Source organism: Argopecten irradians, chromosome 3 (genome assembly GCF_041381155.1).
Source record: "Argopecten irradians isolate NY chromosome 3, Ai_NY, whole genome shotgun sequence".
Taxonomy (NCBI): Eukaryota; Metazoa; Mollusca; class Bivalvia; order Pectinida; family Pectinidae; genus Argopecten; species Argopecten irradians.
This window is the reverse complement of record NC_091136.1, coordinates 67,862,804-67,974,663: the sequence shown is the minus strand read 5'-3', so window position 1 is coordinate 67,974,663 and position 111,860 is coordinate 67,862,804. Positions and strand designations below refer to the sequence as shown.

The 111,860-nt window shown below is 36.5% G+C and overlaps 2 protein-coding genes across 3 annotated transcripts; one reads left to right on the top strand and one right to left on the bottom strand.

The window, feature by feature from the left end:
* Positions 1-9,496: 9,496 nt before the first annotated feature.
* Positions 9,497-89,776, top strand: LOC138319411 (centrosomal protein of 128 kDa-like). 2 transcript variants are annotated; one of them, XM_069262525.1, is made up of 27 exons: positions 9,497-10,122; positions 10,593-10,648; positions 15,008-15,094; positions 16,223-16,303; positions 20,493-20,677; positions 20,874-21,060; positions 22,730-22,831; positions 28,386-28,578; positions 28,922-29,085; positions 29,449-29,714; positions 30,363-30,537; positions 30,743-30,862; positions 34,051-34,182; positions 36,578-36,652; positions 36,784-36,870; positions 50,843-50,902; positions 51,066-51,152; positions 54,098-54,195; positions 54,425-54,491; positions 64,623-64,651; positions 64,839-64,908; positions 70,768-71,077; positions 71,383-71,424; positions 81,694-81,743; positions 86,044-86,160; positions 87,095-87,202; positions 87,354-89,776. In XM_069262525.1, exons 2-27 carry the CDS (start codon positions 10,610-10,612, stop codon positions 87,555-87,557), a joined length of 3,135 nt encoding a protein of 1,044 aa, XP_069118626.1. In that variant the 5' UTR covers positions 9,497-10,122; positions 10,593-10,609; the 3' UTR covers positions 87,558-89,776. The 2 variants fall into 2 exon arrangements, with proteins under 2 accessions (XP_069118626.1, XP_069118627.1); XM_069262526.1 differs by lacking the exon at positions 71,383-71,424 and having other exon boundaries at positions 9,499-10,122.
* A 417-nt stretch (positions 89,777-90,193) lies between these two features.
* LOC138319826 (iron-sulfur cluster assembly 2 homolog, mitochondrial-like) lies at positions 90,194-103,204 on the bottom strand. The gene is made up of 5 exons (XM_069262956.1): positions 103,191-103,204; positions 102,915-102,983; positions 97,790-97,901; positions 91,198-91,310; positions 90,194-90,872 (listed from the first exon to the last, which is right to left on the bottom strand). The coding sequence occupies exons 1-5, from the start codon at positions 103,202-103,204 to the stop codon at positions 90,698-90,700; spliced, it is 483 nt and encodes a 160-aa protein (XP_069119057.1). The 3' UTR covers positions 90,194-90,697.
* Between the last annotated feature and the right edge of the window lie 8,656 nt (positions 103,205-111,860).

Here is a 111,860-nt window from a genome sequence, read left to right as displayed (position 1 = left end):
AATATTTAGGCATAGCAGACACGTGCATTCCTTCCAAAATTGTAACCATTAGGCCAAATGATAAACCATGGTTTGACTCGGACATAAGACGAGAAATTAGGAAACGAGATAGACTACTTCATAAATATAAATCTAATCGCACTCCGTTAAATTTAAATAACTTTAGAAAACAGCGCAATAAAGTTAACAATCAAAAGAAAAGAAAAAAAGAATTGTTTTATGCGGACATTAATGGTCTCCTCGATAACTTTAGTAATTCAAATCCCAGAAATTTTTGGAAACTTGTCCGCAGACTTATTAAAAATTCTGATGTATCTAACTGTATACCTCCTTTGCGGAGTGCGACTGGAATTATTGAAATTGATGACTACACAAAGGCAAATATTTTAAACGACTACTTTATATCAATATCCAATATTGATGACAGGGGGGTGGAAGTTCCTATTGCTGAACCTAGAACTGACTATAATATCTGACGTACCAGTTACCGTAAATGCCATAATCGACATCCTCAAATCATTAAAAAGTGGGAAAGCAGTAGGACACGATTCAATTAGTCACATTATGCTAAAAAACACTGCAAGTGCAGTAGCCTACCCTCTTTCCATTATCTTTCGTACCTCATTAGAGACTGGATCCTTTCCTACACAATGGAAACGTGCATTAGTTATTCCTATATTTAAAAAAGGTGACAAACAAGATCCTTCAAACTATAGACCCATTTCATTATTATGTACAATTGGTAAAGTATTTGAGAGACTAATCGCAAAGTACTTACATAATTATTTGTTAGATAATTCGCTTATTTATAAATATCAGTCTGGTTTTCAACCTGGACATTCTACTACTCATCAACTCATAGAAATCTTTCAAAATATATGTGATAATTTGGAAAAAAGACAACCAACCTGTTTAGTGTTCTGTGATATCTCTAAGGCGTTCGACAGAGTGTGGCACAGGGGATTGGAAAAAAAATTAACTAGCTATGGTATATCGGGGAAATTATTGATATGGTTAACTGATTATGTTAAGAATAGGTCGCAACAAGTATGTTTGGGGAATGCTAAATCTAATGTTAAAATTACTAAGGCAGGGGTGCCTCAAGGGTCTGTCCTAGGTCCCCTTTTATTTATTCTTTATATTAATGATATTACTGATAATTTAGACAGCCTATCTAAGCTGTTCGCTGATGATACTTCTCTTCTATGCACTGACAAATCCCCACAAGTTATAGAACAAAAAATAAATAACGATCTTTCGAATATCCAATCTTGGGCCGATAAATGGTTAGTGAAATTTAATCCAGTAAAAACACAGGCTATCCTCATTTCGAATATTGACCTTAATTATGTAATTGATATTGTTTTTAATAATGTAAATATCGACTTTGTTGATAGCCACCGACATCTTGGAGTGTATATTGATTCTGAGTGTAAGTGGGGCAGACATATAGACCAAATCAGTAAAACTGTCACGAAACAATTAGGTGTTCTACGGAAATTAAAACTCATTCTCTCTAGACAAACGTTAAGCAAAATTTATAGAACTTTTATTCTTCCTATATTGGAATATTGTTGTGAGTTGTGGGACGGTTGTACGGTCGCTGAAGCTGAAATCTTAGAAAAATTACAATTAGAGGCAGGTCGCATTGTTACGGGATTACCATCGTTCTCAAGCAGAAACTCTATATACTGTGAAACTGGGTGGGAGCCCTTATCTAACAGACGGTCTCGCAGAAAACTCCAACTCTTTTATAAAATACATCATGGGCTAACCCCAACCTATCTACAAACACTCCTTCCTTCTATAGTTGCTGATAACACCCAACACCTTCTTCGTAATGCAGAAAATTACACACTTCCTAATAATAGACTTGAATCTTCAAATATATCTTTTTTCCCGTCTACCGTTCGTTTATGGAACCAGTTACCTATAAACACAAGACATAGCGAGTCATTCTCTAATTTTAAACATGCTATCCAGAACAAAGACGTACCTGTAATACCCAACTTTTTTTTATTTTGGAGACCGTAAATTAAACATTATACATACAAACTTAAGAAATCGTTCAAGTTCATTACGTAGCCATTTATTCAGAGCCAATATTGTAACAGATCAAAAATGTCATTGCGGTTTCCCAGTTGAAGATCCACAGCATTTCTTTTTTTAATTGTAATTCATATAGTGACCAAAGAATCATTCTATTTCGACAGCTAAACTCATTTATTCCACTCTCTGTCAATTTATTACTTTTTGGAAATATGAACTTAAGTACACAAGAAAATGAATTAATCTTCATGCACACTCAGCAATATATCAAAGATACTCATAGATTTTAACTTCGTCCTTCTATTAATATCAAATATTCCCATATCTGCCTTACTCCCAACATCTTACTGGTTTTGTATTTACACTTAAATTATATTTGTATAACCCTCCGATACTGACGACAAAAGAGAAACGAATATTCAAAGAAAGCCTAGAGAGAACCAGGAGAAAGACAAACCGAAGACAGGATGATATGAACATTGAGAAGTCGAAAGTTAAGAAAAGTGGTTTAGAACTTCTGTCGTCTTTATCGGAGGGGTAGATTTTAGATTTTAAAATAATAGTATATTACGTGTTGAAACTTGAGGAGCATACTGGTTATACAATAGCTCTCTCCCTCCCCCACCTCTCTCTTTCTCGTTCTTCCCTCACTCTCTCCCTCTCTCTCTATCTCAAATACAACTTTATATATTATGTATATATTCTCTTGTAAATGCCATCTTGTCTGTAATTTGAATGTTTTATTATTTTTGGGAACGGGCTTTATATAAGTTGTATAACTTGTGCCCAATCCCATTGCACATTTTGCAATAAAATATGTTTAAATCAAACTAGGGATATATATATATATATATATATAGAGGTATATTTATTACATAATTTGTTTACACCAATTCATATTCGAGGAAATATAATAGTTTTAATTATTATACCTTTGCTTCCTTTTCACTATAGAAAGAGTAGAGAATAGAAATGCTATTCAAATCCAATTGTAATCCAGTCGTTTAAAACCGCTATTTACCGGGTAAATAGTCATTCGAACTATTTAACTGAAAAATGAGCTATTTACCTGCATTCGCGGACTTTTGCTTAATCATGAATTTGATTGGATAACGCATTGGGAGTACTTCATTCGGAACCTCACTGACTGTATCTCACTTCCAACCAAAAAACACAAAGCGCTTAGGTGATCTAGATTTGACGCTGCAGACGACAACTTGTTTACAACATGGTCTCCAGATTCATCAACCTAGACGAGGAATCTCTCGAAAAATTGTTGACCGATAGGGACAGTGGAAATACACAGCAAGTTGTTAAAACAGCAGTTAATATTTTAAAGGACTTCGTACGAGAAAAATCACTGGGCACTATCGATGATATGGAATGTGGAACAAGTGAAAATATCAACGGGTTAAATGTTATAGCATTTTTTTCAACGGTATAATAAAACACTTATTGAATGGGTTTATTCGGGAAATAGCACTTTTATTGTCCCCCTTGACACAACTATTTCCCTCGGCTTCGCCTCGGGAAGTAGTTTATGTCTCGGGGGACAATAAAAGTGCTATTTCCCTCACACCCATTCAATAACTGTATACTGTTAATATAAACTTCCCTGGAAGCGCGCGTAACAGTGAGTTACGTTATTATGACGTCACAAAGGTTCACGCTCAATTTCGCACTTGCTTTATAGATCTCGAATCAAGCACGTCATGTAGACGTTTATCGAGTAAAGGACGGACACGGCGAATGTATTAGATTAAAAGGCTGCATGCAGGTCTAATAATGTTAAAAAAGACAATAAGACATTCAAATCGGAGTTACAACGTCAATCTTCAATAGGACTTGAGGCTGCTCCGTACGGTACGGTGCTGTTGATTTTGTTTTATTTTAAGTGATTGTCGTACAGTATTCGTTTTATAAAATATTCTACTAAAAAAATAACGATTATATTATAAAATAAATATTTCATGGGCTTCTGTGCTCTAGTTCATAATATTTACCCCTCGGTGGTGGTAATCAGCAAATATTATATTGCACGAGGCCGAACCTCGGGTTAATATTATGAACTAGAGCACAGTAACCCATGAAATATTTGTATAAAAGGGAATTTCCATTAGAAATTATTATAATTAGGGCTATAATAAGGAATGTCCATTAGACGGATAGAGACTATAACTAAAGATATATAGGGAATGGCCATTAGACGGATATATATTATAACTAGGGCTATATAAGGAATGTCCATTAGACGGATATGTATTATAACTAGGGCTACATGTATATAGGGAATGTCCATTAGACGGATAGACACTATAACTTGAGATACATAGGGAATGTCCATTAGACGGATAGACATTATAACTAAGGATATATATATAGGGAATGTTCAATATTGATATAATGATAAAAGAAAAATATGTACCTCATTAGTCCGCTTAACATGCCTATATTATTAGTTTTTCCTTATAATAAAGTTTGTATATTAGGCCATTTTTTTAAACCTAATAATATTGGCAGGTTTAGCGAACTAGTACCTAATATCATGACAAATGAAAATAAAATAATGGTAGAAGCAAGTATCATTGAAACCATATAATAGAATGAAAACTCATCTTTAAAGCTGCAAAAACCTGTACAAAATGTGAATATTTACACTTAGAAACTCTTCACAAAACTTCTGCATACGTTTCAACGTTTATTAGATTTAACACAGTAATCAGGTACTTGTAGTCGATAAATTGGTGTTTTGAGTCGATAGCAGATATGTCCATTAGACAGATGAGATTTCCTTCGGTAAATGTTCCCAGCTCGCGCATGCACACAGGTATTGTTTACCTCGCCGAAAGATAATAATATGAAATAGTGACTAGGTCGTTTCTATTCATTTTTAGTTTTTTCTTCATTTTTAACAAAATGGTTATACAAACTTTTAAATTTTGTTATTAACACAAAGTACAAAACTTTTACCATTATTTTCAGTTCTATAATTCGTTTTATCTTTTATTACATGTTTTTTTTAACGATTTAGTCCCTTTAAAGTAAAATTCATTTTTCTTCGTCAGAAGCTAGCAAGTCAACAGTATCAAACAGCTGAGCTGGTACTGCTACCAATCAGTGTCATGCCAATCAGTATTTTTTCTGACGTGAATATCAGGGTATCAGGGTGGTTGAAACTGTTGGGCAGACGATCAAGCAGCAACTTGTTCGTACCGACACTAAATTTGGTGATGAGTGTCAACGAGGAGAGTGTGTGCTGTGTCAGAGCAACCCTGGTTCTGGTGGTGGGTCATTACATTTCCGGTCCGGTGCGCTGTACAAAGCCACATGCAAAATCTGTGCCAAGCACAACACAGCATCCTCGATATTCCAGGGGTTCCGATCACTTACGATCTCTACACCCCTGGACTATCTCATAGTGAAACTGGAGGCAACAGAATAGAACAGGTAACTTAGTCATTTGATGTACATCAAAAGAGCCGTATAACGGTACCTTGTGGTTGACTCTGTGCCTTTGATGTTAGGCGTCGCTCTCTCTGTAGTCTTCAAATGAACTATTTGTTAGCCTGTGATTGGTCAAATGTTTTCCGCTGAGCTGCCTTCAATTTCACTATGAGATAGTCCAGGGGTGTAGAGATCGTAAGTGATCGGAAGCCCTGGAGTATCGATGATGACAACACAGTGGCTGAGTACATTGGTGAAACCGGCCGAAATGCCTATACCCGGTTCCAGGAACACAGGCGCCAAGTAGAGAGTGGTAATCTCTCTAATGCTCTGGCTAAGCACTTGCTCGAAGAACACCCAGGAGACGAAGGTGACATTAGAAACTTCAAGTGTGAAGTCATCAAGACCTTCTCCAAGCCACTCGAACGACAAGTTTCAGAGGCGGTCGCTATACACGGATCAGTTGCTGACAAGCTCCTCAATTCTAAGTCAGAATGGGAGCAACCTGCCGTAGAGAGATTGGTGGTCACTAGGGAACCACGACTGTGAACAGCAATATGTGATAGGAAATCTGATTAAAATACAGATCCTTATGACCACTCCGGTGATTAGAGGATCTGACAGCGTCCCATGGGGGTCATGTCATGTTCAGGTGACCTTTATACCACGTGTACTCACGACCACGTGTAGGTTCTGCACCTTGCTGCATCAAGTGTATACGACATTTCGTCCCAGTATACATATACGGTAAGCTATGTTGTGCTCTTGGGGCGAGATGACCTTAGGTGTGAAAGTTTTGGGGGCAGCAATTTGACTGGTCTTTATCAAGGATCACGTGGACGTGGCCCCTAGTGGGATTTTCTCTGATCCTTTTTATCAAACGTAATGATAATAGGAATCTGTGTTTTATTTTGTTAGATTTGATGTAATAGGCACTATGTCTACAGAATAGTGTGAGGTACGAGTTGTCTCAAAACAATAACATACCCTTAGTCGATTGTCAAACTTTTCTTTCGATTGCCACCTCGAACATCAAACGGGCCGAGACATTTCGTACCTGCACACAATAGATGTAAACAAACATGTAGACGAACACGTTGTGTTAGTGTTATTTCGGACTGAAGAAGGCCCTATAGTGGCTGAATATATATTCCATAGAAATGATTTTGATTTTACTTTGAATTTGTTTATTTTGGCCTTTTATTTCGGATTATTAATATACTAGCTTTATACCGTTTTTCCTCATTAGTATTTTTTCTGTTCCAATAATTAATTTTTCTTTTTTTACGTTCCTTTTATAAACGTTATATTTGTAATTATTATGTATGTTTCTGCTTCCTTAATATATAATTTGATGGTTAAAAATATTGAGGCTTTGAAAAGTGCTCCCCTTTGGAGCCTCTGTGTTTTCCGACGAGTTCCCTTCGTTCGCCGTTAGTGTTGGACTTTTTATCCAATGAAAATTCAGTACAATTATTGCTGCGGGACCGTTTTTATATGGTGGTGGCTAAATCTTGTATCCCGTGCCGCGCCCACGCCGGGGACCCGCGCCGGAGCTTTGGTTATTTTCGTTTTTCTCTTAAACGACATTCTACATTAAAACACTTTCTTGTACATATATTCTTTGAGTTATATTTTATCATTCCGTGTAATTTACGTTACATGAGATGACTCGAAACTTTGTAAAATCGACGATTTCAGTTTGTCAAGTGTCATTTGTTTACCCCGCGCTCAAGCGTTGAGTTTCAATGTTTTATGCAGATTATTTCAAAAGTAAGCTTTTATTGTAATAATTGTTTTCATTCCAACATCAAGTAAACCCAGCTGATTACAAATATGTATATTTCAACATAAAGTACAAATATTTTCATAACAAATTCTGCCTTTTTATTAACCATGTCTACTAGCGCGGGCCTCGCCGATCTCATTTGTTTACCCGAGCCCGCGCCCGCGCTAAGGGCAGACAACTCGTAGACGCAGTTCTACAAAGAGCCCATATATTTTATTATTATTATTTTAGATTATTTATACTTATGAACATATTCTTTAACTATAGTAACTTCTATAACGATATACTTACATGTATTTTACAAACCATTAACTTTATTCAATTTATTATATGCAGAAATGCCTTAAAAACCAAAAACAAAACAAAAAACTATTCAAATTTAATAATTATATATTTTTAATTTCCTATTTAACTGTTCTAAATATGTATTTATTATTTATTGAATAGCTAAGATTTAATTTGTAATTGCTAACATGTAGCTTCTTTTTGTGTTTTTTTTTAGCTGGACGTTCGTAAAACTCAGGAGCACTTATCACGATTCCAAATAAAACTATCCCTTGAAAAATTGAAACTTGACTTGTCACAAACACATCTTTTATGAAACCATCGGTTACAGCCAGCAACGCAGGTTACCATGTCATCAAAAACATTAGAAATGTGACACCCATCTGACTCACAATCGATAAAGATATCACATGTAAGGGCCTTAACAACTTTCTTTTTCCTATGCCTAGTCAACTTCTTCCTTGGAAATTTAGTAAAAACCCTATTCGAAATGCAAGAAACTAGATGCTGTCCCATACAATCTATATCGAATTCCAAATCATCATTACCTTTAAAGCCATTGAAACAAAACTTTACTAAATTAGCTATTGCAAAAACCTCACAGTCAATCCCGTTTGTCTGTTGTTGTACACTTGGTAAAATTGTCTGTAACATTTTCCTATTTTTCCCATAAGTAGATGAAAACTGTATTTCTAATGATGCTGACAAATGATCCTTCTGCCTAGTTGTACCTATCAAGCTATCAAGTATATATACCTCAACACAATCTTCCTCTTGAACTGACACTACCCAATGGTCCTCACCTGTATGATGGATCTGTGCTGCTGATGCTGAAGTCGGTTTCAATCTTAACGCATAGCCCGTATCTTGCATACCATTTATATTCGAAAATTGCCTCTTTAAAATGTCCTGAACGTAAAACATAGTATTTCCACAAATTTCCTATCCATTAAAATATCATTCTTTTCTTTAAAACTGAATGTACTCTTACCATTATCCATCCAAATCCGTTTTGTTTCTACTGGTTTAACGTTTGACGGCCTATCATGTGAGAGATCATCTAAAATACCACTTACCTTTAGTTTGTGTTTTTTGGGTAGCGATAGTCTCTTTCTATTTGGTTTTACCTTGGGACTACTGATTATATAACACACTCAATATTACTTACTTGGTTATCAGCACATGTGTTTTCTTCTGACTTTTCAATAATTACGTTTTCGAGGCCATCTGACTGTTTTCATGAAAATATTGACACATGAATAAAAGATATATATATACATAATTGGTAATAGTATTGATTTAATACATATGCATTTATATGTAATTCATATTTTAAAATGTGGTTATAAATTACAACAACTTCAAATAAGCAGTGAAACGGTTTAATATTGTTACTGTTTGGCAATACACGAATATGTACGCATATGTAGCTAGCTTTAATAGTGTATAAGGTCAATAGAGTTGTCTGCCCTTAGCGCGGGAGCGGGCTCGGTTAAACAAGTGAGATCGGCGAGGCACGCGCCAGTGGACACTGTCAATAAAAAGGCAGAATTTGTTATGAAAAGATTTGTACTTTATGTTTAAATATACATAATTGTAATCAGCTAGGTTTACTTGTTGTTGGGATAATAACAATTCATGCAATAAATGCTTAAATTTTAAATGATCTGCATAAAACCTTAAAACCCAACGCTTGAGCGCGGGGTAAACAAACTCGACTCGCCAACTGAAATCGTCGATTTTACAAAGTTTCGAATCATCTCAAATAACATAGCTTACACGGAAAGATAAAGATTAACACAAAGACTAATTGCGCAAAATATTATTTTAACGTATGCAGTCGTTAAAGAGAAAAGTGAAAATAACCACAGCTCCGGCGCGGGCGCGGCACGGGATACAAGATTTCGCCACCACCTTTTTATATGGCGGCTGATTTGAGAGTGGAACAAGTTTAGGCAGATCAATTTATTATAATATCCCTTATTTCATGTTACTCTTTATTCTGTAGATTCTTCGCTGAAAAAAATTAATGCATGCATAAAATTCAGCATTACCACGACCGGCATCACACCCCACATTCTACAAATTCGAAGCAAATCGTAATTCAATTATTCATCGCCTTTATCGTCGGTAATTTGTTATGAAAACAAAGGTGCTTGTCAACTTGACACCCTCACTTCAAACACTAAACACACTGCCGGCTTTTGTTTTCTTGACAATTCTTTATTGTTTTGTAATTGTGTGTCCTGTAATATTCCTTTAGTTCATTAATTATGCAAGCAATGAAACAAAGGCAGCGACGCCTTCTGAATGTGGCCGAATATTACCTCCAAACTTGAACGTGCTTGAACATGTTCGAGAGCCAGACACTGGTAGAGAATACATGTGAACGACGTGACCTAGAAACACCAGGTTAACGGATTTCTGTCGACTAACTTCATTGAAATATCCATGATATGTACACATAATTCCGAAAATGTGATGTTTTGTGACTGGAAATTACTCGATTTGTGAGGAATGTTAATTGTGGTGGCTTTTTAATTAGCCTGCATTAGGTAAGTGATTCTTCCAAAGTTTACACGTAAGAAACAGCCATAAATGACAGGATTATAAGGTATTAAAAGGATTAATATGAACTGTCAGATGGCATTTAATGTTGTTAAATTATCATTGGAAATGTTTCTACTGTATATATATCGTCTATTTGTTATCTACCTACTGACATATTTGTTTTTGGAGAATGTGGTTTGTAACATTTACGTTTGACTCATTTCAAGTTTTCAACATGTCTATTATGTGAATGGAATCAGTTGACATGATCAGTTAGCAGAAACAATCTTTATTATAGTACGTCTTCCATATAATATATAAGATGCTTTTACATTATGCACATGTACGTATAAGGATGAAACATTTTTGAGATTTTGTTGTAATTTTATCAGGTGTGTGTATGCATGGAGTGGTGGTGGGGGGGGGGGGGCTATTTTGTTTGTATGATCACACATTTATTTGATTATTTTTACAGGGTGTACAGCTTTAATAATGGATGACAGGATTCACCAACTAACAGATAACTTACAGGTATGTTTTGTCATATCTTTTATATCTATATACATTTTGGTAAAATGATAATCCGGACTATGATAATCCGAAAATTTTGCAATACGGATGTCGGGGGGAAATACTGGAATATTAATTAAGTAAAAGGTATCTGGAAGTCAGGAAACTTCACAATCCAGCTAGTTTTGGAATGGGACACAAATGTGTTGAGATTATTTGGGGTCCATCGCACATATATAGGGTACTGATGACTGACCAATATTGAGAGTGAATTTCATAGGAGTCATATAGATTGATGCTGAAATTATAACTTGATGGTTGGTAGCTAGCTAGCTATATTATACTGTAGGATTTTGACATACCATTATGCATGTTTGGAATATTTTTGTGTGTATGATTCAATATTTCCACAATTTTTGACAAACTACTGAGTAGACCCTCTTTCTTTAAGTATCCTCTTTCTCACCCTTGATCAATTTTCTTGAGTATAAAAGAATAATCTCAGAATAGCTATGAACAGTATGTACAAACTGTTTGTTGTAAACACTGTCATGCTCAGATTTCAGCCAGTCAGATTTATTACCTTTAAAACCATAGAAATAATTGAGTGGTCCACCACTGGTACTAACCTACCTGGGTACACTGTTTTTAATATTATGAAACGACAGAAAATTTCCTACAGGCAGATGAATGTTAAAGCTATGATTCTCTCCCATCGACTAATGTGAAAATGATCGATTCAATAAGCTTATGATTGTCACTATGATGTTAAAAGTGAAAAGTCAGGCAAAGAAAACCAGTCTACATCAAACATGTGTTCATGGGCCTTCTATCCATAAGTCCTTACATATCAAAAGCCAAGTTTTGTTTATATATTGTCTAATTTTGACCATTGAACTTATGGAAAAGCCCAGTGTAAATTTATCATAGTTCATAAAATAAATTCTCTTGGCTGTTTGAAAGCAAAGATGCATGGAAATGTCAACATGGACATATCTAGCCGGGAGGACGTATTAGGGTAAAAATAACTTGATTTATTGATATGCAGAGCGATTTTGATGGGAAATTTTATTTTTCTATTTCATAAGAAATTATACTGGATATATATGTTGACACCATTTTTACCAAGCTTTCCTAACTATTCACTTTAATTAACCTTTAGGTCAGTGGTCAAATAATTGGAAATTTTACAGTGTTAATTTGTCAATCTGAACCATTGAAGAAGTAACAACACTATTGGGATACTTCTATTGGTTTAAACAGATCATGTGATTATGTAATTATGTCACTGTGACCTTAACATAATTAAAATAAGGTAACATTTTTAGCCCACCATCATCAGATGGTGGGCTATTCAAATCACCTTTCGTCCATAGTCCTTGGTCCGTCCGTCTAGATCTGTCCTTCTGTCCGTCCGTTAACAATTCTTATTACCGCTATTTCTCAGAAAGTACTAAAGGGATCTTTTTCAAATTTGGTATTTATAGGTTCCCCTAGGGCCCTTGTTGTGCATATTGCATTTTGGGACTGATTGGTCAACAAGATGGCCTCCAGGTAGCCATCATGGATTTTGATAGTTAAAGTTTGTTAATGCTATTTCTCAGAAAGTACTTTTGAGCCCTTTTAGAAATTCCATATGTAGGTTCCCCTAGGGACTTATTTGTACATATTGCTTTTTGGGACAGATTGATCAACAAGGCCGCTATCTTGGATTTTGAAAATTGATATTTGCTACCACTATTTCTCAGAAAGCACTGAAGAGATCTGTCTCAAATTTATTGTGCAGGTTCCTCTAGGGTCCTATATAGTCGTGCATATCGTATTTTTGGACCGATCGGTGAAAAAGATGGCGGACAGAACGCTATCTTGAATTTTGATACTTGAAGTTTGCTACCGCATTATCTCAGAAAGTACTGAAGCGATCTGTCTCAACGTTGATATGTAATATGAAGTAAAAATTTGAAAAGCAGAGAAAAGATCCCTCTTTGCATTGTTAGACGTAGATCATTCTTTGGTGGGTGCCAAGATCCATCTGAGATCTTTTGTTACAGTCTGAATGTGTGCCAATGTACAATCACTACCAATGTACATGTTGTAATACATATATATGTGTACTATTAAGTTTTTCACTGTTTGGACCTTGACCTAAATGTCAAAATGTTGACAATGAGTACAAATCTTATAGTAATTGGATGATGCTGTTATTTAGGGCTCTCATTAGGCTGTTTTTAGGACCGAAATTGGGCCCCATTCCCAATGAAAAATAAGATTTTTTCACAATTGATAAGTTAATTTTCACAATTGTTTTTGTGAAAAATAAAAAAGAAAAAGAAAAAGCCAAATATGTCATAAAAGTAAGAAAACAAATGACTTTTTTCACACAAATGTTAACACATTAACAAAGCAAACAAGTTGACTGATGTTGTGTGCAGAGCTGAGAATGAGAAAAGAGTTTTAGCTGTTTTTGTGGTGTTTGACTATTTCATAAATTTCACAATTTTTGTCTTTACCACAGTAATTTTCACAATTCTTAAAGCCCCAGCCCCATTCACACACAAGTGAGAAAGAGCCCTGTTATTTATTAACTGTTAAATCCGTGGTGATGAAACTTATTAAGCATACCTGCTGACAAGGGGAGACATATTTATATTTGTTCATATATATACGGATTCTGGATCTGTAGTTGTAACTCAATGCATTAGATTTCAATTAAGCTTTGATAATCATATGCTTACACCTAATTGATTGACCTATCATTATTACAGTCATACTTTAGACTGGGAGGGAAGAGCATCAGACACTGCATCTAATTCAGAAAGTAGAGGACTCACTCAGGTTAAATTAATATATAGTGTTGTTTTACATCCAATTTACAATTGCAAAATCATGTGAAGACAAAATAAATAAACAGACATCTGACTCCTGCTTTATGTTGACACCTGATGATGTATGTAGCATTTATTGACGGGTATATATATATATGAAAACCAAGTACAGTGCAGACATCCAACAAAAATTCTTGATGAGATATTTGTTGTGACTCAGGTAGCCAGAGTCAGCTCTAGTATATATATGGTATAAATAGGCTATGTGAGGTGTTGTCAATAAAGTTTGTAGGATCACACTAATTTATAGATCTATAGCCACATATATATCTGTATAGAAGCATTCAGGGCCCAGCTCTGTCATAGGTCTTTTCATCCTAATGAATTTGTTGAAGTACACATGACCATTAAATTATAATTAAGGTGAGTGTATTTCTGTATAGGCTATGTTTTGTTAAACTCAGCAGGAAAGGGATCATTCTGATTTTATTCTAACCAGCAAATAAAAGAATTGTTAAACACATCATAATGAGAAAATGGTGGTGACATGTCATTTAAATGCTTTGTGCTTTTGAAGTAAATTAAATCTAATTCTAACCATGATTGCTATGATTATCAGGTAGTTTTAGCTTTATTGCTGAAGTGTATGTTCACATTAAACTGACTTTTAAGATCAATGTCTTTAGACATGGAAAGTAAACTACCGTAAACTTAAAAATTGAACATTGAAATTATTTTTTATATCATGATCTATAGTACAGCTTGTTGTCATGCAACACATGTCTTAATTCTTCATATAAAATTATTCTCCGTGAAATTAAGAGTCTGATGTGAATAACCAAAAATCATAAGATTAGATTGTAATAAGGTACTTTGTTGTGACGACACTCAAGTGTAAAGTCTCTATAAATGGCCCTACTCAGAGAAGATCTTTTTATCATGTGTACAAACTTCTATATCTGTGTAGCATGTATTGTTTACTGGGTATTTGATTTGAAATGTAAAAAAAAAAAAAATAACAAAACCAGTACTAGTGGGCATACAACTTCTATATGAGCCAACTTTAGAGAGGCAATGATGTTTTATAGTTTAAAAGCTTTTTTTCACATCCCAGTGTTCTTAAACAGTTGTAGGTTCATGGTATCATGACTTTTCACTATAATCTTTATAACCATAACCAGCCCTGGATGAGCCACTTCAAGTTGGTCACTTTATCTTGAAGTAAATGTAGTTGAACGAAGGTAGTACTGTACAATGTAGTGACACCATACACTGAGACCTGCGGTAGAGATTAAATATTTGTTTGGTGTAACAAATTCTGTTTATCCTTGTAGATGTTGTACTTTAAACTACTTTACCATTGATACATATTTTGAGGCACTTCCCTGAAATTTTACGCTTAAACAATTTACAATTTATAGATGCTTAACACATTTTCAAAACTGTTTGCATCGTTAAAAGTTATGGATTTAAAACTCTTCAGCCCAATATACCCCTATATATATTGCCACTGAGAGAGAATTTTCACCTCTTGAAATCTTTCTTTTCTTTTTAGGGTACAACCCGAAACCTGCGGTCATTGGATCGTATGCTGGGTACCTATAGAGATGTTGGTCGGGAACAGAGAGGCGCAGTAGATAGGGTAAGTTTGTCATGTATCGATTCAATTCATCACAATGGATTTATTTCTATAATTTTTTGCTTTCTAGCTCTGGTCTGTATTTGAATTATGAGGTGTTTCTACCAGGTAACAATTAAGCAGAAGAAAACCATTGTTTTTCATTTGATTTTGTAAGAAAAACCTGTCATATACATATAAATACATTGCTAAAGTTTATCCAAAACATGTCTGTATGTTTAAAGTAAGATTTTTTTGTTGGTGTTAAGATAATTTTTCAGTGATTAGATATTCACAGTACACTAAAGAATTATGTGCTGCCATTCGGGAAATTTATGCATAATTAATGAGATCATTACAACATTACTCTGTCACCTGGTTTCTAGCAGGTGTTGGGACCGGTAACACAAACTTGATAAGTTAGTCATTGTACACAGCTTTTATTTCATGTGTCCATTAAAGTACACTTTCCTTGTTCAACAAGTAAAATAGGGTACTTTATATATAATATACAATGTATTCTTTGTTAATGGCAGAATTACATAGAATAGTAAAATTACAGGCCAAAAAATACCATAGATAAAAAACTACACTCATATGTATAAGTAATACATTGTAGTTGGTCATTTTCACAGGGATATTTTGTGAATTCACAGGACAAATAGTCACAAACATTTCAATCATAAAATAATTGGTAATACATGTAATTACTTAAAATTGAACTTTCTCGATTTAAGTTGAAAATGTGAAAATTTGACCCTATGCCCTAAAAAATAACTGGCTATATCTATATATACAGTGTCAAAAGATCTGTCACAAGAGCTGACCAATGCAATAAAATTAACACCGATCAGCATAGATATGAAAACAACAATGATGCAGACACACCAATAACTACAGTATTTTAAGCAGCATTTTGACCTTATACAGACATATACACTGCCCTCCAAAAATTCTGTTACTTGTGTTAAAATTTGCTGACAATTTATCTCTAAGAGAAAATTCTAGAAAACAAGGTTAACATATGATATTTCCTACATTTTAGATATATTTGTAATATGTATGTGTAATACAACAGGGCAGTGTATAGACGATGATAGAACAATGAATGTTAATTATAATTAGTAATTATATCATAATGTTTGTACCCAGTTACGAGAGGACTTAAGGGTGACACAGGATGAACTCCAGCAGGAAAGAGTGCGGAGTCCTCTACATCGACGAGACTATGGGGTAAGTCTGTCACAAGTCTTCATAGGTTAACACTCGATTAGCACATTGCCAACAAATTTGATAGAGTGTAAACTTATTGGTGATCATCAGGTGTTGAGAAATTAATCTAATTATCAGACAATAACGGCACACCATAGTTGTACTGCTAGTTTGACCTTTGACCATCACACCTGTAAACTATATCGATCATTAACCATACAAATAGATCTGATGATTATCAGTCACTTGTATAATGTTTAAATATGAATAAATAGCTCTGTGGTAATAAGCAGGAAGTTTTTTCTAAATCAAGAAAAATAAATCAAAAGATGTTAACAATATAATAGAAAACTATTCAGGAAGATAAAGATATTATAGTTATCATTTTATATAGAATCAAATAGATGTGAAGTGTTAGGTGGGGATTAGAGAGTTAGGATGATTAGAGTGAATGAACTAGTTGTCACCACTTCTATCCCAGCTATTGTCAGGTATATAATAGTACAATATAAATAAGTCAGGTATGCTCGACTTGCGGTATAAATATTTAAATCGGCAGTAATTAGCGTCTGTGATTAGGTAAGATGGACAAGTTCAGGCCTGACCTATGACTACCTTCCAATGTCATTACTGACCAGTGTAGTGGTCATACAAACATGGCCACCTTTCCATGTCATTACTGACCAGTGGTCATACAAACATGGCTATCTCTACTATATTGGTCAGCCTTATAGAACTCCGGGGTCTATAGAGTGGTATCAATGGAAAGTTCTGATCAGGTAAATACACCTTTCTCTTCAACACTATTGTTTATTTGATTACTTCCATTATTTATTTACAATATGTAGCTGGGTTTTAATATGTAACTGCTGATCAAATACATAAAATGTGCTGTACACCTGTACAGGTAAAATGTTTATAGTCAGTTTACACCTGTACAGGTATTCCATATAATATAATTAATACCCTATTTACACCTGTTCCTGAATGATTTTATTTTGCATGTTTAGCTAATCTAACAGCATTCCATGTTTAAAACATATTTATATCTACAACTCTGTCAATTTATGTTAGCCTGTATACATTGTAAAACTATAGGACAGAATTACTCATATAAGCTGTTAAATACACAAACATTTATTTATTTTTACATCCTATTAACAGCCAGGGTCACAAACAACAAAACATGTCTGCTAATGATGCGATATGAGGTACATTTTAATCATCATTTCCACATTTCCAACAGATACATGGTTTATCTGTTAACGACTTTGATAGATATCTCTTATATCTGCTCATTTTCATTGCTAAAAATATCTTTAAAACTTGCATGATCTTTTTTTGGGGGGCGGGGGGTTGGGGAGAAGGGCAAAAAAAAAGTCTGCAGACATACTATCACTTTCTGTGTTATAACTTAAAATAAAAACAAGTTTTTCATAAAAGGTAAATTAATATTTGGCCATTCCAATTTGATTCATCGTTCGTCGGATTTCCCGCTCCTCTTTTCCGAAAATGAAATAAAAATAAAATAATTTTTTTACCGTTCCTCATTTTTTACGAACCCGGGAAAATTTTTATAAGGTTCATTTTTACTTGTCACCATTTCCTGGTCACTCAGATGTTTGAATTATTCGTACATTGTCTCTTTAAACCCGCAAGCGTCTTACTAGCTGCAATATTGTAGCTCAAAAGACTTTTTTAGACAGAAAATGATGTCGTCTTTAGAGCTACAATTGGTGCCTATTACTGCTAATGGAGCAAAGTAATGATTATGCAAACCATTATAAAGTGTTTATTTGCATTTCATCTTACTTGTTCGATATCGCTTACTTACTAGGCAATAAAACTGAACCACATAGATTATCAAATTCCCACCCAGGCATTATTTTTTTTACGTAATACATATGAAGATCTTTCTGAAGGGGATTTTTACGGCAAGTCCAGAAATTGTGAATATGACGTCGTGTGAGCGGTACGGTAGATATTAAGAATGGTAGTTATGTTTGTTTTGGACAAAAATAATATGTTAATGCATGTATACGCATAAAATACTTGGAAACCTACAAAAAAGTATAGAAAACTGTGCCCGAGTGATTTATCGAGGCAGCGCTCCACTACGACACATAGGGACCAATTCGTACCCGGCCAAAAGGTATAGTAGGCCGGGTACATATATTCGTTCTAGTGTCTTACAAACCTTTACAACAACAGAAATGTCAAGTTTTTTCCGCTACCACGTGCAGACAGAGTGGTACTTGGCGATAGAGACTGAGGGACGCATACTTTTTAATAGGACGTGTCTCGATTTCAGTCTGGTTTTGCCAATGTCTGCAACTCTTTAAAAGACTTTGCGTTTGATCTCACTTTTAAAATGGCGACCATGACAGGTGATTTGACGGGTCGACTTACGAAAGAATAACGGTAATCAAGCATGCCCATAGGCATTATTTGAAGGCAATCGCTAATTAGTTAACACCTCAGTTGCCTTATATCTTAAGACCTTAATTAGGTCAGTGTATATTTTGACACGTGGCCCACGTAGCTTGCATTTGCAAACATGTTTTGACTTCCTGATTTAGTAACACCTAGCTAGGTGACGATTCGTCTGCTATTCGGTCAAATTAACATCAGTAGTAAATTACACATTTTACTGGGATCCAAACTTAGTGTTACTTATGTTTCATTTTGACTTCTACAACAATGTAACATACATTTGCCTTCATTTTTGTGTTGATAGGTAATATGTATGTTTGGATTTGATCTACTCAAAGCGTTTCATGAGAAAATCATTAATAATAAATTTAGAATATTTCTTTTATGATATGAATGCTGATATACATGTCATGAAACTTTTGAGCCATACTGTCCATATATTTTTTTATACAAATATACTTTTTAGAGACAATGAATTAATGTTATTAAAATGAATTATTGTTTATAGTTTTGTAGTTATACATGTACAAACATTATCTCATTTAAAGTATGAGCAGCTAAGTAAGAAACTTGCTAAACAAAAATAGTCAGTTCCATACAAAATTATGTGACAACTAAGAAAGAATGTACATGTCGGATGAGGTTATATTGGTTTAAAATATTTTCCATTAATGCTAATCCCTGATTGTTTCTATTAGTTTGTTGGTTTTTGCTAATAGCTCTGTCAACAGCAAATTAATTATTGAAATTGTTGACAAGAAGTTAAACTTTTTAACTATTTCCTTTTAAGGATTAAACATCGCTATTCAATGTTAAAATTGTCAACATTTGTCTTAAAATTGAAATATATCATGCGTTGAAAGCATTTTGTGTAATAGCATATGTTTGATAGCTGCACAAATACCTTAACATTAGACTTCCTTTTTTTGAAAACACTGAAGAAAACAGCAAAACTCATATTTTAACATAAAAACCCTGTTTTCACTAGTAATTGTTATTTCAAGAAATAAACATAAAAATCTAATACAAAAATACTGTGAAAATATTCGCTCGCTCCAATTTTTCCGCTTTAAAATTATTTTTAGAATTAAAAAAATTTTGCTCGCTAAAATTCTAAGATTCTAAAATCCCAAAATCAGAAGAACAAGAAATCAAATTGGAATGGCCTTAGTATAATTATGCAGTATATATCTTATTACTAAATATCAGATGTCTTCTTGTACATCTAAACATTCAACAGATATCGACTATATTTCTAGATGTATACTCTATCCATTACAACTTTTAGCCCATTTATGACTAAAGTTCTCTAACTCCTTTCAAACAGTTCAAAAGTAAGTTATTTTTTTCTTCAGGCCAAACCAAACTGTATGAAAATCAATATACGTTTATTGTACAAATGATTTTACCATGCTATTGATATAAAACAAGATAAAAGCTAATCTTACCATGGTGTGGCTTGACTGGACAATTACACACATTACTGAACAATTTTATAACAGAAAAAAGCTATATGGACATGAACTGTGAATGTTAGATATCAGTCATGCTTGAACAGCATTGGTATCATCTAGGTCATGGTTCCCTGTACTTGTATATCAGGTTCCCTAGCCTTGCAGTAATATTGGTAACAGTTTGGTATTCAGCAGCTTTAAACAGTTACACATGTAGACACTTCATGTGGAAATCTCTCCAATACAGACAGTGTTAAACATGAATGAAACACATTGACAAGTTTTCTTCACACTGACTACTTTCAATGTATTTTATTTCTCAGAGTGACAGTGAGTATGAAATATCACCATTGGCGAATAGACGACGGAAAAAGCGTCGATCCACTGTGAGATTCGCTGATGATATGAACAGAGAGTTACACGGATTACACAGATCGTTTCGAGATTTATCCAACGACCATTTTGATCTTGAGACCAGTTTTAATCTAGAATCTGAGAGACGTGACAGGTCAGTTTATAAAGGGGTAGATTCATCCTTATTTCCATCAAGCTTCTACTCATCGACTGATATAAGCACTTTTTAGCAATTTTTACCATTCAATTCTCTGTGCTGAGACCCTGATTATGAATCGAGATTGTAACATCAGTCTAAATATAACCTTAATCAACTATGAATCTTATCAGCCATACTGATTTTTTTCCAGAAATGACTTAGAGTCAAGACGGACTATGAGGGAGATATCAGAAAACCTGAAGCACCTACCTCGCACAGACCCTGTAGCCATGCGTGTTGAGGAGAGACTCGCCGCCATACAAAATGAGCTTCGATCAGAGAGACAGTCACTCAACAGATACGATGAGTTGGTCAACCTCTCTACAGACCTTCGACAGGTACGTTCCTGAGGAGTTTCCAATGTAACCCTATTAAAATTCTGAATTCTTCCAAAGTTAATTTCTAGATACTGATTCATAACCAACAAAATTCTAGTCAAACTAAGGAAGAAAAGTGGCGATGATATAACATGGTTTGGACATGTTTTTAGTCTGATTATAGTTTGTGTTCTGTTTTTGGTAATTCAGCACATTGATGATACACGCCCTGTAAGTAAAACCTCTATTAGAGTTAGTGTTCTATGTAGTATTTAAAAGTTGGCTGCATGCTTTACTGGGTTTAGTGAGGTGAACAATGATATATCAAGGCCCTTGTTTATACCCACACAGGGAGATCAACAAGTTTAGGTATTCCACAAAGTTCTTTTACATGTCACAAGTTATTTTAGTTCAAATTCTGCTTTTGTTTTGAAAATTGTCTATTGAAAATTAGGGTAGGGGAAATTCAATAATGAGGCTTACAAAATAAACAATACGCCATAAATACTGTTTACACAATAAGAATTATCATAAACAATACCATTAGTAAACAAGAGGCCCAGAGGGCCTGTATCGCTCACCTGGTTTGTAATGCCAAGTAATGTTCTGAATATAAGTTTATTGTTTCTTTTCTGAAGGAATTTTGGATATTTACCTCTAATTCCCCTATTGGGCCCCACTCTTTCTGCTCCAGGGGGTCAAAGCCAAAAATTTTACAAATTCTGTTAACCCCAAGGATGTTTCTGGCCAAATTTGGTTACAATCCATGCAGAACTCTCGGACAAGTAGCGATTTTTAGGATTTACCTCTATTTCCCTTATTTGGCCCCGCCCTTCCTGCCCCCGGGGGGTCAGAGCCAAAATTTATACAAGTTCTGTTCCCCTTTCCCCAAGGATGTTTCTGGCTAAATTTGGTGACAATCCATGCAGAACTCTAGGACAAGTAGCAATTTATAGGATTTACCTCTATTTCCCCTATTTGGCCCCACCCCTCCTGCCCCTGCCCTTAGGACCAGGTGAGCTAAAAATGAAAACGTGAAATATATATGTAATAGGATGGATAATTAACATTAACTTTGTATGACGAAATATCCCCAGCATATTTGTTCTATATTTGTAGTTTCTTAGGTTAGTAATCTAACATGGAGAATATTTAGATATGGGTTATATACGTATTTGGTATAGATTTGTCTAGTGGTTTGTTTGATTGACTGCTATTAACAGTGTTGTGTTATCCCAAATCCCATAAAAATCTTATGATAATAATTTTATAAATCCCATAAAATCATATAATAATAATCATATGAATACCATAAAAATCATGTAATAATAATTACTTGGTGTATAAAATATAAACAAATAATAGATGTATTGATTTAAAGGGACATTCATTCATACCATAAAATCATATAATGATAATAATATAAATCCCATAAAATTATGCTTTACAAAGTAAACTGTAGAGCATGTTTCCTCAGAAATAAATCATTTGTTTAGAGTTAGATTTTTAGGTGCATGTACACTAGATTTTTTCTAAAAATATTTCTATGTACTGTTTTAAGTGAACTTTCTGCTTCGCTGTTTGCAGAATGACAAAATTATTTAGCTTAGTATTGAATTTATTTCAACATATCAATGTGCTTATTGTTTATTGTTGAATAAATAAAACTGACTGAATTCCATGGTTACAGGCACTGAATTCACATCAGCATCTACTAACACAACCGTCACGGTCTGCCATGGATGAGCGACTTCAAGCCCAGTACATACAGGCAGAGTCGCAGAAAAATAGGGTAAGTATGATGGAAATAATCATTCTATATCAATAATTGGTTATGAAAATATTTATATTGTAAGATAATACAGCTATAAGTTTCTATACTTTGGGTAGATACTTACTGCAGGACATTTAATTTCGTGTCAGCTGCTTCAGTGTATATCTAGTATTCGCCTTGAAAATTTGACAATTTTGTTTTGTCCACATGGTTGGAATTACTTCTGGGGTCCATTTGAAGTAATTTGTATCCAACAGACTTATGTTTGATTGGATCCCGTGTCACCTGAAAAATCCTGTTGATATTACTTCTTTGACCCTTAGTATTTACCAAGATATATTATGTGATGGTCAGCTCACTTGTAATGAACTATAAGACAGTATTACCCGGGTATATGAGAATTAAGGCCTATCGTTCCTCTGTGCAGATTGAGGCTGAGTTAGATGCTATGAAGGTTAAGTTATATCACTCTCTACCAGTATTATCTGAGGAGTAAGGTCTATGTTTCCTCTGTCCAGATTGAGTCTGAGTTAGATGCTGTGAAGGTTTAGTTATATCACTCTCTACCAGTATTATATGAGGAGTTAGGTCTATGTTTCCTCTGTCCAGATTGAGTCTGAGTTAGATGCTGTGAAGGTTTAGTTATATCACTCTCTACCAGTATTATATGAGGAGTAAGGTCTATGTTCCCTCTGTGTGCAGATTGAGTAGTCTGAGTTAGATGCTGTGAAGGTTTAGTTATATCACTCTCTACCAGTATTATATGAGGAGTAAGGTCTATGTTTCCTCTGTGCATATTGAGTCTGAGTTAGATGCTGTGAAGGTTTAGTTATATCACTCTCTACCAGTATTATATGAGGAGTAAGGTCTATATTTCCTCTGTCCAGATTGAGTCTGAGTTAGATGCTGTGAAGGTTTAGTTATATCACTCTCTACCAGTATTATATGAGGAGTAAGGTCTATGTTCCCTCTGTGCAGATTGAGTCTGAGTTAGATGCTGTGAAGGTTTAGTTATATCACTCTCTACCAGTATTATATGAGGAGTCTATATTTCCTCTGTCCAGATTGAGTCTGAGTTAGATGCTGTGAAGGTTTAGTTATACCACTCTCTACCAGTATTATATGAGGAGTAAGGTCTATGTTTCCTCTGTGCAGATTGAGTCTGAGTTAGATGCTATGAAGGTTTAGTTATATCACTCTCTACCAGTATTATATGAGGAGTAAGGTCTATGTTTCCTCTGTGCAGATTGAGTCTGAGTTAGATGCTGTGAAGGTTTAGTTATATCACTCTCTACCAGTATTATATATGGAGTAAGGTCTATGTTCCCTCTGTGCAGATTGAGTCTGAGTTAGATGCTGTGAAGGTTTAGTTATATCACTCTCTACCAGTATTATATGAGGAGTCTATGTTTCCTCTGTCCAGATTGAGTCTGAGTTAGATGCTGTGAAGGTTTAGTTATATCACTCTCTACCAGTATTATATGAGGAGTCTATATTTCCTCTGTCCAGATTGAGTCTGAGTTAGATGCTGTGAAGGTTTAGTTATATCACTCTCTACCAGTATTATATGAGGAGTAAGGTCTATGTTTCCTCTGTGCAGATTGAGGCTGAGTTAGATGCTATGAAGGTTTAGTTATATCACTCTCTACCAGTATTATATGAGGAGTAAGGTCTATGTTTCCTCTGTCCAGATTGAGTCTGAGTTAGATGCTGTGAAGGTTTAGTTATATCACTCTCTACCAGTATTATATGAGGAGTAAGGTCTATGTTTCCTCTGTGCAGATTGAGTCTGAGTTAGATGCTGTGAAGGTTTAGTTATATCACTCTCTACCAGTATTATATGAGGAGTAAGGTCTATGTTTCCTCTGTGCAGATTGAGTTTGAGTTAGATGCTGTGAAGGTTTAGTTATATCACTCTCTACCAGTATTATATGAGGAGTAAGGTCTATGTTTCCTCTGTCCAGATTGAGTCTGAGTTAGATGCTGTGAAGGTTTAGTTATATCACTCTCTACCAGTATTATATGAGGAGTAAGGTCTATGTTTCCTCTGTGCAGATTGAGTTTGAGTTAGATGCTGTGAAGGTTTAGTTATATCACTCTCTACCAGTATTATATGAGGAGTAAGGTCTATGTTTCCTCTGTCCAGATTGAGTCTGAGTTAGATGCTGTGAAGGTTTAGTTATATCACTCTCTACCAGTATTATATGAGGAGTAAGGTCTATGTTTCCTCTGTTCAGATTGAGTCTGAGTTAGATGCTGTGAAGGTTTAGTTATATCACTCTCTACCAGTATTATATGAGGAGTAAGGTCTATGTTTCCTCTGTGCAGATTGAGGCTGAGTTAGATGCTGTGAAGGTTTAGTTATATCACTCTCTACCAGTATTATATGAGGAGTAAGGTCTATGTTCCCTCTGTGCAGATTGAGTCTGAGTTAGATGCTGTGAAGGTTTAGTTATATCACTCTCTACCAGTATTATATGAGGAGTCTATGTTTCCTCTGTCCAGATTGAGTCTGAGTTAGATGCTGTGAAGGTTTAGTTATATCACTCTCTACCAGTATTATATGAGGAGTAAGGTCTATGTTTCCTCTGTCCAGATTGAGTCTGAGTTAGATGCTGTGAAGGTTTAGTTATATCACTCTCTACCAGTATTATATGAGGAGTAAGGTCTATGTTTCCTCTGTCCAGATTGAGTCCGAGTTAGATGCTGTGAAGGTTTAGTTATATCACTCTCTACCAGTATTATATGAGGAGTAAGGTCTATGTTCCCTCTGTGCAGATTGAGTCTGAGTTAGATGCTGTGAAGGTTTAGTTATATCACTCTCTACCAGTATTATATGAGGAGTCTATGTTTCCTCTGTGCAGATTGAGGCTGAGTTAGATGCTGTGAAGGTTTAGTTATATCACTCTCTACCAGTATTATATGAGGAGTAAGGTCTATGTTTCCTCTGTCCAGATTGAGTTTGAGTTAGATGCTGTGAAGGTTTAGTTATATCACTCTCTCTACCAGTATTATATATGAGGAGTCTATGTTTCCTCTGTGCAGATTGAGTCTGAGTTAGATGCTGTGAAGGTTTAGTTATATCACTCTCTACCAGTATTATATGAGGAGTAAGGTCTATGTTTCCTCTGTCCAGATTGAGTCTGAGTTAGATGCTGTGAAGGTTTAGTTATATCACTCTCTACCAGTATTATATGAGGAGTAAGGTCTATGTTTCCTCTGTCCAGATTGAGTCTGAGTTAGATGCTGTGAAGGTTTAGTTATATCACTTTCTACCAGTATTATATGAGGAGTAAGGTCTATGTTTCCTCTGTCCAGATTGAGTTTGAGTTAGATGCTGTGAAGGTTTAGTTATATCACTCTCTACCAGTATTATATGAGGAGTAAGGTCTATGTTTCCTCTGTCCAGATTGAGTCTGAGTTAGATGCTGTGAAGGTTTAGTTATATCACTCTCTACCAGTATTATATGAGGAGTAAGGTCTATGTTTCCTCTGTTCAGATTGAGTCTGAGTTAGATGCTGTGAAGGTTTAGTTATATCACTCTCTACCAGTATTATATGAGGAGTAAGGTCTATGTTCCCTCTGTGCAGATTGAGTCTGAGTTAGATGCTGTGAAGGTTTAGTTATATCACTCTCTACCAGTATTATATGAGGAGTAAGGTCTATGTTTCCTCTGTCCAGATTGAGTTTGAGTTAGATGCTGTGAAGGTTTAGTTATATCACTCTCTACCAGTATTATATGAGGAGTAGTCTATGTTTCCTCTGTCCAGATTGAGTCTGAGTTAGATGCTGTGAAGGTTTAGTTATATCACTCTCTACCAGTATTATATGAGGAGTCTATGTTTCCTCTGTCCAGATTGAGTCTGAGTTAGATGCTGTGAAGGTTTAGTTATATCACTCTCTACCAGTATTATATGAGGGGTAAGGTCTATGTTTCCTCTGTCCAGATTAAGTCTGAGTTAGATGCTGTGAAGGTTTAGTTATATCACTCTCTACCAGTATTATATGAGGAGTAAGGTCTATGTTTCCTCTGTCCAGATTGAGTCTGAGTTAGATGCTGTGAAGGTTTAGTTATATCACTCTCTACCAGTATTATATGAGGAGTAAGGTCTATGTTTCCTCTGTCCAGATTGAGTCTGAGTTAGATGCTGTGAAGGTTTAGTTATATCACTCTCTACCAGTATTATATGAGGAGTAAGGTCTATGTTTCCTCTGTCCAGATTGAGTCTGAGTTAGATGCTGTGAAGGTTTAGTTATATCACTCTCTACCAGTATTATATGAGGAGTCTATGTTTCCTCTGTCCAGATTGAGTCTGAGTTAGATGCTGTGAAGGTTTAGTTATATCACTCTCTACCAGTATTATATGAGGAGTAAGGTCTATGTTTCCTCTGTCCAGATTGAGTCTGAGTTAGATGCTGTGAAGGTTTAGTTATATCACTCTCTACCAGTATTATATGAGGAGTAAGGTCTATGTTTCCTCTGTCCAGATTGAGTTTGAGTTAGATGCTGTGAAGGTTTAGTTATATCACTCTCTACCAGTATTATATGAGGAGTCTATGTTTCCTCTGTCCAGATTGAGTCTGAGTTAGATGCTGTGAAGGTTTAGTTATATCACTCTCTACCAGTATTATATGAGGAGTAAGGTCTATGTTTCCTCTGTCCAGATCCAGATTGAGTCTGAGTTAGATGCTGTGAAGGTTTAGTTATATCACTCTCTACCAGTATTATATGAGGAGTAAGGTCTATGTTTCCTCTGTCCAGATTAAGTCTGAGTTAGATGCTGTGAAGGTTTAGTTATATCACTCTCTACCAGTATTATATGAGGAGTAAGGTCTATGTTTCCTCTGTCCAGATTGAGTCTGAGTTAGATGCTGTGAAGGTTTAGTTATATCACTTTCTACCAGTATTATATGAGGAGTAAGGTCTATGTTTCCTCTGTCCAGATTGAGTTTGAGTTAGATGCTGTGAAGGTTTAGTTATATCACTCTCTACCAGTATTATATGAGGAGTAAGGTCTATGTTTCCTCTGTCCAGATTAAGTCTGAGTTAGATGCTGTGAAGGTTTAGTTATATCACTCTCTACCAGTATTATATGAGGAGTAAGGTCTATGTTTCCTCTGTCCAGATTAAGTTTGAGTTAGATGCTGTGTAGGTTTAGTTATATCACTCTCTACCAGTATTATATGAGGAGTTAGGTCTATGTTTCCTCTGTCCAGATTGAGTCTGAGTTAGATGCTGTGAAGGTTTAGTTATATCACTCTCTACCAGTATTATATGAGGAGTTAGGTCTATGTTTCCTCTGTCCAGATTGAGTCTGAGTTAGATGCTGTGAAGGTTTAGTTATATCACTCTCTACCAGTATTATATGAGGAGTCTATGTTTCCTCTGTCCAGATTGAGTCTGAGTTAGATGCTGTGAAGGTTTAGTTATATCACTCTCTACCAGTATTATATGAGGAGTTAGGTCTATGTTTCCTCTGTCCAGATTGAGTCTGAGTTAGATGCTGTGAAGGTTTAGTTATATCACTCTCTACCAGTATTATATGAGGAGTCTATGTTTCCTCTGTCCAGATTGAGTCTGAGTTAGATGCGGTGAAGAGAAAGCTGGACCAGACGGCTGGAGGTAAAGCTGCACTAGAACAACAGGTAGGAGACCTTCGGGCTCAGCTCAACCGCATGGAGCAGGAACGAACACGAATGAAGAACCACCTGGAGGAGAGTCGGTATGAGGAAGAAGTCCGGGAACGGCGTAAAAAAGAATCCTGTAAGTAAATTAACCACAAGATTTTCATATTGTCAATCTTTGTGTTTAACATTTTAATAAACTGTTAAATTGATTAAATTGTTTTATTACCAGTTCCACAACATGCTGACAATCACACACCACAACGCATTGCATACTTGGGAGTCCATCCTAAAGGATTCTGGCTTTTAATATAGGATGTTAAACCTGATAAATCAGCCAAGCCACACACTATACAACAACTCATTCAACATTATCCAGGAAAACTTGTGTTATATAGGCAAACTTGTTGGAATATGTAGAGCTAATATTTAAAGCATGTGATGTTAAAACTAACAAATGTTTGTATTATTTACTACTACAGTGGAGGAGGAGAGAGATCGCGTGCGGAAATCCTTGGAGAAGGAAGTAGTAGATCTAAGAGGTCAGCTAGCCAGAGCTATGGGTAATCATGGTGAGATGGATGAATTACGCAGAGGGATAGACCGGAGTGAACGACAACGGGCCCAGCTGTCCGACCATATAGAGGTAGGAAGTCTTACCTTATGAAGTATAGGTTTTTTGGTCGTACTATTACATGAGAGGAGGGGGTATGCAGTGTTACCCATGTCAATAACTTCCAAACATGTCCTGACCTCATATGGAGGCAAGATATTATGACATGTCAAGCTAGGATGATTCAGTAAGGTGCAGAGTTGTTGCCCTTTGTACTTTTAGGATCATTGGATAATTCTGAACAAAGTCGAGTAAAAATTACATATACAATCATATATGGATTTTGTTGAAACATCACATGAAGCTACATGTCAATAGATAAATCAACGCCTTCTGCACTTGGTCACAAATTATTTATGCAGTATAACGTAACATTACATTTTGACCCTATTGCAGACTTTAACAAGAGACCTAGAGAACAGAGAGAAGCAAACAGCCAAACTTATCACTCAACTGAAGGAGACATCCGATAAGTTTGAGGAGGCTGACCGCCATAAAGGCCAGCTGATGGCACAGTACGAGGATACGATGGGTCGGCTAAAGGAATGTAGCAAGGAGCTAGAGAAAACCTCAGCAGAGCTGCGTGGTACACAAGGTTCTCTGTCTGAGGCAGAGAGGAAGAGAGACGAGTTCAAGGGCAGGGCACAGGAAACGGTCAGACAGTAGGTTTCCACTTATAGCCATGATTTTAAGTTGTGACATTATGTGCTGGAACCATTTTCAACTCTTACAATTTGTCCTATGTTTTGTTTGTAACAATGATCATTTCAATCAAAGACTTATATCAGCCTCAGACTTTATAGTAATTATATCATATACGAGACACCTTCAAATATTTATATTTTCACTGCAATCCCACTATGTAACCTTACCAAGTGCAGTTGGCAGTCATATAGACTGACTTTCAATCGCTTATTATTACATCATTATCATTGTGAGGTCACAATTGTTGTGCCAGCAATCATGGAAATAGGCTGTTCAAATGGCTGTTCCATCCTGGACAATAATGATTAATTCATTATAGATGCAAAATCCCTTGGTATGTCAACATAAAATTGAAACTAAATGTAGATATAAGCATTGAACGTCTTTTTGTTGGCATTCATAACCAATATGAATGCCAACTGGATAGAGGCAAATTCCATGAAGCACTATGAATGGCAACTGAAAGACGTTCAATGCTTAAATAAACTCCAGTACACTAACAACTCGACAACAATATCATTGGGTGAATAGGAAAATCAGGTACATTACAGTAATATGTCTTAGCATCAGTTACAGAGAAACTTAACCAGAAGGTTTTATTTTAGATGGAAACTAAAGACGAAACAGCTGGAGCGTGAGGTAGACCGACACAAACACGGGGCCAACACACTGATGCAGAGGAATGAACAACTAGTGAAGGAGCTTGAGGGCATGAGACATCAGTTACATCACCAGGGAGCTCAGATGGACAACCTCAAACGGGAGCTAGGCGACGCACTGGTCAGTACAAAACATCTGTAGCTAGTCACCATTTTTGCCAGTATCAAATATTCTGATGTTACCCTGATCAGTACAAAGTATTCTTTGCTGAAAAAAACATCCTGATCAGTTAAGTTACATCTTGGTGATGCCTTGGTTTGTGATTATCAAAATGTAAATGGAAAATGTTAGTGTTGCTTGAATTGTTTTCTTTATGTTTTTTCAGGCAGTGAGAGCAGCCCAAGATGAGCAGATACGTCTGAAAGATGTGGAAATCAATGAGCTAAAATCTGTGCGTATGGACCTGGACCGGGAACTCCGCGACTCAAGAACTGTCTGTGATAGGGTAAGTCTGGCCACATTTCTTTTAGCCCACCATCATCAGATGGTAGGCTATTCAAATTGCTTTTTGTCCGTGGTTTGTTCTTCCGTCTGTCCGTTCGTTAACAATTCTTGTTATCGCTATTTCTCAGAAAGTATTGAAGGGATCTATCTCAAATTTCATATGTTGGTTCCCCTAGGGCCCTAGTTGTGCATATTGCCTTTTGGGACCAATCAGTTCTCAAGATGGCCACCAGGCAGCCATCTTGGATTTTGATAGTCAAAGTTTGTTATCGCTATTTCTCACAAAGTAAAGAAGGGATCTATCTCAAATTTCATATGTTGGTTCCCCTAGGGACCTAGTTATGCATATTGTGTTTTGGGACCAATTGGTCAACAAAATGGCCGCCAGGTAGCCATCTTGGATTTTGATAGATAAGTTTGTTATCACTATTTCTCAGAAAGTACAGAAAGGATCTTTCTCAAATTTCACATGTAGGTTCCCCTAGGGCCCCAGTTTTGCATATTGTGTTTTGGGACCGATTGGTCAACAAGATGGTCGCCAGGCAGCCATCTTGGATTTTGATAGTTAAAGTTTGTTATTGCTATTTTTAGGTCATCTGACCCGAAGGGTCAGGATGACCTATAGTCATCATGTTTCGTCCGTCGTCGTCCGCCGTGCGCCGTCCGCCGTCCACCGTGCGTTAACTTTTCACATTTTGAACTTCTTCTCAAGTTCTACCGGTGCAATTTGGCTGAAACTTGCATGAAATGATCCTGACATGGTCCTGACAACGTGTTGTTATTTTTCGGGTCGATCCGAAATCCAAGATGGCCGCCACAGCCGCCATCTTGAAAACACATTTTGAACTTCTTCTCAAGTTCTACCGGTGTGATTTGGCTGAAACTTGCATGAAATGATCCTGACATGGTCCTGACAAAGTGTTGTTATTTTTAGGTCACCTGAGACGTAGTGAATTATATGATCCCCACCCCACAGGGGGCTGTAGTAGGGGCCAAAAGGGGTAAAATTGAGTAAAATTTCAAAAATCTTCTTCTCTACTCACAGATGTGGTAGAATCAAATACTCTTCATAGATAGAAAGGTCTTAAGGTCCTTTACAAAAATTGTGAATTATATGACCCTGGGGTCTCTAGTTTCCCCCTGGGGAGGGGGTTAAGTTTACTATACTTTATATTGAGAAAACACATTTTTGCGCATTATTTGGTCATTTGTAATAGGAAATGAGTCAAATGTTGTCAGAATTATCAGTATGAGATGGCCATTTAATCCTGTTAACAAATTTTCTATGATTGACCCCCAGGGGCCCTAGGGGTGAGGTCAAAAGGGGTCACCTAGGCTAAAACTTCAAAAGTCTTCTTCTGAAATTCTGGAAATGGTAGAATCAAATACTTTTCATAAATAGAAAGGTCTTAAGGTCCTTTACAAAAATTGTGAATTAAATGACCCTGGGGTCTCACGTTTCCCCCTGGGGAGGGGGTCAAGTTTTCTATAGTTTATATAGGAAAAACACATTAATGAACATTTTTTGCTCAATTTTCATAGGAAATGAGACAAACTTGGTTAGAATTATTAGCCTGAGATAGCATTTTAATATCATATCCACATCAGTCCTGGCCAACCCCCAGAGGGGCGGGGCTAAAAAAGGGTCAAATAGGCTAAAACTTCCAAAATCTTCTAAAATTCTGGATAAAGTAGAATCAAATAATTATAGATGGAAAGGTCTTCAGGTGTTTTATAGAAACTGTGAATTATATGACCTTGGGGTCTCACGTTACCCCCAGGGGAGGGGTCAAGTTTACTTTAGTTTATAGTTTTAGTGAACATTATTTGCCCAATTTTCATAGGATATTAGTCAAACTTGATTAGAATTATTAGCCTAAGATATAGCATTTTAACATCCATATCCGTCCTCGATGACCCCCTGGGGGACCAGAGGGGCAGGACCAAACAAGGTCAAATTGATTAAAATTTCAAAAAATACCTCTGAATTCACAGGTTTGATGGAAGCAAATACTTTTCATAGTCTAAAGAGGTCAAATTTATAAATCACTGACCAACTTCAAGGCCCAGCATATAGTGTTTATATGTCTTTAATTTGTTTCATTGTTTGTTTCATTATATATTCTAACTCAGGTGACCGTTAAGGCCCATGGGCCTCTTGTTTAGGTTGATCCGAAACCCAAGATGGCCGCCACAGCCGCCATCTTGAAAACACATTTTGAACTTCTTCTCAAGTTCTACCGGTGCGGTTTGGCTGAAGCTTGCATGAAATGATCCTGACATGGTCCTAACAAAGTGTTGTTATTTTTCGGGTCGATCCGAAATCCAATATGGCCGCCACAGCCGCCATCTTGAAAACATATTTCGAACTTCTTATCAAGTTTTACCGGTGCGATTTGGTTGAAACTTGCATGAAATGATCATCACTTGGTCCTGATGAAATGTTGTTATTTTTCGGGTCGATCTGAAATCCAAGATGGCTGCCACAGCTGCCATCTTGAAAACACATTTTGAACTTCTTATCAAGTTCTACTGGTGCGATTTGGCTGAAACTTGCATTAAATGATCCTGACATGGTCCCGACAAAATATTGTTACATATCTGGTTGATCACAAATCGAAGATGGCTACCATGACACTATATCTAATTAATTTCCTATATGTTTAGTCCCTTGGGCCTCTTGTTTGAAACAAAATTTGTTGAAAGAAATTGAAAATGATCCTGACATGGTCCTGAAAAGTGACACCATATATAATTAATTTTACTATTGCCAAGGTAGTCAGATGACCGTTAAGGCCCTTTGGGCCTCTTGTTCAGAAAGTACTGAAGGGATCTATCCCAAATTTCATATGTAGGTTACCCTAGGGCCCTAGTTGTGCATATTGCGTTTTAAGATTGATCAGTCAACAAGATGGCCACCATTTGAAGTTTGTTACTGCTATTTCTTTTTGAAGTTTGTTACTGCTATTTCTCAGAAAGTAATGAAGCGATCTGTCAAATTTCATATGTAGTATGTTTGAAAAAGTTTGAAAAGCAGAGAAAAGATTATCTTTCCATTGTCAGGCATAGATCATTCTTTAGTGGGCGCTAAGATCCCTCTGGGATCTCTTGTTTTAATAGTACATGTATCGTGATCATTTCCAGTATTATGTATGACTGTCTAGTAAAATGCTTATCTGTGTGTTACAGATGGAGAACGAACTTAATTCTGCACAAACACGCTCATCAACTCTGTCAGAAGAGAAAAACAAACTGGAGGATAAATTATCATCTGTAGAGGCAGCACATCTTCTGGCTCAGGACCAAGCCAATCAACTACAGGTAGGTAGGCAATCAACCACAGGTAGGTAGTCAATCAACTACAGGTAGGTAGGCAATCAACCACAGGTAGGTAGGCAATCAACTACATGTAGGTAGTCAATTAACTACAGGTAGGTAGGCAATCAACTACAGGTAGGTAGTCAATCAACTACAGGTAGGTAGTCAATCAACTACAGGTAGGTAGGCAATCAACTTCAGGTAGGTAGGCAATCAACTACAGGTAGGTAGGCAATCAACTACAGGTAGGTAGGCAATCAACTACAGGTAGGTAGGCAATCAACTACAGGTAGGTAGGCAATCAACTACAGGTAGGTAGTCGATCAACTACAGGTAGGTAGGCAATCAACTACAGGTAGGTAGGCAATCAACTACAGGTAGGTAGGCAATCAACTACAGGTAGGTAGGCAATCAACTACAGGTAGGTAGTCAATCAACTACAGGTAGGTAGGCAATCAACTACAGGTAGGTAGTCAATCAACTACAGGTAGGTAGTTATGTTCATAGAAAGGCTTAAGGATGGAGACAACTGTGTTCAAATATTTATTATTTTGGGAAAAATATTTGAAATAGCAAAGAAACTAAATATAGGTTTAACACTTGCAATATTTTTTAGTGTGAGCATACTCTTGCACTATTGTTTTCCTTGTCGGGTATGGAGTCTGTGTACATTTGCTATGGGCAGAGTCCAACTGTGCAAGCAATACCGAAAGTTACTATCTTATACCGTCTCATATATGTTTCTGGTTTGATAGATTTCACCGTGATTTAGTGATACAGTGGAACCTCCCGAAACTGATCATGGTCGGTGCACATAATTTCGGCCGGTTTAGAGAGGGTTCGGTTTGGAGAAGTGAACCGAATACCGATCATTACGATCCGGATTAAATCGATCGGAAGTCGTTTTTTACACTAGTGTACCGCATGTATGCCTAGTGTTCGTTAAAACCGACCGATATTGATTGTTAATGTGAATGTTATCACAAAAGAGAGAATCATACGTTTAAAAGGAATGGATTACAACAATCTTGATTTTGTTACCGCTTATAAACGTAGTTTAGTTAGTTAGTTGCGTGAATGTTCTTGGGGATGTTCTCATCTGCACTAACCTACATGCGGCCGATCACTTCCGGTTACGTCAAATATCAAATTATATGGTCTAATTACACGATGATCAGTCGATGCCGGTCATTATATGACATACTCATTTTCTAAAACAACACATGGCTTCGGCTTCTTTATACAGATAATTTACGACATATGTAAATATAAAAAAACCCGTGTGATTTGAATACGAAACTATCTCTTTATTACTAGCTCTGCTTGTTTTCATACAGCAAACAAACTGCGTGCACATGGTAGAACTTCGTTAAATATCTAAACAATAGACATGATTAAATAATTTCACCACTATCTCGGGTATAATTACCGTGTACCTATAGCCTTCATATCTGTATACATGCCCCAGGACATGGCATGCGACAACTATGGTACAGGTACGTGTGTATTTCACGGTCGGTTGATCAGACCTCAATGCAATCTATCGGTGTCGCTCAGGTAAGGCCGGTTTTCAGAAGTGTATTTTAGTTACATTTGACTATTCCGATCTCAAAATCGGTCTGGTATTCGGAATTGGGAGGGATCGGTTTTGGGAAGTTTTATATACCATTAATAAAGAGGAATTCATTTCGTACATGACATCCATGTTCAGTTTCTAGAGGTGATCGGTTTTGAGAAGGTTCGGTTTTGGGAAGTTACACTGTACCAAACTTTAAAAAAACAGATACCTGTCATAGATGTTCTAATATAAATTAACAACAGTGATATTAGACAGTGTTAAACATATTTGTTTTGTGTAAACTTTAAGCAGTGTATGATACAAACTTTTGCATCGGTTACGATATTCTAAGCATCTGATCGACTTTGGAAATTTCCTGAATAATACAATGCAAATCAGGTACATATAGTCAATAAAAACAGTGACGAAATGGATAACTTTTAGAACCGACCAAAGATATTTACAGTGTAATTTAGCAGATTATATTTGATTTATTTCACATCATTCTAGCTCCTAGGTGTACGTTGAACTATTGCTTACTAACCCGTGACCATAGACCAAAATTTGCTGTGGTTATAATAGATAGTTATAAAATTACCCAGCCTTACATAAGAGAAACAGAAAATACAATCAATTATTTGTTACATTTTTGTACATGCAAAATATCTCCGAGCAGGGGCCTTATAGATGCATATTGTACTGGAAATTAAGGTTTTAGAAAGTTGTTAGTGAGAACTTAATTTCTAATAGACATATTTCTAGTTTTCCAATGTCTTTACAATTTTGATGTCTTAAATTTTCTTGATTGGTATTTCAAACAGCAGCATTTCTGTTTTTCAGCAAGAGCTTAAGGAATTAAGTTCCGTCAAGGCCGAGTTTGCCTCCCAGTTGTCCCTAGCCAATGGTAAAATCCATGTAAGTATAGTAAATAAGAGTTCAAATAAATCATTTGAGTTCATATTATCATAAAATTTGTCAACAGTACGACCTTGTTCATGCTAAGGGTGTGTTTCTCTTTAGGAAAAATCATTTTTGTGTATTAACAGGACTTGCGACACAACTTTGTTGAACTACAACATCGAGAGAAGGCAGCTAGAGAGGAGGTGAAAATCTATCAAAGACAACTAGCTGAGGTAAGAAACGTTCAGTATAACTGTTATTTATTATTAGATATGTGATACAAAGGAAATGTTGTTCAGTATAACTATTGGTTATGTGATACAAAGGAAATGTTGTTCAGTATAACTTGTTTATGTGATACAAAGGAAATGTTGTTCAGTATAACTTGTTTATGTGATACAAAGGAAATGTTGTTCAGTATAACTGTTGGTTATGTGATACAAAGGAAATGTTGTTCAGTATAACTGTTGGTTATGTGATACAAAGGAAATGTTGTTCAGTATAACTGTTGGTTATGTGATACAAAGGAAATGTTGTTCAGTATAACTTGTTTATGTGATACAAAGGAAATGTTGTTCAGTATAACTTGTTTATGTGATACAAAGGAAATGTTGTTCAGTATAACTTGTTTATGTGATACAAAGGAAATGTTGTTCAGTATAACTTGTTTATGTGATACAAAGGAAATGTTGTTCAGCATAACTGTTGGTTATGTGAAACAAAGGAAATGTTGTTCAGTATAGCTGTTGGTTATGTGATACAAAGGAAATGTTGTTCAGTATAACTTGTTTATGTGATACAAAGGAAATGTTGTTCAGTATAACTGTTGGTTATGTGATACAAAGGAAATGTTGTTCAGTATTACTGTTGATTATGTGATACAAAGGAAATGTTGTTCAGTATAGCTGTTGGTTATGTGAAACAAAGGAAATGTTGTTCAGTATAACTATTGGTTATGTGATACAAAGGAAATGTTGTTCAGTATAACTTGTTTATGTGATACAAAGGAAATGTTGTTCAGTATAACTATTGGTTATGTGATACAAAGGAAATGTTGTTCAGTATAACTGTTGGTTATGTGATACAAAGGAAATGTTGTTCAGTGTAACTGTTGGTTATGTGATACAAAGGAAATGTTGTTCAGTATAACTTGTTTATGTGATACAAAGGAAATGTTGTTCAGCATAACTGTTGGTTATGTGATACAAAGGAAATGTTGTTCAGTATAACTGTTGGTTATGTGATACAAAGGAAATGTTGTTCAGTATAACTGTTGGTTATGTGATACAAAGGAAATGTTGTTCAGTATAACTGTTGGTTATGTGATACAAAGGAAATGTTGTTCAGCATAACTGTTGGTTATGTGATACAAAGGAAATGTTGTTCAGTATAACTGTTGGTTATGTGATACAAAGGAAATGTTGTTCAGTATAACTGTTGGTTATGTGATACAAAGGAAATGTTTTTCAGTATAACTGTTGCTTATGTGATACAAAGGAAATGTTGTTCAGTATAACTGTTGCTTATGTGATACAAAGGAAATGTTGTTCAGTATAACTGTTGGTTATGTGATACAAAGGAAATGTTGTTCAGTATAACTTGTTTATGTGATACAAAGGAAATGTTGTTCAGTATAACTTGTTTATGTGATACAAAGGAAATGTTGTTCAGTATAACTGTTGGTTATGTGATACAAAGGAAATGTTGTTCAGTATAACTGATGGTTATGTGATACAAAGGAAATGTTGTTCAGTATAACTGTTGGTTATGTGATACAAAGGAAATGTTGTTCAGTATAACTTGGTTATGTGAAACAAAGGAAATGTTGTTCAGTATTACTGTTGATTATGTGATACAAAGGAAATGTTGTTCAGTATAACTGTTGGTTATGTGAAACAAAGGAAATGTTGTTCAGTATAACTTGTTTATGTGATACAAAGGAAATGTTGTTCAGTATAACTTGGTTATGTGAAACAAAGGAAATGTTGTTCAGTATTACTGTTGATTATGTGATACAAAGGAAATGTTGTTCAGTATAGCTGTTGGTTATGTGAAACAAAGGAAATGTTGTTCAGTATAACTTGTTGTTTATGTGATACAAAGGAAATGTTGTTCAGTATAACTGTTGGTTATGTGATACAAAGGAAATGTTGTTCAGTATAACTTGTTTATGTGAAACAAAGGAAATGTTGTTCAGTATAACTGTTGGTTATGTGAAACAAAGGAAATGTTGTTCAGTATTACTGTTGATTATGTGATACAAAGGAAATGTTGTTCAGTATAACTGTTGGTTATATGATACAAAGGAAATCTTGTTCAGTATAACTATTCGTTATGTGATACAAAGGAAATGTTGTTCAGTATAACTGTTGGTTATGTGATACAAAGGAAATGTTGTTCAGTATAACTGTTGGTTATGTGATACAAAGGAAATGTTGTTCAGCATAACTGTTGGTTATGTGATACAAAGGAAATGTTGTTCAGTATAACTGTTGGTTATGTGATACAAAGGAAATGTTGTTCAGTATTACTGTTGATTATGTGATACAAAGGAAATGTTGTTCAGTATAACTGTTGGTTATGTGATACAAAGGAAATGTTGTTCAGTATTACTGTTGATTATGTGATACAAAGGAAATGTTGTTCAGTATAACTGTTGGTTATGTGATACAAAGGAAATGTTGTTCAGTATAACTGTTGGTTATGTGATACAAAGGAAATGTTGTTCAGTATAACTTGTTTATGTGATACAAAGGAAATGTTGTTCAGCATAACTGTTGGTTATGTGATACAAAGGAAATGTTGTTCAGTATAACTGTTGATTATGTGATACAAAGGAAATGTTGTTCAGTATAACTGTTGATTATGTGATACAAAGGAAATGTTGTTCAGTATAACTGTTGGTTATGTGATACAAAGGAAATGTTGTTCAGTATAACTGTTGGTTATGTGATACAAAGGAAATGTTGTTCAGTATAACTGTTGGTTATGTGATACAAAGGAAATGTTGTTCAGTATTACTGTTGATTATGTGATACAAAGGAAATGTTGTTCAGTATAACTGTTGGTTATGTGATACAAAGGAAATGTTGTTCAGCATAACTGTTGGTTATGTGATACAAAGGAAATGTTGTTCAGCATAACTGTTGGTTATGTGATACAAAGGAAATGTTGTTCAGTATAGCTGTTGGTTATGTGATACAAAGGAAATGTTGTTCAGTATAACTTGTTTATGTGATACAAAGGAAATGTTGTTCAGTATAGCTGTTGGTTATGTGATACAAAGGAAATGTTGTTCAGTATAACTGTTGGTTATGTGAAACAAAGGAAATGTTGTTCAGTATTACTGTTGATTATGTGATACAAAGGAAATGTTGTTCAGTATAGCTGTTGGTTATGTGAAACAAAGGAAATGTTGTTCAGTATAGCTGTTGGTTATGTGATACAAAGGAAATGTTGTTCAGTATTACTGTTGATTATGTGATACAAAGGAAATGTTGTTCAGTATAACTGTTGGTTATGTGATACAAAGGAAATGTTGTTCAGTATTACTGTTGATTATGTGATACAAAGGAAATGTTGTTCAGTATAACTGTTGGTTATGTGATACAAAGGAAATGTTGTTCAGTATAACTGTTGGTTATGTGATACAAAGGAAATGTTGTTCAGTATAACTGTTGGTTATGTGATACAAAGGAAATGTTGTTCAGTATAACTGTTGGTTATGTGATACAAAGGAAATGTTGTTCAGTATAACTGTTGGTTATGTGATACAAAGGAAATGTTGTTCAGTATAACTTGTTTATGTGATACAAAGGAAATGTTGTTCAGTATAACTTGTTTATGTGATACAAAGGAAATGTTGTTCAGCATAACTGTTGGTTATGTGAAACAAAGGAAATGTTGTTCAGTATAGCTGTTGGTTATGTGATACAAAGGAAATGTTGTTCAGTATAACTTGTTTATGTGATACAAAGGAAATGTTGTTCAGTATAACTGTTGGTTATGTGATACAAAGGAAATGTTGTTCAGTATTACTGTTGATTATGTGATACAAAGGAAATGTTGTTCAGTATAGCTGTTGGTTATGTGAAACAAAGGAAATGTTGTTCAGTATAACTATTGGTTATGTGATACAAAGGAAATGTTGTTCAGTATAACTTGTTTATGTGATACAAAGGAAATGTTGTTCAGTATAACTATTGGTTATGTGATACAAAGGAAATGTTGTTCAGTATAACTGTTGGTTATGTGATACAAAGGAAATGTTGTTCAGTATAACTGTTGGTTATGTGATACAAAGGAAATGTTGTTCAGTATAACTTGTTTATGTGATACAAAGGAAATGTTGTTCAGTATAACTGTTGGTTATGTGATACAAAGGAAATGTTGTTCAGTATAACTGTTGGTTATGTGATACAAAGGAAATGTTGTTCAGTATAACTGTTGGTTATGTGATACAAAGGAAATGTTGTTCAGTATAACTGTTGGTTATGTGATACAAAGGAAATGTTGTTCAGCATAACTGTTGGTTATGTGATACAAAGGAAATGTTGTTCAGTATAACTGTTGGTTATGTGATACAAAGGAAATGTTGTTCAGTATAACTGTTGGTTATGTGATACAAAGGAAATGTTGTTCAGTATAACTGTTGCTTATGTGATACAAAGGAAATGTTGTTCAGTATAACTGTTGCTTATGTGATACAAAGGAAATGTTGTTCAGTATAACTGTTGGTTATGTGATACAAAGGAAATGTTGTTCAGTATAACTTGTTTATGTGATACAAAGGAAATGTTGTTCAGTATAACTGTTGGTTATGTGATACAAAGGAAATGTTGTTCAGTATAACTGATGGTTATGTGATACAAAGGAAATGTTGTTCAGTATAACTGATGGTTATGTGATACAAAGGAAATGTTGTTCAGTATAACTGTTGGTTATGTGATACAAAGGAAATGTTGTTCAGTATAACTTGTTTATGTGATACAAAGGAAATGTTGTTCAGTATAACTTGTTTATGTGATACAAAGGAAATGTTGTTCAGTATAACTTGTTTATGTGATACAAAGGAAATGTTGTTCAGTATAACTTGTTTATGTGATACAAAGGAAATGTTGTTCAGTATAACTTGTTTATGTGATACAAAGGAAATGTTGTTCAGCATAACTGTTGGTTATCTGATACAAAGGAAATGTTGTTCAGCATAACTGTTGGTTATCTGATACAAAGGAAATGTTGTTCAGCATAACTGTTGGTTATGTGATACAAAGGAAATGTTGTTCAGTATAACTGTTGGTTATGTGATACAAAGGAAATGTTGTTCAGTATAACTGTTGGTTATGTGATACAAAGGAAATGTTGTTCAGTATAACTGTTGGTTATGTGATACAAAGGAAATGTTGTTCAGTATAACTGTTGATTATGTGATACAAAGGAAATGTTGTTCAGTATAACTGTTGTTTATGTGATACAAAGGAAATGTTGTTCAGTATAACTGTTGGTTATGTGATACAAAGGAAATGTTGTTCAGTATAACTGTTGGTTATGTGATACAAAGGAAATGTTGTTCAGTATAACTGTTGGTTATGTGATACAAAGGAAATGTTGTTCAGTATAGCTGTTGGTTATGTGATACAAAGGAAATGTTGTTCAGTATAACTGTTGGTTATGTGATACAAAGGAAATGTTGTTCAGTATAACTGTTGGTTATGTGATACAAAGGAAATGTTGTTCAGTATAGCTGTTGGTTATGTGATACAAAGGAAATGTTGTTCAGTATAACTTTGTTTATGTGATACAAAGGAAATGTTGTTCAGTATAGCTGTTGGTTATGTGATACAAAGGAAATGTTGTTCAGTATAACTGTTGGTTATGTGATACAAAGGAAATGTTGTTCAGTATTACTGTTGATTATGTGATACAAAGGAAATGTTGTTCAGTATAACTGTTGGTTATGTGATACAAAGGAAATGTTGTTCAGTATAACTGTTGGTTATGTGATACAAAGGAAATGTTGTTCAGTATAACTGTTGGTTATGTGATACAAAGGAAATGTTGTTCAGTATAACTGTTGTTTATGTGATACAAAGGAAATGTTGTTCAGTATAACTGTTGGTTATGTGATACAAAGGAAATGTTGTTCAGTATAACTTGTTTATGTGATACAAAGGAAATGTTGTTCAGTATAACTTGTTTATGTGATACAAAGGAAATGTTGTTCAGTATAACTGTTGTTTATGTGATACAAAGGAAATGTTGTTCAGTATAACTGTTGGTTATGTGATACAAAGGAAATGTTGTTCAGTATAACTGTTTGGTTATGTGAAACAAAGGAAATGTTGTTCAGTATAACTGTTGGTTATGTGATACAAAGGAAATGTTGTTCAGTATAACTTTGTTTATGTGATACAAAGGAAATGTTGTTCAGTATAACTGTTGGTTATGTGATACAAAGGAAATGTTGTTCAGTATAACTGTTGATTATGTGATACAAAGGAAATGTTGTTCAGTATAACTGTTGGTTATGTGATACAAAGGAAATGTTGTTCAGTATAACTATTGGTTATGTGATACAAAGGAAATGTTGTTCAGTATAACTTGTGTTATGTGATACAAAGGAAATGTTGTTCAGTATAACTGTTGGTTATGTGATACAAAGGAAATGTTGTTCAGTATAACTGTTGGTTATGTGATACAAAGGAAATGTTGTTCAGTATAACTGTTGGTTATGTGATACAAAGGAAATGTTGTTCAGTATAACTGTTGTTTATGTGATACAAAGGAAATGTTGTTCAGCATATAACTGTTGGTTATGTGATACAAAGGAAATGTTGTTCAGTATAACTGTTGGTTATGTGATACAAAGGAAATGTTGTTCAGTATAACTGTTGGTTATGTGATACAAAGGAAATGTTGTTCAGTATAACTGTTGGTTATGTGATACAAAGGAAATGTTGTTCAGTATAACTGTTGGTTATGTGATACAAAGGAAATGTTGTTCAGTATAACTGTTGGTTATGTGATACAAAGGAAATGTTGTTCAGTATAACTGTTGGTTATGTGATACAAAGGAAATGTTGTTCAGTATAACTGTTGTTATGTGATACAAAGGAAATGTTGTTCAGTATAAACTGTTGGTTATGTGATACAAAGGAAATGTTGTTCAGTATAACTGTTGGTTATGTGATACAAAGGAAATGTTGTTCAGTATAACTTGTTGTTTATGTGATACAAAGGAAATGTTGTTCAGTATAACTGTTGGTTATGTGATACAAAGGAAATGTTGTTCAGTATAACTGTTGGTTATGTGATACAAAGGAAATGTTGTTCAGTATAACTGTTGGTTATGTGATACAAAGGAAATGTTGTTCAGTATAACTGTTGGTTATGTGATACAAAGGAAATGTTGTTCAGTATAACTTGTTTATGTGATACAAAGGAAATGTTGTTCAGTATAACTTGTTTTATGTGATACAAAGGAAATGTTGTTCAGTATAACTGTTGGTTATGTGATACAAAGGAAATGTTGTTCAGTATAACTGTTGGTTATGTGATACAAAGGAAATGTTGTTCAGTATAACTGTTGGTTATGTGATACAAAGGAAATGTTGTTCAGTATAACTTTTGGTTATGTGATACAAAGGAAATGTTGTTCAGTATAACTGTTGGTTATGTGATACAAAGGAAATGTTGTTCAGTATAACTGTTGGTTATGTGATACAAAGGAAATGTTGTTCAGTATAACTGTTGGTTATGTGATACAAAGGAAATGTTGTTCAGTATAACTTGGTTATGTGATACAAAGGAAATGTTGTTCAGTATAACTGTTGGTTATGTGATACAAAGGAAATGTTGTTCAGTATAACTGTTGGTTATGTGATACAAAGGAAATGTTGTTCAGTATAACTGTTGGTTATGTGATACAAAGGAAATGTTGTTCAGTATAACTGTGGTTATGTGATACAAAGGAAATGTTGTTCAGTATAACTGTTGGTTATGTGATACAAAGGAAATGTTGTTCAGTATAACTGTTGGTTATGTGATACAAAGGAAATGTTGTTCAGTATACTGTTGTTATGTGATACAAAGGAAATGTTGTTCAGTATAACTGTTGGTTATGTGATACAAAGGAAATGTTGTTCAGTATAACTGTTGGTTATGTGATACAAAGGAAATGTTGTTCAGTATAACTGTTGGTTATGTGATACAAAGGAAATGTTGTTCAGTATAACTGTTGGTTATGTGATACAAAGGAAATGTTGTTCAGTATAACTGTTGGTTATGTGATACAAAGGAAATGTTGTTCAGTATAACTGTTGGTTATGTGATACAAAGGAAATGTTGTTCAGTATAACTGTTGGTTATGTGATACAAAGGAAATGTTGTTCAGTATAACTGTTGGTTATGTGATACAAAGGAAATGTTGTTCAGTATAACTGTTGGTTATGTGATACAAAGGAAATGTTGTTCAGTATAACTGTTGGTTATGTGATACAAAGGAAATGTTGTTCAGTATAACTGTTGGTTATGTGATACAAAGGAAATGTTGTTCAGTATAACTGTTGGTTATGTGATACAAAGGAAATGTTGTTCAGTATAACTGTTGGTTATGTGATACAAAGGAAATGTTGTTCAGTATAACTGTTGGTTATGTGATACAAAGGAAATGTTGTTCAGTATAACTGTTGGTTATGTGATACAAAGGAAATGTTGTTCAGTATAACTGTTGGTTATGTGATACAAAGGAAATGTTGTTCAGTATAACTGTTGGTTATGTGATACAAAGGAAATGTTGTTCAGTATAACTGTTGGTTATGTGATACAAAGGAAATGTTGTTCAGTATAACTGTTGGTTATGTGATACAAAGGAAATGTTGTTCAGTATAACTGTTGGTTATGTGATACAAAGGAAATGTTGTTCAGTATAACTGTTGGTTATGTGATACAAAGGAAATGTTGTTCAGTATAACTGTTGGTTATGTGATACAAAGGAAATGTTGTTCAGTATAACTGTTGGTTATGTGATACAAAGGAAATGTTGTTCAGTATAACTGTTGGTTTATGTGATACAAAGGAAATGTTGTTCAGTATAACTGTTGGTTATGTGATACAAAGGAAATGTTGTTCAGTATAACTGTTGGTTATGTGATACAAAGGAAATGTTGTTCAGTATAACTGTTGTTATGTGATACAAAGGAAATGTTGTTCAGTATAACTGTTGGTTATGTGATACAAAGGAAATGTTGTTCAGTATAACTGTTGGTTATGTGATACAAAGGAAATGTTGTTCAGTATAACTGTTGGTTATGTGATACAAAGGAAATGTTGTTCAGTATAACTGTTGGTTATGTGATACAAAGGAAATGTTGTTCAGTATAACTGTTGGTTATGTGATACAAAGGAAATGTTGTTCAGTATAACTGTTGGTTATGTGATACAAAGGAAATGTTGTTCAGTATAACTGTTGGTTATGTGATACAAAGGAAATGTTGTTCAGTATAACTGTTGGTTATGTGATACAAAGGAAATGTTGTTCAGTATAACTGTTGGTTATGTGATACAAAGGAAATGTTGTTCAGTATAACTGTTGGTTATGTGATACAAAGGAAATGTTGTTCAGTATAACTGTTGGTTATGTGATACAAAGGAAATGTTGTTCAGTATAACTTGTTTATGTGATACAAAGGAAATGTTGTTCAGTATAACTGTTGGTTATGTGATACAAAGGAAATGTTGTTCAGTATAACTGTTGGTTATGTGATACAAAGGAAATGTTGTTCAGTATAACTGTTGGTTATGTGATACAAAGGAAATGTTGTTCAGTATAAACTTGTTGTTTATGTGATACAAAGGAAATGTTGTTCAGTATAACTATTGGTTATGTGATACAAAGGAAATATTGTTCAGTATAACTGTTGGTTATGTGATACAAAGGAAATGTTGTTCAGTATAACTGTTGGTTATGTGATACAAAGGAAATGTTGTTCAGTATAACTGTTGATTATGTGATACAAAGGAAATGTTGTTCAGTATAACTGTTGGTTATGTGATACAAAGGAAATGTTGTTCAGTATAACTGTTGTTTATGTGATACAAAGGAAATGTTGTTCAGTATAACTGTTGGTTATGTGATACAAAGGAAATGTTGTTCAGTATAACTGTTGGTTATGTGATACAAAGGAAATGTTGTTCAGTATAACTGTTGGTTATGTGATACAAAGGAAATGTTGTTCAGTATAACTGTTGGTTATGTGATACAAAGGAAATGTTGTTCAGTATAACTGTTGGTTATGTGATACAAAGGAAATGTTGTTCAGTATAACTGTTGGTTATGTGATACAAAGGAAATGTTGTTCAGTATAACTGTTGGTTATGTGATACAAAGGAAATGTTGTTCAGTATAACTGTTGGTTATGTGATACAAAGGAAATGTTGTTCAGTATAACTGTTGGTTATGTGATACAAAGGAAATGTTGTTCAGTATAACTGTTGGTTATGTGATACAAAGGAAATGTTGTTCAGTATAACTGTTGGTTATGTGATACAAAGGAAATGTTGTTCAGTATAACTGTTGGTTATGTGATACAAAGGAAATGTTGTTCAGTATAACTGTTGGTTATGTGATACAAAGGAAATGTTGTTCAGTATAACTGTTGGTTATGTGATACAAAGGAAATGTTGTTCAGTATAACTGTTGGTTATGTGATACAAAGGAAATGTTGTTCAGTATAACTGTTGGTTATGTGATACAAAGGAAATGTTGTTCAGTATAACTGTTGTTATGTGATACAAAGGAAATGTTGTTCAGTATAACTGTTGGTTATGTGATACAAAGGAAATGTTGTTCAGTATATAACTGTTGGTTATGTGATACAAAGGAAATGTTGTTCAGTATAACTGTTGTTATGTGATACAAAGGAAATGTTGTTCAGTATAACTGTTGGTTATGTGATACAAAGGAAATGTTGTTCAGTATAACTGTTGGTTATGTGATACAAAGGAAATGTTGTTCAGTATAACTGTTGGTTATGTGATACAAAGGAAATGTTGTTCAGTATAACTGTTGGTTATGTGATACAAAGGAAATGTTGTTCAGTATAACTGTTGGTTATGTGATACAAAGGAAATGTTGTTCAGTATAACTGTTGGTTATGTGATACAAAGGAAATGTTGTTCAGTATAACTGTTGGTTATGTGATACAAAGGAAATGTTGTTCAGTATAACTGTTGGTTATGTGATACAAAGGAAATGTTGTTCAGTATAACTGTTGGTTATGTGATACAAAGGAAATGTTGTTCAGTATAACTGTTGGTTATGTGATACAAAGGAAATGTTGTTCAGTATAACTGTTGGTTATGTGATACAAAGGAAATGTTGTTCAGTATAACTGTTGGTTATGTGATACAAAGGAAATGTTGTTCAGTATAACTGTTGGTTATGTGATACAAAGGAAATGTTGTTCAGTATAACTGTTGGTTATGTGATACAAAGGAAATGTTGTTCAGTATAACTGTTGGTTATGTGATACAAAGGAAATGTTGTTCAGTATAACTGTTGGTTATGTGATACAAAGGAAATGTTGTTCAGTATAACTGTTGGTTATGTGATACAAAGGAAATGTTGTTCAGTATAACTGTTGATTATGTGATACAAAGGAAATGTTGTTCAGTATAACTGTTGGTTATGTGATACAAAGGAAATGTTGTTCAGTATAACTGTTGGTTATGTGATACAAAGGAAATGTTGTTCAGTATAACTGTTGTTATGTGATACAAAGGAAATGTTGTTCAGTATAACTGTTGGTTATGTGATACAAAGGAAATGTTGTTCAGTATAACTGTTGGTTATGTGATACAAAGGAAATGTTGTTCAGTATAACTGTTGGTTATGTGATACAAAGGAAATGTTGTTCAGTATAACTGTTGGTTATGTGATACAAAGGAAATGTTGTTCAGTATAACTGTTGGTTATGTGATACAAAGGAAATGTTGTTCAGTATAACTGTTGGTTATGTGATACAAAGGAAATGTTGTTCAGTATAACTGTTGGTTATGTGATACAAAGGAAATGTTGTTCAGTATAACTGTTGGTTATGTGATACAAAGGAAATGTTGTTCAGTATAACTGTTGGTTATGTGATACAAAGGAAATGTTGTTCAGTATAACTGTTGGTTATGTGATACAAAGGAAATGTTGTTCAGTATAACTGTTGGTTATGTGATACAAAGGAAATGTTGTTCAGTATAACTGTTGGTTTATGTGATACAAAGGAAATGTTGTTCAGTATAACTGTTGGTTATGTGATACAAAGGAAATGTTGTTCAGTATAACTGTTGGTTATGTGATACAAAGGAAATGTTGTTCAGTATAACTGTTGGTTATGTGATACAAAGGAAATGTTGTTCAGTATAACTGTTGGTTATGTGATACAAAGGAAATGTTGTTCAGTATAACTGTTGGTTATGTGATACAAAGGAAATGTTGTTCAGTATAACTGTTGGTTATGTGATACAAAGGAAATGTTGTTCAGTATAACTGTTGGTTATGTGATACAAAGGAAATGATACAAATGTGAAAAGGAAATGTTGTTCAGTATAACTGTTGGTTATGTGATACAAAGGAAATGTTGTTCAGTATAACTGTTGGTTATGTGATACAAAGGAAATGTTGTTCAGTATAACTGTTGGTTATGTGATACAAAGGAAATGTTGTTCAGTATAACTGTTGGTTATGTGATACAAAGGAAATGTTGTTCAGTATAACTGTTGGTTATGTGATACAAAGGAAAATGTTGTTCAGTATAATAACTGTTGGTTATGTGATACAAAGGAAATGTTGTTCAGTATAACTGTTGGTTATGTGATACAAAGGAAATGTTGTTCAGTATAACTGTTGGTTATGTGATACAAAGGAAATGTTGTTCAGTATAACTGTTGTTATGTGTACAAAGGAAATGTTTTCGTATAACTGTTGTTATGTGATACAAAGGAAATGTTGTTCAGTATAACTGTTGGTTATGTGATACAAAGGAAATGTTGTTCAGTATAACTGTTGGTTATGTGATACAAAGGAAATGTTGTTCAGTATAACTGTTGGTTATGTGATACAAAGGAAATGTTGTTCAGTATAACTGTTGGTTATGTGATACAAAGGAAATGTTGTTCAGTATAACTGTTGGTTATGTGATACAAAGGAAATGTTGTTCAGTATAACTGTTGGTTATGTGATACAAAGGAAATGTTGTTCAGTATAACTGTTGGTTATGTGATACAAAGGAAATGTTGTTCAGTATAACTGTTGGTTATGTGATACAAAGGAAATGTTGTTCAGTATAACTGTTGGTTATGTGATACAAAGGAAATACAAAGGAAATGTTGTGTTAACTGTGATGTGATACAAAGGAAATGTTGTTCAGCATAACTGTTGGTTATGTGATACAAAGGAAATGTTGTTCAGTATAACTGTTGGTTATGTGATACAAAGGAAATGTTGTTCAGTATAACTGTTGGTTATGTGATACAAAGGAAATGTTGTTCAGTATAACTGTTGGTTATGTGATACAAAGGAAATGTTGTTCAGTATAACTGTTGGTTATGTGATACAAAGGAAATGTTGTTCAGTATAAACTGTTGGTTATGTGATACAAAGGAAATGTTGTTCAGTATAACTGTTGGTTATGTGATACAAAGGAAATGTTGTTCAGTATAACTTGTTTATGTGATACAAAGGAAATGTTGTTCAGTATAACTTGTTTATGTGATACAAAGGAAATGTTGTTCAGTATAACTGTTGGTTATGTGATACAAAGGAAATGTTGTTCAGTATAACTGTTGGTTATGTGATACAAAGGAAATGTTGTTCAGTATAACTGTTGGTTATGTGATACAAAGGAAATGTTGTTCAGTATAACTTGTTTATGTGATACAAAGGAAATGTTGTTCAGTATAACTTGTTTATGTGATACAAAGGAAATGTTGTTCAGTATAACTTGTTTATGTGATACAAAGGAAATGTTGTTCAGTATAACTGTTGGTTATGTGATACAAAGGAAATGTTGTTCAGTATAACTGTTGGTTATGTGTGTACTGTTTGTTAAATCATGATTGTTGGTACTGTTTGTTAAATCGTGATTGTTGGTACTGTTTGTTAAATCGTGATTGTTGGTACTGTTTGTTAAATCGTGATTGTTGGTACTGTTTCAGGAGAGAGAATCGCACCACAATGCTGTCGAAAATATTAAACAAGAACTTAATGAGGTCAAGGTTAGTATATTGTGCTATAAATAGTAACACATTACATGTTACATTACTTTGTTGTATGACCTTGATGACCATGTATGTGAACTTCATTGTTTGACCTTGACGAATGTATGCAAACTTTGTTGTTTGACTTTTATGACCTTGTATTTGAACTTTGTTTGACTAGGTACGAGAAGCTCATGTAATGCAAGATATACAGAGGAAGATGAAGAGAGGGCATGCTGAGTACGAGGCCACCATACAGGCTCTTAAGGTAGGATACACAGTATTTATATACACAGTGTACAATATATACACAGTGTACAGTATATATATACACAGTGTACAGTATATATATACACAGTGTACAGTATATATATACACAGTGTACAGTATATATATACACAGTGTACAGTATATATATACACAGTGTACAGTATATATATACACAGTGTACAGTATATATATACACAGTGTACAGTATATATATACACAGTGTACAGTATATATATACACAGTGTACAGTATATATATACAGTACACAGTGTACAGTATATATATATACACAGTGTACAGTATATATATACACAGTGTACAGTATATATATACACAGTGTACAGTATATATATTACACAGTGTACAGTATATATATATACACAGTGTACAGTATATATATACACAGTGTACAGTATATATATACACAGTGTACAGTATATATATATATACACAGTGTACAGTATATATATACACAGTGTACAGTATATATATATACACAGTGTACAGTATATATATACACAGTGTACAGTATATATATACACAGTGTACAGTATATATATACACAGTGTACAGTATATATATACACAGTGTACAGTATATATATACACAGTGTACAGTATATATATACACAGTGTACAGTATATATATACACAGTGTACAGTATTTATATACACAGTGTACAGTATATATATATACACAGTGTACAGTATATATATATATATACACAGTTATATATTACACAGTGTACAGTATATATATACACAGTGTACAGTATATATATATACACAGTGTACAGTATATATATACACAGTGTACAGTATATATATACACAGTGTGTTATATATTACACAGTGTACAGTATTTATATACACAGTGTACAGTATATATATACACAGTGTACAGTATATATATACACGTGTACAGTGTACAGTATATATATACACAGTGTACAGTACAGTATATATAATACACAGTGTACAGTATATATATACACATGTGTACAGTACATATATATATACACAGTGTACAGTATATATATACACAGTGTACATATATAACATATATACACAGTGTACAGTATATATATACACAGTGTACAGTATATATATACAGAGGAAGATGAAGAGAGGGCATGCTGAGTACGAGGCCACCATACAGGCTCTTAAGGTAGGATACACAGTATTTATATACACAGTGTACAGTATATATATACACAGTGTACAGTATATATATACACAGTGTACAGTATATATATATACAGTGTACAGTATTATATATACACAGTGTACAGTATATATATATACACAGTGTACAGTATTTATATACACAGTGTACAGTATATATATACACAGTGTACAGTATATATATACACAGTGTACAGTATTTATATACACAGTGTACAGTATATATACACAGTGTACAGTATATATATATATATACAGTGTACAGTATATATATACACAGTGTACAGTATATATATACACAGTGTACAGTATATATATACACAGTGTACAGTATATATATATACACAGTGTACAGTATATTATATACACAGTGTACAGTATTTATATACACAGTGTACAGTATATATATATACACAGTGTACAATATATATATACACTGTACAGTATATATATACACAGTGTACAGTATATATATACACAGTGTACAGTATATATATACACAGTGTACAGTATATATATACACAGTGTACAGTATATATATACACAGTGTACAGTATATATATACACAAGTGTACAGTATTTATATACACAGTGTACAGTATATACAAGATATACAGAGGAAGATGAAGAGAGGGCATGCTGAGTACGAGGCCACTATACAGGCTCTTAAGGTAGGATACACAGTATTTATATACACAGTGTACAGTATATACAAGATATACAGAGGAAGATGAAGAGAGGGCATGCTGAGTACGAGGCCACAATACAGGCTCTTAAGGTAGGATACACAGTATATATATACACAGTGTACAGTATATATACACAGTGTACAGTATATATATACACAGTGTACAGTATATATATACACAGTGTACAGTATATATATACAGTGTACAGTATATATATACACAGTGTACAGTATATATATACACAGTGTACAGTATATATATACACAGTGTACAGTATATATATACACAGTGTACAGTATATATATACACAGTGTACAGTATATATATACACAGTGTACAGTATATATATACACAGTGTACAGTATATATATACACAGTGTACAGTATATATATACACAGTGTACAGTATATATATACACAGTGTACAGTATATATATACACAGTGTACAGTATATATATACACAGTGTACAGTATATATATACACACAGTGTACAGTATATATATACACAGTGTACAGTATATATATACAGTGTACAGTATATATATACACAGTGTACAGTATATATATACACAGTGTACAGTATATATATACACAGTGTACAGTATATATATACACAGTGTACAGTATATATATACACAGTGTACAGTATATATATACACGTGTACAGTATATATATACACAGTGTACAGTATATATATACACAGTGTACAGTATATATATACACAGTGTACAGTATATATATACACAGTGTACAGTATATATATACACAGTGTACAGTATATATATACACAGTGTACAGTATATATATACACTGTACAGTATATATATACACAGTGTACAGTATATATATACACAGTGTACAGTATATATATACACAGTGTACAGTATATATATACACAGTGTACAGTATATATATACACAGTGTACAGTATATATATACACAGTGTACAGTATATATATACACAGTGTACAGTATATATATACACAGTGTAACTTGTCTCTCCAAGTGATTAAGTCTGTCACTTTCTAGAGAAAAGAAATTAACTCTTTATTTTGTACTATATCTAGATGGAGTTAGGAGAGGAGAAGTCCTCGTCTAAAATCTACAAACGTAACGAGGAGAAGCTTCGTCAGGAGGCAGAACGGCTCACACATGAAGTAGAGAGGTAATGTCCATCATATCGCCTCAGAGTGATCTCCCTTTGATAGACACATGTTGTTAAAACATGATTTAGCTATTTCTAAATATTTATATCCTTCACGTTCAATCCTTATATCATGTGGAATATGGAGACATTTTTGTCATAGAGGAATGACAGTATTTAAAGTTTTATTTTTATGAAACCAATACTTACTGTTCATGTATGATCTGAGTGGATCATTTTCTGTTTCCAGGTTAGAAGAGGAGAATACCAACATCCTAAGGAGACTGGAGCATGCTCATCAGGAGTTTCAGACCCAGGTGGGCAAGTTAACTGATTGGTCCTGATAATTGATAACCAGAAATATCCTCACTCCTAAATCTTATTTCCTGTGTGTTTTCCATCCTTTTTTCCCATACATTCCATACATGGGTGTGACTACCCCCTTACCTCTCTATCATTATTTTGTCTGGTTTATTTAGGGGCGGCCAACATGTTGTGTCAAACGTGTTCTTATCTCTGACTATCACACCATGGAACCTGATCTTACCATTGTTGAGTGTTTGATTGGAGTCAGTACTTACTACAGATGATTAATGTTCATACCTTAGGCACTGTATGCATGTGATACATTGGAGTGGCTGGGATATAAGTACTTTAACATGATACATTAAAGTATGGATAATTCATTTTCACAGAAAATCATTTTGATACACATTGACTTCAAATTCTTCTAAGAGTGGACAACAAAAGATAAAGAGGTTTCTATTTAAAAAAACACAAACAAGACATAATTTCAACCCTCATTTCAAAGTTACTTTACAGAAGACAATATGAAGATGTTCCCTTTGGCCTCCTTAGATTCCCCGATTCTAACCATGCTTACCTGGGGAGCGTAGTCACACACAAGAACGGCCAATCAGGTGTGATATCGGTCTTCACCAGTTGAGCATGGTTGGAAGATTGTGAACCAAACTAACTCTTGTCTAATGTTTTACCTGTAACTTGTAGCTTGCTGCCAAGGTCAGCGGGAAACGTTCACGTTTGATGAAACAGCTGAGTTTAAAACACTTGGGCCCTGTTGTATGTTTGTTAGACAGCTATTTTTTGTGCCGTGGCTTGTTAGTGTGAATCTCTACATAACATCACATTATCTTTACTTGGTTGTACCACAGGCGTTTGGCTTTATAGACATTTTTCTCTCTATATGTATGTAATACTGTGTCAAGGTCTATAACTCAGTCAGCCATGTAACACTACCCAATTTCAGAAAAAGTATGATTATAAACAAACTGTATAAGATGTGACAATGGGAATACTTTCAACCGACAGCCAGATAACTTATCTTTAATTTGGTATATGATACAATATATATCATGCCGTATAAATGTCACTAGGTATCCAGAAACATCAGAAAACAGACAGATTTCAACTGGTCTGACATTGTGGTGTCCTCTGATAAACACGCCAGGACTCAAATGAGTAGCTCAAAAACCACCACATGTCAACACTTCAGCGTCATAAGAATGAAAGTTGGGTAGAAAACAAACTTACCGGTTAGTTAGTTCATGTCTAGATACCATCCATTTGCCCAACGTAGCCCTTTTGAATTTCAGATTACAAAAATTGTGGCTCTAGCTGCCATGTTAGTATGTTTGTAGTACGTTTGTTTTCTCGGTGTTGCTTGGCTCTTGAAAATTAATTGACCATTCAACGCCAAGAAAACAAATAAACTACACACATACTAACATGGCAGCTAGAGCCACAAGTTTTTCAATCAGAAATTTCAAAGGGCTGTATTGAGCAAATGGATGGTATATAGATATACACTAACATACCGGTAAGTTTGTTTTATATCTAACTTTCATTCTTATGAAGCTGAAATGTTGACATGCAGTGGTTTTTGAGCTACCCATTAGAGCCCTGGCATGTTTATCGGAGGACACCACAGTGTCCAACAAGTTGATATCTGTCTGTTTTATGATGTTTCTTGATACCTAGTGACATTTATACGGCATGATATATATTGTATCATATACCAAATTAAAGATAAGTTATCTGGCTGTCGGTTGAAAGTATTCCCATTACCACATCTTATACATACAGTTTGTTAATAATCATACTTTATCTGAAATTGGGTAGTGTTATATGGCTGACTGAGTTATAGACCTTGACACAGTATTACATATATAAAGAGAGAAAAATGTTTGTAGAGCCAAACGCCTGTGGTTAGGTACTTAGGTACGTTTGTCAGAGTGACATTCACATGGACATAATTTGCATATTTTCTCCTGGAAATTATTTTTTCACTTTAGCTACATCTTTGGTCAGAAATCATGATGTTCTTAAAAATAGAATTTAGTTAATATGTGTACAAGATCATACCGTATAAGTAGATATAATACTAATGTCATTAATGTAATGTACATAATTGTAGAGATAAGACAAATTCAAACAAAATTTCATTCTGCTTGTGACTCAACAAAAGAAAAAGATTTTATTGCATAGATTTTGTTTTCAACTTCTGAAAGATTTGTATTGAGTACTCACAGATACACAGATGTTTTAGGTAGTTTTGTCACTGTTACTCACAGAGACACTGTAATCTCTGAGATGTTTGAGGTAGTTTTGTCACTGTTTTAGATGTTAAGCAATTATAGCTTCTACATTGATATTCTAGTGTATATCACTTTGCACTTAAAACAACCCCACTTAAAATGCCGTTAATGTTTCTGCTGTATAACTTGATATTTGTTTTTTGATCACTGCTATAAATCATATGTATGGAGTTACCGACAAAAGGGCAGTTTTCAATACATGTAATTAGATGTGGTTGAATATGCAGTACACACATATCAGTAGTCAGTCGGGTGTGGTTTTGGCGGACCTAAGGTTACTATATACAGTACATATAGTGTGTTGATAAAACTTTTGGAGGCCCTAAGGTTACTATATACACTACATATAGTGTGTTGATAAAACTTTTGGAGGCCCTAAGGTTACTATATACAGTACATATAGTGTGTTGATAAAACTTTTGGAGGCCCTAAGGTTACTATATACAGTACATATAGTGTGTTGATAAAACTTTTGGAGGCCCTAAGGTTACTATATACAGTACATATAGTGTGTTGATAAAACTTTTGGAGGCCCTAAGGTTACTATATACAGTACATATAGTGTGTTGATAAAACTTTTGGAGGCCCTAAGGTTACTATATACAGTACATATAGTGTGTTGATAAAACTTTTGGAGGCCCTAAGGTTACTATATACAGTACATATAGTGTGTTGATAAAACTTTTGGAGGCCCTAAGGTTACTATATACAGTACATATAGTGTGTTGATCAAAACTTTTGGAGGCCCTAAGGTTACTATATACAGTACATATAGTGTGTTGATCAAACTTTTGGAGGCCCTAAGGTTACTATATACAGTACATATAGTGTGTTGATCAAACTTTTGGAGGCCCTAAGGTTACTATATACAGTACATATAGTGTGTTGATAAAACTTTTGGAGGCCCTAAGGTTACTATATACAGTACATATAGTGTATTGATCAAACTTTTGGAGGTGCTAAGGTTACTATATACAGTACATATAGTGTGTTGATAAAACTTTTTGGAGGCCCTAAGGTTACTATATACAGTACATATAGTGTGTTGATCAAACTTTTGGAGGCCCTAAGGTTACTATATACAGTACATATAGTGTATTGATCAAACTTTTGGAGGCCCTAAGGTTACTATATACAGTACATATAGTGTATTGATCAAACTTTTGGAGGCCCTAAGGTTACTATATACAGTACATATAGTGTGTTGATCAAACTTTTGGAGGCCCTAAGGTTACTATATACAGTACATATAGTGTGTTGATAAAACTTTTGGAGGCCCTAAGGTTACTATATACAGTACATATAGTGTGTTTGATAAAACTTTTGGAGGCCCTAAGGTTACTATATACAGTACATATAGTGTGTTGATCAAACTTTTGGAGGCCCTAAGGTTACTATATACAGTACATATAGTGTGTTGATAAAACTTTTGGAGGCCCTAAGGTTACTATATACAGTACATATAGTGTGTTGATAAAACTTTTGGAGGCCCTAAGGTTACTATATACAGTACATATAGTGTGTTGATAAAACTTTTGGAGGCCCTAAGGTTACTATATACAGTACATATAGTGTGTTGATAAAACTTTTGGAGGCCCTAAGGTTACTATATATACAGTACATATAGTGTGTTGATAAAACTTTTGGAGGCCCTAAGGTTACTATATACAGTACATATAGTGTGTTGATAAAACTTTTGGAGGCCCTAAGGTTACTATATACAGTACATATAGTGTGTGTTGATAAAACTTTTGGAGGCCCTAAGGTTACTAATATACAGTACATATAGTGTGTTGATAAAACTTTTGGAGGCCCTAAGGTTACTATATACAGTACATATAGTGTGTTGATAAAACTTTTGGAGGCCCTAAGGTTACTATATACAGTACATATAGTGTGTTGATAAAACTTTTGGAGGCCCTAAGGTTACTATATACAGTACATATAGTGTGTTGATAAAACTTTTGGAGGCCCTAAGGTTACTATATACAGTACATATAGTGTGTTGATAAAACTTTTGGAGGCCCTAAGGTTACTATATACAGTACATATAGTGTGTTGATAAAACTTTTGGAGGCCCAAAGGTTACTATATACAGTACATATAGTAGTGTGTTGATAAAACTTTTGGAGGCCCTAAGGTTACTATATATACAGTGCATATAGTGTGTTGATAAAACTTTTGGAGGCCCTAAGGTTACTATATACAGTGCATATAGTGTGTTGATAAACTTTTGCGAGGCCCTAACTATAAGGTTACTATATACAGTACATATTGTGTTATTGATAAAATTTGGAGTTGCTAAGGTTACTATATACAGTAGGATAAGGTTACTGTATACAGTGCATATAGTGTGGTTTGACAAAAATTTTTGGAGGTGCTAGGTTACATATTGTTAACAGTACATTTAGTGTATATTGATAAAACTTTTGAGAGTTGCTAAGGTTACTTAGATTACAGTAAGTTATTGGGATTGGATTACGTTTAATATATGTTAATCCATGATTGTATGGAGCAATTCCACATATGAACTATAATTCTATGGGGCTCGAATTGCGCACCCATATAGAAATTATTTTTAGGGAATATGCTCACATACAAGCATGTGTTAACCTAAAAACGAATTTACAATCCCTTTATTTTACACTCACACGAGAGGGAAAGTTCGCCCCGACATTTTATTTATATTAAATATGCAAAAAAATAGTCATTTGAAAGTGACGTCGTTATTTTTTTCAATATAAAATCGTGATCCAAATGTGGGAAGGAGCTTACTCAACTGACAGCGTAATGGTGTGCACGCTTTCACGTAAGGTCACTAAATTACATACTCAAAAATATTTGTAGTTGTAAAATAAACTTTTGGAGGCCCTAGAGGTTAACTATTTATATTCATTACAGTACATTCAATAGACAATGTTGTTGATAAAACTATTTGAATAGGCCCTAAATTTACCAGTTACTATATACAGTAAATATAGTGTGTTGATAAAACTTTTGGAGGCACCTAAGGGATACTATATACAGTACATATAGTGTGTTGATAAAACTTTATGGAGGCCCCTAAGGTTACTATATACAGTACATATAGTGTGTTGATAAAACTTTTGGAGGTCCTAAGGTTACTATATACAGTACATATGTGTGTTGATAAAACTTTTGGAGGCCCTAAGGTTACTATATACAGTACATATAGTGTGTTGATAAAACTTTTGGAGGCCCTAAGGTTACTATATACAGTACATATATGTGTTGAAAAAAACTTTTTGAGGCCTAAGTTACTATATACAGTACATATATGTGTGTTGATAAAACTTTTGGAGGCCCTAAGGTTACTATATACAGTACATATAGTGTGTTGATAAAACTTTTGGAGGCCCTAAGGTTACTATATAACAGTACATATAGTGTGTTGATAAAACTTTTGGAGGCCCTAAGGTTACTATATACAGTACATATAGTGTGTTGATAAAACTTTTGGAGGCCCTAAGGGTTTGACTAGATATACATACTATATACATAAATAGTGTGTTGATAAAACTTTTGGAGGCCCTAAGGTTACTATATACATGTACATATAGTGGTGTGTTGATAAGGTTACTATATACAGTACATATAGTGTGTTGATAAAACTTTTGGAGGCCCTAAGGTTACTATATACAGTACATATAGGTGTGTTGATAAAACTTTTGGAGGCCCTAAGGTTACTATATCACTAGTACATATTGTGTGTTGATAAAACTTTTGGAGGCCCTATAAAACTTTTGGAGGCCCTAAGTTACTGTTGATAAAACTTTTGGAGGTGCCCTAAGGTTACTATATACAGTACATATAGTGTGTTGATAAAACTTTTGGAGGCCCTAAGGTTACTATATACAGTACATATAGTGTGTTGATAAAACTTTTGGAGGCCCTAAGGTTACTATATACAGTACATATAGTGTGTTGATAAAACTTTTGGAGGCCCTAAGGTTACTATATACAGTACATATAGGTGTTGATAAAACTTTTGGAGGCCCTAAGGTTACTATATACAGTACATATAGTGTGTTGATAAAACTTTTGGAGGCCCTAAGGTTACTATATACAGTACATATAGTGTGTTGATAAAACTTTTTGGAGGCCCTAAGGTTACTATATACAGTACATATAGTGTGTTGATAAAACTTTTGGAGGCCCTAAGGTTACTATATACAGTACATATAGTGTGTTGATAAAACTTTTGGAGGCCCTAAGGTTACTATATACAGTACATATAGTGTGTTGAATAAAACTTTTGGAGGCCCTAAGGTTACTATATACAGTACATATAGTGTGTTGATAAAACTTTTGGAGGCCCTAAGGTTACTATATACAGTACATATAGTGTGTTGATAAAACTTTTGGAGGCCCTAAGGTTACTATATACAGTACATATAGTGTGTTGATAAAACTTTTGGAGGCCCTAAGGTTACTATATACAGTACATATAGTGTGTTGATAAAACTTTTGGAGGCCCTAAGGTTACTATATACAGTACATATAGTGTGTTGATAAAACTTTTGGAGGCCCTAAGGTTACTATATACAGTACATATAGTGTGTTGATAAAACTTTTGGAGGCCCTAAGGTTACTATATACAGTACATATAGTGTGTTGATAAAACTTTTGGAGGCCCTAAGGTTACTATATACAGTACATATAGTGTGTTGATAAAACTTTTGGAGGCCCTAAGGTTACTATATACAGTACATATAGTGTGTTGATAAAACTTTTGGAGGCCCTAAGGTTACTATATACAGTACATATAGTGTGTTGATAAAACTTTTGGAGGCCCTAAGGTTACTATATACAGTACATATAGTGTGTTGATAAAACTTTTGGAGGCCCTAAGGTTACTATATACAGTACATATAGTGTGTTGATAAAACTTTTGGAGGCCCTAAGGTTACTATATATAGTGTGTTGATAAAACTTTTGGACATACTATATACAGTACATATAGTGTGTTGATAAAACTTTTGGAGGCCCTAAGGTTACTATATACAGTACATATAGTGTGTTGATAAAACTTTTGGAGGCCCTAAGGTTACTATATACAGTACATATAGTGTGTTGATAAAACTTTTGGAGGCCCTAAGGTTACTATATACAGTACATATAGTGTGTTGATAAAACTTTTGGAGGCCCTAAGGTTTAACTTTGGATATACAGTACTATAGTGTTTGATAAAACTTTTGGAGGCCCTAAGGTTACTATATACAGTACATATAGTGTGTTGATAAAACTTTTGGAGGCCCTAAGGTTACTATATACAGTACATATAGTGTGTTGATAAAACTTTTGGAGGCCCTAAGGTTACTATATACAGTACATATAGTGTGTTGATAAAACTTTTGGAGGCCCTAAGGTTACTATATACAGTACATATAGTGTGTTGATAAAACTTTTGGAGGCCCTAAGGTTACTATATACAGTACATATAGTGTGTTGATAAAACTTTTGGAGGCCCTAAGGTTACTATATACAGTACATATAGTGTGTTGATAAAACTTTTGGAGGCCCTAAGGTTACTATATACAGTACATATAGTGTGTTGATAAAACTTTTGGAGGCCCTAAGGTTACTATATACAGTACATATAGTGTGTTGATAAAACTTTTGGAGGCCCTAAGGTTACTATATACAGTACATATAGTGTGTTGATAAAACTTTTGGAGGTGCTAAGGTTACTATATACAGTACATATAGTGTGTTGATAAAACTTTTGGAGGCCCTAAGGTTACTATATACAGTACATATAGTGTGTTGATAAAACTTTTGGAGGCCCTAAGGTTACTATATACAGTACATATAGTGTGTTGATAAAACTTTTGGAGGCCCTAAGGTTACTATATACAGTACATATAGGTTGTGTTGATAAAACTTTTGGAGGCCCTAAGGTTACTATATACAGTACATATAGTGTGTTGATAAAACTTTTGGAGGCCCTAAGGTTACTATATACAGTACATATAGTGTGTTGATAAAACTTTTGGAGGCCCTAAGGTTACTATATACAGTACATATAGTGTGTTGATAAAACTTTTGGAGGCCCTAAGGTTACTATATACAGTACATATAGTGTGTGTTGATAAAACTTTTGGAGGCCCTAAGGTTACTATATACAGTACATATAGTGTGTTTGATAAAACTTTTGGAGGCCCTAAGGTTACTATATACAGTACATATAGTGTGTTGATAAAACTTTTGGAGGCCCTAAGGTTACTATATACAGTACATATAGTGTGTTGATAAAACTTTTGGAGGCCCTAAGGTTACTATATACAGTACATATAGTGTGTTGATAAAACTTTTGGAGGCCCTAAGGTTACTATATACAGTACATATAGTGTGTTGATAAAACTTTTGGAGGCCCTAAGGTTACTATATACAGTACATATAGGTGTGTTGATAAAACTTTTGGAGGCCCTAAGGTTACTATATACAGTACATATAGTGTGTTGATAAAACTTTTGGAGGCCCTAAGGTTACTATATACAGTACATATAGTGTGTTGATAAAACTTTTGGAGGCCCTAAGGTTACTATATACAGTACATATAGTGTGTTGATAAAAACTTTTGGAGGCCCTAAGGTTACTATATACAGTACATATAGTGTGTTGATAAAACTTTTGGAGGCCCTAAGGTTACTATATACAGTACATATAGTGTGTTGATAAAACTTTTGGAGGCCCTAAGGTTACTATATACAGTACATATAGTGTGTTGATAAAACTTTTGGAGGCCCTAAGGTTACTATATACAGTACATATAGTGTGTTGATAAAACTTTTGGAGGCCCTAGGTTACTATATACAGTACATATAGTGTGTTGATAAAACTTTTGGAGGCCCTAAGGTTACTATATACAGTACATATAGTGTGTTGATAAAACTTTTGGAGGCCCTAAGGTTACTATATACAGTACATATAGTGTGTGTTGATAAAACTTTTGGAGGCCCTAAGGTTACTATATACAGTACATATAGTGTGTTGATAAAACTTTTGGAGGCCCTAAGGTTACTATATACAGTACATATAGTGTGTTGATAAAACTTTTGGAGGCCCTAAGGTTACTATATACAGTACATATAGTGTGTTGATAAAACTTTTGGAGGCCCTAAGGTTACTATATACAGTACATATAGTGTGTTGATAAAACTTTTGGAGGCCCTAAGGTTACTATATACAGTACATATAGTGTGTTGATAAAACTTTTGGAGGCCCTAAGGTTACTATATACAGTACATATAGTGTGTTGATAAAACTTTTGGAGGCCCTAAGGTTACTATATACAGTACATATAGTGTGTTGATAAAACTTTTGGAGGCCCTAAGGTTACTATATACAGTACATATGGTGTGTTGATAAAACTTGTTTTGCTAGTTGTATTTTAATTAGATTGGTTGGAGGAGTTCCACACCATTGATAATGTTTATTGTGATCAGTTTTAATTGCACCATCTTGCTTCTATGAAAAGCATATTTAAAGTAGTCAACCATTTCACTTGTATTAAAGACGTGCATATACTACAACTGTTACACATTTAGTTCTTTTCTATTTTGATAATACTACCGAGATCAACATTCTGTAATGTTAAAAGTAAATGATAAAATCTATAAACTGTGAGGACTGTAATGTGATATCTCTGTTGTTCATCTAGATTTCCTTGTTATCTAGCTCCTCTTGTTAAACTTACCTTTTTGATCGATTTCACTTCATTATGATTGCTGTTTCTAGATTTTCCTTATATATGCCACACATTTTAGTGTAATTACATGTTTTAAGACAGACAGTTCTTGTCTATTACAGACCCAGATGGCTGAGAGTGATATGTCGAGGTAAGCTTCATTAAAACAAATTTGAAGAGATGCACAAATCCACAGATTTTTTTATTGAATGCCTTTTGAACCTTTAACTTATCTTTTTCCTCAAATCGGTTCATTTTCATGAATTTTTAATTCGTTCCAGAATGTGTGCTCCTTGAAATCCAAATTCAGAAAATTCCTTCAACTTTTGTTATTGTAGGGTAAAGAAATATGAAGATGAGCTGTTTATGCTGAAGAATGAACTGAAGAAGTCTAAAATAGACCATGATGTAAGTAAAGACCTACTGATGGATTCAGAGGGGTGTGGTATTTTATGGAGATAAGCCAAAAACTGTACGATATGTGGGAGAGAGAACTGCATCGAGGTCCGTCAGGGCCAAGATCTGTTTTCTCTTCCATAAATTGCACACTTTGAGGCTTATCTCTAACTTAAAACTTAGGAAGTCTTTGTGATAATAAAGTATATTTTATTTCTAATATAAGCCATTTTTTTGCCTTTGTCTATGAGCTCAGGTAACTCTACAAATGTGCATTCAACCATGACACTTCCAATATAGAAATTGACAGCATAGAATTACCTGTGCCTGTGTTATATGTGACGGATAGCATTCATGAACAGAATGCATGAATCATGCTTTTGGGTTGGACAACTATCTGTAAAACAATTGAATTGAATTGAATTGAATTGATTGTAAATTCAATTTCCATCATGTCCACAGACAGTGATGGAGGGATATTACTTTCTCAATCTAAGCGATATCATAAGATGGCTTTAGTAACTTTTATTATTAAAAGGACATTTCTTTCCAATGTCTGATGTGGTAAAGAAATAACATATGAAACTAGACTTGCAATTTATGCGTTTGTTTGCAAGTGTCTTGCTAAAATGATCGCATACAGTGATTTCCAGGCCAGTTCAAAACAGTTGGTGCCCCCAGAATTTTCATTGAATTCAGAGGATTTAAAATTTCGACTTCTCTAGGGACAATATTGGAAATTAAAAGTCAAAAGTGGTGTTCAAAAACAACAAGGTTTCAGAAAGTGGAAATTGGAGTTAATGCTGTAGATAAGTGTTAAACGGTCAATTCATAATAAGAAGGAAAACCCAATCTTGGATATATACAGAAATTCTATGGATGTGTTTAATTCCGCATCAATAGAGGATTAAATTCTCTTCATATTCATTGTGTGGGATTTTTCGTAATTTGGATTTAAAATAACAGAATATTCAGGCAGGTTGTGTGTTGTGTGTTAACATAATTTTGAGATTATGTCTGGAGACATATACACTCGTATTGTGTAACTCTCCCATATGTTACCTTTTACTGTCTTATAAGTGCCTGTCTTATATTTAAGTCACATATAAGACAGTAAAAGGTAATATATAGGACAGCTACAGGTAATGGTACGATAATCCGGGAGTTAAAGTACAGAAACAACAATAGATGACATCACAACTATGTTTTAATTCTGTGATATATACTGTTGTGGGGCCTAGTGTATGATATTTCTGTAGTATATGCTAGTCTAGGGCCTCATGTATCATGCATAACACCCATTGATATAATGTATGGTGATCATTAGTGTAAGATATACTGTTGTTAGGTCCATGGTGTCATAAATGTTGTAAATGGGTGATGTTATAAATGTTGTTTATGCTGTTGCAGGACCTAGTATATGATGGATGATGTTATAAATTTTGCATATACCGGTGTAGTATGGTAATTTGACCCCCATGGTAGAATGACCCCGGGGTCAAAATACCATTATGGTGAAATGACCTCCCCCCCCATGGTAAAATGACCCCCCTTCTAAAAGTTACTATAACACTTGAAAACATGATATTTTCTCCTCATTTATGATGAACTTCAAATTGGGATTAAGTTAGACCTATGGCTAACATGTGGAAGGCCTTTTTTTTTTTTTTTTTTTTTTTTTTTTTTTGGGGGGGGGGGGGGGGGGGTCAAAATACCATGGCCATGGTGAAATGACCCCCCATCGCCGCCACGCCAATTATGTCTTTTTAATTCACATTTAACTGCCTTAAGATACAATAAAATCATATATGAATATTTATATATAAAATATATATTTTAATATGAATGAATATCACATGTTATTTGCAAAAAAACTATCACTATGAGATCTTCAACTTCGATGGGGAAGGTGGAGGGGGGGGGGGTTCAAAATAATATTGCCATTGTGAAATGAACCTCCCTATCCCCGCATCAATTATATCTTTAGCTCACCTGGCCCGAAGGGCCGGTGAGCTTATGTCATGGCGCGGCGTCCATCGTCCGTCAACATTTCCTTTAAATCGCTACTAGTCATAGAGTTCTGCATGGATTGTAACCAAATTTGGCCACAAACATCCTTGGGGGAGGGGGAACAGAACTTGTATAAATTTTGGCTCTGGTCCCCTGGGGGCAGGAGGGGCGGGGCCCAATAGGGGTAATAGAGGTAAATCTTTTAAATCGCTACTAGTCATAGAGTTTTGAATGGAATGTAGCCAAATTTGGCCACAAACATCCTTGGGGAAGGGGAACAGAACTTGTATAAATTTTGGCTCTGACCCCCTGGGGCAGGAGGGGCGGGGCCCAATAGGGGAAATAGAGGTAAATCCTTTAAATCGCTACTTGTCCTAGAGTTCTACATGAATTGTAACCAAATTTGGCCACAAACATCCTTTGGGGAAGGGGAACAGAACTTGTATAAATTTTGGCTCTGGTCCCCCGGGGGCAGGAGGGGCGGGGCCCAATAGGGGAAATAGAGGTAAATCCTTTAAATCGCTACTAGTCATAGAGTTCTGAATTGAATGTAACCAAATTTGGCCACAAACATCCTTGGGGGAAGGGGAACAGAACTTGTATAAATTTTGGCTCTGGTCCCCCGGGGGCAGGAGGGGCGGGGGGAAATAGAGGTAAATCCTTTACATCGCTACTAGTCATAGAGTTCTGCATGGATTGTAACCAAATTTGGCCACAAACATCCTTGGGGGAAGGGGAACAGAACTTGTATAAATTTTGGCTCTGGCCCCCTGAGAGCAGGACGGGTAGGGGCCCAATAGGGGAAATAGAGGTAAATCCTATAAATCACTACTTGTCCTAGAGTTTTGCTTGGATTGTGACCAAATTTGGCCATAAACATCCTTGGGGGAAGGGGAACAGAACTTGTATAAATTTTGGCTCTGACCCGATGGGGGCAGGAGGGGCGGGGCCCAATAGGGGATTTAGAGGTTAATATTAAAATTCCTTCAGAAAAGAAACAATGAACCTGTATTCAGAACATTACTTGGCATTACAAACCAGGTGAGCGATACAGGCCCTCTGGGCCTCTTGTTTTAATTTACATTTAATTGCCTTAAGATTCAATAAAATCATATATATCATGGCCATGGTAAAATGAATCCCCCATCCTCACATCAATTATATCTTTAGCCCACCATCATAAGATGGTGGGCTATTCAAATCGCCCTGCGTCCGTGGTCCGTGGTCCGCCATCCGCCGTCCGTCGTCCGTCCATAAACAATGCTTGTTATCACTATTTCTTAAAAACTGCTGCAGGGATTTTGTTCAAACTTCACATGGAGGTTACCCTTGGTCCCTATTTGTGCCATACAGATTTTTAGGCTGATCGGAAAAACAAGATGGCCGCCAGGCGGCCATCTTGGATTTTGATAGTTAAGGTTTGATATCCCTATTTCTCAAAAAGTGCTGAAGGGATCTTTCTCAAATTTAATATGTAGGTTCCCCTAGGGCCCTTGTTGTGCATATTGCATTTTTGGACCAATCAGTGAACAAGATGGCCGCCAGGCCGCCATCTTGGATTTTGATAGTTAAAGTTTGTTATGGCTATTTCTCAGATAGTACTGAAGGGATCTGTCTCAAATTTCATATGTAGGTTCCCCTAGTGACCTAGTTGTGCATATTGCATTTTGGGACCGATCGGTCAACAAGATGGCCGCCAGGCAGCCATCTTGGATTTTGTTATTTAAAGTTTGTTATCGCTATTTCTCAGGAAGTACTGAAGGGATCTGTCTCAAAATACACATGTAAGTTCCCCTAGGGCGCTAGTTGTGCATATTGTGATTTGGGACCGATCGGTAAACAAGATTGCTGCCAGGCAGCCATCTTGGATTTTTATATTCAAAGTTTGTTATCGCTATTTCTCAGAAAGTATTGAATGGATCTTTCTCAAATTTCACATGTAGGTTCCCCTTCGGCCGAGTACAATATAATATTTGAAGATTACCACCACCTTGGGTTAAATATTATGAACTAGAGCACAGTAACCCATGAAATATTTGTATAATATATCATGATTTTAATGAATATTAAATGTTACTTGTAAAAACTATGACTATGAGAACTTCACCTTAGAAGAGGAAGGGGGAGGGGAGGGGGTCAAAATACCATGGCCATGGTGAAATGAATCCCCCATCCCCACGTCAATTATATCTTTTTAATTTACATTTAATTGCCTAAAGATTTAATAAATTATATATATCATGATTTTAATGAATATCAAATGTCATTTGCAAAAAAACTGTCATTATGAGAACTTCAACTTAGAAGGGGAAGGTGGAGGGGGGGTCAAAATACCATGGCCATGGTGAAATGAATCCCCCATCCCCACGTCAATTATATCTTTTTAATTTACATTTCATTGCCTAAAGATTCAATAAAATTATATATATCATGATTTTAATGAATATCAAATGTCATTTGCAAAAAAACTATCATTATGAGAACTTCAACTTAGAAGGGGAAGGTGGAGGGGTGGGGGGTCAAAATACCATGGCCATGGTGAAATGAATCCCCCATCCCCACGTCAATTATATCTTTTTAATTTACATTTCATTGCCTAAAGATTCAATAAAATCATATATAGTATGATTTTAATGAATATTAAATGTTATTTGCAAAAAGTATGACTACGAGAACTGAAAATATCATCTTAATCTATATGGTTTATGCTTAAAATTTTCATCCAAATTAATTCACCAACAATATACATGTACAGGGCAAATGACCATGCATCTATATTTGTCTGGAGGGGCTTTTGTCCATACCCCCGATATGATATGGCCTTAAATTTTTCAACTGAAAATATATATTATGATATCATGTTTTGAGTTAATTTGGTGTATGGTTGCATGCGGTCATAATTTTAATGTGACATTTAAATATCAACATTTACAGTACCTTAAATAATAAGGTAGTATGTATCATGGTCATATTTCCTGAACAAAATGCAAATTTAATGCAAACATGTATTTCAATCTTTAAATATGAAAATCATGTGTAAATATTTTAGATTTGAAATGAGGTTTTTTGTTTTAATTGGTTTCCATCGTTTCCAACAAACTTCAAAACTATTGATATCAAATAATCACAAAATTTCTATAGCACATTATTGAAATCAGTTGTATGAATAGGCCAAATCAATTTGAAAATCATAGCCATGGTGATTTGAACACCCCTCCCCCCAAACATTCTTAAAAACAAAATGGTTTTCAGTTTTGTTAAGTACATTATATAAAAAGCCAAACTATGATTACAAAATTTCAAATAGCCCTAAAAAAAGGAATTGCAAAGAGGGATCATTTCACAATGGCCATGGTCTTTTGCCCCCCCCCCCCCCCCCCCTTTTGCCCCCCCCCCCATAATATGATGTCCTCATATTCAGTTTCTGTAAATAACACTAAATATTAATAAAATTCATGATATTTATGATTTTATTGTATCTTAAGACAGTTAAATGTCAGTTGAAAAAAATTAATTGGACTGGGAAGAGTGGGAGTCATTTCAACATGCCTGCCATGGTACTTTGAAACAACCCCCCCCCCCCCCCCCCCCCCCCCTCAAAAAAAAACAAAAAACCTTCTACTGCTAGCCATAGGTCTAACTTAATCCCAATTTAGAGTTTATCATAAATGAGAAGAAAATATTATGTCTTCAAGTGTTATAGTATCTTTTAGAAGGGGGGGGGGGGGGTTCATTTCACCATAAAGGTATTTTGACCCCGGGGTCAATATACCATGATTCAAAATACCATGCTACACCGGTACTGTTGCAGGACCTAGTATATGATTAATGATGTTATAAGTGTTGTATATACTGTTGCAGGGCCTAGTATATGATATGGTATCTGAGGTGGACTCGCTGATGGAGTTAGTAGCGACAGGTTCTATGGAGAAGCGTCAGACAGTCATAGCTGTGAAGGGTGCCCCCAATGGTCCATGTGCAACCACTGCAGACATCAAAAGTAAGATGAAGTGGCTGAGGCAAGAACTCAGGGACCGCATCAAGTATGAACAGAAGCTACGGAAAGACTTACGAGAGGCTCTCACTTGTAACGACAATGACCGTCAGTTCCTGCTCACAGAACTTGCCAAAAGGGAAGATGTCCTTGATGAATTGTCCACTGCTAAGCAAGGTATGATATGGGACAATAGATGTTTCTCAGTCAAAGTCTGAAAGCCTTGTAGTCTGTGCTTCTCAGTGGTGTAACTCACCTATTCATACCTGTAATAATCATCCACTGATAACTTCTCATCAGACAACAACTCTATATGTCAGGAACCTTGTAGATTGAAGGTGACTATCACATATATAAACATTCACTTCTGGTGAATGTCTTTTCAATAAGTTAATGTTCCATTCAGAGGTTCATACTAACACAGATCATCCTGATACTAAGTCATTAATTGTATGATTAATGTGTTACCGCCCACTTTACAGGAAGGATCCTACAAATGCCATACCTTGGCAAGCTGCTACCTGGTACTGATCTGTGTGCAGTTTCACTTCTTTTGTCTTTCCATCTTCCTTATAAAACTTGTGTTCAACAAATACAGGAAACTAATTGTTTGTTTTGTGAGAGGTGACACAGCGGTACATCAGATGTCTGTTATGTAATACATATCCAGAATTGTGACATACACTATAAATACAATAGCATTCTATTTTGTAAAAAAATCATTTGATGACAGAATTTTCTAAAAATATTTCTTCAGATACATAATGTAATGGGTTTGGATGTTGGTACTGAATACTAACAGATTACCAGTAATGATTTATCTATTGTAAATTATAGATAAAGTAAAGATTTGTGTTTATTGATATGCCAATACCAAAGTCACAATCTAGGTATAGATAACAACAAGCTTTGTATTTAGGTAGACATTAACCTGTACTAAGTACTGCTGGGCTGTCTGTTGTGTAATGTACAGAAAATGTCTGTTGTGTAATGTACAGAAAATGTCTGTTGTGTAATGTACAGAGTTGTGTAATGTACAGAAAATGTCTGTTGTGTAATGTACAGAAAACTTATTGGACATGATCTACTCCAAAGTCACAAGACTTCTGTGTCACACATCTAAGACCTATCAATAAATGGTCACCAGTTCATACATGTTTTGGAGTCCTCTACACATCACTTGAGAGTGTGTTTCTCCTTGAGAGTGTGTTTCTCCTTCATCAGTGCTGCATGTAAAGCCATTCAGACCGTACACTTCCCATTGTTATTGCATGTGTCACTAGTCATCCTTGCACACAGATTTACTGAAACAAGTATCATACAGAGGTTCCTAGATCCCAAAACAATGTGAGTACAATACAATTTACCGTCGATTAGTCCCACCTTCCAGTGATTGTGATATCATATTTTGATGTGGTTTTTATGACGTCATACTCACCAGAAGATGGGACTAATCAACAGTAAATCATACTTTACCCACGTTGTTTTGGGATCTTAAAACCTCTGTATTAATATGAAGTTCTGGTACAGGTATAATTATATGAACTGCTGTCATGTAACCATGAGGAAATCTGTTTAATAGGATCACTGGCCATCATTGTAAGGGTGACTCGCTTTATAACTGTTACTGGATCACTGGCCATCATTGTAAGGGTGACTCGCTTTATAACTGTTACTGGATCACTGACCATCATTGTAGGGGAGGCTTTATAACTGTTACTGGATCACTGGCCATCATTGTAGGGGAGACTTTATAACTGTTACTGGATCACTGGCCATCATTGTAGGGGAGACTTTATAACTGTTAACTGTTACTGGATCACTGGCCATCATTGTAGGGCAGACTTTTATAACTGTTACTGGATCACTGGCCATCATTGTAGGGGAGACTTTATAACTGTTACTGGATCACTGGCCATCATTGTAGGGGAGACTTTATAACTGTTACTGGATCACTGGCCATCATTGTAGGGCAGACTTTTATAACTGTTACTGGATCACTGGCCATCATTGTAGGGCAGACTTTATAACTGTTACTGGATCACTGGCCATCATTGTAGGGAGACTTTATAACTGTTACTGGATCACTGGCCATCATTGTAGGCAGACTTTATAAATGTTACTGGATCACTGGCCATCATTGTAGGGGAGACTTTATAACTGTTACTGATCACTGGCCATCATTGTAGGGAGACTTTATAACTGTTACTGGATCACTGGCCATCATTGTAGGGGAGACTTTATAACTGTTACTTGATCACTGGCCATCATTGTAGGACAGACTTTTATAACTGTTACTGGATCACTGGCCATCATTGTAGGGGAGACTTTATAACTGTTACTGGATCACTGGCCATCATTGTAGGGGAGACTTTATAACTGTTACTGGATCACTGGCCATCATTGTAGGACAGACTTTATAACTGTTACTGGATCACTGGCCATCATTGTAGGGGAGACTTTATAACTGTTACTGGATCACTGGCCATCATTGTAGGGGAGACTTTATAACTGTTACTGGATCACTGGCCATCATTGTAGGGGAGACTTTATAACTGTTACTGGATCACTGGCCATCATTGTAGGGACAGACTTTATAACTGTTACTGGATCACTGGCCATCATTGTAGGACAGACTTTATAACTGTTACTGGATCACTGGCCATCATTGTAGGGAGACTTTATAACTGTTACTGGATCACTGGCCATCATTGTAGGACAGACTTTATAACTGTTACTGGATCACTGGCCATCATTGTAGGGAGACTTTATAACTGTTACTGGATCACTGGCCATCATTGTAGGGAGACTTTATAACTGTTACTGGATCACTGGCCATCATTGTAGGGAGACTTTATAACTGTTACTGGATCACTGGCCATCATTGTAGGGACAGACTTTATAACTGTTACTGGATCACTGGCCATCATTGTAGGACAGACTTTATAACTGTTACTGGATCACTGGCCATCATTGTAGGGGAGACTTTATAACTGTTACTGGATCACTGGCCATCATTGTAGGGAGACTTTATAACTGTTACTGGATCACTGGCCATCATTGTAGGGAGACTGTTAGGATCAGACTTTATATAACTGTTACTGGATCACTGGCCATCATTGTAGGGAGACTTTATAACTGTTACTGGATCACTGGCCATCATTGTAGGACAGACTTTATAACTGTTACTGGATCACTGGCCATCATTGTAGGGGAGACTTTATAACTGTTACTGGATCACTGACCATCATTGTAGGGGAGACTTTATAACTGTTACTGGATCACTGGCCATCATTGTAGGGAGACTTTATAAACTGTTACTGGATCACTGGCCATCATTGTAGGGGAGACTTTATAACTGTTACTGGATCACTGGCCATCATTGTAGGGGAGACTTTATAACTGTTACTGGATCACTGGCCATCATTGTAGGAGACTTTATAACTGTTACTGGGGGCCATCATTGTAGGGAGACTTTATAACTGTTACTGGATCACTGGCCATCATTGTAGGGGAGACTTTATAACTGTTACTGGATCACTGGCCATCATTGTAGGGGAGACTTTATAACTGTTACTGGATCACTGGCCATCATTGTAGGGCAGACTTTATAACTGTACTGATACTGTACTTATGTTGGATCACTGGCCATCATTGTAGGGAGACTTTATAACTGTTACTGGATCACTGGCCATCATTGTAGGGGAGACTTTATAACTGTTACTGGATCACTGGCCATCATTGTAGGGGAGACTTTTATAACTGTTACTGGATCACTGGCCATCATTGTAGGGCAGACTTTATAACTGTTACTGGATCACTGGCCATCATTGTAGGGCAGACTTTATAACTGTTACTGGATCACTGGCCATCATTGTAGGGCAGACTTTATAAACTGTTACTGGATCACTGGCCATCATTGTAGGGAGACTTTATAACTGTTACTGGATCACTGGCCATCATTGTAGGGCAGACTTTATAACTGTTACTGGATCACTGGCCATCATTGTAGGGGAGACTTTATAACTGTTACTGGATCACTGGCCATCATTGTAGGGGAGACTTTATAACTGTTACTGGATCACTGGCCATCATTGTAGGGGAGACTTTATAACTGTTACTGGATCACTGGCCATCATTGTAGGGGAGACTTTATAACTGTTACTGGATCACTGGCCATCATTGTAGGGGAGACTTTATAACTGTTACTGGATCACTGGCCATCATTGTAGGGCAGACTTTATAACTGTTACTGGATCACTGGCCATCATTGTAGGGCAGACTTTATAACTGTTACTGGATCACTGGCCATCATTGTAGGGCAGACTTTATAACTGTTACTGGATCACTGGCCATCATTGTAGGGCAGACTTTATAACTGTTACTGGATCACTGGCCATCATTGTAGGGCAGACTTTATAACTGTTACTGGATCACTGGCCATCATTGTAGGGAGACTTTATAACTGTTACTGGATCACTGGCCATCATTGTAGGAGCTTTATAACTGTTACTGGAGGCCATCATTGTAGGGCAGACTTTATAACTGTTACTGGATCACTGGCCATCATTGTAGGGCAGACTTTATAACTGTTACTGGATCACTGGCCATCATTGTAGGGCAGACTTTATAACTGTTACTGGATCACTGGCCATCATTGTAGGGGAGACTTTATAACTGTTACTGGATCACTGGCCATCATTGTAGGGGAGACTTTATAACTGTTACTGGATCACTGGCCATCATTGTAGGGCAGACTTTATAACTGTTACTGGATCACTGGCCATCATTGTAGGGCAGACTTTTATAACTGTTACTGGATCACTGGCCATCATTGTAGGGAGACTTTATAACTGTTACTGGATCACTGGCCATCATTGTAGGGGAGACTTTATAACTGTTACTGGATCACTGGCCATCATTGTAGGACAGACTTTTATAACTGTTACTGGATCACTGGCCATCATTGTAGGGGAGACTTTATAACTGTTACTGGATCACTGGCCATCATTGTAGGGCAGACTTTATAACTGTTACTGGATCACTGGCCATCATTGTAGGGGAGACTTTATAACTGTTACTGGATCACTGGCCATCATTGTAGGGGAGACTTTATAACTGTTACTGGATCACTGGCCATCATTGTAGGACAGACTTTATAACTGTTACTGGATCACTGGCCATCATTGTAGGGGAGACTTTATAACTGTTACTGGATCACTGGCCATCATTGTAGGGAGACTTTATAACTGTTACTGGATCACTGGCCATCATTGTAGGGGACAGACTTTATAACTGTTACTGGATCACTGGCCATCATTGTAGGGGAGACTTTATAACTGTTACTGGATCACTGGCCATCATTGTAGGGCAGACTTTATAACTGTTACTGGATCACTGGCCATCATTGTAGGACAGACTTTATAACTGTTACAGGATCACTGGCCATCATTGTAGGACAGACTTTATAACTGTTACTGGATCACTGGCCATCATTGTAGGGGAGACTTTATAACTGTTACTGGATCACTGGCCATCATTGTAGGCAGACTTTATAACTGTTACTGGATCACTGGCCATCATTGTAGGGACAGACTTTATAACTGTTACTGGATCACTGGCCATCATTGTAGGGGAGACTTTATAACTGTTACTGGATCACTGGCCATCATTGTAGGGGAGACTTTATAACTGTTACTGGATCACTGGCCATCATTGTAGGGGAGACTTTATAACTGTTACTGGATCACTGGCCATCATTGTAGGGGAGACTTTATAACTGTTACTGGATCACTGGCCATCATTGTAGGGGAGACTTTATAACTGTTACTGGATCACTGGCCATCATTGTAGGGCAGACTTTTATAACTGTTACTGGATCACTGGCCATCATTGTAGGACAGACTTTATAACTGTTACTGGATCACTGGCCATCATTGTAGGGCAGACTTTATAACTGTTACTGGATCACTGGCCATCATTGTAGGGGAGACTTTATAACTGTTACTGGATCACTGGCCATCATTGTAGGGCAGACTTTATAACTGTTACTGGATCACTGGCCATCATTGTAGGGGAGACTTTATAACTGTTACTGGATCACTGGCCATCATTGTAGGGAGACTTTATAACTGTTACTGGATCACTGGCCATCATTGTAGGGGAGACTTTATAACTGTTACTGGATCACTGACCATCATTGTAGGACAGACTTTATAACTGTTACTGGATCACTGGCCATCATTGTAGGGGAGACTTTATAACTGTTACTGGATCACTGGCCATCATTGTAGGGGAGACTTTATAACTGTTACTGGATCACTGGCCATCATTGTAGGGGAGACTTTATAACTGTTACTGGATCACTGGCCATCATTGTAGGACAGACTTTATAACTGTTACTGGATCACTGGCCATCATTGTAGGGGAGACTTTATAACTGTTACTGGATCACTGGCCATCATTGTAGGGAGACTTTATAACTGTTACTGGATCACTGGCCATCATTGTAGGGGAGACTTTATAACTGTTACTGGATCACTGGCCATCATTGTAGAGGGAGACTTTATAACTGTTACTGGATCACTGGCCATCATTGTAGGACAGACTTTATAACTGTTACTGGATCACTGGCCATCATTGTAGGGAGACTTTATAACTGTTACTGGATCACTGGCCATCATTGTAGGGAGACTTTATAACTGTTACTGGATCACTGGCCATCATTGTAGGGGAGACTTTATAACTGTTACTGGATCACTGGCCATCATTGTAGGACAGACTTTATAACTGTTACTGGATCACTGGCCATCATTGTAGGGGAGACTTTATAACTGTTACTGGATCACTGGCCATCATTGTAGGGGAGACTTTATAACTGTTACTGGATCACTGGCCATCATTGTAGGGGAGACTTTATAACTGTTACTGGATCACTGGCCATCATTGTAGGGGAGACTTTATAACTGTTACTGGATCACTGGCCATCATTGTAGGGGAGACTTTATAACTGTTACTGGATCACTGGCCATCATTGTAGGGCAGACTTTATAACTGTTACTGGATCACTGGCCATCATTGTAGGACAGACTTTATAACTGTTACTGGATCACTGGCCATCATTGTAGGACAGACTTTTTAACTGTTACAGGATCACTGGCCATCATTGTAGGACAGACTTTATAACTGTTACTGGATCACTGGCCATCATTGTAGGGCAGACTTTATAACTGTTACTGGATCACTGGCCATCATTGTAGGGCAGACTTTATAACTGTTACTGGATCACTGGCCATCATTGTAGGGAGACTTTAGACTTTATAACTGTTACTGGATCACTGGCCATCATTGTAGGGCAGACTTTATAACTGTTACTGGATCACTGGCCATCATTGTAGGGGAGACTTTATAACTGTTACTGGATCACTGGCCATCATTGTAGGGCAGACTTTATAACTGTTACTGGATCACTGGCCATCATTGTAGGGCAGACTTTATAACTGTTACTGGATCACTGGCCATCATTGTAGGGGAGACTTTATAACTGTTACTGGATCACTGGCCATCATTGTAGGGGAGACTTTATAACTGTTACTGGATCACTGGCCATCATTGTAGGACAGACTTTATAACTGTTACTGGATCACTGGCCATCATTGTAGGGGAGACTTTATAACTGTTACTGGATCACTGGCCATCATTGTAGGACAGACTTTATAACTGTTACTGGATCACTGGCCATCATTGTAGGGGAGACTTTATAACTGTTACTGGATCACTGGCCATCATTGTAGGGGAGACTTTATAACTGTTACTGGATCACTGGCCATCATTGTAGGGGAGACTTTATAACTGTTACTGGATCACTGGCCATCATTGTAGGGGAGACTTTATAACTGTTACTGGATCACTGGCCATCATTGTAGGGGAGACTTTATAACTGTTACTGGATCACTGGCCATCATTGTAGGACAGACTTTATAACTGTTACTGGATCACTGGCCATCATTGTAGGGGAGACTTTATAACTGTTACTGGATCACTGGCCATCATTGTAGGGAGACTTTATAACTGTTACTGGATCACTGGCCATCATTGTAGGGGAGACTTTATAACTGTTACTGGATCACTGGCCATCATTGTAGGGCAGACTTTATAACTGTTACTGGATCACTGGCCATCATTGTAGGGCAGACTTTATAACTGTTACTGGATCACTGGCCATCATTGTAGGACAGACTTTATAACTGTTACTGGATCACTGGCCATCATTGTAGGGGAGACTTTATAACTGTTACTGGATCACTGGCCATCATTGTAGGACAGACTTTATAACTGTTACTGGATCACTGGCCATCATTGTAGGGCAGACTTTATAACTGTTACTGGATCACTGGCCATCATTGTAGGGGAGACTTTATAACTGTTACTGGATCACTGGCCATCATTGTAGGGAGACTTTATAACTGTTACTGGATCACTGGCCATCATTGTAGGGCAGACTTTATAACTGTTACTGGATCACTGGCCATCATTGTAGGGGAGACTTTATAACTGTTACTGGATCACTGGCCATCATTGTAGGGAGACTTTATAACTGTTACTGGATCACTGGCCATCATTGTATGGAGGCAGACTTTATAACTGTTACTGGATCACTGGCCATCATTGTAGGGACGACTTTATAACTGTTACTGGATCACTGGCCATCATTGTAGGGCAGACTTTATAACTGTTACTGGATCACTGGCCATCATTGTAGGGAGACTTTATAACTGTTACTGGATCACTGGCCATCATTGTAGGGGAGACTTTATAACTGTTACTGGATCTGGCCATCATGGCCTGGATCATCATTGTAGGGGAGACTTTATAACTGTTACTGGATCACTGGCCATCATTGTAGGGGAGACTTTATAACTGTTACTGGATCACTGGCCATCATTGTAGGGAGACTTTATAACTGTTACTGGATCACTGGCCATCATTGTAGGGCAGACTTTATAACTGTTACTGGATCACTGGCCATCATTGTAGGGAGACTTTATAACTGTTACTGGATCACTGGCCATCATTGTAGGGGAGACTTTATAACTGTTACTGGATCACTGGCCATCATTGTAGGGCAGACTTTATAACTGTTACTGGATCACTGGCCATCATTGTAGGACAGACTTTATAACTGTTACTGGATCACTGGCCATCATTGTAGGACAGACTTTATAACTGTTACTGGATCACTGGCCATCATTGTAGGACAGACTTTATAACTGTTACTGGATCACTGGCCATCATTGTAGGGGAGACTTTATAACTGTTACTGGATCACTGGCCATCATTGTAGGACAGACTTTTATAACTGTTACTGGATCACTGGCCATCATTGTAGGGGAGACTTTATAACTGTTACTGGATCACTGACCATCATTGTAGGGGAGACTTTATAACTGTTACTGGATCACTGGCCATCATTGTAGGGGAGACTTTATAACTGTTACTGGATCACTGGCCATCATTGTAGGGGAGACTTTATAACTGTTACTGGATCACTGGCCATCATTGTAGGGGAGACTTTATAACTGTTACTGGATCACTGGCCATCATTGTAGGGAGACTTTATAACTGTTACTGGATCACTGGCCATCATTGTAGGGGAGACTTTATAACTGTTACTGGATCACTGGCCATCATTGTAGGGGAGACTTTATAACTTTTAACTGTACTGGATCACTGGCCATCATTGTAGGGGACACTTTATAACTGTTACTGGATCACTGGCCATCATTGTAGGGGAGACTTTATAACTGTTACTGGATCACTGGCCATCATTGTAGGGGAGACTTTATAACTGTTACTGGATCACTGGCCATCATTGTAGGGCAGACTTTATAACTGTTACTGGATCACTGGCCATCATTGTAGGGCAGACTTTATAACTGTTACTGGATCACTGGCCATCATTGTAGGGAGACTTTATAACTGTTACTGGATCACTGGCCATCATTGTAGGGGAGACTTTATAACTGTTACTGGATCACTGGCCATCATTGTAGGGGAGACTTTATAACTGTTACTGGATCACTGGCCATCATTGTAGGACAGACTTTATAACTGTTACTGGATCACTGGCCATCATTGTAGGGCAGACTTTATAACTGTTACTGGATCACTGGCCATCATTGTAGGACAGACTTTATAACTGTTACTGGATCACTGGCCATCATTGTAGGGCAGACTTTATAACTGTTACTGGATGTGCTTTTGTGAATTTACTCTTAACAGCTGGTATATGTAGATGAGTATAGGTTTATAAAATGAGCGGTGTGTGTTGTCTTGCTTTCTGTTTGACGGGTGTGTTATCTAATGGTGTCACACAAGGAGCTTCAATGCATGATTCAGCATATCGCTTTCTCAAAAGACCTTTCCCAATACAAATTCTTATTTTAAGATTATAAATACATGTATTACACTTTCATAGATGAAGTTTGAACATTCTTAAAATTCAGTTTAATATTTATTTGGGAAATTTTTCCTGATTGTGTTTATTTCAGTAAATGTGTACATATAATGGATTTTATAAACAATATATATTTTAGTAAATGTTTACATAGTATAAATTTTATAAATAATGTCATGGATAGAAGATTAGATAACTTTACAAGCGTTTTAAGTTTTCAATGTCAAACAGAGAAATAAGAAAGCATATCAAAATAAGTTGTTCATTGAGGACATGAACTGTTTGTGAAGATTTATGTAAAGGTTTTGTCTGACCGTTCACTCATTGTTTGTTACAGAACTTGCCTACAGAGAATTGGATAATGTACAAGCCGTGGAAAAATTACAGGTAAGAATTGGCTTCTGTTTAAAGGAGTAGGGTTAAAATAAAGCTATTTACTGTTTGACATTTTTAGCTCACCTGGCCCAAATGGCCAGTGAGCTTATGTCATTGCGCGGCGTCCGTCGTCCGTCCATCAACATTTCCTTTAAAACGCTACTAGTCATAGAGTTTCTCATGGATTGTAACCAAATTTTGCCAGAAACATCCTTGGGGGAAAGGGAACAGAACTTGTATAAATTTTGGCTCTGACCCCCTGGGGGCAGGAGGGGCGGGGCTCAATAGGGGAAATAGAGGTAAATCCTATAAATCGCTGCTTGTCCTAGAGTTCTGCATGGATTGTAACCATATTTAACCATAAACATCCTTGAGGGAAGAGGAACACAAGAACAGAACTTGTATAAATTTTGGCTAAGACCCCCCGGGGGCAAGAGGGGCGGGGCCCAATAGGGAAATAGAGGTAAATCCTATTGCTAATTGTCCTAGAGTTCTGCATGGATTGTGACCAAATTTCGCCACAAAAAACTTGGGGAAAGGGAACAGAACTTGTAGAAATTTTGGCTCTGACCCCCTGGGGACAGGAGGGGCGGGGCCCAATAGGGGAAATAGAGGTAAATCCTATAAATCACTACTAGTCATAGAGTTCTGCATGGATTGTAACCAAATTTGGCCACAAACATCCTCGGGGGAAGGAGAACAGAACTTGTATAAATTTTGGCTCTGACCCCCTGGGGGCAGGAGGGGCTGGGCCCAATAGGGGAAATAGAGGTAAATCCTATGAATCACAACTAGTAATAGAGTTCTGCATGGATTGTAACCAAATTTGGCCACAAACATCCTTTGGGGAAGGGGAACAGAACTTGTATAAATTTTGGCTCTGACCCCCCGGGGGCAGGACGGGTGGGGCCCAATAGGGGAAATAGAGGTAAATCCTATAAATCGCTACTTGTCCTAGAGTTCTGCATGGAATGTAACCAAATTTGGCCACAAATATCCTTGGGGGAAGGGGAACAGAACTTGTATAAATTTTGGCTCTGACCCCCTTGGGGTAGGAGGGGCAGGGCCCAATAGAGGAAATAGAGTTAAATCCTATAACTCGCTATTTGTCCTAGAGTTCTCCATGGATTGTAACCAAATTTGGCCACAAACATCCTTGGAGGAAGGGGAACAGAACTTGTATAAATTTTGGCTCTGACCCCCTGGGGGCAGGAGGGGCGGGGCCCAATAGGGGAAATAGAGGTAAATCCTATAAATCGCTACTTGTCCTAGAGTTCTGCATGGAATGTAACCAAATTTGGCAACAAACATCCTTGGGGGAAGGGGAACAGAACTTGTATAAATTTTGGCTCTGACCCCCTTGGGGCAGGAGGGGTGGGGCCCAATAGGGGAAATAGAGGTAAATCCTATAAATCGCTACTTGTCCTAGAGTTCTGCATGGATTGTAACCAAATTTGGCCACAAACATCCTTGGGGGAAAGGGAACAGAACTTGTATAAATTTTGGCTCTGACCCCCTTGGGGCAGGAGGGGTGGGGCCCAATAGGGGAAATAGAGGTAAATCCTATAAATCGCTTCTTGTCCTAGAGTTCTCCATGGATTGTAACCAAATTTAGTCACAAACATCCTTTGGGGAAAGGGAACAGAACTTGTATAAATTTTGGCTCTGACCCCTGGATGCAGGAGGGGCGGGGTCCAATAGGGGAATTAGAGGTTAATATTCAAATTCCTTCAGAAAAGAAATAATGAACCTGTATTCAGAAAATTTCTTGGCATTACAAACCAGGTGAGCGATACAGGCCCTCTGGGCCTCTTGTTTAATGAAAAGTCATTAAATGGAGGGTGAGAAATCTATATTCAGAATTACCTCGTTACTTGTCCACATGGAAATGTATCACTGTTTTCTGTCCTCATTTTTGTAGCAAAATTAGTCACTTATAGTTATACCAAATGTAACGAAGTTAATTAAGCGAGTGAGTAGGGTTGGGCTCCTGCACTAGTTCTGGTAAATGTTTGACAAGAAGATTTTAGTACTTGTATCAGTAACAGCTCAGTGGACTTTCTCTGAAGCTCTAGCCTTCTTTATAGCCCATTATATGTCAAACTGTTCCCTGATATAGGGTACTCTCTGTTAGATTTAGAGTAATTAACTTTAAAAAAGGTGCTCCACAGGTAATAGCCTTTGCCCTGCTCCCGTATTAGGGTATTTACTGTACTGCCCTACATAAGTTTGCCTGAAAAGAAGTGTTGTGTTGATATACCAGTAACACTTGTGTTGATATACCAGTTACACTTGTGTTGATATACCAGTAACACTTGTGTAGATATACCAGTAACACTTGTGTTGATATACCAGTAACACTTGTGTAGATATACCAGTAACACTTGTGTTGATATACCAGTAACACTTGTGTTGATATACCAGTAACACTTGTGTAGATATACCAGTAACACTTGTGTTGATATACCAGTAACACTTGTGTTGATATACCAGTAACACTTGTGTTGATATACCAGTAACACTTGTGTTGATATACCAGTAACATTTGTGTTGATATACCAGTAACACTTGTGTTGATATACCAGTAACACTTGTGTTGATATACCAGTAACACTTGTGTTGATATACCAGTAACACTTGTGTAGATATACCAGTAACACTTGTGTTGATATACCAGTAACACTTGTGTTGATATACCAGTAACACTTGTGTTGATAGACCAGTAACACTTGTGTAGATATACCAGTAACACTTGTGTTGATATACCAGTAACACTTGTGTAGATATACCAGTAACACTTGTGTAGATATACCAGTAACACTTGTGTTGATGTACCAGTAACACTTGTGTTGATGTACCAGTAACACTTGTGTTGATAGACCAGTAACACTTGTGTAGATATACCAGTAACACTTGTGTTGATATACCAGTAACACTTGTGTTGATATACCAGTAACACTTGTGTAGATATACCAGTTACACTTGTGTAGATATACCAGTAACACTTGTGTTGATATACCAGTAACACTTGTGTTGATATACCGGTAACACTTGTGTAGATATACCAGTAACACTTGTGTTGATATACCAGTAACACTTGTGTAGATATACCAGTAACACTTGTGTTGATATACCAGTAACACTTGTGTTGATATACCGGTAACACTTGTGTAGATATACCAGTTACACTTGTGTTGATATACCAGTAACACTTGTGTAGATATACCAGTAACACTTGTGTTGATATACCAGTAACACTTGTGTAGATATACCAGTTACACTTGTGTTGATATACCAGTAACACTTGTGTTGATATACCAGTAACACTTGTGTTGATATACCAGTAACACTTGTGTAGATATACCAGTAACACTTGTGTAGATATACCAGTAACACTTGTGTTGATATACCAGTAACACTTGTGTTGATATACCAGTAACACTTGTGTTGATATACCAGTAACACTTGTGTAGATATACCAGTAACACTTGTGTAGATATACCAGTAACACTTGTGTAGATATACCAGTAACACTTGTGTAGATATACCAGTAACACTTGTGTAGATATACCAGTAACACTTGTGTAGATATACCAGTAACACTTGTGTTGATATACCAGTAACACTTGTGTAGATATACCAGTAACACTTGTGTAGATATACCAGTAACACTTGTGTAGATATACCAGTAACACTTGTGTTGATATACCAGTAACACTTGTGTAGATGTACCAGTAACACTTGTGTAGATGTACCAGTAACACTTGTGTTGATATACCAGTAACACTTGTGTAGATATACCAGTAACACTTGTGTAGATATACCAGTAACACTTGTGTAGATATACCAGTAACACTTGTGTTGATATACCAGTAACACTTGTGTAGATATACCAGTAACACTTGTGTTGATATACCAGTAACACTTGTGTTGATATACCAGTAACACTTGTGTAGATATACCAGTAACACTTGTGTAGATATACCAGTAACACTTGTGTTGATAGACCAGTAACACTTGTGTTGATAGACCAGTAACACTTGTGTTGATATACCAGTAACACTTGTGTAGATATACCAATTACACTTGTGTTGATATACCGGTAACACTTGTGTAGATATACCAGTTACACTTGTGTTGATATACCAGTAACATTTGTGTAGATATACCAGTTACACTTGTGTTGATATACCAGTAACATTTGTGTAGATAAATCAGTTACACTTGTGTTGATATACCGGTAACACTTGTGTAGATACACCAGTAACACTTGAGTTGATCTACCAGTAACACTTGTTTTGTTTAATTTCAGGAGCACATCCTTGATCTAACAGATGAACTTGAACTAAGAAAGATACGAGAAGAGGAAATTATACGAGCGCAGGAGTCTGATAAACAACATATTATCGAGGATCTACATGAACTTCGAGTAAGGCATTATGATAATTATAGCTTTTTAGCTCACCTGGCCCGAAGGGTTGGTGAGCTTATGTCATGGCGCGGCATCCTTCGTCCGGCGTCCGGCCGTGTGTCCGTCAACATTTCCTTTAAATCGCTACTAGTCATAGAGTTCTGCATGGATTGTAACCAAATTTGGCCACAAACATCCTTAGGGGAAGAGGAACAGAACTTGTATAAATTTTGGCTCTGACCCCCCGGGGGCAGAGGGGCGGGGCCCAATAGGGGAAATAGAGGTAAATCCTATAAATCACTACTAGTCATAGAGTTCTGCATGGATTGTAACCAAATTTGGCCACAAACATCCTCGGGGGAAGGAAAACAGAACTTGTATAAATTTTGGCTCTGACCCCCTGGGGGCAGGAGGGGCGGGGCCCAATAGGGGAAATAGAGGTAAATCTTATGAATCGCTACTAGTCATAGAGTTCTGCATGGATTGTAACCAAATTTGGCCACAAACATCCTTGGAGAAAGGGGAACAGAACTTGTATAAATTTTGGCTCTGACCCCCTGGGGGCAGGACGGGTGGGGCCCAATAGGGGATTTAGAGGTAAATATTCAAATTCCTTCAGAAAAGAAACAATGAACCTGTATTCAGAACATTACTTGGCATTACAAACCAGGTGAGCGATACAGGCCCTCTGGGCCTCTTGTTTAAATTCTGTTGACATGTCTGTTTATTTGCCTCCTGGTTACAGTATTCACAACTCAGTGTTGTGCGTGAGTAGTGTATTTTATAAAAGTGGTGGAGAAACTTGTATTCTGGTCAGTATGTCACGGTTTTGTTTATTGTAATATGACATTTGTCAGAGTCATTTGAGTCCAAGTCAAGAATCTTTCACGGAAGAAATGGACATTATCTTTTGTGTAATATTCTAATTCTAATTTTGAATTTTTTTCTGCAGACTGTACAAGAGGAGAAGGCTAGAATAGAGGACCGATATCTCCGTTTGTCCGAGACAATGAGAGCTCTACAGGAAGAAATCAAGTCTGCAAATATTGGTGGAAATAAAGTAAGGAAAAAAGTTTAGGGGGAAAAGTTATATAATTGGGATCAACATTCTACTGTTATGAAATGCAATAATTTTGAATACAAGATATATTTTCTATATTCGAAAAACATTATCGCTAAATATTAATGCTCAAAATCTTTGATATATATAGGTGTCAGAGTTTGAGCGTGAAAGGAATGCTGGAAATCTAAGAAAATCAACAACTCCAAGAAAGAAAAATCAGAGAGTTCGGATACACGAGAGTCCAAAGCGTCCGATCACCCCTCCATCCAAACTTAAGAAGGGCCAAACTCCGCCTATGGCTTTGTCTGAGGAGGAGTTCCAGAGACGTTACATGTCACAGAAGGACTGCTAGCAGGAAACAATTTGGATGAGAGCTTTTGTTTAGTACATTTCCTGTAAAAGAACTTACCAGGGTTTTATAAGGATTTTATTTATATTGCTTACTGACCAATGTCAACCATGTAAATTTTATAGTTGAGGATCTGAATTCCGGCGTTACACACACAAAAAACATTACTGTGGTTTATATCACATATTCTTCAAACAAAATTATTTGGTGCTGCATTTTCACTAAAATCTGAAAAGAAAGATAAAGAAAAACGTCCATGTGTTATAATTAGATATGTTGTAGATAGCAATGTACTGTAGTCTATGAAAGGCACTAGTAGAAAAACTATAGCCAGGGCTCAGCAAAGAAAGCCTTTGTCAAGGTTCACCAAGCAGAGCTTTTGCCAGGGCTCACTAAGCAGAGTCTGTATGAGGGCTCACCAAGGAGAGCTTTTGTCGAGGCTAACCAAGCAGAGTCTGCATGAGGGCTCACCAAGCAGAGTCTGTATGAGGGCTCACCAAGCAGAGTCTGCATGAGGGCTCACAAAGGAAAGCTTTTTTCAAGGCTCACCAAGCTGAGTATGTATCAGGGCTGACCAAGGAGAGCTTTTGTCAAGGCTCATCAAGCAGAGTCTGTATCAGGGCTCACCAAGGAGAGCTTTTGTCAAGGCTCATCAAGCAGAGTCTGTATCAGGGCTCACCAAGGAGAGCTTTTGTCAAGGCTCATCAAGCAGAGTCTGTATCAGGGCTCACCAAGGAGAGCTTTTGTCAAGGCTCACCAAGCTGAGTATGTATCAGGGCTCACCAAGCAGAGCCCTAGTCAGGGTTCCAGTAGATAAAACCATACACCCCCCACTGTACATACTATAATGGGTGGCTTTACATCACATTTACATGAAATGTAGATATGTTATTTATTTTAGTGCTGATTTGAATGGGTGATGTGGATGTTCAATGGTTGTGAAAAATTTGTGAAGTGTCCTCAAAAAATACCTCCATTAAATAAGACTATTGGATATTTAGATACTTTCACCTGTCCTCTATCTAAAACGTTCTAGAAGTCAGGGGTGGAGAGTTCAGAGTGGAAAGGTCATAGCAACCTCTGCCTGGAACTGTCTGGAGTGGTTTGGGATTGAAGAGGTCAGAGAAACCTTTACCTGAAACTCAGGAAGTAATCTTGGATGGAGGTCATATAAAACTTTATCTGGATCTCTCTGGGGGGGGGGGAGGCCTGGAGTCAAAAAATCATAGGTGCAGAGGTCAGAGAAAGCTTGAACTTTCTGAAAGTGGTCTTGGATGGAGAGGTGTGAATCTTGTTTTTCATGAATGTGGGTTTGTTATAATAAGGAGAAATCTGTTGTACAGAGATTAGGGTCCATGGTTATAAAAACATCGCAGGTCAAATCTCCAGGAAATCACCTTCTATGGGTAATACAATAGTTTAGATATCTCTATTGTATGATGCTATATGGTCTGTGATACAGGTGTACTGTATATATGGAGATTAGGTTTTAGGTGTACAGTAGAGACATACAGATCTCCAGTACAGGTTGGAGAGAAGTGCCATGAAAGATGTCTTATACAGATGCAAGATCAATATACGGGCTTTTGGTCACAGATACGGTGACGAGAACTTAACCAGGTTAGAATCTCTGGTTAATGTTTGATGCCTGTGATCCTTAAGAACATCAAATGTTTTGTATGTTATGTAGTGCAAATGTTGTTTTGTATAGTATTTATTTTCCTGAGTTTTTGGGAGTATTTACTGGCATTCAAGTATAGAGTGTGAGTGATCACAAATTGCTGTGGGCTGGAGTGCCTAAGGTTTTGTACAGCAGTACCTGTGATATGATATGTACATGTATATGTATACGAAATTTGTTGTACAAGAAAAGATTTTAATGTCTCATCTTTTGATAATATTTTAGTAACCATACCAGTATTTTTGGTTAATGCACATTACTGTATCTTTTTACTTCCCTAATTTTGTCAAATTTTAACAAACTGTAACATATTTTACCAAGCCATTTTCTACAAAATTACAATGTCATTCCAGTCTATAAATTATTCTTCTTTGTTAGAATCTCTTAGAAGTTTGTAGCTTTATACCTTTCCTTCTGTGATGTTTTACATATCAAATGATGTTTAGCTATGAAGCATTCCTCTATATACTCTAAAATCTACATGGTATCACCAAATCAAATTTTATATACAAAAATATATAAATAAATCCTATATATTGTACGTCTTACTTGTTTCTATTATTAAAGATTCCACTGAATCACAGATCGTGAAGATGTCGCTTTTACTATTCCCTCATGCGATATTGCTTGGTTTAACCTAGGTTAGGTGTTGATTGGTCAGTCTTTCAACATTTATGATTCATTTCACATCCTGTGGAAATACATATGTAGGAATATTCAATAGGCTATTTCATGTATATTCATTACTGATGCAGTAGATTCTCTTAATACAAGTTGGTATACCCAAGTCTGTAAACTAGTGGGTTATTTGCCATGTTTGAGTTTGCATGATTTTTAATGAAACAAAATTTTGTGATCTGGCTATATCACAAATCACATATTAAATGATGCCCTGCGAAATTGTAAAAATACCTGGCTACACTGTACGTTTGTATAAAAAGAAGAATAAGAAATGATATATGTATTCATAAACATTTTATTTCATAATCATCAATTAACAATAAAATGTACAGTAGCACACTGAAAGCTGGGAAAAAGATATCAAGTTTGACAGAATAGGTCAAACATTAAAAAAAATTTGTATCCAAGTGGATTAAAGACAAATGAAAGTTGATGAATATTTTGCAAAACAGCTATCTCCTTTCTGTAGGCTCTTCAGACACCATACACGTATATACTTGGGTCACAATGTCCTCTCCCGTAGTCCGCACGATCCTGACACACATGCCATGGTGTGTGTATCTTATTACAAAAATCATTTCTAAAGAGATGTATCTGTTTTACCAGTTCATGATTTCTCCATCACATCCAATGTGTGAAAACGACACAATGATGTCACAGCAACAAATCCATGACGACAAAACAAACGTTATTACATGGACATTGTGTTGCGATTCTTCCTTAGTATACTGAAGAACATGCTTCCATAAATAATATCATATAATGAGGCCCCGAAAGAGCATCAGAGCTTTAATGCAAATGAGGCCCCGCAAGAGCATCCTTGTTCCGCCTGAGGATTGTTGATTATTCGAAAAGCTGATCTAATGAGTTCTTCATGGTAATCAATCGTACATCCTTTCAAAAAGTCCAGGGAATCTGTATCCACAACAACTTTAGCTCCATCCTTCTCAAACAAACTAAAAGAAAAAGGAAAATGTTTCTATTCTATTCATCAATTCAATGAGCAGTAAATGTCTATAATCACAAGTCAATGTTTTTGTACAAAAGATCAGAGTTCAGTGTGATTTAATTCCAAACTGACACAAATGCGATAACCATTGAATTATTAATTTTAAATATTATTTTCTTTTGAGTTGTATCCTGTGACTGTGATTCATAATGATTGATGACCAGGTGACTCAAGAATCAGTAATTGTTTTCTGACAATGTAGGAATGTTCAGGTAGACACTTAATTAACAAGGAAAGATAACTCCTACACAAAAATGGAAAACAAAACTTACTGATCATCTTCATGAACTTTTGAATCCAGATCAAACTTGTACTGAAATCCTGAACATCCACCACCCTCTACGATGACACGAAGACAACCCTTATCATCCAAGCTCTTCAATCGCTGAAAGAAAATAATTAAAGTTATGTTTACCCATGGGATATTTATATATATATATATCTGTTTTTCAACTTTCTATGATATACCCATAGTACAGCTGTGTTCAACTGAGTGTGTCACATAGGTTTATATATTGTCCATATGCAATTGTCATTGTGCTCTTCAGAGGATGTATATATATATATATAACTAGAAATTGTCACCGGGCACCGGGACAATTTGACGGGCTTTCACCTAAAAGCTACTTCGTTCAAGACCATTTATAAAACACTTAGTTTCAACGTACCAAAAGTCCAATACCAGGTCTTAGGCCTTTCAAAACTTTACAATAAGTCATTTGATTTAGGATTGTTAGCCCGAGTGCCCTTTGATATAGGTCAAGGTCAATCACATTCACAAACTTATTAGGCATTTATGTCAGCATGCTTCATGCTTCATGCTTAATATTAGGTCTCTAGGCCTTCTAGAAATTGAGAAGAAGATTTTTTAATGATTTTTTCGAAAAATTGCATTGTTGAACTTTGTCCCTTATTTCCAACCCGAAGTTGAAGTTTTACAGAAAAGTTGTAAGAAAATGAATTGTTTCATTTTTTATTCTACATAACATATCCAAAAATGAAAGTAATTGGCTTTGTGGTTAACGAGCTACGGCTGTGTCAATAAGCTGAATTTTCACAGGATTATTAGCTCACCTGGTCCAAAGGACCGAGGTGAGCTTATGGGATACCGCAGCGTCCGGCGTCCGTCGTCCGTCCGGCGTCCGTCAACAATCGACTTCTTCTCCATAACCGCTAGTCGGATTTCAACAAAATTTGACTGGTAGCATCCTTATGGGCTACTAACTGAAAATTGTACAAATGATGGGGCTGACCCCCCGGGGGCCTGAGGGGCGGGGCCAAAAGGGGTCAATTTGGCTATTTCCATATAAACGACTTCTTCTCTGAAACCAAGCATGGGATAGCACCCATAATGCAATGGTAGCATCCTTATAGGGTGGGGATTCAAAATTGTACAAATGATGGGGCTGACCCCCCGGGGGCCTGAGGGGCGGGGTCAAATGGGGTCAATTTGGCTATTTCCATATAAACGACTTCTTCTCTCAAACTAAGCATGAGATAGCACTCATAATGCAATTGTAGTATCATTATAGGGTGGGGATTCAAAATTGTACAAATGATGGGGCTGACCCCCCGGGGGCCTGAGGGGCGGGGTCAAAAGGGGTTAATTTGGCTATTTCCATATAAACGACTTCTTCTCTGAAACTAAGCATGGTATTGCGCTCATAATGCAATGGTTACATCCTTATAGTGTGGGGATTCAAAATTGTGCAAATGGTAGGGCTGACCCCCCGGGGGCCTGAGGGGCGGGGTCAAAAGGGTACATTTTGGCTATTTCCATATAAATGACTTCTTCTCTGCAACTAAGCATGGTATAGCAGCCATAATGCAATGGTAGCATCCTTGTAGGCTGGGGATTCCAAATTGAGCAAATGATAGGGCTGACCCCCGGGGGCCTGAGGGGCGGGGTCAAAAGTGGTCAATTTCCATACAAGAGGCCCAGAGGGCCTGTATCGCTCACCTGGTTTGTAATGCCAAGTAATGTTCTGAATACAGGTTCATTGTTTCTTTTCTGAAGGAATTTTAATATTAACCTCTAAATCCCCTACTGGGCCCCACCCCTCCCGCCCCCAGGGGGTCAGAGCCAAAATTTATACAAGTTCTGTTCCCCTTCCCCCAAGGATGTTTATGGCCAAATTTGGTCACAATCCAAGCAAAACTCTAGGACAAGAAGTGATTTATAGGATTTACCTCTATTTCCCCTATTGGGCCCCACCCGTCCTGCCCTCGGGGGGGCCAGAGTCAAAATTTATACAAGTTCTGTTCCCCTTCCCCCAAGGATGTTTGTGGCCAAATTTGGTTACAATCCATGCAGAACTCTATGACTAGTAGCGATTTAAAGGATTTACCTCTATTTCCCCTATTGGGCCCCGCCCCTCCTGCCCCCGGGGGGTCAGAGCCAAAATTTATACAAGTTCTGTTCCCCTTCCCCAAAGGATGCTTGTGGCCAAATTTGGTTACATTCCATTCAGAACTCTATGACTAGTAGCGATTTAAAGGATTTACCTCTATTACCCCTATTGGGCCCCGCCCCTCCTGCCCCCGGGGGACCAGAGCCAAAATTTATACAAGTTCTGTTCCCCTTACCCCAAGGATATTTGTGGCCGAATCTGGTTACAATTCATGTAGAACTCTATTACAAGTAGCGATATAAAGGATTTACCTCTATTTCCCGTATTGGGCCCCGCCCCTCCTGCCCCCGGGGGACCAGAGCCAAAATTTTAACAAGTTCTGTTCCCCTTCCCCAAAGGATGTTTGTGGCCAAATTTAGTTACATTCCATTCAGAACTCTACGACAAGTAGCGATTTAAAGGATTTACCTCTATTTCCCCTATTGGGCCCCGCCCCTCCTGCCCTCGGGGGATCAGAGCCAAAATTTATACAAGTTCTGTTCCCCTTCCCCCAAGGATGTTTGTGGCTAATTTTGGTTACAATCCATGCAGAACTCTAGGACAAGTAGCGATTTAAAGGATTTACCTCTATTACCCCTATTGGGCCCCGCCCCTCCTGCCCCTGGGGGACCAGAGCCAAAATTTATACAAGTTCTGTTTCCCCTCCCCCAAGGATGTTTGTGGTCAAATTTGGTTACAATCCATGCAGAACTCTAGGACAAGTAGCGATTTATAGGATTTACCTCTATTTCCCCTATTGAGCCCCGCCCCTCCTGCCCCGGGGGGGACAGAGCCAAAATTTATACAAGGTCTGTTCCCCCTCCCCCAAGGATGTTTGTGGCCAAATTTGGTTACAATCCATGCAGAACTCTATGACTAGTAGCGATTTAAAGGAAATGTTGACGGACGGACGGACGGACGGACGGACGGACGGACGACGGACGCCGCGCCATGACATAAGCTCACCGGCCCTTCGGGCCAGGTGAGCTAATAAATGACTTTTTCTCTGCAACTTAACATGGGATTGCGCTCATAATGCAATGGTTACATCCTTATAGGTTTGGATTCAAAATTTTGCAAATGATGGGGCTGACCCCCCGGGGGCCTGAAGGGTGGGGTCAAAAGGGTTCAATTTGGCTATTTCCATATAAACGACTTCTTCTCTGCAACTAAGAATGGAAGAGCACTTATAATGCAATGGTAGCATCCTAATAGGGTTGGGATTTGAAATTGTACAAATGATAGGGCTGACCCCCAGGGCCTTAAACGGCAATAGATGCGAGGTCAAAAAGGTCAATTAGGCTACTATTCTCATATAAATTACTTTGTCTCTGAACCTATGTATTGGATAGCATATTTGTATTCAAAATTAAACTTTGGGAGTCAATTTTGCTTATTTTTCTAATTGTCAGAGTCTTGTGATAATTACTAACAAAAAACCAGGTGAGCGATACAGGCCCTCTGGGCCTCTTGTTTTCTAAACTCTACAATCACACGCACTCTGTGACCTTGGATGAAGGTCAAGGTCGTTCATTTTTTCAAACCCGATAGTCAACTACCTAAGCATACTTCATGCACATTATCAAGCCTCTATACTATGTAGAACTTGACAAGAAGTTGATTTCGTGATTTTCACCGAAAATGGCGAATTTCCATTATGAGTCAATTATCAACTGGAAGTTGACATTTTAAAGAAAAATGTACAAATACAAAGTTTCTCAGTATTCTATTCTACATAACATATATAAAATGAAAGGAATTGGCTCAGTGGTTAACGAATTATGGCTGTCTAGCTTAAACCGGAAGTGACGTCATTGCGGCCATATTTGAATTCAAATCAACACCATATTAACAAGAATTGGTCACGGTGATAAGTTGAAGATCTTGTGTGAGTTTGGGCTTAATCGGATTGGTGGAATAAGAGAAGATGTTTAAAATATAATTGTCGAAATTTGCAAAAAAATCTTAGTTAAATATTCAATACGTCATAAAAAATTAATTAGTGGATCAATTTTAAGTTTGAAGACATTAAAGTCTTCAAAATGGCATACTGCATCGATGTGATGCAAAAAAAATGACGAAAATTGAATAATGAAAAAAAAATCTAAAAATAGTAACATTAGGTAAACTTTGACCTCCAGCGAGCTTTTTAACGAGACATATTTTGTGGAAAGATGTCATGGGTAAAATATGTCCATCCCCTACAATAAAATTTCTTCAGATTTGAAATAGCTTTCATACCTTTTGAGTTATAGCAGTTTTTGTGTTTTTAGGTTTTTCGTCATGGCGGCCATATTGGATTTTTTGACCTACTTAATTTTGTTCATGGAACACCTCCACTCACATGGCTTAAGCATACTGAAATAACTTTTATCCTATGTCTTACCTTTTGTCCGATAGAGCGTTCACAAAAACAGGAAGAAGAATAATAATAAGAACTAGAAATTGTCACCGGGACAATTTGACGGGCTTTTCACCTAAAAGCTACTTCGTTCAAGGTCATTTATAAAACACTTGGTAGCGCTTAGTTTCAACGTACCAAAACTCCAATACCAGGTCTTAGGCCTTTCAGAACTTTACAATAAGTCATTTGAAGATTTTAGGATTGTTAGCCCGAGTGCCCTTTGATATAGGTCAAGGTCAATCAAATTAACAAACTTGGTAGGCATTTATGTCAGCATGCTTCATGCTTAATATTAGGTCTCTAGGCCTTCTAGAAATTGAGAAGATTTTTTCATGATTTTGTCGAAAAATTGCATTTTTGAACTTTGTCCCTTATTTCCAACCGGAAGTTGACGTTTTACAGAAAAGTTGTAACGAAATGAATTGTTTCATTTTTGATTCTACATAACATATCCAAAAATGAAAATAATTGGCTCTGTGGTTAACGAGCTACGGCTGTCTCAATGAGCTGAATTTTCACAGGATTATTTTCATAACTCTACAATCACACGCACTCTGTGACCTTGGATGACGGTCAAGCTCATTTATTTTTTCAAACCCGATAGTCAACTACCTAAGCTTACTGCATGCAAAACATGAAGCCTCTATACTATGTAGAACTTGACAAGAAGATTTTTTTCGTGATTTTCACCGAAAAGGGCGATTTTGCACTATGAGTCAATAAACAACCAGAAGTTGACATTTTAGAGAAAAATGTACGATTACAAAGTTTTTCAGTATGCTATTCTACATCACTTAACGAAAACAATAGGTCTTTTCACAAATAGTGAAAAGCCCTAATAAGAATGTCCTTGTGATGGAACAAAACATGACAAGAGATCCCAGAGGGATCTTGGCACCCACCAAAGAATGATCTACATCAGACAATGGAAGGAGGGATCTTTTCTCTGCTTTTCAAACTTTTACTACATATTACTACATATAAAATTTGAGAAAGATCCTTTCAGTACTTTCCGAGATATACAACTTCAATTATCAAAATCATAGATGACTACCTGTCGGCCATCTTGTTGACCGATGTGGTCCAAAAATGCAATATGCACAACTAGGGCCGTAGGGGAACCTGCATATGAAAATTTGAGAAAGATCCCTTCAGTCCTTTCTGAGAAATAGCGGTAACAAACTTTAACTATCAAAATCCAAGATGGCGGCCATCTCGTTGACCGATCGGTGAAAATGCATATGAAATGCAATATGCACAACTAAGGCCCCTTGAGAACCTACATGTGAAATTTGAGAGCGATCACTTCAGTACTTTCTGAGAAACATAGCGATAACAAGAAATGTTAATGGACGGAGGGACAGACCACGAACGAAAAGCGATTTGAATAGCCCACTATTTGATGATGGTGGACTTAAAAAAACAAAAACAAAATAATAACAAGAGATCCCAGAGGGATCTTGGTACCCACCAAAGAATAATCTAAGTCTGACAATGGAAAGAGGGATCTTTTTTCTGCTTTTCAAACTTTTTCAAAAATACTACATATCAAATTTGAGACAGATCGCTTAAGTACTTTCTGAGAAATAGCAGTAACAAACTTCAACTATCAAAATCCAACTTGGCGGTCATCTTGTTGATCGATGGGTCCCAAATTGAAATATGCACATTTAGGGCCCTAGGGGAACCTACATAAGAAATTTGAGAATGATCCATTCAATACTTTCTGAGAAAAAGCGATAACAAACTTTAACTATCAAAATCCAAGATGGCTGCCTGGCGGTCATCTTGTTGACCGATCGATCCAAAAACGTATTATGCACAACTACAGTCCTAGGGGACTTAAACCATCAAAATCAAGATGGCTGCCTCAGTCTTTGATTGTGTTTGATGCAAAAATTAAAATGTTACTAAAGCCCTGAAGAAATATCCGCCATAATGGAATACGCCGGTTATGCTTTTTTTGCTAGATCGCCCGGTCACGTGACCGTCGGAAGCCGCTTTTCAGAACGAATCGAGCAGGGGTTATAGTCAAGCTGAGCTATCCTAGTCCACACATGGGCTATATACCTTCACACAACTATCACTTAGTTGTAATGTGTCAGGCGACACATTTTCTTGTGTCTGTGTCGAAAAACTTTTCTGAATGCAGGCATGTCTTCCTTGTGACCAATTGTTGTTCCTGAAAAATATATGTACATAAAGAGTACAGAAATATGTAGGTTAGATTCTTAATTTAATTTTATTTTGTAATTATCTTCTTAGTGTTTAAGGATCAGAAAGTAAACTTTACACTAAATGTCAACACACTTTGAGAGGAAACAGTGTTTCATTACTAAGTAATCGCAATTAAATGGAAATGCTACTTACCACATGTTAAATCAAACCTATAGAAATAATACACTATCTGTCTACTAATTATATGGGGTAAATCACTACCTGTTTTTTAATATTTTTATTACCTAACCTAGGCCTAATCTAGTGTAGATACATTACTGTCAGCATAGTTGTGTATAGTATCATGTAGGCCTACATCAGACATTGTTAGACAAGAAGGCTTCAATATTCACCACTTCACGCCTAGTGTCGCTCCAATCACCAACTAACACAAACATACAAAACACTAAAAGCAGAGGTACAAAAACAGATACGCAATGCATACCGTTCTTACTTACACAAGAGATCCCAGAGGGATCTTGGCGCCCACCAAAGAAAGATCTATGTCTGACAATGGAAAGAGGGATCTTTTCCCTGCTTTTCAAACTTTTTCAAACACATGACATATAAAATTTGAGACAGATCGCTATAGTACTTTCTAAGAAATAGTGGTAACAAACTTCAACAATGAAATCTAAGATGGCGGCCGGTTGGCCATCTTGTTTACGGATCAGTCCCGAAAGGCATTATGCATCAGTCCTAAAAGGTACTATGCACAACTAGGGTACAAGGGGAACCTACACATAAAATTTGAGAAAGATCCCTTCAGTACTTTCTGAGAAATAGCGGTAACAAATTTTAACAATCAAAATCCAATATGGCCGTCGGTCGGCCATCTTGTTTACCGATCGGTCCCAATTAACAATATGCACAACTAGGGTCCTTGGGGAACCTTCATATGAAATTTGTAAACGATACCTTCAGTACTTTTTGAGAAATAGCGGTAACAAACTTTAACTATCAAAATCCAAGCCATCTTGTTGACCGATCGGTTCCAAAATGCAATATGCACAACTAGGGCCCTAGGGAAACCTATATATGAAATTTGAGAAAGATCCCTTCAGTACTTTTTGAGTAATAGCGGTAACAAACTTTAACTGTCAAAATCCAAGATGGCCACCTGTCGGCCATCTTGTTCACCAATCGGTCCCAAAATGTAATATGCACAACTAGGGTCCAGGGGAACTGTATATGAATTAGAAGATCCTCCCTTTTGAGAATAGCGTAACAAACTTAACTATCAAATCCAGATGCCACCTGTCGGCCATCTTGTTGACGATCGGTCCCAAAATGCAATATGCACAACAAGGGTCCTAGGGGAACCTGTATATGAAATTTGAGAAAGATCCCTTCAGCACTTTTTGAGAAATAGCGGTAACAAACTTTAACTATCAAAATCCAAGATGGCCACCTGTTGGCCATCTTGTTGACCGATTGGTCCCAAAATGCAATATGCACAACTAGGGCCCTAGGGGAACCTATATATGAAATTTGAGAAAGATCCCTGCAGTACTTTTTGAGAAATAGCGGTAACAAACTTTAACTATCAAAATCCAAGATGGCTGCCTGTCGGCCATCTTGTTGACCGATCAGTCCCAAAATGCAATATGCACAACTAGAGTCCTAGGGAAACCTGTACATAAAATTTGAGAAAGATCCCTTCAGCACTTTTTGAGAAATAGCGGTAACAAACTTTAACTATCAAAATCCAAGATGGCCACCTGTCGGCCATCTTGTTGACCAATCAGTCCCAAAATGCAATATGCACAACTAGAGTCCTAGGGGAACCTACATATGAAATTTGAGAAAGATCCCTTCAGCACTTTCTGAGAATTAGCGGTAACAAGAATTGTTAACGGACGGACGGACGGACAGACGGACGGAAGGACGGACGGACGACGGACCACGGACGAAAGGCGATTTGAATAGCCCACCATCTGATGATGGTGGGAGCCCACCATCTGATGATGGTGGGAGCCCACCATCTGATGATGGTGGGCTAAAAACATGATTAAAGATCTTTCTACAGACTGGCAAACACCCCCAACAACACACAAACGATATAACCCTAAGAAATTATTTAGCTACATCAAAACAACTCGAAATGAAAACACTGATATAACAGCCCTACGTAAAGATGGTCAACTCACAGCAGACACCACTACAAAAGCAAATGTTCTCAATCAACAGTTTCAAAAAGCATTCACAACAGAACAAAGCCATAACATACCAAACAAAGGCCAATCACCACACCCTGTTATGCCTCAAATACACATAACATGCTTGGGAATTACAAAACTCTTTGAAAACATAAAACTACATAAAGCTTCAGGGCCAGACCAAATACATGGGAAAATACTCAAATAACTAAAAGATATAACAGCACCCATCCCCACAAAAATATTCACAACATCTCTCACCACACTGTGACAGGAAAAACTACCACATGACTGGAAGCATGCTCATGTTCACCCTATATACAAAAAAGGAGACAAACACAACCCTACAAATTATAGACTAGTCTCACTCACCTCAATTTCATGCAAACTCATGGAACATATTATAACAAGCTCTACAATGAAACACCTCGAAAACAATAACATTCTCTATGATTTACAACATGGATTCAGAGCACCCCATTCATACGAAACACAACTAATCACTTTTATACATGAATTAACACAAAACCATAACAAACAACAAACAAACAGACATGATCATCATGGACTTTGCCAAAGCATTTGACATAATAGTTATATAAACTCAAATATTACAGTATCACAGGACAAACACTTACATGGATTACAGACTTCTTATCACATCACACCCAAACAGTTGTACTTGAAGGGAAACAATCAGAAACAAGAGGCCCAGAGGGCCTGTATCGCTCACCTGGTTTGTAATGTCAAGTCATGTTCTGAATACAGGTTCATTGTTTCTTTTCGGAAGGAATTTTAATATTTACCTCTTATTTCCCTTTTGGGCCTTGCCCCTCCTGCCCCCGCAGGGTCAGAGCCAAAATTTATACAAGTTCTGTTCCCCTTCCCCCAAGGATATTTGTGGCCAAATTTGGTTACAATCCATGCAGAACTCTAGGACAAGTAGTGATTTATAGGATTTACCTCTATTTCCCCTATTGGGCCCCGCCCCTCCTGCCTCCGTGGGGTCAGAGCCGAAATCTATACATTTCTGTTTCCCTTCCCCCAAGGATGTTTGTGGCCAAATTTGGTCACAATCCATGGAGAACTCTAGGACAAGTAACGATTTTTAGGATTTACCTCTATTACCCTTATTGGGCCCTGTCCCTCCTACCCCCGGGGGGTCAGAGCCAAAATTTATACAAGTTCTGTTCCCCTTCCCCCAAGGATGTTTGTGGACAAATTTGGTTACAATCCATGTCGAACTCTTAAGACAAGTAGCGATTTATTGGATTTACCTCTTTTTCCCCTATTGGACCCCGCCCCTCCTGCCCCCGGGGCGTCAGAGCCAAAATTTATACAAGTTCTGTTCCCCTTCACCCAAGGATGTTTGTGACCAAATTTGGTTACAATCCACGCAGAACTCTAGGACAAGTAGCGATTTATAGGATTTACCTCTATTTCCCCTATTGGGGCCCACCCCTCCTGCCCCGGGGGGTCAGAGCCAAAATTTATACAAGTTCTGTTCCCCTTCCCCCAAGGATGTTTGTGGACAAATTTGGTTACAATCCATGTAGAACTCTAGGACAAGTAGCCATTTATAGGATTTACCTCTATTACCCCTATTGGGCCCCGCCCCTCCTGCCCATGGGGGGTCAGAGCCAAAATTTATACAAGTTCTGTTCCCCTTCACCCAAGGATGTTTGTGGCCAAATTTGGTCACAATCCATGCGGAACTCTATGACTAGTAGCGATTTAAATTAAATGTTGACGGACGGACGACGGACACCGCACCATGACATAAGCTCACCAGCCCTTTGGGCCAGGTGAGCTAAAAATACCAGTTACGTCAGGAGTACCTCAAGGAACCTGTTTGAGCCCAATACTCTTCCTTATAAATACATAAACGACTTCCCAGAATACATCAAATACAGCACCCTCAGACTCTATGCAGATGACAGCATAATATACAAAACCATACATAACACACAAGATGCACTTAAATTACAAGAAGATCTAGATGCAGCAGGTAGGTGGGAGGAAGATTGGTTAATGTTCTTCCACCCGGACAAGTGTGGCGTCCTCAGCATCTCAAACAAACCCACAAAGACCAATCATACATACAAACTTCATGACCACAAATTACAACAAGTAACATCTTGCAAATATCTAGGAATCACAATACAAAATAACTTACAGTGGGATCGACACACACATCAACAACATAAATGCAAATGCTAACAAGACACTAGGATTCTTGAAACGAAATCTCCAGATAAACTCACGACATATTAAAGAACATGCTTACAAATCCATAGTCAGACCCAAACTGGAGTACTGTTCCTCGGCATGGGACCCTCATCAGACAAATCAAATCATGTAAATCGAAAAAAACACAATGCAGAGCAGCATGCTATACAACAAGCAGATACCACGTTACACAAGTTCAGTACAGAGGACATGATGGAAAACCTCAACTGGACCTCACTACAAACACGCAGAACAAGAACACGTTTAATATTATTTTATAAAATCATACATCATCATGTGGCAATAGACTATAGTCAAATTCTTCATCTGACAGACAATCACACCCATTCACATATGCATATAGACAAATAGTTGCCACCAGGGACATATTCAAACATTCATTTTTCCCGCACACAATTAAACAATGGAACATCCTACCGGTTGCTACAGTACAAAGCACTACACTAGAGATCTTCAAGTCACATATCCTAAAAACAGAACTTGAATACCTAACCCCCACTCCCTAAAACTCTATCATATTTTATAGCTATCAGAACTATGTATATATGTTTCTGTAACTATAGACCTACACTAAAAAAATAACCTGTATCTTCACAATCACTGTAAATGACTTCACTCTTTTTTTCACAATCACGCTCCTGCCAATCCACACATTACAAACATCGACATCGATGGATTTGTGTCACCTATACAAGAAGCTGACTAATAAATTACCTGACGCAATTTCGTAAATAACTAAATTTATCGGATGAAAATAAGATATATTGTGCTTAAACTGTAACACACCATGACTGTGTCTGTTTAATACCAGTTTTTCAGGGTAAAGTCTACATACCGTGACCTACGTGTAATACGTCATCGACTATAGTAAGATATTTATGACCTCCGTCTCTAATTCACACACATAAACTCGCGTCTCTGGCAGCGCGAGGCATTTACTGTCTAGTGTTTCACACTAATTCATCTCGCGACGTCTTTGTCCTCTGCAACCGTAGCATTCATAATACCGTCTCTGTAACATGATCGCCGCTAGCCGATGACGATTTTTTGTACTTCCGACGGTCTTAGCCTACGAGTTTGACGCACATTTTTTTCCGAGTTTTCATTAGGCCCTGGCTTTATGACAAGGATACAACACCAATGGTCCTAATTAACTTATTAGAACAAATCACACATACACTCTAAAACGCCACGCTATTTGTAGAGATGGGAAAGTTAACTTTCACAATAATGTTCCATACATATTGATTTCTCAGGGACACGATCATAATACGATACATAGGCACTGAAATGCGCTGGCACACTCACCCTAATTAGACTTGGACATTATGACAGATGTAGATGTCTGGTGAGCCTCACGAGCCTTGCTGTATGTCATTATGTCTAAGTCTGGTGACAGGACAAGAGTATCTCGGGCTAAACGTTAACCCTATGCGTATAAGATAGTGCAAAAATAGCAAATCGACGTCGGTGTAACGTTGAAAATGGACCTCCGTTGAAAATTGACTTCGGGTCAGTTTTCAACGTTGAATTGAACATGCCGTTGAAAATTGACAGTGCCTAGGGTCAAACGGCAGGTCTGTTGAAAAATGACCTTGCCAAACTATCAACGGATGGTCTGTTGAAATATGACCCTAACGTTAGTACATTAATTGTTGCACAAACATATTTCTCAAATTCTGTCATCGCCATTCCTAATATACGTAATCACCTCGATTTGAATTGAAATTTGGTATTGTTATCATCATAACAAATACCTCATTTAAATATTTTAGGTGCTTGTATGTTTATTATGGAGAATACGGCACTACAGAACTTTCCTTTTTTCTATAGTCATTTTGTTCGTCCGTGTTAATTTAATTGTTCTCAGACTGAGGAATTGCTATATAACACTGAGGTAACGTAGTAAATAAACAGGAATTGCTATCAACTGCACGCAAAGTTTGTACTATGTGGTGTTCACTTCCGAGTACCAGTGGATAGTGTTACAAAACTATAATTATGGGATATTATTAATTTGTTTCTTAATGATTTTTATGATTATATTTTCGACGATTTTATACATGTATTATATATCTGCGTATGGATCAGTTAGGTTGTGTTCTGCGTAGGGTTGTGTTGTGTTGTTGTGTTGTTTTGTGGTTGTGTGTTTTTGTGTTGTTTGTTTCTTGTGGTGTTGTTGTGTTTTATTGTTGTGTGATAATGTGTTGTTATGTTGTGTGGTGTTGTGGTTGTGTGTTGTGTTGTTATGTGTGGTTGTGTCATGTTATTGTGTTGTGTGTCATTGGTGTGTTGTTGTGTTGTGTGTTGTTGTATGCTGTGTGGCTGTGTTTTGTGTTGTGTGTTGTGTTGTTGTCCGTGTTTGTGTAATGTGTTGTTACGTTATGTTTTTGTGATGTGTTGTTGCGTTATGTTGTGTTGTTGTCGGGTGTTGTGTTGTTGTGTATTGTTGTGTTGTTAGGTGGTGTTGTATTGTATGTTGTGTTGTGTGTTGTTGTGTGATTTTGTGTTGTGTTATGTTGTGTGATGTTGTCGTGTGTTTGTTTTTGTGTGTTACTGTGTTGTTTTTGGGTGGTGTTGTATTGTTGTTGCGTGGTTGTGTGTTATTTGTTGTTGTGTGATGTTTTGTTGTTATGTTGTGATGTGTTGTGAGGTGTGTTGTGTTTTTTGTGGTGTTGTGTGTTGTTGTTGGGTGGTGTTGTGTTGTTGCGTGTTTGTGTGATGTGTATTTGTGTTATGTTGTGTGATGTTGTGTTGTGTGATGTTGTGTGTTGTGTAGTGTTGTTGAGTGTTGTTGTGTTGTTGTTGGATGTTGTTGTATTGTTGTTGCGTGGTTGTGTTGTGTGATGTTTTGTTGTGATGTTGTCGTGTTGTTGTGTAATGTTGTCTTGTGTTGTGTGTTTTGTAATGTTGTGTTTAGTGTGATGCGTTGTTGTGTTGTGTGATGTTATGTTGTGTGATGTTATGTTGTTTGATGTTGTGTTGTGTGATGTTGTGTTATTTTGTTGTGTGATATGATGTGGTGTTGTGTAGTGTTGTTGTGTTGTTGGTGTGTTGCTGTGCTGTGTGATGCTGTGTGGTTTCGTGGTGTTGTGGTGTCGTGTTGTGTTGTTGTGTAAAAACGAGTTCTTATGGGGTCACTTTTTAACGGGGTCTATTTTCAACGGGTCGGTGTAAAAAGTACGCTGAAAGTTCAGTTTTCAACGGTTTTCGGGGTCATTTTTCAACGTTGAAAAATAACCCGAGGTCAGTTTTCAACGTGGTCCATTTTCAACGTTACACCGGCCCTACAATACATGTAATATTACATTGTATGCACTGTATGGATTCTGGAAATAGCGATCGCCGATGCGAGAGATTTAGTTGAAGACAGTGACCTAGGCCGTTTTCGTTTATTCGGAACAACCAGTTCGACCGTTGGTTAAAGTCTGAAAACAATATAAAATCACCAGGCCTGTCTTTCATTGATAAACGAACAACTAGGTCCGACCAGTCAAACCGGCTGTGATAGGGCCTAAAGCCGCAAGTTAAGTGGGTGTTTGCAGCATATAATTATTATTATTACAAAGACATCCTAAGACCAACATATGATAAAAACTGAAAATATTCAGCAACAATGCTTGTACTAATGCATAAAAAAAATGGATCCAATCAGTGTGATCGTCATCACTGATGTATTCCTTGAGTTAGCCTTAACCCCCTAATTACACTGTAAATACCCATACTGTAGACCTTATAAATTCATTCGGGTTTTTAAAGATGATTATCATAGTATTTTTTGGTAATTTATATAGCACCCTTGGACGTGCTAATGCGTGGTTTATAGTAAATTCATTGATGTTGATAGCTACATGTATTTCGGCAACAAACCATACAGTAGCTTGCGATGGTAAGTCTAGAATGTACACAATCCGGGCAAGGTTCATGTAATGGCTTTAAACAGTGATATTTTGCAAGCCTAAAACGCATTACTGTGCTGCAATTGAACAGAACTAATTTCATTAATTGTTGGTATATACCCTGGCTAACTGTCAGTCTTACTGTTGATAAGTAATTTGTGGAGCTGCGTGTAAAATACAGTAAAATATGAGAAAAATGTATATTTCTGGAGAAGACATAGAACTCGTGTGAATTGCATTGATGGAACCAAATAATCATGCCATCGTGTTCAGTTGTGAATATGCCAGGTACTCCAACAGTTTGTTTGGCAAAATCGGACCAGCAAATAGCGCAGGAGCCTAGTGTAGTAAATGCAAATGGCTGCTATATAAATGGCGGATCGAAAATATCGCATATAAGAAGCCATCTCAATTGATACAAATGTTTTTTATAGACACCAAAAGGTACTCTGAACATAACAAGAAGACTCTTCACGAAAAAAATATAGTTCAAACAATCTGTTTGGGGCGAAAAATGCAAATTTCCGGAAAGAGCCTCGAAGTCCACATTTTAACTATTTTTTTTCGTAAATATTCTTCTTGTCATGTTCAGAGTACCTTATAGTGTATATAAGAGCACTTGTATCAATTAAAATGTCTTTTTATATGCTATATTTGTGATCCGCCATTTAAAGCAGCCATTTGCATTTACAACAATAGGCTCCTGCGCTATTCGCTGGTCCGATTTTGCCAAACAAACTGTTGGAGTACCTGGCATAGTCACTACTGAACACGATAGCATGTTTATTTGGTTCCATCAATGCAATTCACACGAGTTCTATGTCTTCTCCAGGAAATATACATTTTCTCTTATTTTACTGAAAATTTACAAGCAGCTACAAATTACTTTATCAACAGTAAGACTGACAGTTAGCCAGGGTATATACCAAACAATTAATGAAATTAGTTCTGTTCAATTGCAGCACAGTAATGCGTTTTAGGCTTGCAAAATATCACTGGTTAAAGCCATTACATGAACCTTAACTTCACACGGTCGTTTGATTGTTCCTGTAGTATGTTCGATTTTTATTTACAGTTCTAATTCATTTCATAACCCATGGATTTATTATTACAAATTCATAAATCTAGTAAACTGGAATGAAAGCGTTTGTGATTCGGCCTAGCGGATCGTGTGAGTTAGTATACCAATATTTATTATATTATTCCGATATTAAAGACAAAACCCACTGAATCTGTGTTGACTAATTTTACATTTTCGTAAGAAGTCTTATTAAAAGTAACATAATATCAGTGTCTGAGAACCTCTTTAAATTTTTCTCTTCGGCGATCGCTATTTTCGGAACTCATACAGTTGCAGTTCGACCCCTATAGGATTTTTAACGTCTACAGGGATTGACATTATTTTATAAGGCATATTGATACTAAATAACTACGAAGTTAAACCAATTTTGCCGAATGCAATAATTCATGAAGTCATTCAATTTCATTCAAACTCACTGTTTTGTTTCCGTCATCCTCGATATTCCGGGGTTTTTATAACTGTCGTTATATCAAGCCCTGAATATATGTCTTAGCAAAACTGAAGGCTCTATCTGTGTGTGACGACAAATTTGGTCCATCGAATAACGGTACATTGTTGCTGACTGTATCAATGAAAGTTGGGCGTCACTCCATGTAATCTTCAAAGAAAGTCTTTGATTGTCTGCAGATCAGTGTTTCCCTCTTGGACTGCATTCAGTTTTACTATAACATATTCCAGGGATAGATATTACTGCAGTGATAGTATCCATTGAGTACCGGGGATGTGTAACGACAGTGATAGTAACTCCCGGATTATTAAGGATGTAACGAGAGTGATAGTAACTAATGGAGTATCGGGGATGTAACGACAGTGATAGTAACTAATGGAGTATCGGGGATGTAACGACAGTGATAGTAACTAATGGAGTATCGGGGATGTAACGAGAGTGATAGTAACTAATGGAGTATCGGGGATGTAACGAGAGTGATAGTAACTAATGGAGTATCGGGGATGTAACAATAATGATAGTAACTAATGGAGTATCGGGGATGTAACGAGAGTGATAGTAACTAATGGAGTATCGGGGGTGTAACAACAGTGATAGTAACTAATGAAGTATCGGGGATGTAACACAGTGATAGTAACTAATGGAGTATCGGGGATGTAACGACAGTGATAGTAACTAATGGAGTATCGGGGGTGTAACGATAATGATAGTAACTAATTGAGTATCGGGGGTGTAACAATAATGATAGTAACTAATGGAGTATCGGGATGTAACGACAGTGATAGTAACGAATTGAGTATCGGGGATGTAACGACAGTGATAGTAACTAATGGAGTATCGGGGATGTAACGACAGTGATAGTAACTAATGGAGTATCGGGATGTAACGACAGTGATAGTAACTAATGGAGTATCGGGGATGTAACGACAGTGATAGTAACTAATGGAGTATCAGGGATGTAACGACAGTGATAGTAACTAATGGAGTATCGGGGATGTAACGACAGTGATAGTAACTAATGGAGTATCGGGGATGTAACGACAGTGATAGTAACTAATGGAGTATCGAAGATGTAACGACAGTGATAGTAACTAATGGAGTATCAGGGATGTAGCGACAGTAATAGTAACTAATGGAGTATCGGGGATGTAACGACAGTGATAGTAACTAATGGAGTATCGGGGATGTAACGAGAGTGATAGTAACTAATGGAGTATCGGGGGAGTAACGAGAGTGATAGTAACTAATGGAGTATCGGGGGAGTAACGAGAGTGATAGTAACTAATGGAGTATCGGGGGAGTAACGAGAGTGATAGTAACTAATGGAGTATCGGGGATGTAACGACAGTGATAGTAACTAATGGAGTATCGGGGATGTAACGACAGTGATAGTAACTAATGGAGTATCGGGGATGTAACAACAGTGATAGTAACTAATGGAGTATCGGGGATGTAACGACAGTGATAGTAACTAATGGAGTATCGGGGATGTAACAATAATGATAGTAACTAATGGAGTATCGGGGATGTAACAATAATGATAGTAACTAATGGAGTATCGGGGATGTAACGACAGTGATAGTAACTAATGGAGTATCGGGGATGTAACGACAGTGATAGTAACTAATGGAGTATCGGGGATGTAACGACAGTGATAGTAACTAATGGAGTATCGGGGATGTAACAATAATGATAGTAACTAATGGAGTATCGGGGGATGTAACGACAGTGATAGTAACTAATGGAGTATCGGGGGTGTAACAATAATATGGAGTATCGGGGTGTACAATGATAGTAACTAATGGAGTATCGGGGATGTAACGACAGTGATAGTAACTAATGGAGTATCGGGGGTGTAACAACAGTGATAGTAACTAATGGAGTATCGGGGATGTAACGACAGTGATAGTAACTAATGGAGTATCGGGGATGTAACGACAGTGATAGTAACTAATGGAGTATCGGGGATGTAACGACAGTGATAGTAACTAATGGAGTATCGGGGATGTAACGACAGTGATAGTAACTAATGGAGTATCGGGGATGTAACGAAAGTGATAGTAACTAATGGAGTATCGGGAATGTAACGAGAGTGATAGTAACTAATGGAGTATCGGGGATGTAACGACAGTGATAGTAACTAATGGAGTATCGGGGGTGTAACGATAATGATAGTAACTAATGGAGTATCGGGGATGTAACGAGAGTGATAGTAACTAATGGAGTATCAGGGGAGTAACGAGAGTGATAGTAACTAATGGAGTATCGGGGATGTAACAACAGTGATAGTAACTAATGGAGTATCGGGGTGTAACACAGTGATAGTAACTAATGGAGTATCGGGGATGTAACGACAGTGATAGTAACTAATGGAGTATCGAGGATGTAACAACAGTGATAGTAACTAATGGAGTATCGGGGATGTAACAATAATGATAGTAACTAATGGAGTATCGGGGATGTAACGACGGTGATAGTAACTAATGGAGTATCGGGGGTGTAACAATAATGATAGTAACTAATGGAGTATCGGGGATGCAACGACAGTGATAGTTACTAATGGAGTATCAGGGGTGTAACAATAATGATAGTAACTAATGGAGTATCGGGGATGTAACGACAGTGATAGTAACTAATGGAGTATCGGGGATGTAACGACAGTGATAGTAACTAATGGAGTATCGGGGATGTAACGACAGTGATAGTAACTAATGGAGTATCGGGGATGTAACGATAGTGATAGTAACTAATGGAGTATCGGGGATGTAACGACAGTGATAGTAACTAATGGAGTATCGGGGATGTAACGATAATGATAGTAACCACTGGATTATCGAAGATGAGTTCATTGTATTTGCGCTCAATTTCCATTATCGAAAAACCTATTTCACCAGTTATAAGTTTTTCAATAATACATCAAATAACTCAAGTATCATAAAATTGGGAAAATACAGCAAAAATTCTCTAGGGGAAGGGGCCTTTATTCGACCCCAAATGTATTTGAATCTAAGTTTGGTATAAGTTATTAAAAGATAGAAATTCTCAAAATCAGTTTCACCTCAAGCCCATCTATCGTAAATAGGTATTTTTGTGCTATAAACCTAAAGCACATCCTTCTGCTCGTATTTCCTCAGATTATTCAGCACACTTGTGTTCGCAGACAACATATATCTATACAAGTAAGTCAACTTTAAAAAAAAAACTATGTTTAACGTCCTTAACAGACCTGTCTAGTCCTGAACCATACCAACATCACAAAAAATTAAATGTCTAACTACACAGCATATACTGTACTTCAATTTATAAACCTTATTTTTAGTCAAAACATACTCCCAGAACACAACCGTCTGGTAAAGTAATGAAATAAACTTTCCTTGTGAAAAAAATACGCAGGTTAAAGTCGATATTGTTTCTATTTTTAAATATCATTATATATAGTCATGAATCCATTTAGTGCTGAACTTGACTCCATCATCCAATTATCAATCAGGCTTGTCTTAAAACATGAACGTCTAGTGACGAAAAAAGACCGTCTTGTATCAAAACACGACCGTCTATTTCTAAAACACGACCGACTAGTGACAAAACACGACCGTCTTGTATCAAAACACGACCGTCTAGTGACGAAACACGACCGTCTAGTGACGAAAAAATACCGTCTTGTATCAAAACACGGCCGTCTAGTGAGGAAACATGACCGTCGACTTGTATCAAAACACGACCGTCTAGTGACGAAACACGACCGTCTAGTGATGAAACACGACCGTCTTGTATCAAAACACGACCGTCTAGTGACGAAACACGACCGTCATTTTCTAAAACACGACCCACTAGTGACGAAACACGACTGTCTTGTATCAAAACACGACCGTCTTGTATCAAAACACGACCGTCTAGTGACGAAACACGACCGTCTAGTGACGAAAAAATACCGTCTTGTATCAAAACACGACCGTCTAGTGAGGAACATGACCGTCTTGTATCAAAACACGACCGTCTAGTGACGAAACACGACCGTCTAGTGAGGAAAAAATACCGTCTTGTATCAAAACACGACCGTCTAGTGACGAAACACGACCGTCTTGTA

Excerpts from the sequence above, each read along its gene's own strand:
- LOC138319411 (XM_069262525.1), top strand. The coding sequence starts at position 10,610 with ATGGATGACAGGATTCACCAACTAACAGATAACTTACAG. Across the intron at positions 21,061-22,729 it reads TCTCTACAGACCTTCGACAG|GCACTGAATTCACATCAGCA; the intron begins GTACGTTCCTGA and ends CCATGGTTACAG. Across the intron at positions 54,492-64,622 it reads ATCAGGAGTTTCAGACCCAG|ACCCAGATGGCTGAGAGTGA; the intron begins GTGGGCAAGTTA and ends TGTCTATTACAG.
- LOC138319826 (XM_069262956.1), bottom strand. Across the intron at positions 97,902-102,914 it reads ATACAGGTTATTTTTTTAGT|GAACAACAATTGGTCACAAG; the intron begins GTAGGTCTATAG and ends TATATTTTTCAG. Across the intron at positions 91,311-97,789 it reads TAAGTGATAGTTGTGTGAAG|CGATTGAAGAGCTTGGATGA; the intron begins GTATATAGCCCA and ends ATTTTCTTTCAG.